Source organism: Protopterus annectens, chromosome 4.part0 (genome assembly GCF_019279795.1).
Source record: "Protopterus annectens isolate FY-2018-M chromosome 4.part0, PAN1.0, whole genome shotgun sequence".
NCBI classification, from domain to species: domain Eukaryota; kingdom Metazoa; phylum Chordata; order Ceratodontiformes; family Protopteridae; genus Protopterus; species Protopterus annectens.
The window spans coordinates 873,262,861-873,407,039 of NC_056733.1; the positions used below are offsets into that span (position 1 = coordinate 873,262,861).

Sequence of the window (144,179 nt, forward strand, 5' to 3'; positions counted from 1 at the left end):
TGAAACTATATCTTGCATAATTATGCATCTATTTTTTTCAGCTTTCCTTTGACATAAACATATTATAAACATTTTATTTGACTAATTTGTGAAGAAACTACAAGTTAGTATGTATTTGTGAAGAACAAACATGAGACATAATATTTTTCCATAACAGTCCTCCCCATTTGGCACTATAAGTGTCACATAACACACAAAATTATATTTTAATTGTTCTTAACTTGATAAAATCTGCTTTAACATCATAGTATTCATCATCTGCAGTGATTTGATTGCCATTTACTCTAAGTTCATTATCAAATACTTTTATAAGTAGCATTGCACTTGCAGGTGAGGTTAAGCATTTTGTAATCACAGCCATTAGAATAGAAAATATCAAAACACTTAAAAGAATAATACCAATTATTGTAATGATATCATGTAATATAGTAGTTCCTAAGTTACCAAATGCACTGCCCAGCTATCCAAAAAGTGTCCAATGTTAAGCTATACTACCCAGGTCTTTGGCCCTTTGCTCCATGAAATTGGACAACTTTTCTTGTTCATCATGATAGTCACTAATATAGGAACAACAATGGCTTCCTATGACAGCCCATGCCCCCCCTCCCCCACAGCTAGCATTATGTTGAGTACCAGCCGATTTTGTAGTACTACCATTCAAATTTCAGTCATTTCTCAATTTGGCATTCTGATGTGATATCAAGTGTGGTATGCTACCTCCTGAAAAATGTGAGCAAGCATTGTGATTTTGAGCATTGTTCTTTGCACTCCATACACAGTAGCAAAGATAGAAAATACTTGCTCTGCCCAGTGAATTGCCCATTTATTTCTCAGTCTGCCTGCTGGAAGGTTCTCAAAATGTTGAATAGCAAGGGTGATATAGCCCACTAAACAACATACAGACAGTTTGTAGGCAACCAGGGGGTAGGCACGATCACCAAAAATGTAGTAAAGATTCAATATCATGCACATGCCATGCCCATAGCTCTCAACTGTACAGATTTTTGCAGGATGTCCAGATTTTTACCTCATAGTTTTGGTCTGTTCCTCATAAAATCTGTGGTTTGCTGATATATTACTATGGAATAAAGTCACTAAATAATGACATACATTTGAGTCTCAGACGTAATATCTTTTGGAAAATGCATGCTAACACAAATGTTTTTAATCTAGCAACTTTCTAAGTTTATAAGAGCAACATTTAAAATCTGTTCCCATTTTAGGCCTTTGTCCCCTCATTATTTTAGCCTTTAAACAGATTTCTTGCATTAAAAGGTTGAGAGGTATGGCCACGCCCCCAGTCATAACTTTTTAAGTATAAAGAGTTCAGCACACTTTTATGTCTAGTGTCATTGCATCTGCTAGTTCTCACTGGTATATTTCCATTTTTGGCATAACGTGTCTCCATGGTTTGCTGTTGCCAGCTGGAGAGGCACAACCTTTGAAAAGTCAGTCACATTATGCCAAGTTAAGTTAGTATCACTAAGTTCCTTTTCAAATGTCACTTGTGATACAGGGATTGGAATACTGGGAATCCCTGCCTTAGAATGATGAGGTATATGTGACAACACCTAACAGTTTGTCACATTTAAGTCCACAGCATACTGTCAAAAAAACAACAGGAAACTATTTTCTCTTGACCAGTTTGTAAGAGGAAACAGCAACAAAAAACAAAAAAGAAGTTCCTGTTGTCACTGTATTTATCATGGACTGTCATCTGAGTTGATTTTCTTTTTAATCTGTCACTAAGGCAGATGGTTTGCCCTTTGTCCTTCAATCTTATTTCGCAAACAAAGATGATTCTTCTGGGGCCTCCACACAACAAGTCTTTTTTACAATGCAGTGAATGAATCCAAATTGGTAAACCTGCACAACATTCAGCAGTATTGGTGATCAACAAAACTGAAAAGGGTCTTTCCACTTCGGACTCAAACAGTCCTTTCTTTGGAAGGTTTTAACATAAACCCAATTAATGGGCCACGGTTGGTGACAGGGCTGGTCAGGAGGTTGAGGAAGAGCTTCTTGTACAGTTCTGTGGTACTGCTGCAAAAAATAAATATATTTTTTGCAGTAAAAAATATAACATTATCAGTTAGGTCAATTCTTTATGTATACAGGGCTGTTGGAACATCTCCTAGTTTTGTATGTAACAAATCTATGTCTATTAAGCAGTAACTAGAAAAAATAATGATACAAAAAAGTTTTAACTTACACTATGAAAAATTATGTCATGCAGAAATGTGGATTTTGCAGTGTGTGCAATTTTATTTATGAGGGTCCCTCAGTAAGCCGTTCACATATGAAAAGAAGTATTCGAATTAATTCTTACTGTGATTGTAACTCAGTGGATTTGGTTTATATTGCCATTTGCTCCCACTGTGAAGCATTTTATATTGGCATGACCATCAGGAAACTGTTTGGTAGGATCAAGGAACACTTGTATGCTATCAGGTCTAAGGATAACAATAATGCATTGTGTAAACATACATTGACCTGTTCTTGTTTCAAGAAATTGTATTTTTCTGTGTTAGAACAAGTTGCTGAGGATTATGGAGAGAGTGATTTTTAAAAACAAAAAACGGTTCTAAGGAAAGAAACTTTATGACAACTAAGAATACAGTCTGATAAATATCCTGGACTTAATGATACTATATGCATTAAATGTTTTTTGTAAATGCAACTGTTTCTTTAAACAAATATTGGCTTTCTAATTTGAACTAATTGGTTAATGAGACTGTTACTGTTTGCATTTTGTATATAAACTGACATATTTTAAGCATGGTTTTATTCTGAAGAAGTCCTTCTGGATGAAAGCCCTAAAATAAAAGCAGGTATGTTTGTAACTGTCTGGTCACCTTAATTTGTCTACCAGTGTATGGTTTTCTTTTTTTAGTGTTTTTTATTACTCATCCTTTGGGTCTGTTGCTGCAATTCTTTATTTGACATGGGGGGGGTAGCTGGAAGGGCCATGGGTCTCCTCATTAATATCTCATAGGGGCTCAGTCCCCTTGTAGTATATAATGTGCTCCTCATACTCACTAGTGGTCAGGCTAGCGCCTCTGGCCATTTAAGATTTATTTCAGCACAAACCTTCAAAATCTTATTTTTAAGTGTCCTATCGACCCTTTCTACCAATCCAGATGACTGTGAATGGTTGGGACAGTGAAGACTTAATATTACAAATCATGTCTAGCTCTCTGGTCAGGGAATTATTAAAACAGAAAAAACAGCACACGTTTGTAACTAGAGGTTACAAGGAAACAGTGGTGTAAGAAAATAAAAAGAGGTTAGTACAACAAAATAATACTAAAAGCTTGTATAGCATGCAAAGCAGAGAGCATCAACAGGATAAACAAAAATTATGTTATGCGACCAAATATACAGTGTTTGCAGTTTTAGTAAATTTGGTAAAATATCATTGGGGTATTTTAGATAAAAATAAATTCCTTAATATAAGAGCAAATAAGTATCCCATGTTTTCTTATTCAAAAGGTACAAGTATAAGAGATTGCTTGGTGCATGGTAAGTTTCAGCTGCCTGTGAATCATAGGAGTTTGGGGGTAGGTGCAACAGGTACTTTCCCTTGTGGAAAGTGCAGTTGTTGCCAGTATGTAGTAAAAAGTTTTGATAAAGTTAATGAAAAGTATTTTACATGTAAAGGGAGGTTTTCCAGTGACAGTACTGGAATAGTTTATGGTTTGAAATGTCCCTGTGGTAAGGTATACAGTTTCAAACAAAGATTGAAGGAACATGTTAGGGATGTTAAGAAGGGCAAAGAAGAAAGTCCTGTTGCATTACATTTAAAGAATGTCACAGTGGAAATATACAAGGCTTACACGCTGCAATTTTGGGGCAAGTACAACAAATGTATGACTTTGATATTAAAAGACAACTTTGGAAGTTAGAATCTACTTTAATTCTGAAATTTAACACTTTAATTCTGTATAGAAAGAATCAAGAATGTCACTGGAAATGTTTTCTTTAATTAATTTGTCTGTGATTGGTTAATTGTTTGTAATTGTACTATTTAAAGAGAATATGTGAAGTAGGGCTATACTCTGTAAAGGCTGAAGAGGCGAGGCGCTAGAGGCGTCTGCATTTTATGCTTTATATTTGCTGCTAACCAGATTTTATTGGATCCAGTGTGTGCTCATTTTACCGAGGGACTACATGGTGGATCAACTACTGGACTGGACTATAATTTTAATAAAATATAAAGGTAATCACTGGCTTATTTTCTTGTGTGGTGGTGAGCTGAATTACTAAAATGTGTTCACTAATCACTATTGATAGTACAAAGTACCCCAAATCTAGGAATACGTTTTTTAATAACTGTTACAGAATCTGCCTTATGGCATGGGTAAGCTCCAACCATGCAGAAAACATGCGTACTATCACAAGTATGTGTTATAAATTATGGACCTTTGGCGCCTGGACAAAGTCCAGCTGCACATTAACAAAAGGTCCCCAAGGTGGTGGTAAACATGCAGCTTTAATATTTACATTTTTGCTAACAGTGTGTTCTAAACATTGTTTTCTGGAGCCTTTCTCCCCGGGCCTCCGCTGAAAATTGGCTTTGTTTCAAGTCGGACTTTCCCGGTTAACAAATGTAATAAATAAATAAATAAAACATACTGCACAATTATGAACATACTGAAGTATTAAAGAATAAACTTGAGAAGCATACCAACTTCGGGTAATTTGATTAAATAATGCTGTCTTACCTGCGTGGGCTGGTAAATGATATGCCCTTACCAGGTAAGGTAACAAGGAGGCAGGCATCACCAGTTGGCTGTCTGGATATCACCATAGCTTCTCGGTGGATTTACTGCATCTGTTCTTAAGCCACCTCTGACCTTTTCCCTGTGATGCTTCGGCTTGGAAAACTGATATTTTCTTAAAAACGAGTGCATCAAGTCCTTCTACAACTTGCTTAGTAGCTTGATCTGTGAGATTATTTCTCTTTGCAACAATATCTATATCTTTTGATGGGCACTACATTTGGTTAATGCTAATTCTTTCAGTAACAAAAGAGCATCTAAAACAGCATTGACATAGAAAGAATTTTTGATCTGAGCTCCTGTTGAGATTAACCCCCCACACCCATTTCCAAAGTTGCTCAAAGTCATGTACAACACCAAAAGCATAACTGTCAGTGTAGACATTGGCAACTTTGTCTTTGGCTAACTCACAAACCCTTTGTAGAGCCACTAACTCTGCTGCCTAAGCAGAATATATACCCTCTAGTTTTTGTTGGAGCAAAACTTTGTTACTAGTGCAAACAGATATTCCTGCAACCAAATTTCCATTTTGATCTCTTCCACAGCAGCCATCACAAATAGATCTAGTTCAGCACTGGGTATAGGAGTATCCTTTAAATCATTCCTAGGAGAAAGCAGAAAATTAGACACACAGAGACACACAGAGACACACAGAGACACACACACACACACACACACACACACACACACACACACACACACACACACACACACACACACACACACACACACACGTCATGCTCCTCACCATCCTCATCAATAGGAACAAAGATGCAGGATTCACAACAGCGCAGCATATGTGAGAAAACGAAGGATAAGAAAGAACAATAAGTTTATATTTAGTTAGATGTGCAGCCAGGAGGGGTTGAGTTTTCATTTTAAGTAAGAGAGATTATACAGAATGAGGGGCAGCTACCATAAGGTCATGCCCAAACACCAGTAATTCTGCAAGATTGACTAGGACAGTGACAGCAACCATCTCCCCTAAACATGGTGGAAATCTATTTGCAACAGAATTAAGTGCTGTTTTCTTATTTCATATGAAGTGAATACCCAAAACAGCTGGTTTAAATCTGTCAAAGTAGGGTTGTAACATTCTATTATAGTTTTTAATTCCTCCTTAATCTTCTCTAATGTTTGAAAAACTTTTGGATATAGTATTCAAATCAGTGGGGGTCCAAGGGTGATGAACAAGCTCTCTATTATTGGCCCCCAATATTTCTCTGAGTGGTGCCAAAAGATCCACTCCAGAGGAAAGAGCGTCTTGTCCTACCCTGTTGTGTGAGTGTGTATGGAGATCCACAGGTGTATCAAATATTAGTGCTCCTGTTGGAGAGGTACAAACTTGTTGAAAATGAGAGGAAGAGGAAGAAGGAGAAGAAGATGAAGAAACCTCCCTGAATGCAAGTGCCTACACTGAAGATGAAGGTTGAGTGGGGGAACTAGGTTGAGAAGCAGAAGTACCATGCTGACCTGGTGTCCAATGGACAGTTGACCGACATGCAGGGGTCTGAGAAACCATAGAATCTTGCACAGGAGCCACCCATACTAATGCATATGGGGTGGGGGTGCAGTAGCTACTGGAGAATTATCATCCTCTTCTATAGTCTCTCTGCTTTTTGTCCATCCCCAGTTTCTTCCAAATCTGACAAGACAGGGTAAAGGGATCCCTTTTTACTGGTCTGTACTGCCTTCATAACCTCTTTCCCCTGTTGTTGCAACTTCTTATTAGTATCCTGTAATCCCCTTAATGCTGATTCCTTTTCCCTTTTAAAAGCGTCAGTATACCAAGAATAAAATACTGTCCATTGCTCCCCACTTATTTTGTTTCTCTTCTTTTTTTTTTCAAAATACACCTCAAATTTCCTAATTTATGCTTTTCATAAGTTTCATTTAATGGAAATATGTCACCAGGGCATTTTTAGTAAGCTGAAACCACTCATTCAAATACCTATAACTTTCCTTTCCATAATTATGATATATCAGAGGCACATGGGATATATGCAAATGATCCTTATGAACATCAGGTGTTTCAGCTAATTGGCAATTCTGAATGGCCATGACTTGTTTCGTCATTTTAATGGACAATTTCAGGCCAATAAAGCCAAACCCTACTAGCTGTGGATATGCATATTTCTGCCTTGTTATGACCTGGTCAGCACAGCACAAGCAGAGTGTTTGACTAAGCATTAGAAACACAGGGCTGTTATGATATAATGATGATAATGGACATCAGCTGGGTATAACAGCCCTGTGTTTCTAATGCTTAGTCAAACACTCTCCCTGTGCTGTGCTGACGAGGTCATAACAGGGCCGAAATATGCATATCCATAGCTAGTAAGGTTTGTCTTTATTGGCCTGAAATTGTCCATTAAAATGACAAAACAAGTCATGGGCCTTCAGAATCGCCAATTAGCTGAAACACCTGATTTCATAAGGATCATTTGCATATATCCCATGTGCCTCTGATACAAGAGGTTTGGAAGGTCACTCAGTGGAAGTTCTAGCTTTGCTGGAGTTTTCATTTGGTTTTTACTTATTGGTTTTTCAGTGACCTTCTCGGTTTTTCAGTGACCTTCTCACTCATTGTTATAATTATGATATATAAAATAAGCAGGTGTTCCCTTTGCAGGGATTTGATCCTGCCTGCTTAACTTTGTTATCATTTTCCCTATTCAGACTTAACTTTTAGACCCTGGATCCTACTAATTCAGAAAAAACAATGAATACACCAATTCACACACCTTTCAGATGGGGGAAAGGCAGGGATTCTGTTATTGTGCAATGACAGAGGAAAGATTTTGATCAGCCTTTTCCCACAGCACCCCCTTGCTTTTGTTCTATGATGAGCTCAAAATTTACAGCTCCAGCATTGCAATCGGGATAACAGGACAGACATGTACTGTGTCCATTACTGCCCACTCTTTCAGACCTTCTGAGGGTACTTTCACACAGAAACACCTATGTCCAAACATGCTATTGGCTCATGAACTTGATTTACCAGCACACACACCTATGTCCCAACATGCTATGGATTCATTAATTTGATTTAACTTTTTCTCACTCATACATTAAACAACACAAAACATCTCTGATACCTGTTACCTTTTAGTCTTCTCTGTTGAGGGTACCACCCTTGACACAAGGCACCTCCTTGTGTTGATTTCTCTTTTTGTTGTATGCACATACACATTATTAAACGTTTCCTTATTTCCTGTGGGGTACTCTCACTAGCACTTCACATGCACCTGTCTATCATATTCAATCATTCAACAAAAACAGTTATTCACTCATTCCACTCTTTAAACTACAATCATCTAAAAAAATTGTTTCTCTCAAACCAAATATTCCCGACCTAGTCTAGTATATTTGCACAGCCTGAATAATTAGCTATCTTAGTGTCTGACTATTCTATGCAAAACAGAGTAGAATTCACAGAATAACTTTCTGTGCTGGATCATTGTAATTTATTCCACACTGCGCTGCAGCAACACCAAAGTTCAGAATCCAAGTCATGGCACCAAATGTTGTAGTACAAATTAAATAATAAATAATTTTACCTTTTTGTCTAGTCAAGAATGACACTTCAGGATGTACAAAGTACTTGTTTATTCTATAAACAGTGTTGGGAGACTACCTGCTAAACACTACAAATATACTTTTTCTTATCAATTTTACACATGCAGAACTTTGATTTTACATTGCCTTTAGTGAATCACTTCATTTTAAAATATTTTACATCCTTGTGATTCTCACTTAGAGCTTTACATGGACACTTCACAAATATGCATTTCAAATCAAAAGCTACCTGTGTTTCAAATTTATAGTCATTCAAGTTTGTAACATTCTGTACCAGTCCACACTATCTCACAGACAGCCTTGCAAAGACTTATCCCCCACCCTGAGAAGGTCAGATTGTACTGCTGATTAATCTGGTTTCCACAGATTCCTGGAACAATTAATTAACTCTCTGAAATTAGACTTTCTAACATTGCATATCACACCACATATAACATATAACATCAAACATAACATCACATATAACATAACATCACATATAACATAAGTTAACATTCAATAGAAGTAGGTCAAAAACTAAAAAAGACAGCTGGGTGCACAAGACCCAGGATAAAAAAGTACCCAATCCTGGTAGGCGCACTGGTACCAGGACTGGAAAAAAATGACTGTAGAGTCCTCAAAGTATGGAAACATTCCTACAATGGGGCCAGGCCCAGGGGAGGATGCCCCCCCATTGCAGAAGGAAGTAGCAGTCCACAAAAAAATCACAAAAACTGATAGGCCAAAGAAGAGCCATAAAGACGATAGAGTGGACTATTGAGGATAAGAAAGAAATTATGTATTGTTACTATTATACAAAATCCACAGAATTTTCAGACACAAGATATACAAAAAGATTAAGAGAGAAGTCAGAGGAAAGAAAAATACTTCGGCAAGAAAAACTGTCTGAAGCTTCAAATAAAATTTGTGGTCATTAATGCAACAGATTTTTGAAAAACAATATATAGATCAAGAAACTTTGATCTGCTTGTAAAAAGAAGCATCTGAAGAAGTGCAAAAATGTAAACAACAAAACCTACAGATATTTGAAAAGTATAAAAAAGAAACATGGACATGGGAAAGAAAGAGAGATTTGATATGGTGCAATATTTATGCAAAGGTGAAAGCCAAATTAATTAACATAAAGAAGGCAGCCCCAAAGATATTTGAAGAGAAATACAGGCAAAGGCATCTAAATATGGACATTTTCACAATAAAAAATAATATCACAAAGAGGGAATGTAGAAAAGAAGATTAGTAAAGTAGAAGTTAAAAAAAACAGAAGTTGAAGTTATGGAGTGCCTGCAAAGTGAAGGATTTGATGTGAAGGTCTAACACAGGTTACACCACAGCAGGATGGAGTGAGTCCTCAAAGCAGGGAGAAACAGGAAGATCAGGAAACATCTGAAGAAGAAATATGGACATGGGAAAGAAAGAGATTTAATGTGGTGTAATATCTATGCAAAGGAGAAAGCAAAACTAACCAATACAAAAAGAGCAGCACCAAAGACATTTGAAGAGAAATACAAGCAAAGGAATCCAGACATGGAAAACTTTACAATACAAAAAGTAAGAAGACAAAGAGGAAAAGTATAAAAGGAGATCAGTAATGGAGAAGTTAAAGAAATAGAAGTACCTCCAAAGTGAAGGATTCAGTGTAGAAAATCTAATTCAGAAAGCACCACAACAAGACAGAGCAACGGAACTCCAAATTAAGGGGAAACCTGTAGAATGGGAAACAATTGGTCAGGTGCCATATGAAGATAGTTTGGAGCCTTCCACAGAAAAACAGTATAAACATTCACTTGAAGCTGGACAGCAAGGGAAGGAACATGAAACTGTGACGCAGTTAATGTTGAGGAGTGATAGGCCAGTCAGTTCTCATACGACAGAGCAACGGATGGCACAGGATGAAACTGAAGAGAAAGTGTCACAGGAAGATGCAATAGAACTTTCTATAGAATGGCCTCAGGAAATGAAAAACAAAAAATGTACTCTCAGTTTAGAAGAAACTGAGCTAAGAGAAGAGTTGCTTGATTTAATACAGATAGATAGACATATTAAGATGAATGAAAGAAATAGATTGCAAAAGGTCAATAAAACCCAAAAAGTCAGAAGTTTGATAAAACAAATGAACACAGAAATTAGGACTGTCCATAGAGATCCATGCAATATAACAGAAGTAAACAGGATATATTAGTGTGCAGCTAAATTAATAACAGATAAACTTCTACTACAAGAACACAGGGTAGTGAGGGAGAAAAAGGGGAGAAATTGAATACTATCATGGAAGTATCGAATACAGAAAACCATAAAGCAACTAAGACAAGAAGTGTCACTATTAGAAGAATATAGAAGAGGGAACAGATCAACAAAAATACTCAGAATGATAGACATGATAAAAGCAATGCACAATATTAGAACAGATCAGGCTCTATCATGCACTATCGCTATAAACTAAAAATCTCAGCACAGGTGGAAAAACATAGAAGATACATAGACAAATATAAAGGAAAAGTACAAAATAAGCAATTTGCTGATGACCCAAAAAGTTTTATAGAGAAGTGGGAAATAAGGTAAAAGGAATTGAAAGACCACAAAAAAAAAAAGAAATAGATACATTCTGGATAAGTATCTATGAAGATCCTATGGAACATAATAAAGATGATAAATGGATAGGAGTAAAAGAAAGAATAAGAAGTTTAAAGGTACAGGATGTGAAATGGGATGAAGCAGGGGTGTAGCCAGGATTTTCAAATTTGTACTCACAGCTCCCAAACTGCTGCCCCCCCCCCCCCCCATCAAGCCACACCCAAATCAACATGTTGTGGTCTTCGGAGTTCTGCTCTCTGAACTGATCACCGGCAATTGTATGCCAGGATAATAATAACTTGCATGATAAAACAATACAGGCATATTAGTCCAAAGGTGTATCTTCCTTACAAAGAAAAAATATAAAATGCCTTTCCATTTACCTTCAGTCAGATTTCACTCCAATGGAGCTTTACCCAGATGCCTATTTATGACTGCATTTTAATATAGTGTGACACAGCCCCCAGATGTCTAACAAACAAATGCTGACATGAGTAATTTTTAGTAGCAGTGCTACCATGTCTTGCCTAATTGTTCTCCTGCCTTTGTCCAGTTTTCCTGTTCATTCCTGCCTTGGAGATGAGAGCCAAGAAGTCTGCAGTCAAACCAAGAGTATGCTGTTAGCAATGACTAAGCCTCTGGCCAGTGTTTCAGAACTGGCATATCGTGTATAAAAGGTGTGGTCTGCACATGAATGAATTGACACTGTGTATTGACACTACTGTCTACTCGTATTCTAACTGCTGTCAGAGTCCTAGTAACTGGCCTCAATAATTTGCTAAGTAGCTGGTGTCATTCTAGGAGATCCAGTTTATATAACCCTGGGATAAGATTATCAGTAGTCTTACTTGGCTTTGCAAAATTCTGCATCTCTTGTTCAATGGGTTCTGCGTACTGGCTAAACTGCCCCTGCATGATTTTTTAGGTAGGGTTCACCTTATGAACATCTCAACTTAAATGCATGTGAAGCCAGACTGGTCAACATCAGTGTGACTCTTCTGGAATTGTCATGTATGTATAGATACAGAGAGAGTGTTCAAATGCTAGCAAAGCAGTCCTTCCTTGCTGGGTTTGCATCTGCCATCCATTTAAGCCCACTAGGAACTGTGCTGGGATATCAGTGCTCCATACTGATGGTATGGCTTTTGAAGGAATACTTGGAGACATTCCCTGTGAACTCAGAACTCCAATTTACCCTAGGAAAGTCATACTTCAAGTAACCGACATCACTATATTTAAATACTTTAAGTAGGCAAACCCCATGCAATTATGCAATGAAAATCACAAGAGATTAACCCTTCCCTGGAACAGACTCCTTATTCATGTGAAACCCAGGCCTGTTGAAATGCAGTTTGGAGCAAGGGATGGGAAATCACAGATTAACCCCTGGCTTGTCACCTGTGGTCCTTATGAACAAAGGCAGTTTGTAGATACCCTTAGAGATAGGCATATTCCATGACTGTTCTACTCCATGGGCATTGACAACTGGGAAAATTGAGGCATGAATGGCTAGGCTTAAAAAGGATCTATGGCCGTTAGCCTTGTAACTTCCAAAATATATCCACTAGTTGACCCTGTTTTTTTCTGCCAGTTACACAAAGGTTCTTTATGGCCATCTAGTCAAATGCAATGACCTAGCAGCCCTGTCAGGCTATATATGACAGAAGATTCAAAAATAAAGCATCCTGTTGGGTAGCAAATGTAGTAAAGTACACAACAAAAAGAAGAAACTATCTAAATTGCTAAGAAGGACTAGAACTCTCTCAGCATGAGAAAAGTATAAAAGAAGCTCACTAAGAAAGTGAAGCCACTATAAAGACTAACAAAACATCCTACAAACTGAAACTAGCAACTGCAGCAAAGAGTAACTACAAGTCCTTCAGCTATGTCAGAAGACTAAGAAATGATTGACAACACTACTCAGAACTTTTCTGCAATATTACTTCCCACTCCATCCCAAAAGATAGGGCAAACATCTCTCCTGAAGCTTCATTGCCAAATCTGATCATCCATGAGTCACTCTCCCACCTAAAATTGCAAAGGATTGTCTTTAAGATGTTCTCAAGATCCAAAAGCACAAACTGTATAGGTCTGGATAACATACTAGGTGGTCTAATCAACAATGTCAAACACCCTTGCTGATCCCCTCTTTAAACTCTTCAACCTAAGGCTAGCTACAGGCTATGTCCCCAAATCATGGTGCACTGCTGTAGTGATTCCACAATGGCAGACCCCCTCATAGACCCTGTAAACCACAAACCCATTAGCCTTGTATGATCATAGGAAATAGAAGGCAACCAAGCCATGAGATCATTTATGCCTTGCCAATACCCACACCTGCATGAGTCTTATCATCGCTTGTGATATCAGAGACACACTTACCCACATTCATTGACTTCAGTATGGAATTTGCAAATGTGTACTAGTTCACACATGAAGGTTAATCATAACAAAAGTGTTCTACCCACTGGGGAAAAAAGGATGGCAAAAGCCAAACTAAATTTCAGGTTATGTTCACATAAAATTAAATATCGAGCAAATACATTTCCAGGCCATCAAACTTACTAACAGGAATACACCAAAAGCATAAGACTGCTGCCAGTAAAGACCTCTTACCTTAAAACAGGAGGATAACAGTCACTACAAAACATATTACTACCCTACTGTCCAGCAAGGGACCTCCGCTCTAGTAACAAATTCTTACTACTCACAGGTAAGTCAAATAATGTTGCAGGAAACTCTCTCTACTCCCAATGTTGCTAAACTCTGGAATAGTATCCCCACATAAACAAACCTCTCTGGCAAACTCAATAGTTTTAAAACACTGCTTAAACAACTTCTAAACCAGTCCTGGCCCTGTACATGCTCATCATAAAGTTAAAACTTTCACTGTATGATACTCTCCAAATACTCACCTTAAACATAATATTCTCAACCTCTTACTGAAATGAAAAACAGTTTTTATACATACCCTGCTGTGTACATTCCACTACATTGCATGTGTGCTCTTTAACTTCCACCGCCTAACAGTCTTACAGTGTATAAATGTAACTACCGTTTGTGTATACATATAATTACTCTGTGCTTGACTGGAACTTGGTATAATTAAATATAAGCAAATGGAGATTTTCTTCCTGTACCTCTGCTGAAAATGTGTATACCTTAGTCAGACTTTCCTGGTAAACAAAGACAAATAATAAATAAAATACATTCCCTTCACACAGTATGCACCTTCAAAGAAAAGTTGTACTTTTGCACATGTTAATGTGCCTAAATGTGTGTGGAAGGGACTAAATAAGCTTCTCTTCAATCAACTAAATTAATAGCCATGACATATACAAGTCAGAAAAAAAAACTAAGCCAGCCCTGAAGAATAGACTCCTTTAATACATTTCTCTCATATGCTAAGAAAGGCAACTAAATTCCATTCCTGCTCTGCAGGCAGAACAAGTAGATAACTTTGCTGAACACAGGTTAAAGACCATAAAATTAGAGACAAAAACTGTGGTTATATAAGTATATTAAGGTGCTCTCTTCATTAGATTCAAGACTCCACTTCCAGGCAGAAAGATTTGGGTAGCTCTACACTCCTGTTTGCCTTGAAACAGATTTCTTCCTTAAGGAAATTTGCCTTTTTATTTGCTTCATGACACACACACACACACACACACACACACACACACACACACACACACACACACACACACACACACACACACACACACACACACACACACACACACACACACACACACAACTTCTACAGAAGGTTTTTAATATTCTCCAGCACTACAGCCTTCTGTCCTTACCCAAAGTAATAAAGTGCCATCACCTCATATTGTTTGGGTGGGAAACTCGGATATACTACTTATCTTTTAATAATAGGTCAAATAATTGCAAACATAAATGGTAGTGTGTAGCAGAATTTTCTGGCCAATTTGAAATAGGTGCCAGCATCTTGTTACCTTGTAGCAATAAATAACTTCTTATCGGTTAACATATAAAAAAATAAATACATAATCAGCTCAAACCTTTCTTTGTATCTTTTCCTCCCCTCTGCCTTTCAACCATTGATCTTTCCCAATAATGCACAGGCCATTTCATTCTCCAGTGATGAGGATCTCACCTCAGATCCATCAGGTTATGAGCCTGTATGGAGAGCTGTCATCCAGTCACACATCAATGGTATTTGTACTCTGGCCAACATTTTTGTTGTTGTAAGTCCTAACCCTCCTCCTGGTAGTGACATGCATACCTGTGTCACTACAAGGACTACCAATACTCCTCCATGTCTATATATGTGAGGTGCTTTACATGCAGGACAGGGAGCTACGGTCACTAGCTTGGACGGTCATTGTACTTGGCCCTCCCTAGACCAGCCCCTGCTTCTCCATGCCTAGGACTTCCATCCTTTTCATATGTGCAGTTCAAGCAAAACCAGTGACAGTCACCTCCCTCTCATCCTTCCTGATGAGATCGTCAGCCCAGGCCACTAATCAAACCTGGATCACCTAGGCAGTAGTCAGGGCTTTATCTCTCTAAACCATTAGGCTGAAATCAGCCACAAGGTTTTAGAGGGAATAAATAAAAATACTTAAAGAATGAGTTAAGCTGTACTGTTAACAATTACACATGCAGAGAAATATACACTTGCACAATAAAACAAAACAAATATCAGTTTGAAAGAATATATATTACAAGAAAGAAAAGTCTGCCTATATCTAAGCCTTTTTGTAGCTATTTCGTAACTAAAAAAAAAATTACAGAGCTTTGAACTACACAGAGCATCCCAGGCGAAGGTACAATTGAAGAAACAAGCTCACAGATATGTGCACTACAAGTTCTAGTGTAGTTATTCCTCCATTCCTTACTTTACATTCACAAGCATTTAGCATTTTAATGTATGCCTCACCATACAGAAACATTAACCAGCTAAACTAGTCAACTTACCAGCTGTTGACTAGTTATCTCCTTAAAGAATTTTGTAATTATGCTTCTACGGCTTTTTAGCGTGCCTGCCTAGAATTAGTCACTTATTTTGAAAACAGAAATATACCATTGCAGTTTCACGCTTGGTATTCATTTCACATCTTATGCATAATTATTGTAATGCTCAGTGGAGGCTAGTTACAAACTTCAGTTACATACTTAGCATTTTTTATATTTTATATAGAAAAAGCTATGTTGCACATTTTTATGCCACTGAAAAACACACCTTGCAGATTCAATCACATATTTTTAGTTTATCTGCTACAGATTATGTAAGACTAAAGTGCAGTTCAAGCATGTTACAGAATACAGACTGATTCAGAAAGGTGTAGCAGATTCACAGTTATTGTTAAATACCACACACACACACACACACACACACACACACACACACACACACATCTCTCTGGGCAAGAAATCTGGACAAAAACCATAAAGAAGTGGAACAAAGGCCTAGAAATAAGGACAATTTTTAAATATTGCTCTTACAAACTTAGGAAGGTGATAGAATAACAGATTTTCCATTAGCAAGAATTATCAGAAGGATATGAAGTCTAAAAATCAAATGTCTCTCATTATTTACTAACTTCAGTCTTTAAAAAATTGCCACTAATTTGCCAGAAAACCATAATTATATGAAAAAAACGGACCACAAATATGAGGCCAAAATCAGGGCATTCTGTGAAAATCAGTACAGTTTAGTGACATGACAAACACACACACACACACACATTTTATATATATATATATATATATATATATATATATATATATATATATATATATATATAAAACAAAACTGAAACAAGGAAGTCTCCCACCAAACTACCAAAGTGCAATGTTATAGAAAAAATGCAGCAGAAAACACCAACACCACCACCAACATGGCCAGGTTATTCTCTTTTCTGTTTAGAACCAGATAGCTCAGTGCAGAGTTCGATGAGACATAAAAAATGATTAAAATAGCAATAACTTTAATAAAACAAATACTGATAATAACATAAGATAAGTTAATGCTCTACTCAATAACTAGCCTGAATGTCATTCTGATGGTGTAGCAGATTCACAGTTATTGTTAAATACCACACACACACACACACACACACACACACACACACACACACACACACACACACACACACACACCATGAAGTGAGACCAACATAACGACTCCTACACACACAATATTACTCACCAAGACCCCATGAAGTGAGACCAACATAACAATCCTCCTCCCGCTTCGACCAACGTGTACATACATCCCGCTAATCCAATCCTCCGCTTCCCGCTCGGAAAGCATTTGAACTACATGTGCGGTGAGTGAGCTCCATTCCGACTGGATGAGCTGACGTTGACCGGAAATACATGTGCGGTGACTGGCTGCCCTGATGAGCTGACGTCATCGTGCAGTAAAGCGCGAAATGTGAAAAAAAAGAAAAGTGAAACTTTAAAACGCTACCCCCCCTTCTACATAAGTTGTACTGAAATCAGTACAGTGCGTATGCCTCCCGATGTCCCTGGGATGAAGTAACAACCAGAGAGATTGAAACAAAGTTATGAAAAGCCTCTAATTGGACAATCCCAGGCACAGATGCAGTACCTAACTTCTGGTTAAAAGTATTAACATCTTTACAAGAAGATTTAGCCATGAGTAAGAATTATTTATATGCACACCCCACACAGACACCAACTTGGCTAACAACAGGAAAAACAATGCTCCTACTTAAGAATGAACCTGCAAGCTACCCTAAAAATTATAGACCAATAACTTGCCTTCCGATGACGTAAAAACTATACACTAGAACTGATGCCAACAGAGTTTATAGGCATTTAGAAGAAAACTCAATTATGGCAATAGAACAAAAAGGCAATAAAAGAAATTCATATGGAACAAAGGATCATTTGTTGTTAAATAAAGTCATAGTAGAGAACTGTAAGAAAGGGAAGAATTTAAGTATGGCATGGATTGACTACAAAAAAGCATTTGATAGTATCCCACATTTATGGATAAAAGAGTGCTTAAAAATGTATAAGATACATCCTACACTGATCGATTACATTACAGTGACCATGAAATCATGGCAGACCACTTTGCAATTAAGCCATGATAAAAGACAACTTATTCCAGGGATAAAAATCCAAAACGGGATATTCCAGGGTGACTCTCTGTCACCACTGCTATTCTGCCTTCCCCTTAACCCATTAAGCTGTCTACTTAGCTTAGGTCATGGCTATAATTTGGCTCCCAGAAAACAAAAAAGTGCATAAACTTCTCATCTTCTCTTTGTTGACGATTTGAAACTGTATAGCTCATCAGATGAGGAACTGAAAGCACAACTGCAAGTTGTCAAAACTTTTTCACATGATATAAGAATGTCATTTGGTCTTGATAAATGTGCAAAAGCAACATTTAATGCAGGAAAACTGCTGCACCAAGAAAATATCAGTCTCAGACAGGAATGTGATATAAAGGAACTTGAGCAGGAGGGAGTGTATAAATACTAGAGAACTGATGAAGGATCAACAATAAAACATGAACAAATGCAAATAAAACTTAGTAAGGAATACTTTAGGAGACATAAATTAATCCTGAAAAAAAGCATTGACATCTAGGAATAAAATCCAAGCTATAAATCAGTTTTCTCTTCCTGTCCTAACTTACAGTGTTGGAGTGATTGACTGGCCCCATAATGTGCTGGATAGATTAGATAGGAAAACAAGAAGGATGCTTCATGCTCTCTAAATGATTTATAAAAATCAGTACATACCAAGATTATATATTCCCCGATCTGAAGGAGGGAAGGGCCTCCTTGAAATTGATTACATGTATAGATCTGCAATTGTGGGACTCCACACTTATCTGCTGACCTCACAAGACCCAAATGTAGTGAAAGTTTTGAAACATGAGGAGAATACATCTAAGATGACTTCCTTGATTAGGCTAACAGAAGCATATCGGCATCAAGCAGGAATGGAAATCAAACCACAAGTAGACAAGCATCAGACAGCAACTGAATGTGCCAAAAAACAAAAGAAAGAATATAAGGTGATGGACCAGATGAGAAGGTGAGAAATGTGGAAAAAACATAAATATAGTTGCAAGCATAGAAAACTTCTGGAAGAACCTCATGTTGATCAGGAATAAATGCAGGAATGGTTAAGGAGAGGCAAATTTAAACCAAAAGATGAAAGTTTAATATCGGTGGCCCAAGACAGTGGTCTACGTACACGTTGGTTACAAAGTCCATTGAACATGTGGGAGAAACAGACAAATGTAGGTTTTGTAAAACAGAATTGGAAACAGTTGCACACCTCATTGCTGACTGTGACATACTAATGGCAGAATGACTGTATACTGAAAGGCATAATAATGTGTCGAGACTGTTGCACTGGGGATTGTGCAAACAGTATGGTATTGAAGTGGCTGAAATACACTAGAAATATGAGCCACAAAGCATCATAGAAAATTAGGAAGTCTACATCACATGGGATCATCCATTACCAACAGTTCAAAAGATAGATGCTAGAAAACCAGATATAGTGGTCCAGGAAAAGAAGACAAAAGTAGCATTGATCCTTGAAATCACCACACCCAGTGACTGCAATGTCCTGCATACAGAGAGACACAAAGTCATAAAATATCAAGATCTGCAGGCAGAAACAAGAGCAATGTGAAAGAAAGATACCCAGACCATTCCAGTAGTAGTAGGAGCAATGGGTCTTATAAAAAAGAATTTACAATCATATTTAGATATGTTACCAATACATGTAACTCCATGCGAACTGCAGAAGGAGTCATTACTAGGCACATTGCGGGTGCTGCGAAGAGCACTATTGGCTGACATCAAAGATTGAAACAATACTAATTTCATGAACTTTAATCGTACTTTGACTTAGGAATGGGGCCCATTCCTGTCATGGTATTAGAAACCCAAAAGATTTGGAGAAATTAAAAAGAGAGAGAATGCAGATGTTAGGCACTTGAAATATAAAGCTACTACTTATATGAAAATACATCTTGCATAATTATGCATCTGTTTTTCACCTTTCCTTTCACATAAACATATTATAAAGATTTAATTTGACTCATTTGTGAAGAAACTACAAGTTAATATACATTTGGATGGCGCAGTGGTAGCACAGTCACCTCACAGCAAGAGGTCCTCCAGTTTGATTCTCGACTGAGGGTGCCTTCTGTGCGGAGTCTGCATGCCTTCCTGCATTCGTGTTGGCTTCCTCAAGGTACTCTGGTTTCTTCCCACATTACAAAGACATGCATCTGGAGTGTTTCTCCACAGGCCTTCGCTGGAAATTGGCTTCATTCCAAGTCGGACTTTCCTGGTAAACAAATGTTATATAAAATAAATTTAGTGAAGAATAAACATGAGATATAATATTTTTCCACAACATCCCTAACTGAATTCAAGTGTAACTTGGACAATTGGATGGGGAACAGGAAATTCATCCCTTGTTTGTCACCTATGTCTCTAATGGACACAGGCAGCCTGTAAATGGTTTATCTCCCAAGTCCCTTCTTACACTTATTAAGGATACCAGAATTTGTCAGAGGTTTGGGTGCATGGCTAGGCTTAAAAAGGCCCTTGTGGTCATTAGACTAGTACATAATATATTTAAGATTAGTTAATCCCAATTTTTCTAAATTAGTTATTGAACATAGGACTGCTTACAAAATAAAGTTTACCTGAAGTATACTGGTCAACAAAAAGGGTTTGTTTAACCATGTGTATAGTCATGGCCTAGACGATGCCTCAAGTTTGTTTTAAGTGATGGTCCCATAAACATGACAAACCCAGAGTCTTTGGTTAATTTGTTTTGTCAATGTTTTTTTTTAGACCTTTGGTAAATAACACAGATTCTTATATTCTACCAAATGTAGTTGAAAGCTGTCCACATTTAATGGAAGAATACATAAAAATTAGATTTAGTCGATATTTAAAGGAATTCAGTACAATGGACGTGATAGGTTGAATGGTTATTTTCTGACAGGTGTAAGTGACAGCTTGCATTCTTGTTTAGTTTGTTTCGAAAAAAACCTAGTTGATGGTTTTGTAGCAGAAATTTGGAAGGAAGCTATTATCATTCCTACACCTAAAATGTATCCTAGTTATACCATCATCGATTACAGACCAATCAGTCTGATGTGTATTCTGGGGAAATGTTTTGAGCAGACATTAAGGTTATCCTTCAAGAATATGTTTAGATTTTAGTAGTGATATTTATCAACATGGACTTATATCAGGAGGTCTAGTTTATCTAACTTGGTTAACTTTTATGAATATGTAGAAAAGTCATTGGACAAAGGCTTAGCTATAGATGTAGTCTATTTGGGTCTGGCTAAGGTCTTTGATTCTGTTCCACACTATATATTTATTGATATTTTGAGTTAAGTCCAGCACAAATGTTTATAGGTTCATAGGTTCATAGGTAGGTACTAGGCTATCGGCCCTGGGGCCTATACAAGCCCAGCCAAAAAGGTATCCTGTGCCACTGTCGAGCAGAGCCACAGAGGTGATCCCCGGGGTGAATTTCCTATTTCCCATCCAATCATCAAGATTTTTCTTGAAGAGTGCTAATGAGGAGCTTTGTTTGATATAGATAGGTAGTTTGTTCCAGAGTATGGGAAGTCTCTGGGACAGGAATCTATCCCTCCAGCATGTTCTGTTTATTATGGCGACAAGGTTTAGGTCCCTAGAGCATGTAGCTCAGAGGGATTGGGATTTCTTTAGGTGTAGCATGTCCAACAGCTCTGGGTTTGACATAGCTTTGTATGTTAGGCAGAGATCACCTCTGAGCAGGCGATATGCTACGAAGTAAAGCTGGAGTTTTTTGAGATGGTCTGCATAGGGCAAATGGGTTAAAAACTGGTTATAACATCAGAAAAGCAGGGTTAGAATTAAAAGTAAATGTTCCAAATATGTCTCTATTAAATGTGGTATACCCCAGGGTTCATTTTTGGACATTTGTTATGTGGACTACTCATGAGTGACTGCCCTTTATCAGGTTACATTTGTCTGGGTAAATTTGTTTATGACTTAAAGGTTGGTGGTATAGCTACAAATTTAGTAGACCATCATTGTCTGCAAAATTACTTGGATAAGTTAATTACCTTGGTACAACAAAAGAGTATGGAATGTAATAATAATAAATATACTGTTATTCATTTCGGAGTCACTAATTATTGTTGTTCTTACACACTGGAGAATTCTACCCGCTCCTCAATTAACCAAGTTAAGAGCTTGGATATTATTGTTGGCTCATGTCTCTCTCTCTTTTGACATCCATGTTAAAATTGTTATGGTTTAATAAAGAACATTTTAGGAGTTTCACAATAAGGAATATGATTGTTATGATTTATTTTTTTCATTTTTAATTCACCCAATAATAGAATATTGTGGTTCATTTTGTGAGCTGGGAATATCACAGATGGTGAAGCTTGACAGAATTCAAAGAACATTTACTAGATATATACCTGGATGTGAATTTTTATCATATGAAAAGTAACTTGAAAATGTATTACTGTATTCAATAGCCTACAGATTGTTAAGAGATGATTTGATGTTGGTATATAAACATACCAAAGATGATGTGTCTTGAGCAATGCTCTGTATTGATTTCATAGACCATAGATTAAATACTAGAATTAATAATTTGTTAGTCCAGTTACCAAACGTTAGTTGAAAATTGAAGTGTTCTTTTTTTTTCATTTTAGGGCTAGTAGATTATGGAACCCCTTGCCAAACAAAATTAGATGTGCAAGCAATTTATTATTGCTTAAGTTATCATGTGATCTTTGGTATAATATTTTTTTATGCATCAGGGTCCAAATTAAAGCAAGCTCTTAACTGGCCTGTAAGAGATCTGGGCTTGTAACATATTTCATTGAATAAGCAATAGCTTCAACTGCTATTTAAAGATATTCATCAGTAGATTGTCATGGGAAGTTGTCATAAGCTTCAAATTTTGGAAGCATTTTTGATAGTGTCCATGGGAACTGGTTGGAAGAAGAAGAAACATTGAAGGAGGGTATTTGATTGAGTAGGGGGATTAACTGCTCGATCACTTGCCCAGCTGCTTAATGACTATACTGTCTGTATAAAGTGAATACTGAAGTGGTTGACAATGGTGTTATTTTGTTTCTGCGTGTTTAGTGTTAGCTGTGTAGCTTGCCCTGGATTTAGCAGTTTATTTAGATGGGTTGAATTATAGGTTTTCTTATCTTTGATATTAAGTTGTTTTGTTGGTTTCTTAGTTGTTAGTAAAGTACAAGCTGTTTTATTTTTTGTCCAGATCTTCCATGCTTTGTCTCTTTGTTTCATAAGCTGTTTATTTGCTAAGGATAGCAATGGTGCAAATTTAGCTTTGACTCTTTTTTTATTTGGGAGGGGGTAGTGTGTTTAGAACACATAGGAAGATTTTATTGAACTCAGAGGCAGCATTATCTATGGGTAGAGTCTTTAGTGACTCCCAGATAAAGAGATATAGTGTATTAATAAAAAGAGTCTTCATGAAAGGTAGTAAATTTTCTTACCAGGCTGTAATGGAGTGTTTTGGCTCTGTAGCTTTGGTGCCTTATGGTGTAGATTGATACGTGATCAATTAGGCTGCCTGGCAGGGTTACATGGAGTGATATTTTGTTTGGAGAAGATGTTAGGATCTAATTGAGAGTTGATTGTCTGGCTATAGCTTTGTTATATCTAGTTGGTGTAGTTATAGGTTGGGTGAACATGTACAAATATATATTATTGGTTCAATTTTATGGTTTGTTGATCTATTTTAACATAAACCAATATTATGGTTTTATGTGGGATTTTTGAGGAGGCCCAACAGAGATTATCTACCAGTGTTTTGGCATTGTTATCTGTGGATATGTATATATCCCTGATTGTGATTTTCTTGTGAGTGTTTACTTTTAGCATGGTTAGTAGGATATCTGAGTTAGAGAAAGTAGGCAGGATGTGGGAGAAAAAAAGCAATATATAGCATGTTTTTTGCAGAAAATAGTGACACCACCAGCTTTTTTTTTTTGGCTCTGTCTAAGCTGATATAATATTATATCCTGGCAGGGCAAATTCTTCATTTTTTGTTTTCTAGTAAAGCCAGGTTTCTGTGGCAACTACTATGTCTAGATTGTGCAATGTTATCCACGTATGCACTTCAGGGACTTTGTTATAAATACTTTGTAAGTTAGTGTGGTATATATGAAGACCAGGGTGGGAGTGTGAGTGAGATGTTGATGTTAAAGGAGCTGATGGGGATCTCCATTTTGGTGCCAAACTATGCTGGGCTGGGCCTGTGTTTCAGCGGCTGTAACCACTAAGTCTTATAAATATGGAGCTATGATGGTATGGGTAGAGGCAAAATGGGGATTCACTATCTGTGGGTCGTGCTGACAGTGGGAGGCAGAATTGATTAACAGCAGTTTGATGCTTGACTGCTGTGATTACAGCAGTCAAGCATTTAACCCATTAATGTCAGAAATGTCAAGTAAGTACTCTAGTCACCCAAACACTCAAATTGCATCACCATTGATGTCACAAAAACTATTTATTTCCAGATGATGCCTAATAATGTTCTCAACTATGATCTGGAACAGGTAGTTCTCACTTGAAAATCATGTTAAAGGTCCAGTAATGCCACATTTACACTTATCAACATAGCTCTCAACCCTCCATCTCCAAAATGAGGAACACGGCCTCTCAATGTGGAACAAATGGGCAAGATGTGGAACACTTACTAATGGCTTACTGACATCTTCAACTATGAAGCTCATAGGATGGCTAAGATGTGATATTTTTGCTTATAAAATAGGTATTTTAATGAAATAATATGATCCAGTTCTATTTACCACTGATATCAGTTAAAATACTAACATTGAATGTGTGACAGACCCTTTAAATGTGGAACTTTGAGGAACATAAACTTTTTAAAAGCCCAAATGAAGAATGTTCCTTGAAATGGGGTACACTTGAGAGGTATGCTTATCAAGGGTGCTGGAACTTGTCATAAATTTGGGGTGCATAGCTAGGCTTAAGTCCCTTGTGGTCATTAGCCTAGTAAACACCTTTGAACCTATGAACCTAATTGTCACATAGCACTGCTAAACTGCACTGTAAATGTCAGTATTAATGTTTGTCCATAAACAAAGGAATAATTTCCCTGACAGATATGATAACAGTGAGGACTCATGAGCAGTTCTCTTCTGTGAAAGACTGCCACAACATGTACACCTAGGAAAGAATTACTGAAAATGAAAGAACTCCCTTCACAGTAATAGGATTTCTACAGGGCCAACAATTAATTCTGACTGAGAAAGTCTTTCCATAGATGTACCTTGGATGTGCAGCTGTAGACTAAATGTGAGTCTTCCCATGTTATACTTGACTTGCACAAGGCAAGAGTCGAGCCATGAGTCTGCAGCATGGCAGTGAATCTGAAAGGCTTCCTATACCAATGTAGGACTTCTCCATGGCACTTTCAACATTGTCCCATTCTGCTACCAAAGTGAATATATCTCCTTTACTGCTGGACTGACAGTTCGAGACATTTGCAAGTGGAAGTTGCGGCAGGTTCCAGTCTTTTTAGAAGTTCCAGGCAAGTGGTTCAACTCAACTCTCGTGCAACCAAGTATAACACAGGAAGAAAACTTAGACTGGCAAACAGACATGTACTTGGCATATTTGAATGCACCACCAGGAACTGCTTTATTATTTTTGTCTGTCAACAAGACATACCTCTCTGTTGTCCAGATTCTTTCCTCATATTTTTGATATGTTTCTCATAAAATTTGATATTTTCTAGCAAATCACTGAGGATTGAAGTCACTGAATAATGACAAATTTTTGGGTGGCACAGTAGTGCAATGGATAGCATTGTGTCCTCACAGCAAGATATTCCCTGGTTCAATTTTCAAATGAGGTGCCTTCTGCACAGAGTCTGCATGTCCTCCATGTGCTGCTGTGGGTTTCCTCTAGAATTTCTCCAGTTTCCTCCCACATTCCAAAGGCATACAGTAGGTGGATTGGATGCTCTAAACTGGTCATAGATGTGAGTGTGTGATGTGGAAGAATAGATTGGATGCTCTAAACTGGTCATAGGTGTGAGTGTGTGATGTGGAAGAATAGATTGGATGCTCTAAACTGGTCATAGGTGTGAGTGTGTGATGTGGAAGAATAGATTGGATGCTCTAAACTGGTCATAGGTGTGAGTGTGTGATGTGGAAGAATAGATTGGATGCTCTAAACTGGTCATAGGTGTGAGTGTGTGATGTGGAAGAATAGATTGGATGCTCTAAACTGGTCATAGGTGTGAGTGTGTGATGTGGAAGAATAGATTGGATGCTCTAAACTGGTCATAGGTGTGAGTGTGTGATGTGGAAGAATAGATTGGATGCTCTAAACTGGTCATAGGTGTGAATGCGTGATGTGGAAGAATAGATTGGATGCTCTAAACTGGTCATAGGTGTGAGTGTGTGATGTGGAAGAATAGATTGGATGCTCTAAACTGGTCATAGGTGTGAGTGTGTGATGTGGAAGAATAACAGCAGCAGCACTAGCGACCTGGTGGTATAAACTGTGGTTCCAGATGATTGCAACTGTTGAAAGGACACCCTGACCCACTGTGTTCAAAAAAGTGGGAAAAAGTGGTTGTGGATGGACATATTTGAGTTTTAGACTTCATATAGGATCATAGGCTCATATGAGGTTACTAGGCTAATTGACCTGGGGCCCTTACAAGCCTAGCCAAGAGTTTATCCCCCAAAAAAGAAACCTCAGTCAGCACCTGTCATCCTTGTTTATGAGGGATACAGGTAGAACCCCTGGGACAAATTTCTGGTTTCCCATCCACTCATCAAGGTTGCGCTTGAAGAGGGTCAGTGAGGTACTCTGTTTGACGTGTATGGGAAGTCTATTCCAGAGATGGGACAGCTTCTGGGAGACAAACCTGTCTCTCCAGCAAGTTTTGTTGATATCATATATTAGATTTAGGCCTTTCAAGTGGGTAATGCGTGAGGAGTTAGACTTATGGATATGGAGCATCTCTAGTAGGGCAGGGTCTCAGATGGCCTTATAGTCGAGACACAAATCACCTCTGAGCAATCTGTACGATACCAAGGAGAGAGTGATAGTGATTTGAGCCTGTCTGCATAGGACAGGTGTTGGAGGCCATGGATTCTCTTTGTGGGGTATTTCTGTGGCATTTCCAGTTGGTGCAGGTGTTTTGGAGAGGTACATATCAAACAGGGCATTATAATCAATTATTGGCCTAATGAGAGAGGAGTACAGACAAGTAATAACCTCCTTTTTTCTGGATGCAATCCCTTTACTTATGAGATGAACCAAGTAAAAGGCTTTTCTGACCACTGCCGCTAAATGATGGTTGAATGTGAGACTGGTGTCCACCTTTGTACCCAGGTCTCTCACCACTGATTGTGTACTTAGGGGGTTGGTATTGATGTGGTAATCAGTAGGGGCCATGTTTTTGTTGAATGGTATGATAATACATTTTTTTGCGTTTAACTTAAGGCCATGATTTTGGCACCAGTCATTAGTTGCTGTGAGACCCTCTTGCAATATTTTTAACATTATTTAGCGAATCAGTGACAGCACCTAACTTACAGTCATCCACAAACTTGGTCTGCCACAGGCCTTTTGTCTTTGCCTGGACCTCTGATAAGAAGATGCCAAACAGTAGGGGTCCCAGTACAGATCCCTGGGGAACACCAATAGTGACAGGTCTGCTGTCGGAGGTGGAGGCACCTATTTTGACCCCGTGGGTCCTATCTGTGAGCCAGTTGGCCACCCACTTGATGAGATAGCGATTTACTCCAAGTTGTGCTAGCTTTTCGATGATGTCCGAGTAGGGGATTGTGTCAAAGGCTTTGGCCAAGTCAAGGTAAGCTGTTTGTACTGACTTTCCTTCATCCAGGGCCTTGGTGACAGTCTTAAAGAAGTCAACCAGGTTCAATAGACAAGATCTGCCCTTGACAATTCTGAACTGGGTGGGGTCAAGTGCTTGGAGACTGCTTATGTCCTTGTTTATGAGCTCCATAATAATATGCTCCATGGTTTTACAGATCAGACTTGTCAAGCTAATGGGGTGATAGTTACCAGGGTCAGTAGTGGCACCACCTTTGTGCAAGGGGATGACAAAGGCAGTTTTTCACTCTGCTGGAATGAAGCCTGTACTTAGGGTGTGGTTGAATAGGGTGCTCAATGACAAAGCTAGTTCTTGCTGAAGATGGTGCAGAATACAGCCTGGGATACTATCAGGCCCTATGGAAGCTGTGTTCTTTGCCTTGGATATGGCCTTCAACATTTGATCTATGGAGATGTGAGGTGCGGAACAAGTATTGGGGATGTTGAATAGGCCTTTTGGGAGGACAGGGGGTTGAAGTTAGTGCTGAACCTATCTGCTAGCAGGTTGGCTAAGTCAACAGGATCAGTGTAAAAGAAACTGTTAAGTACTAATTTGGAACAAACCTGGGCTTTGCCATGGAGATTCCTGATGTAACTGAAGAAGGCTTTGTGGTCCACCTTTGTTTCAGAGGTTAGTTTTGATTTATAATTGGCTTTGGAGGTTTTAACTAGTGATCTAATGTGCTTGTTGAGGGTTTGAGGGAGTTTCTCCAATTTGGAATGTGTTGATTTTTACCCTTGGACAACAGTTTTTTCCTTTTGTTGTAAAGCCTGTTGATAGAGAATGTCCACCTGACAGGTTTGTGTTTCCTTGAGGAGCAGGTTTTAGCTATGTTTGGTACGGCTGACTGCATGCAATTGTACAGATGCTTGTATAGTGCATTGGCGTACTGCTCAGCATAGTAGTCTGCATCCTCTGAGGGAGGCGGTGGTATGAAGCTACTGATACCCTCCCTTAGAAGGTTGTAGTCAGCTTTTGAGAAATTTTTTTTTGCCTGTTTATGGCTGGAGGGGGTTGAGTAGGATAGAAACTTCGAATGAGAAATACTGATGATCTGATCTCACAGAGGAAGAACATACTATGGGAGTGGTACAGTGGTCGCCCATGTTGGTGAGAACCAAGTCCAGAATGTTATCTCCCCTTGTGGGGGATGAGACAAACTGGTCTAATTCATTAGAACTGATAAAGTCAAGGAATCATTGGGTGAGTGCATTAGTGCAGGAATATTTCACCCAGTCTATGGTGGGGTAGTTGAAGTCACCAAGGATCAATGTGTTAGGAGGGTACCTTGATGGAGTCATGTAAGTCCAGGTAGGAGGAGTGGGTGTCCTGAGTCATGGAGGGGGGTCTATAGCTGGCTATAACTTGGATGGGTGTCTTGCCAACTGTCAGTTGCACTTGGAGTAGTTCCAGTGCGTCATGCTGGAAAACCAGTCTGGAGGTGTGCCTGTCTTTAATGAAGTTAGAGGTTCCACCACTCTTAGTCTTCCCAACCTCATTTTGGGGTCAGAATGTGTGGAATGAGGTATAGCCTGGTAAGGCAGGGGTGCTCTCTGCAGCCCTGAACCAAGTTTCCATGACTGCACAGACGTCAGCATCTTCCAGTGCGAAGAGAGCCTCCAGTGAGTGCATTTTCAGGTTAAGGCTCCTAGCGTTAAGCAACACGACCTTCAATTGGCTTTTTGACAGATGTTTTATGTTGGGAGATTTGTCTTTGGGACATTGCCTAAAAAAGGCACAATGGGAGAGGCAAGAGCCTTGGCCTGGACCTGGAATCCCAGGGGTGATAAGTGGAGACTATCTCTGGCAAAGCATCAAGACCTGTCAACCATGTCATCCCAGGTAGACAGATACTGGATCCCCTTGAAATAACACCATAAACTAAGCCAATTGTTGAAGTCAGTTATTTGTTGTTGGTATTGTGGTATCATTCTTGGTGAAGGTAGGATGCTGCTTAGGGCTAGGGTCATACCTGCCCGGGACACAAACTCTGAGAGCTCAATCATGTCTCTCTTCATATAGTCCAGGGAGGTATGTCTCAAGTCATTCACACCAACATGGACAATGACAGAGTCATACTTGTACCTGTTGTGGAGAGACTTAAGTGTGTGTGTGATGTGGCGGATTCTGGCACCTGACAGACAACTGACCATGACCTTCTCCTTGTCGAGCCTGGTGAGAGGGACATTGGTGTATCTCACAACTGAGTCGCCAATGACCAGTATGTTTGGTTTATTCTTATACCTTATGGGCTGTGTTTGTGAGGCACTTGTGTGTTTTCTGCTGTGTGTGATGTGTTTGGTGCTGTGTGTGGAATGTTTGTGAGTGTGTTTTGGAGGTCTCTGCTGTTTAGGTAAGCTTTTGTTGAGGACCTCTGCATAGGTGTGTGTGTGTGTGTGTGTGTGTGTGTGTGTGTGTGTGTGTGTGTGTGTGTGTGTGTGTTGTGGCTGGCTGTGTGATGTGGGTGGTGTGGTGTTTGTACTGGCAATCTCCTCTTTGTCAGGAGTACTGACTTCAGAAATGCATGCTAACACATGTTATTCTAGGAACTTTTTGAATTTATAAGAGAAATATTTAAAATCTATCCCTATGGTATTTGTTCCTCTATTATTGTATTCTTTGTCCAGATTTCTTGCTTTAAGAGGCTGAGAGGTATGCAACAAGATGCATTAAAATCTACTGCCAATTATCAAGTATGTTTGCCAGGCCATACATTAACTGATGAATGGGAAGCCTATCTAGACATTCAGGATGGTTAAATGCTCCTGGCATGGTTTAACTTACAGATATTTCTCTATCCTTTAAAGCTTAATGGGAAAGGACTAAGAAGTGCAAGGCAATGAATGGAACTCAGATGGAGACAGTCCTGTCTATGTGGAAGAACCAGTGTGGGAAGGATGAGCTAACTACTTTTTTTTTTGCCTTACTGGAACACATAAGGCAATACCATGAATATCAGTCAGTCATATAAGTTTCTGTTGTCCTGTTAGGTGTACAATAAGGTGTTGTCATACCACAAATAGCTGAATCTACCATTAAACTCCTACCACTTGCGGACCAACTATATTCACTTTTTTTTTCGCGTACAGGTTATTTCCCAGCTATTTCTCCTTAGAAGGGGCTCTGACCTCCGATCTCATCTTACTAATTTGCAGACAGCAGGGCCCATTGATTGGGTAAAGTACACATACAGAAATAGTCACACTGAACCTGCTGACCAATGAGCGTGGTAGACACATCAGGCTACAGCTACGCCACCAATAAAATGCTGCCTATTACTTCATCCTCACATGAAGTAGCTCATTCAAGTCTGTGCAGCGCGATGAACTGGTAGAGGGTTAATGGAAAAGTACCATTTTCTGACTTCAGTCCTCAGTGATTTGGCAATGATTTACCAAAACCCACAAATATGAGGCAAAAATATGTACAGTTGAGGTATGCTAGGCCACAAGGAAAACATAGATCTGGACACTTTCAAATGCACTTTATTGCATTACTAGTTACAGAATTTAAAATCGGTGTGTTTGTGTTTTTTTACCGCTAGAGACCAGTTGGCATAATGGTTAAGGTCTTCACCTGCCATCTACAAAGTTTGATCCTGACCTCTGACCAATGTGTGGCAGTTTGCATGTTCTTCCTGTGTCTCTATGGGGTTCCTCCCACCTCAAAAAAAAAAAACAAAAAAAAAACATGTTAAGTGTTTCCATCTCAAACTTTCCAATGAATAGAGTTCTGGGCAGCAGCATGTGCTGTTTTTGGTGTCCTATGGGGGAGTTGTGGCAGCTCTAGCCACTTGACCCATGCTAACGGTGGTTGTGCCCCTAGTGGCCAGTGTGTGTCCCATACAGCCCAGCAGCCCTGGGTCAGTAAGCTAGTGGCTGATGTATAGTTGCCCAGCCTGGGTTAGCTCTGTTGAGTGAAAGCTGGGCCTGGAGATAAAACCAATCAACCTGCCTTACTGCCTAACATGAGTTAAGAATTGCTACGGGTTCATAGGTTGGTGCTAGGCTATCGGCCCTAGGGCCTATACAAGCCTAGCCATAACAATTCCCTGGATATTTCTTCCCTCACTTAATATAACTCTTGTTTTTTCCGTAACTTTCAGTAAAATGCATGTTATGCAAAGTACAATCTTTGGTACTGCATTGAGACTGATTCTTCATGCAAGTATTTTGTATAGTATACACAGCGACATCATGACTGCAATACTAATTTAATGTACGTACTGTACAAAATGGGAAAATATAGGGGAAAGATGCCTCCCGCATCAGTTAGGACTGGCCCTTCAAGTGGGCGGAAACGTCACAGCAATTTATGTCACTGTGGAGGGGGGGGGTGCTATGTATCAGCCCTTATATAAATGGCGAGTGGCAAGCTTTACTGTTGCTGGCGTTTTTTATTTATTTTTTTTAATGAAAATGCAGTACCATTTTAAAATATTAGTCCTGTTACATTGACAGAACAAGAGAATGTAAATTAATATAAATCTTCTGAAATAAAAGAAGTCTATACCTCTTAATTATTGGCTTTATTTATTAGGTGCAATTCACCACTTTTCCTCCAAAAGTCACAAGTTTTAAGGGGGACAGAGGTAAAATTTCAGTCAAAATCAGGGACAGTTGAGAGATAACGGAACAAGGGTTGAACTTGCCTAGGCCCTTTTAGTAACCTCCTGTGAACCTATGAAGAAATCTGAGCAACACCATAAATAATGGGAGAACTGATTCCCAAAGATAGTGATATGTTTAGTTGAAACACTAACAGGTTTTGTATTTTCTGAACGATGTGCAATCTGAAACTCAAATATCTTCTAGTCATTAACTTCAATCCTCAATGACAAACGTTCTTCAAATGCAAACCAAAACTAGTGAACTTCATATGCTACACGTCTTGGCCGGTCTACATCCGTGCTGAAGTGCTTCCGGTTTCCTTTTGCATTCTGGGAGCTGAGGAAACGATCTTAAATCGTTCTTTGGCGGGGGAGTTGGAATTTATATTGTTATATCTTTTTTAAGGAGGATTTCAAGAAGTGATAACTTTTTCATTTTTATACTCATTTGTTGTAGTTTCTTTGTTTGCGCAAGGGCCGTTTAGGTAAGTACATTTTGACTGTTGGTTTTCCTAATCGTATGTGTACGTTGGCCTAGATCACTAAACGGCAGTGGCGTGTTACTCCTTTGTGGAGAGTTTTGTACCGGCTTGAATGAAGTCCTGCGCAGATTGAAGAGCTTAGGCGGCAAACTGATGGGCTGTAGATTTACTTGCTATTGCGGTCTGGTTAATGGAGATTCAGTCATGGAAGCGATCATATTGAAAAAAGTGTGGTTGTCTTAACAATGGAAGCGGTTGTTTGAGTCATCACCGTTCACGGTTTAATTTTTTTTCCTGCTAACGTTATGGTGGAATACAGTTTTTTTTGAATAGCTGGTTATGTTTCATTTCAGGATTATCTGTCATCCTTTTTATTATAGGCGACTGAAATATTCCAATAATTCATTCATAATTTGATTGCTTCCTTTAAGCACACCGTTTGTTCTCTTAACGTGCTTCAACTGTCTCGCAACAAATTGCGTATCAAACAGTAGCCTCGCTTCAGGGGCACTTTTTTTTTGCATTTTGTCGTGTACTAATAGGTTTGAAAAAATACCATGCAATTTGCTATGCACGTGTGTACTGGTAATGGTTTGAAAACTTGTGTAAAAATTGTTTGGTATAGGTGTTTAATTAGGCTAACGACCACAAGGGCCCCTTTAAGCCTAGCCATGCATCATGAATCTGTGATGAGTTCTGATATCCTTGATTAGTGTAAGCATGGGCCTGGGAGACGAGCCCTACTTGTGTTCATTAGAGACATGGACGGGATATTCATCCCTGGTTTAGCACCTAATTGTCCAAGTTGCGCCTGAATTGGTTCAGGGAGGAACTCTGCTCCACATGGATGGGGAGCCTGTTCCGTAGCCGGGGTAGTCTCTGGGATACGTATCTAGGTTCAGGGAGGAACTCTGCTCCACATGGATGGGGGAGCTGTTCCGTAGCCGGGGTAGTCTCTGGGATACGTATCTATCTCTCCAGCAGCTCCAAGTCTTTGGAACAGGTAATTCTGGTGCTGTTTTGTGGATATGCAGAAGTTCCATTAGAGTGGGGGCTGACAGTGTGTTGTATGCCAGGCATAGATCTCGCTTCAAAAGCCTGTAGGAGACGGAATATAGGGATACGAGGAGGCAGTCTGCATAGGATATTTTATTTATAGCTTTTATTCTTTTAGTGAGGAACCTCTGGATGTTCCAGTTGGATATTCCTGATACAAGGGGGTATTGTACTCAATGATAGGTCTGGTGAATAGAACAGTTACTTCCTTTAACTTAGACGCTATGCATTTGTTTAAAAGTTCTGCAACACAATGGTTTTCTCACCACTGTAGACACTTGCTGGTCAAAGACTAGATTACTGTCTCCCTAAGTCCCTAACTACTGGGTCTAAGGGGTGTGTTAATATGAAAGTTACTAGGGGTGGATTACTTCCTGAAGGATACTATTATGCATTTCTTGGGATTTAGTTTTAGTCCATGGCTCTAACGCCAGTTTCAACCCCTCTTGGAGAACACTTGTCAGTGTGAGATTCAGTGATGGCCCCTAATTTGCAATAAACTTAAGTCAGCCAGAGACCACCGATATTAGCCTTGACTTCTAAGAAGTAAATGCAAAAAGGGACAGTCTAAGGACTGATCCCCGAGAGACTCCATTTGTGACTGCCATCTATCGAGGTGGACTCCCTGATTTTAACAACTTGGGTCCTGTCTTTGAGCTTGTCTCACCACCAGGTGAAGTTTGTCCCTAACCTCCTGAGTTTCAGTGCCTGAGTGGGGTATTATCAAATGCCTTGGTCAAGGAAGGCACTGTGAACGATTTTGTCTTCATCCATTGCTTTGGTGACCTTGAAGTCCCCCAGGTTAAGTAGGCATGATCTGCCCCTGACGAAACCAAACTTCTACTGATTGTATTTTATTTACTACAACTTGTTTGTGTTGTACTGTTGTGGAGTTCCCCCCTGGGTCTCCTAGTAAAAAGGACCTCGCTTTGTACTATTTCTAGGTGCCATAAAATAATTCTATTGTATTAATGTTTACTGTTGTCATGTTTTTGTTTGTTGTATAATATTACTGTGGAGCTTTTCTCTCTGGGTCTCTGCTGAAAACAGGCCTCTGGCCCAGTCGGACATACCCGGCCAACAAATGTAATTGATCATCAGCATGATAATTCTTTCCATGGCTTTACATACAAGTCCGTGAGACTTGTGGGTCTGTAGTTTCCAGGATCTGTAGATGGCCCACCTTTGTGCAGAGGGTTGACTTTTTGCCTTTCTCTATTCATGAGGCATAAAGCCAGTTTGCAGGCTACAGTTAAAATAGTAATTCCAGAGGCCCTGATGGGTCATGTTTCATGCTATTTAAAAGGCAACCTGGGATATTGTCTGGGCCCATTGTTGCAGTGTTGTTAAGAGAGCATTAAGGACCTGTGCCCTAATGATAGGGGGAGTTAGATTTGATATTTTCTGAGGGAAGGTTGAGGGTAAAGCTGGAGCTGAATTCATCTGGAAGGGGGGGGGGGGGTTGCTGTACCTTCTGGCTCAGTATAGGTGGCTCCAGTTCACAATGAGCTCTGCTCACAACTGTGTATTGCTTTTGTGGCTGCAGATATCGCAATTAGGGTGTTTTTCTATAGCGTTCACAAGACTCAGCCTTACAGCTGTGTATGCCTTTCCGGGTTCCCCTAATTTTGCACCTTCTTGCCCAGCAGGGCCATGCAAGTCAGTCCTTGTGTAAATGCGAAGATATCTACCCACTTCAATTTCTTGTGTTTATGCTGCTTTTAACATTAAGGAAAAGTGTATTGCAGGTGTTTAGGAAGACACTGGGTTACAAACTTGTTCTCTTGTGTACGTTGAAGGTTTACATCCCTGGTTCTAGTATTGGTGGAACCACTGCATTTGCCGAGGTATGAGAGTTACAGGACTGCCAGTCTGTAATCTTGCAGTAAGACAGACTAGCAGTCCTCTTATCTTGTGCCCTTCGGCGAGTTTAGTGGTACATGAGATCCAGGAGTGATAGTCTGCAATCATGTAGCAATTCAGATGGGGATCTCTTCTCAAACATCTCTAATATGCATAATAGAGTGAAATTGCTTCTAGCCTGTTTTGGTGGGTCAGGGACTCTAGCCTGACTAACTTGAGTACTTTTGGGGTCTTTATGCGTAACACAATACGCAAGTTCATGGTAGGTACTAGGCTGTTGGCCCTAGGGCCTATAAAAGCCTAGCCAAACGGTACCCTGGCTTTTGCCACCCAAGAAAATTATTTTCCTGTGCCCCTGTCAAGCAGAGCCACAGAAATGATCCCCGGGGTGAATTTCCTATCTCCCATCCAATTATCAAGATTTTTCTTGAGTGCTAATGAGCTTTGTTTGGTATAGGTAGTTTGTTCAGAGTATGGGAAGTCTCTGGGACAGAGGTCTATCCCTTCAGCATGTTCTGTTTATTGTGATGACAAGGTTTAGGTCCCTAGAGTATGTAGCTTGGAGGGATTGTGATTTCTTTAAGTGGAGCATGTCTATCACCTCTGGGTTTGACATAACATTGTTTGTTAGGCAGAGATCGCCTCTGAGTAGGTGATATGCGACAGAGTAACGCTGGAGTTTTTTGAGACTGTCTGCGTAGGGCATCTGTTTGATGCCGGTAATCCTCTTTGTGAGGTATTCTGTGGCCTTCCAGTTGTAGATGTCTTGTGAGGTACATACCAAAAGGGGCGTTTTACTCTATAACGGGTCTGAGTGAGTAGAGGGGAACAGCGACTTTTTTTTTTTTTTTCTGAATGAGTAACCTTTTGTGATGTGTGCCATGTAGAAGGTTTTCCTGATTACTGTGGCGATGTGATTATCAAAGGACAGACTACTGTCCACCTGTGTCCCAAAGTCTCAACACAGTATGTTAAGTAGACTACCACCTTTGGTAGTTCATGGGTACAGAGTTTTTACCAAAATGGATGACTGCACTTTTTGGCATTGAGCTTGAGGCCATGGCTTTGACACCAGGCATCTGTCTCAGTGAGGCCCTTTTGTAGGATGTCCAGATCGAGTTTTGATTATGGCTTCTAGTTTGCAGTCATCTGCAAACTTTGTTAGACAAAGACTTTTTGTGTTAGCCTGTCCTCCTTCAGAGAAGTAGATGGCAGACAGAGTACCTAGGACTGAACCCTGTGGTACTCCACTTGTCACTGGTGTGAAGTTGGATTTAGTCTGCTACTTTCACAGTGTGGAAGTTGGATTTAGTCTGCTACTTTCACGATGTGGGTTCTGTCAGTGAGCCACTTGGCAGCCCATCTTGTGACATGGGGATTTATACCTAGTTTAGTGAGATTATCTCCAATTCCGGAGTGGGGGGTGGTGTCAAAAGCTTTGGCAAGATAGGCTGTGTGAACCAACTTACCCTCATCTATGGCTTTGGTGACCACTTCAAAGAAGTCTTACCAGGTTTAGGAGACATGATCTGCCTTTTACAAACCCGAACTGGGTAGGGTCCAGAGTTTGGAGATTACCAATGTCATTGTTTATAAGTTCCATGGTGATAGTTCCATAGCCTTGCGGGCTGGATTTGTCAGGCTAATGGGGCGGTAGTTCCATGGTCTGTGGTGGCTCCCCCTTTGTGGAGTGGGATAACCATTTTCTGTGTGCCATTCAGTGGGCACAAAGCCAGAGGTGAGGCTGTGATTGAAAATGGTACTTGGGTGGGGTGCCAGTTTGTTCTGTAGTTCATGTAGAACGCAGCCTGGGATGTTGTCTGGTCCTATGGATGTTGTTCTTGGCTTTGGAGAGGTTTTTTTTTACCTGTGCAGCCATGATTACAGGAACTTTGCGTTCTTCTGGTATAGAGATGGGCCCTTTAGGGGATGAGCGACCTATCTGCCAGGATGTTGGCAATATTAGTTGGTTCTGTATATTTAGTGCCATTGTGCTGTAACTCTGTGCAGATCTGAGTGTTGCCATTGAGATTCTTGACATAGCTATAGAATGCTTTGTGGTTGTCTTTAGAATCGGTGGAGGATAACCTCTTGGTTCTGTTAGGGTTTGCACGATCCATGCACTCGTAAGTGCTTGTATAAAGTGCAGTTGTATAGGATTCAGCAGTCTTATCTGTCTTAAGCGTGAAGTTGGTTTTGGAGAAATTTCTTACGGTGGTTTTCCTAATTGGTGGTGGGATGTGGATGTCTAGGGTGATTTGCTTGTGGTCGGGTCTGACCAACGAGGAATTGACCTCTGGTGTGGAATACTGGTTGCCCATGTTGGTAAAGACCAGGTCTAGGATATTGCTGCCCCTGGTGGGGGTGTGGATAAGTTGATCCAAGGCGTTGGAATTTATGAAATACCGAAAACGTTGAGCACAAGTGATGGTACACAAGTAGCTTTCCGGTGGGGTAGTTGAAACTGCCCTTTTATTAGGGTGTTGGGGTGTACCCTAATATTTTCCAGTGCATAAAGAAATGAGTGGGAATCCTGGGGCATGGTGGGGGATCTGTAGCAAGCTACAATTTGGATTTTGGTCTTGCCCAGAGTTGTATTTGGATAATCTCTGATACTTTATGCTGAGCAACTAGCCTGGAGGTGTGGATATCCTTAATGAATATGGACATGCCTTTGCCTTTAGTGCTTTGGTCCAGGTTAGGTGGCCAAAAGGTGTGGTATGAATTATAGCCTGGTAATGCAGGGGTGCTCTCTGGAGCCTTGAACCAGGTCTCTTGTCACTGCACAGATGTCGATGTTCTCCATTTTAAGGAGTACCTCGAGTGAGTGCATTTTGAGGTTTAGACTTCTAGCATTAAGTAGCATTACCCTCCAATTTTGCTTGCTTGTACCTGTTACGGTGGTGAATCTTGCCTTAAAAAGGCACTATATGGGCGGCAAAAGCCTTGGCCAGTTATCTGGAATCCCAAGGGTGACAGGTGCAGGCCATCTCTGGCAAAGCATTGTGGTTTGTCGATCATGTCATCCCAGGCAGACTGATACTGGATCCCCTTAGAACGACACCAGAAGCTTGGCCAATTGTTGAAGTCAATCATTTTGTCCTTGTACTGTGTGTATCATTCTGGGTGATGGCAGGATGCTACTCAGGGCTAGGGTCATACATGATCTAAAAGCTCCATGTCTCTTCATGTAGTCCAGGGAGGTACGTTTCATGTCCTTCACACCAACATGGACAATGAGTCATATTTGTACGTGTTGTGGAGTGACCTGAGCACATGCATTGTGGCAGATCCTGTGAGTAGAACATCAGTGTCTTATTTAGTCACCTATGACTAGTGTTGAGTACGTTATGCCTTATGGGCTGTGGGTGAGTGGCACACTGAGTTTGTGGGCTATGTCATTTGGGTTGTGTTGGGGGGCGGGGTGGAGGTTGCTTGCATTTCTGCTTTGGAGGTCCCTGTTGCTTGGGTAAACTCTTGAGAGCCTCTGTGAATGTGTTTTTGTGTGTATTTGGTGGTGTAGGTTTTGGGTCTATATTAGAACCTTAAGTTTCAAAACTTCGAATGTTCTAATATTGACCCCTATTCAGCGAAAGCTGAAAATATCGAAGCACCAGAAAACCATTTCTTTTCCCTAGGGAAATAATTTGGTTGTTCGTTTCTGTTGCTTCGGTATTTTCAGCGCTGTGGTGGAAAGGTACAGGTCGGGTTCAGGTAAGTGTGCGATGAGTGCGGGTTAGTTACGGTTTTGGTGTGGGTTAGGTATGTGTGCGATTGTGTGGACGTGAGGGTTTGGGCAGGTTAGGTGAGTTAAGGATAGGGTGTGGGTCCGGTGTGTGTGATTGTGTGGACGTGAGGGTTATGGTGGGGTAGGTGAGTTAGGGTTGGGGTGTGGGTGAAGTGAGTGTGCGATAGTGACTAACCTTAGGGCTTGGGTTAAGGCAAGTAGATAATGGTGTGTGTATAGTTTAGTGTAGGGTTAGGTGTAAGATTTTTAGGTGTATGTGTGTGGATTGCTGTTTGGTGTGCTTGTGTTGTGTGTTTACAGCAAATTTTTTCCCTAGGAAAAAAATCGCTGTTCTGTATGTTCGATTCAGCTTTCGCTGAATAGGGGTCGATATTAGAACATTTAGATGTTTTGAAACTTCGATGTTCTAATATAGACACGTAGGTTTTGAGGGACTGATGCGGGTGGTGTGGTGCAAAGTGTTTACCTTCTCCTCTTGACTGTCTAGTCCAGTCTTTGGCGAAGAGAGCTTTGCTTCTTGTTTGGTCATACAAGTGCATTCACAGGTTTTAGTGTTGGGTGGTAGGAGGAGAGGGTTGTCTGTGTACAAGAGGCAATTGCTGCATTGCCCCAAGATGCCCGGATTCATCAGGTAAACGGGAGGACACTGGACTAGACTTGCAGGAAGCAAGCTTAGAATTTTTTTTGTGAAGTGGAAAGGCGGAGTAGAAACTAACTGGGTTGGCCTTCTCAAATGTTCTCCCTGGATTAGATAGAATGAGGTAATGACACTAGACTGAGAATCGGAACAAACAAACCCAACCAGATGCTTAACAATTGTAGAAAATTTCTAGTTAACTCACACGTAGTGAAACTAGCAAGCAAAGTATATGCACTGTATTTGTCTGATCGTTGTAAAGTATAATAGCTTATGTTGTCCAAAACAAATATCAGACTTGCGGCCTTGAATTAAATGCCATAAAATGCGCTTTATTATCTAGGAGGTAGTTTTAACCTGTGGTGCTACCAGATTGATGGTGTGCCCTTAAAAGATGACCCACTTTGAGTTTTGGGAACTTGTTTGGACAGTAACATAACTATCCACCAGAATGTGCCCCGTGTTGTAAGAAAGCTCTTCTATATTGCAAAGCTTTATTAACTGATAGATTGACTCTGGTCTAGAAATGTCACTGCACCCCACCTCTTACTCTGTTCTCATTAGGCCACTCTAGTTTGGAGATTCTCTTGTTGCCTGTCTTGATCATTAAACAGTTGTAGCATCTACGGAGAACCTTACTGAATGGATACAAGTGCTAAACTTGGACTGACTGAAATTTCCAGTATTATAATCTGTATTTTACAGATTAAAATGGGTATAATAGGATTATTTTGTAAGATGGTAGGCCCACTGGACTTGACTGTCCCTTTTCAGTGGCGTCCTGGGAGCAATAAGTGACTTGCTCAGTCACACAGGCAAACTAGTGCTGAGGGACTCCCTTTGTCATAGCTCGCAACATTATCCTCTGTGCCAAGTGCCAGCCGTAAGGGATGAGGATACCACTGCTATAGAACAGATTTCCCATATGCATAAACCAGAGCTCATCCGTGTCCATATTCAAGCTCAACTTGGATCTGTGGCTGGGTGGGAGTGTTTCCCCTAGGGTTGCACCCTGTACCTCTAGTGGACAGCTCCGAAATTCCTTATCCTGTGAATGGGTCCCATCAAATTATGGTATGATCCTGGTTCTCACTAGGGGTACATATAGCTGTTGGCCATGGGATATGTAAGGCACATCTAGTCCCAAAAGGGATTTGTGCACCAAAATGGAAATTGGCTTTTTTATTTTACTGGGGTGGGTAGGTTTCTAGCTGTAGGTGGAGGTTGGTGCATTGTAGCCCTTAATTCAGTGGGGTTTGTAGTAGGGGCGTCTTTAATGAAGAAAGCAACGTGTGGTCAGACTTTACTGGGAAAAGGGGGTACTGGAGAAGTAATGTGTGATGTGGCCATATCTAAGAATATCAGGATAGAAGGTCAAGAATTGTGGCCTCTAGTAGGTTTACTATTTGTTTAAGTCTGGGAAGTTTGGGGTCTTTTCATTACTTGTAGGTATCTAGGTTATTGAAGAGTTGGTCACCCATGGTAATCGTTCATTTGTGAAAAATGTTCTGTAAGAAACTGATTGTCTAGACTAAACCTTGCACGTTGATTTCAGTTGTCTTCAGTGATCTGCTTGAATGCAGTGTTTAATTATGGAGACTCCACCATAGTTGCCATTAGGTCTGAAACCTTAAAGATCATGTGCAGCCAAAAGGGCTTACATGGCAGAGTTAATGTTACCCTTTTACTTCTGTTGGTGACCAGTTATACTTTAATAAAGCCAATGAATACATGTGAAGGACTTCATAAATTGATATTTAGGAGTGGTTGGCATGCCATTTTCAACTTGCATAATCACTCAAGGCATTGATAAGAGGTAGGTGCAATTTACCTCCATTCCTATAGTGCGTAGTACTTCTGCTGGTGCTTTGATACTTACAGATGTTTAGCAGACCTCTACAAGTGTCTGTTTAATGTTCAATGAATGCAACTATATTCATTAAATGTTGGCTTTTTGTGCTGTGCAGAATTGAAGCATAACTGCTTCCTTGGTATTAGCAAGCAAGGTCTGAATAAACTGCGCATTTGCTTGTAAGTACATAGTAAAATTTTCTTAACTTTCTCTTTCGATTGCAGCTGGCGCAGTGTAGACATGAGAACTTCTGCGTTGTTCTCCATCCAAAACTGGGTGTCGGTACTTTAAGCAAGAGTGTGTCATGGCAGGAAGCTGTGGGCATCACTGGCTGTGGTGGCTGGAATGCAATTACTGACTTTCAGTTCTGAAATGTGAATGTGGTCTTTGCAAAACCCACATACTAAGTCTCGAACTATACAGCTGAGGAATTTTTCAAATTACTGGAGTGCCTACTATCGGGCATTTAGATTTCTGGCTAAGAGAAGCACCGTTTAACATTTTCAGTCATGAAATCAGATCACGTTAAGTCAGAATGAAAGTCAGGCAGGCTTGTAAAGCATCTACCACTGATCCTTTGGCCCAGAATTATCCCCAGAGGCAGATGCATTTTGTTGAATGTCTTTGGGATGGGTTCAATGGTGTTACGCCTTCCACACCTGTTGAGACATCAACTGAATGAGCTTGTCAGTGGACAGAGTCGTGCAAGAGGTAGGCAGGTGAGTACCGAAAGCCTGCAGTTAAACAGATTCTTTTGAGAGAGGGTTTTTGGACTTGAATCACCCTTCAGTCTCAATTTCTAGGGTATCTCCAAAGGACAGTCATCGGGGGGCGGGGTGACCCAGGGGACCCTTCCCCCTTCATCAAAATCAGGGTCTTTTGTGACCACATTCCTCTGGTGAATGTTTCCTCTTGCACGTTCTGCCCCAGTGGAGCACGTTCTGCCCCAGTGGAGCACGTTCTGCCCCAGTGGAGCACGTTCTGCCCCAGTGGAGCACGTTCTGCCCCAGTGGAGCACGTTCTGCCCCAGTGGGGCACGTTCTGCCCCAGTGGGGCACGTTCTGCCCCAGTGGGGCACGTTCTGCCCCAGTGGGGCACGTTCTGCCCCAGTGGGGCACGTTCTGCCCCAGTGGAGCACGTTCTGCCCCAGTGGAGCACGTTCTGCCCCAGTGGAGCACGTTCTGCCCCAGTGGAGCACGTTCTGCCCCAGTGGAGCACGTTCTGCCCCAGTGGAGCACGCTCTGCCCCAGTGGAGCACGTTCTGCCCCAGTGGAGCACGCTCTGCCCCAGTGGAGCACGCTCTGCCCCAGTGGAGCACGCTCTGCCCCAGTGGAGCACGCTCTGCCCCAGTGGAGCACGTTCTGCCCCAGTGGAGCACGCTTCTGCCCCAGTGGAGCACGTTCTGCCCCAGTGGAGCACGTTCTGCCCCAGTGGAGCACGTTCTGCCCCAGTGGAGCACGTTCTGCCCCAGTGGAGCACGTTCTGCCCCAGTGGAGCACAGTTGAATAAGTCACTAACTAGCAGCTAAGGACTTTTCAAATACTGGAGTGCCTCAAGATCAGGTATTTAGATTTCTGGCTTGGAGGTGCACCACCTTTAACATATCAATCATGGAATCTGATCGCGTTAAGTCAGAATGCAAATCTGGAGGGCTCTTGTAAAGCACTGGGGGCAGCAGAGGCTTTAGCCAGTTTGTGGAAACCTTGGCAGAAGACCCTCTGGTCAGCCTTGGCCAATCCAGATTCCATTTTAACAGTTGGCTTGCCATAGAATGATAGTCTAGTATTGCATCCAGTTGTCTTTGTATCTAGGAGTCATTGAAGTGAAGGAAGGATTTCACTTGGGGGGGGGGGGGGTCTGAATCTGCATTTCACTTGGGGGGGGGGGGGGGTATGTCTGAATCTGCATTTTAATGCACACGGAAAGTTCTGAAATGTCTCAAGTCGTTAACTGCCCTTTGCACCATTGCTATGTTTCTATCATTAGGACCTTTGTAAAGTCTAATCTTGTTTAAAAGATGGCTCAAAGGAGTCCTTCCATCCTTGGAGCGACAGTCTTGTATAAAAATGTGTTGCTGTTTGCACACGAGTTGGGTGAATGGCTGACCCTTTTTTTGCTAAAGAGACTGGGGATAAGTTTTTGTTTCATTTTTTGGTGTGATTTAATGAATAATGTGAAGTTCATTGTATTTTTACAGACAGACATTCATCTAATTACAGATGCTCTCCAAGTTAGTGTGTGTTTACTTGCATTGAGTTTTAATACGTGCTCCTTTATGTCTTGTCTATTTTTTAATCACTATTTAATACTGTGTTTTTATATCTTGTGTATTACTGTTGGGAGGTTCTCCCTGGGCCTCCGCTGAAAACAGGCAATCGTGCCCAGTTGGACATTTCCTGGTAAACAAAACTTGAAATATATCCATGAATGAATGTGGTGATCCAGAAAAATTGGAACGATTATAACTCCTTTTTAAATTTTAACAGAATAGCAATTTTAGGTACTGTGTGTAGTTGAGGTTACATTAATTGCTTTATCTTGTTTGGCTGGCTAAAAAACTAACCATTTCATGTTAGTCCAATTAATGTACTTCTGTCAGCCCACCTTGGTTTAATAGTAATTGAAAAACTTTAGGCCGGTGTTTTGAAGTGGTCTGTTTTTGAGGTGGTTTGGCTTGTCTCCATCCATGGTGTACAAGTCTTAAAAGTAAGAATTCTGTAAAAGGTGACTTTTGTAGCCATTTTCTTGTAATGATTTTACTGCTGTTACGAAAGTAATCATGGGGGTGTAAATGTGGTGGTGGTGGTGGTAGTAGTAGTATTGTACCATTTTCAGTTTCCCGTGCTTGCACTTGTTTCCCACCTTTCCTGTAACTAGCCTAGTCCAGATACAGATTTGCTGTAACCAGGACTGTTTGTAAGCTGAGCGGTACCAAAACGTCTGCTGTTCAATTTTTCCCTTAGATCTGCTAGTTCTCTCCTCTCATGCATTTTTACTAGCTTTAGTGTAGCACTTTACCAGACTTGTAGCACAAGTGCTACCAGCACTAAACGTTCTACAAGAAAACGGCTACAGTACTTAATGCCCACTCCTCCATGTTTCAGTTCCTGTGCTTTCTCCTATTAACCTGATTAACTTGGGCATTCTGAGACAGTGTAGCAACTGCCTCATGTATACTGACAACCCTCTCTCTTGCCTCCCAACACTCTCAAGACTTGCGAGCGATGCACTTGTATTATCTAAATTGGAAGCCACGCACTCTCCAGCCAAGACTGGGATAGCTGGTCAAGAGGAGGTAAACACTTGCACCACTTGGAACACAGTCCTGCAGAACACGCACACCAGCACTGCCTTCACATAAAATGCAAACCACACACCCACCTTTGTGGAGGCACTCTGTAAAAACTCCAACCAAATAGCAGACCTCCAAGGCAGAAATGCGCACTACCGCCACAGCACTAATCACGAGAGAGAACTCTCCTAAAGTGTGCCACTCAAAGCCCCTAAGGCAAAACAGCATGCCCAACACACTAGTCATAGGTGACTTGATAGTGAGGCACACTGTCCCACTCACTAGGTTGAATAAGGCAAAAGCAGGTCAGCTGCCAGGATCCACCACATAACCCATGCACAAGTCCCTCAACACATACAATATGACTCATTGTAAATGTGGGTGTGGATTACCGGAGATGTACTTCCTGGACTACATGAAGAGACATGGAGGAGCTCTCAGGTTATGTAGACCAGGCAGGCATGACCCTAGCCCTGAGCAGCCTCCTACAATCACCCAGAATACCACAGTACAAGCAGAAAATGATTGATTTCAACAATGGTTTGTTGCTGGTGTCATTTTAAGGGGATCCAGTATGTCTGAGATGATATGATTGGGCCTCTATGCTTTGTCAGAGATGGCTTGTGTCTGTCGCTCCTGGGCTTCCAGATACTGGCCAAGGCTCTTGCCACCCCTACAGTGCCTTTGGTAATCTAACGGTGTAGTACCTCGAGGGTGGTTCTGCTCAGGTTAGGGAGTGTCCACATTGACAGGGCATCACACATCTGAGTGACAATTTTAGAAACGCCTTGCATTCATTGCACATCGGGGTGACAGTTTTTAGAAAAACGCACCATTCGAAAATTCATCAGTCGCACCATTCAAAAATTCATCAGTGAACATGTAAAAACAATGAATAAGATGGGCTGTTGAACCGGTTTCAAGTCATCCTGTGTGGAATCTGGCCACTATAAATGTTTCTAACCCCATAAGAGCCACTATTGCCTCTTCTACCATTACAACCGTTGCTCTGGTGCTCCAGGCTTTAATTTGCACTGGACCCTGTGAAAGTCCTCATTATCTAGTCTTAACAGCCCAGGTAATAAGCTAGGACACCAGAATCGCTTCCGAACAGAAAAGATACATGTGTAGTTAAGAAAATGATGGAAATATTTACTTCAGGGGAAGAGGTGAAATTCGGCTCCTTTTACTTATTTAATGGCTCAAATATGTGCATTTGGCTACACTGTGGCACTTCAAAACCCAGATTAGCAAGGATAACGCATAAATCTATTTCTGGTTATATGGATATGATTTGTGTTTTAGTAAAGTGGAGAAAGCAATTACCGAGGGCCTTGCTGTCTATATATAGAACACAACGTCTGCATGGTGCAGTTAAAATAAAGGGAGAAAATGAGCAAACCTTTGCTTCTTTGATTCAGTTTTACACTCTTAATACGTTGTATGGCACAACCGAATAGAAGTTCCACCTGCAAATGCAACATTATATATTCAAATCTAATTTCATTAGCAGTTTTACTGTTTGCAGTGTTGTAACCGGTTGTACATGTACAGCTCGAATTGACTATAATTGCCACTTTTATGCACCGATCATATTCCATATAAAAATTACATGGAATAATAGAATTCTTTTGAAAATGGTAACCATTTATTGCAGAACTACTTGCCACAAAATAACTACTGATTTAACACATTAACAAAACGTAAGGTACTAATATAATTCTTTAGAAAATAGTAACAACCATTGTCCTTTTTTAAATAGTTTCATCGGATGATTGTAACTGACAGCTACATGAAAGCTAATTAATATGATGTAGCTTCGTAAGGTGTGGGTGTGTTAGGGGCGAGGTTTGCTACTGCACATCCTGTGAGGTACTACACTGGTAGATTACCGTGCCTTTTTTAGGCTGTGTTAAATTACCACCGTAACTACAGACAAATGCAGTCTGAGGGTCATGGTTCTCAATGCTAGAAGTCTAAATCTCAAATGCACTTGCTTGAAGCAATTCCTTAAAATGGAGAACTTCGACATTTGTGCTGTAACAGAGACCTGGTTCAAGGCAGCAGAAAGCACCCTTGCACTATCAGGCTAAACTCTTTCCACAACTTGCGGCCCAAGAACTTGGACTGAAGGCTCCAAAGGTGGTGTTTCCATATTCATGAAGAATGCACACACCTAGCCCAACGTAATGCATTCGAGATATTTCAGGTGCAGCCAACACTGGGTAAGACATCGTTTTAGGTTGTAGCCTGCTATAGGTCCCCAACCATGCCTTGAGACTAACTCGACATTCCAAAGGACCTTTGAGAATATTAATCCTCCATTAACTGGGAAAACTATTCTTGTACCAATACACTTGCCCTATATTTCCTGGAATTCATTAATTCCAATGCCCTGGACCAGCTCGTTCTTACTCTCCGAGGTAGAAACATACTTTACCTGGTCATTACTAACGGGCGACCGTTGCTCTACACCAATAGCTAACCTTGGGCTCATAAAAACAGAGGTGGCTAACTTCATGGCACCCATTCAAAATAGTTGCATGACTGTCAAATCGTACACCAGTGCACAGTATGAACACGTACACAAATGCATGGATCTCGCCACACCCAATAGAACCAAGACGCTCCTCCAAAAAAAGGAAGCTAATCTGATGGTGGTCTGCCATAAACTCTACAACAGGAGGAGGAAACTGATGCAAGACTGGAAAAACTGCTTTCATCAGCCTCAGTTTGAGATACCTCATCTAATCCTCTAAAGCTAGCTATGAAAACAGAACTGCAGCAGATGGCCAAGACGACCACAAGGCCTTCTATAGTTATGTAAAGAATCTCCATGGCAATACTCAGATTTGCTCTGAGCTGCACAGTGATACTTCTATACAGAGCCAGCAGATATTGCCAATATACTGGCAAACAGATTCAGTGCCAACTCTACCCCTCTCTTCCCAACTACTACCAGTAGATTGCCAGGCACCCAATATTACTACTTCACAGGTTAATTAAAACGGCACTGTCCAAGGCCAATAATACAGCTTCTATGGGACCTGACAGTATCCCTGGCTGTGTTCTACACAAACTAGAGTGAACTCGCCTCACCTGTGTGCCCTATTCAATCACAGCCTCACCTCGGGCTTTGTCCCTACTGAATGGTGCACTGCTACAGTCCTCCCTCTCCACAAAGGAGTGACTATAAACCCTGAGAACTATCGCCCCATTAGCGTGACTAGTCTGATATGCAAAGTTGTGGACCTAGGGAATCTCCACTCTGGATCCCACACAGTTTGGTTTTGTGAAGGGCAGATCATGCCTGCTCAACTTGATTGACGACCGAGTCAAGTCACCAGAGCTGTTGGGTGAAGGCAAGGTGGTTAATACAGCATACTGTGACCTGGCCAAGGCCTTTACCATTCCCCACTCTGGAATCCTAGAAAAAACTCACTAAGCTGGGCATTGACCCCTGTATCACTAGGTGGGTTGCAAATTGGCTCACAGAACCCAGTGTGAAACTAGCTGACTCAGACTGCCGACCAGTCACAAGTGGAGTCCCACAAGGTTCAGTCCTGAGTCCTCTCCTGTTTGGTATCTACTTCTCTGAAGTCCAGGCCAATATGAAGGGACTCTGGCTGACAAATGCCAGACTATTGCAAGTTGGGAGCTATTAGTCTCTCGGAAAGGCCTCGCTGAGACTGACTGCTGTCAAAACTATGACTTTAAGCTCAATGCCAAAAAATGTAAGTCATCCCCTTTGGGGAAAACCCCGGTTCCCATGAATTACCACATCGATGGTAGTCCACTGAACGCAGAAGGCATTGGGAACACAGGTTGACGGCAACCTCTGTCGACCACCACATTGCCACTGTGGTAAAAGTCCTACATGGCACATCTCATTACCAAGGGCTTTGCATCCTGGAAGAAAGGGGTCATTGTCTCCCTCTACACTTCCCTCATTAAGCCAGAGTACCATGCCCAATTTGGCATGTACCTCACTAGAGGCCTGCAACAACTGGAGAAGCTGCAAAAGTACCTCACAAAGAGGATCCTAGGCCTCAAACACTTGTCCTATATGGACGGGCTCAAAACTAATCTCTCATGTCACCTCCTTGGAGGCCATCTCTGCATAATTTGCAAAGCCATGTCTGACCCAGCTCTGTTAGAAATGCTACATCTAAAATCTCAATCTTTCCACACCACACGCTCCGAGACCTCAACCTCATTACCGCAGTCAACAGAGAAGCTGGAGGGATGGGCTCATAACCCAGAGACAGCCCGTACTATGGAATAGACTTCCCATACATGTCAGAGCACCTCACTGGCTGTCAAGTGAAATCTTGAGTGGATGGGAAATAGAAAATTTACCCCCGGGGATCACTCTGGTTCTGCTCTACAGAGGCACTGGGAACCAAGGTCAGGTGCACAATGCCAGGGTAATCCTGTGGGCTAGGCTTGTAAAGGCTCCAGGACCACTTGCCTAGTACACACTTATAAAACTATGAAGACTGCTTCAAAGTAGCTTGCCCAAAGAGCTCCTGTAGTAATGAGTCAAATGGACTGATTCTAGTCTGCCATAACAAAGCTTTATCTTAGGAACAGTTTACTTTATTCTTGTCCTGTCAGCAGTGTAGAACTGTTTTAAGAGGGAAGCTTCCAGAATTGAATATTTACACTTCTTGCTGATTTGAAAGTTCAAATCTGTGAGTGTAATGCAGCACTTCTTTGAATAAAGAGTCTAACAAAAGGCAGGCTTGCAGTAGTGATGAAAACTAGCAATCAGGCTTTCCATCTTGTCCAGTGTCTAGATTAGCAGGGGTCATGCATCATGGCAGAATGCACAATTTTATTTGCTGTTTTAACCGAGAAAGTCCATTAGGCCAGAATGAGCCCATTTTCAGTGGAGACCCGGGGAGAAAAGCTCCATATACCGTTATTAGAAAGCTAATAAAGTTAACAAGTACAATACAAATTTCAGACTACTAAAAGGCAGTAAAATAGAAGCCAGAATAATAATTGGGCAAGGTGTTGTAACATGGCATTGAATGAAATGTGCTTCAGTGTTTTTAAAGTTTGCACCCTCTGGAATATGACTTCTGATAAGATTGGGGGAGGGATTATAGTGTACTAAGCAGGTAGGAAGGTGGCAACTCAAGCTTCAGCTTTTTTGTGGGAAGGACTACTATTGAATATATCTAATTTAAACAGCTTTAAAAAATCTCCTAATCTTGACCTTGCAAATTCTGGGAAAAGTACTTGCTAAAATAACCAATTTAACAGCAAACCAAAAAAGCCCAAAAAATGGGTGGTAGGGTTTGGGTTGGCTTAATACGAGATGGCTGGTATAACTGTTGGTGATGGATCCCAGCCCTCGCATACCATAATAGGGCACAGACTGAAGAGAAGGCAGTCCACGTCTTTCTGGTGCTTTTTTTTGTACTGTAGATTTTGAGTAAAGGTAACTGCCAGAGTTACTTGCATTAACTAACAAATCTTTATCATGCTAGCTGTGACCACATCCCATCCCAGCTGTTAATTACCCAAACCACGTCTATTTGTTTGGGCTACGAATATCCCTTTTACAGCTGTAAATAGTCCCAATTTTGTCCTAGTTGTGATAACTACATTTTATTTCAGAAGGTAGAAGGGCCTGTTTTAAGCTTGTGAAACTGTTACTGTGAGCTAGGCTCCACTCATTTTGCAGTTGGTTGTCCCACTTTAATAATGCAGCTGTTAAGTACCTTCAGTACACTTCCTCACCCACAGTGCTTGTAGGCTTATTGTCCTTGACATTTGAAGAAAGTATTTTCTCTAGGTCATTGTTGGTGTGTGTTTTGTTACTAAATGTATTTGATATTTGTTTAAGCTTTCACATTTGTGTAGGATGTAGTGGATCAAATCTATTCCTGCAGGGAAAGGGGTCTCCCAACAGAAATAAGAGCTGTCACAGCAGGAAGTCTGGGTGGTCTTGATCTCTGGCTAAGTCAAGCTTGTACCTTACTGAGGGTCAAACTCTGATCAGCTTTGACAAAGGACCAACTTGCTGGTTCCTCAATTGCCTTACTAACCACACTTGAGACCACTTTGGGCTTTACATTTGTGGATAATTAAGTTACTGGGTTTCCTGCTCTTTTGTTTGCCTTATGATCTCTCCAGTTACTGTTGAAATATTAGAGGATTATCTTGGTCCTGGAAGCTTGGGACCTTTTCTTGCTATAATGCAAAGGAAACTGTAGATCGCATTTAAAGTTTGGGGTTGGTTTCTTGCAAGCATTTATTCACATACTTGGTAGACTTGTGACCTTGCTTGGATGTTGAGAAGGTTAAAAATCTTGCCATTGGGGCTTTATGAATCCATTAATTGGGAATGTGTATAATTATGTTCAGGTGGCACTCTCTTTATTTTAGTCTTCTATGCATTTGCCATGAAATTTGCTTTGTGAAAAGTGATTCATAACATCTGCAGCTTTATGGTCAGTGATGTAATACTGCCACAGAGGGAAGGAATGAAATTGGCCGGGTTATACTTGTCTGGCGTATAACTTATTTTTGAAAGGGGGAGAATTTGTGGGATTTAGATATAGGCAGTGAGATTGTAGAAATGGGCTTGGCTTTGTAATAGTATAGTACCTTGCAGGACGTGCAGTAAGTCGCACCTAAACCCTGCCCACCGTCCAGCAGTGAGCTATGTCTTAGTAAATTAGGCAATATTCATATTGATGGCAGCATGAATATTCATAGTCTATTTGTAGTTCTTCGTGGGGGGCATCACACACAGACGCACACTATACCAGCTATGATGCATCTGCATGTTTTCCATATGGTGTGCCCCCTTTCACCTGTCAATGCTGCATCTGCATGGCTGTCAATCATGTATGTTTTTCATAGGATGACTCCCCTTTCACTTGTCTGACTTAAGGCCACTCCCATATCTGCACATACTGGCCTGTGAGGTACTACAAAGCTGTGGACTTTTGGTGGCCATCTTTTCTTGGGAGTCCACCTGTTTAAATGGTTAGGTCACTGTACATTTGTGCCTCATGAACATTGGGTGCCTGTCTGCTGAGAAGCTCCACAGATGAGAAGCACCTTCATTCTCCCAATTTCTTCTTTGTAATTGCTACATCTAATAGTTTAGACTTTCGTCCGAAGTTTGTTTTAAAATTCCTGCAAATGCCAGAAACTAGTCTGGGTGCAGGTTGGCATACTAATTAGATTAGTACATCTGTCAGAATGCACTGACATGAATGCATGTGTTTAATTGAAAAACAAGCCAACTGTTTTAAACAGGCCTTTGCGAAAATGTTGGCGCTCTTTTATTTTGGGGAGGTGAGGACACTGGAGTTTTGACTACTGAAGGAGGGCTCCATTGCTTTCTATATGGGCAACAGTGATAACATCCCCCTGGAGAGAATGCAGCGGCATGTTTGACCTTCAGTTTTTGGTATTTGCAGAAATTAAGACTTCATTTTTTGTGAATGCCTCATAAAAAGAAAATGCAGTAAGTTGGTTGCCACTGCAATGTTGTGATGGGGGGAAACGTTTCAAAACAGGTGATGCAGTAAGGTTCTGATTTGCTCCTTTGAACCTAAAGTTAATGCAGCAGGACATTTCGAGTGTTTGATATGTTGTCTAATGGGTTCCATCAGAGTGTAATGCATCTTTATAGTGTCGGGAAAAGTGCTTATTTATGAAATTTGTCACTTTTTGGGGGGTGTATTGATGCTCAGCTTTGCATTGCTGAGTAGCCCATCAAAATGTGGGGGTGGTCTGGGTACTTGCCAGTGCATGCAGCTGCATTCATGTTATGTGGTGGTTCAACTTTGACCTATGTTCTACAGATGTTGCACACACCTGCTTGCTTACTGGGGCAACTTTGACCTATGTTCTACAGATGTTGCACACACCTACTTTCCTTGGGCTTTTCGGGTGTGTGGTAGTGTGTGCCTGTTTACTGAGAGGAAGTGATGTGCATGGAACATGTTCTGTTATTATTTGATTTGAAATTTGATTTCTTTCCACCCAAGGTACCTTTAGGGAGAACTTTACAGAATGTGCAGCAATATACACCACTATACTGTACCAGCATGCAGACAGCTGAATAGACACTGCTGTACCCTGTATGAGCAAGTATAAGGCTAACCCTAGAAACAAACCCACATGGTGGAACCTTCGTATCAACGGGCTTTATAATGAGGAAGCGTCTACTTTTCTGAATTATTAAAACCAATATCTGAGAACTCTGGCTGGCTGTTTGAAAATGACTGCAAGCTAAGAGCAGTCATTGAATCCCCAAATCACTCTGACCTGCAAGAAGGTTTGTCTTAAATAACCGGTGACAAAACCCATGGGCTGAAAATAAATGTGTTGTCTACCCTGGGGAACTAAGAGTTGATCCAGTTTGGGACTTGGGAACTTCTGTGGTCGGTGACCTAACTTTGAGCAACATGTCTATTGCAAGTCCTGCATTGCACAGTTTACAAACCTGAGGGATTGTGTGTACATCTAGTGGTGTCATACAAGTCTTTGAAATATAATGCTACTTACAGCTTGGATGCAAAGCCTAAATCTCCTTCATGGACCAATTCAAAGCCCTGTTGCTATATTGGACATCATAAAAACTGCTTAAGAGGCTACTCCATATCTGGCATACAAGGCGTCCTACCAAATACGTACAGATTAAGGAACATCCACAAGTGGCTACAGAAATGCTGTCTGGGGATCTAAACCTAATCTGCAGCCTCAACAGTGGTTTGGAGGGCCTGGTGGATGCAGGGGATGCTACTGCGGTGGAGCACTCTCCTCCCACTTAAAACAAAGTTTATCCCTGTTTTATATATTCTCGCATATCTTGTGGATGGGCAACCGTACTGACTCCAGGACTGCCTCTGTACTGCTAATAGAGGTGGCTCCTGAATGCCTTATCCCATGTATTGGTTTTCTCACATCTGTCATGATCCCAGTTGTCACCATGGGTAATGCTTGATTATCAACCATAAAACTGAGGCCAGTCTATATTCAGTGGGATAGCTGCTGAGGCCAGTCTATATTCAGTGGGATAGCTCATTTCAAGCACAATGGAAATTTGCTAGGCATAAAATGGCATGCAAGGGCTGCCCAGTGCTTGCCTATCAACCTGTGAATTTGATCATGTTTCAGTAACTGCCCTAGTCTACTAGATGGTCAAAAGAAATGTAAATGAGTAGAATAGAACCAAGATGTTATCTTCCAAAAAAAGGAAGCCAATCTGGTGGGCCTCCGCCATAAACGAACTCTGCAACAGAAGAAACTCTTGCAAAAGAGTAAAATCCCATGACTGGAGGGACTTCCCTGATCAACCTCAGTAAGAAGCTGAGATCCCTCATAAAATCCTCCAAAGCTAGTTACAAAAACAAAATTGCCACTGACTCTAAAGACTACCACAAAAAGCATTCTATAGCCATGTCAAGAATCTCAATGGCAACATTACAGCACAATGGCACTAAATATACAGAACAAACTGATATTGCCAGCATCCTAGCGGGCTCAGTGCTAACCTTACCCCCTCTCACCCCCTAGAGGGCCCATCTCTATACCGGAAGAATGCAAAGTTCCTGTAATCACTGCTGCACAGGTAAAAAAAAACTCTCTCCAAAGCCAAGAACACAGCATCCACGGGACCTGACAATATCCCAGGCTGCGTTGTACACGAACTACAGAATAAACTTGCACCCTACCCAAGTACCATGTTCAATCACGTCAGGCTTTGTACCCACTGAATGGTGCACAGTGACTTGTTATCCCACTCCACAAAGGGGAGCCACGACGGACCCTGGGAACTACCGCCCCATTAGCCTGACGAGCCTGGTCTGCAAGGCCATGGAACGTATCATCGTGGAACTCTAAAGACCTACCAAGCTCTGGACCCTACCCAGTTTGGATTTGTAAAGGGCAGATCATGTCTCCTAAACCTGATTGACGACTTTGAAGCAGTCACCAAAGCCATAGATGAGGGTAAAATGGTTCACACAGCTTATCTAGATCTCGCCAAGGCTTTCGACACCATACCCCACTCTGGAATTATAGATGAACTAAACTAGGTATAAATCCCTGTGTCATAAGAGTGGTTGGCTCACTGACAGAACCCACACACTGAAAGTAGCGGATTCCAAATCCGTCTTCAGATCAGTGACAAGTGGGAGTACCACAGGGGTTCTCCTGTTTGGTATCTACTTCTCTGAAGTGCATGCTAACACAGAAGGTCTTTGGCTAACAACGTTTGCAGATGACTGCAAACTAGGAGCCATAATCGAAACTCCTAACGATGTGGACAAACTACAAAAGGGCCTCTCTGGGATACCTGGTGTCCAAAGCCATGGCCTGAAGCTCCATGCCAAAAAGTGTATTGTCATCCCCTTTGGTAAAAACTCTGTACCCATTAACTACCACATAGCTGGTAGTCTACTTAATGCCGAAAATGTGATGAGACCTCGGGACCCAGATGGACAGTAGTCTCTCCTTTTGATGATCACATCGCCACAGTGGTCAGGAAATCCTTCCTTCTACATGGCTCATCTCATCACAAAAGGATTCTCATCCAGAAAAAGAGGTCATTGTACCTCTCTACTCATCACTCATTAGACCCACTATAGAGTACAACACCCCTTTTGGTATGTACCTCACAAGACCTCTACAACAACTGGAAAGACCACAGAAATACCACAGAGGATTACTGGCCTCAAACAGATGCCCTATGCAGACAGTCTCAAACTACAGCTTTATTCCATTGCATATCGCCTACTCGGGGGCGATCTCTGCCTAACATACAAAGCTATGTCAAACCCAGAGCTGTTGGACATGCTCCACTTAAAGAAATCCCAATCCCTCAGAGCCACATGCTCTAGGGACCTAAACCTTGTCACCACAATAAACAGAACATGCTGGACGGATAGATTCCTGTCCCAGAGACTTCCCATACTCTGGAACAGACTACCTATCTATGTCAACCAGAGTAAATATTGGTGATTTGGATGGGAAATTCACCTCAGGGATCATTTCTGTGGCTCTGCTCGACAGGGACACTGGAAAATTTTCTTGGGTGGTGAAAGCCAGGGTACATTTTTTGGCTAGGCTTATATAGGCCCTAGGGCCAATAGCCTAGTACCTACCTATGAACCATACTGGTCATGCAGTTGTGTCCATGTCTAAATATGAAAAGAGCATGATCTTGGACCAAAAGGTCTACATTTCTGCCATTTTGACAAAGGTACATCAGTAGTGGTATCCTATATAGCAGGCACTGTACAGACATGAAATGCTTGGATTCTAAAATGAGGAGCAGTCAGGGTGGTACACTTTTTGCCTGCACATTGACTAGATTGCAGTTCTCTTTCTGGATGTTGCAGCATTTTTGTTGGTACTTTGCATCCAATGCCTTTGATGTGGTTGTGGAGATGTAAAAAATTTATAGACATTGTTCGTTTTTTGACTCCTTCCCTCTAGTGCAGTTCTTTGCGTATGTATCTTTAACTCTCGGTGGGTGTGGCTTGATCCTTTAAAAGAAGTTTATCACCTTAGTTCTAACAAGTACTCATTGACAGAGGTTGGATATCAATATAATTGTCTGCTGCCATGCATGCTTCAAGGTGAAATATTATGATACCTTGTATGGAACATTGTTTTGGAATTAGGAGGTACTGCAGAAACTGGTGGGAGCACACTCTGCTGTAATGAGTTAGGTCACCTAGATGTTCTAATATGTAAAAGGGGAAGAAAGTGGGGTTCCCCGAAAAATCTCTGCTCTATCCTGATTTTCTTTTTGAAACCACACAATTTTTTTCTTTGAAGTTCTAGTACAGTGGTTATATCTCTAGCTTTATCTGGTGGTAGCTTACATCCAGTGACTTAATAGCCCAGTGTCAATCAAGGTTAACTGTTCCACTCTCCACTTGTCCCTTTAACATCTTATCCCTTTTATGGACCGTGGAGAGGGCGCACTAGAAACATTTTTCTTGCAACTGAGTTCTACATTGCAAAAGTATACCTATTCATAGTCTTCGACATCTGTTGCACCTGCATTGCAAAATTGTGTTGCTCTGTCTACATGGTTACAATTTTGTAAAAATTCAGTTTTACGGACATCCAAACCCATTTAAGTTGGCAGTTGCAGTCGGTATAAATGTTCTAACTGAAGTGGCACCGGAGTTGGTGTGTTTCCACTTTTAGTGGAACACCCATTTCTACTTAAACATCTGGGTCCTTGTATGCACATTGGCATGAAATATAAAGAAGTATCTGATGTAGTTTACTTCATTTGGTCTTCAGCCTGTGGGTTATGGATCCGTATCGGATCCATGCTGGCAACTTTTGCTAGCATCAGCTCAGAGCTCCAAATTCCTCCCCTTACCCATAATACACCTCCACTGCCTTCCATCCCCAGATCTCATTTGCCGCGATTCACAGTGTCTTCTGAGCTCCAATTTTTTTTTTTTTTTTTTCCTGAGGCTATCTGCTGTTATGGCTGAAAAGTTTGTGTTCAAGCGCTGCACAGTGTGTGGCCATAAGCTCTCCCCAGCGGATGGCCGCAGTGTTTTGTACTTGGGTGTGGCCCACCTGAATGTGGAATGTAGTACTTGTGTGGGCTTCAACCCTTGCGTCCTAAAGGATAGGAAAGCCAAGTTGGCCCTCAAAGGTAGTCTTCCTCTTTCCGACTGTCTTTGGTCACAGCTGCTGTGGCCGCCTCTCCCTCCTCTCTTCCTGTGGCTTCTCCTCCCTCCCAGGCTGGGACTCAACCTCCTGTATCTAAGCCTGTGCCAGTGGAGCAGAAGAGAGGTAGAGAAAGGGGGAGAGTCCTAAGATGAGGGAAAAGAGGAAGAGGTCCCCGAACTTCACTTCTCCCAGCAAAACTCCTTGGACCAGTGACTCCCCTCGTCTCTAATCTCAAAGGTTCTCCCCGGAGCTGGAGGAGACACGTCCAGCCTCTCGGGCCTCGATTCCCTGACCCGCCAGGTCTGAGTGTGTGGCCTTGTCACGGTCTACCTGCTCCTTGTCTGATATGGATCTGGGTAAGATTAGGTGTTTTATCTGTGCACAGTTCCAGAAGGGGGTCTTGCCAGCCCCCCTCCTTCTGGCGGGGGGAGCTCGCTTCCTATTTTTTCGATCGACCATCTGTTTTAGAGTACTCTAATCAGAGGTTGGCTTTGGTCAGGTGGTCGGCGCAGACTATACCTGTTTCCTCGGCACAGATAGCTGCCTGGAACATTTTGGATCCGAGCCGCGCTCTGAGCTGAAGCTTTGGTGTCTGATCTGAGGGAGTGGAACTTTTTCCATCGGCTCATTCTTTGTTGGGCCAGGTTCCCTCCCTTGGAGCTCCGTCCACCTCAGGCCAGGCTCAGATTCTCGTGTCAGACCCAGGGAGTGACCTTATTGGTTTCCAAGGAGGTGTGCGCTCTGGCGTTCGATGTGGTAGAAAAGGTCCTCTGTCAGATCGAGACCCCTGACTGCCTCCTCGGACTCCTCCCAGATCCCCCTCTGCTCTGTCTACAGTCCCCATTCCCTTACCAGAGGGACAGCTTGTCCTCTAAGAGCCCCAGACGGTTCCCCCGAGGAATAATTGATTTGCGAGCATCCCCCCAGAGCGCCCCACCGGAGATGTGCCTCGCAAGCATATGTGCAAGAGGAGAGTCCCTCACAGAGTACCCTGATTTTAGATGATGGATAGGGTTCCCCAAGATTACCTCCTGATGTCTCCTTTGGAGACATCACTGAGATCCTGTGCCAGCGGGGAGGTTGGTCTGCCCTCAAACCCCTCTTCTGATTGTGTAGAGCTCTCCCATGGACACCATGGTGGTAGCAGTAGCCACTAAGGAACTTGCCCAGGAGAGTTCCTCAGTCCACACTCCTGACGAGTGTTATAGATGGGCTACATAGGGAAGCGGATGTATGCTTCAGCTACCTTTTCGATCAGAGCGCTGAATTATTTGGGCCATGTCACTAGACTCCAACGTGAACTAGTAAAGGAGCTGGAGTGTCGTCCCCCAACCCCCCCGCAAGCCCATGTCTTAGGACAAGGCTTCATTCTCGGAGGATGGCCACTCAGTGTCAAACATGTCCATGCAACTCCTCTCCCATGCTACAGAAGGAGTGGCTAGGCCGGCTGGGTCCAGCGTCTCCATGAGGCATAACGCCTGGCTCGGGTTATGTTAATTTTTCAAACCCAAGATGTCATTTGCCAATGCCCCTTATGACTGTTCTACACTCTTCGGTAAGACAGTCAAGGAGACATTAGTCCAAGACAGTCAAGGAGACATTAGTCCAGAGTGAGAAGGATGGGAAGACACTGTCTGCTGTCTGGATCCACTTCTAACCCTCAAAGGTCCTTTTTTTTTCAGAACCAGAGAGGGCAAAAGATGTGGTTCTGGAAGTGTTAATATTCCTGGGACACTCGGGGCTCTTGTGTTTTTCCCCCGCCCAGAGGCAGAGGGGACAGAATGGAGGCTGGCCCAGAAGCAGAGGGGGTCCTTGGAACTTTGGGTCTTTAACCTTTTTCGGACAGACCCAGGCAGCAACCCTAAGGGGTTGCCTGACTTCTCTACTGTGGAGGCAGTTGGGACTATTGTCCTTTTCACCCAGCGGCATCCAAGTCCATAACAATGGACCACTGGGTACTTCAAATCATATCCAGAGGATGCTCTGTCCCCTTCGTGGGTTCCCCCATATCTCCCAGATAACCTCCTGGACGTACCACCCATGCAAAGGGAGGCAGCAGCACAGGAAACTTCCAAGCTGCTAGTAAAACGAGCTATCTAAACCGTCCCCCCTAGATCGGTCCAGATCGGGATTCTACTCCAGGTTCCTTTTGGTGCAAACAAAATGGGGGACTTGAGGCCTCTTCTGGACCTCTCAACCCTGAACCTGTCAGTTGCCAAAGAAGTTCTGATGGTAATGTTAGTCCATGCCTTACCTGCAAGAGAGTGACTGGATGGTCTCGTTAGACCTCCAGGATGCTTACTGGCGCACAAAAATGCAGAGGCTTCCAGAGGGTCCTCCGCTTCCGGCTAGGAGTCAATTACCAATTTTGAGCCCTACCCTTTGGTCTCACCACAGCCCCCAGGGTGTTTACCAAAGTGATCGTAGCGGCTCACCTGAGGTTTCAGGGGATTCAGTTCTATCCATACCTGGATGATTGGCTCATCACTGCTCCAGTCAGGTGTCTACTTTCCCAAACCAGGGATTATTTCCTGACACTTGCCCTCATTTGTCACAATCAACACATCCAAATATCTCCTAGATTCTGTTCAGGTGATAGACATTCTCTTTAATGCAAAATATTCCTGACCTCAGAGAGCTCAAAACCTGAGAATGCATGTCTCCCTGATGTACCGTTCTCATCTTCCAATGGCAGAGTCTGTGTTGATGGCCCTAGGCTCTATGGCAGTGACTATTACTCTTCCATGTGCTCTGTTGCACATGAGGATTCTGCAGTGGTACCTGCCATTGACTTATCCAATTTAACTCCAGTTTAGAGTCTGTTCCTCATATGGTGGATGAAGCTCTCTGGATATTTTGGAGCGATGACCCTTTGTTCCATTCCCAGCCCAAACCACATTGACCAAGGATGCCTTCATCTCAGGTGTGGGGGGGGGGTGTTCGGACAGGACAGTCCAAGGCCTGCGGTCCTCCATAGAGACCAACTTGCATGAAGGAAGGTTTATCGCAGCAAGTGGAGACTTCTTTCTGGGCCTCAAAGGAGTTTTAGACCCTTTCATGACCCCTGTTTCTGCCATTCTTGATTCTTTTTAGCTGATATTTTCCAGCACGGAGCTGGTTCTTCTGCCAAAATTCAGTTTGCTGCCGTTTCTCATTTTCATGTGGGAGAGAATTCTGCCTCCTTAGCATTTTCCAGACTCTGTAACGCCTTCATCAAAGGCACCTTTATGTTGGGTGCCCCGGTCAGCGATCCTGTTCCCTTGTGGGACCTTACTATGGTTCTTCAAGCTTTGGTCAACTCTGCCTTACGAGCCTGCCACAACTGCAAATCTAAAATTTTTATCTTGGGGAAATAGCTTTTCTGGTGGCTATTACCTCTGCAAAAAGGATTTCAGAATTACAGGCCTTGTCCATCAAAATTCCGTACATGATTTTTCAATTTCCCTTCGAACCAATCCATCCTTCTAAGGTGGTATCACCAGTCGATATCAATCAGACTATTAATTTGCCTTTTTTTTTTTTTTTTTCCCCTAATTTTACGAACAAAATGGAATACAAACTGGATGTTCATAGATTAAGATTTTTTTTACACAGGACAAAAAATGTCTAAATCTGATCAGTAAGTTTCTTTAAAAAGGGTTTATGGAAGGACCATCTCCAAGGCCACTATAGCTAGATGGATTTCTTCATGCATCCTGCAGGTCTATAAGGACAGAGGCATGTTTCCTCCAGGTTCGGTAAAAGCTCATTCTACTAGGTCCATGGCTACGTCTGCGGCTTTTTGGTCTAGTGTCTTTGGATTACATATGTTCTGCAGCTACTTAGTCTTCATCTCCTACATTTATTCCCCATTACAAATTGGATTTGACTTCTAGAAGGAGAGCATCCTTTGGTTCCGCAGTGCTCTGGAATATTCTTCCATGAGGGCCTCCCAGGAGTTTTAGTAGCTGGGGACTCTGTCCCACAGGTTGAAGGTGAAGACCAAATGAAGTAAACTACTTCAGATAAAGATGTACTCACCATAACGTTCCATCTGAGTAGTTGTACTTTTGTCGTCAACCATCCCTCCCTCCTTCCCCCAGACCTTTGCTGCAGTATAGGTTGCAAGTAAATCAGGTCGGGTTCTCAGTACAAGTTCAGCAAACACTTATCTGGAGATGGAAGGCAGTGGAGCTGTATTATGGGTACGAGGAGTAATTTGGAGCTCTGAGCTGATGCTAGCAAAGGTGGCCGGCCGGCTCTGATCCAATACAGCTCTGTAACCCACAGGTTGAAGACAAATGAAGTACAACTACTCAGATGGAACGTTATGGTGAGTACATAACTTTGTTTAACTAAAAAAAAAAAACTTGTTTCTACCTTCACCCGGATCTATTTTGGCTGCAAAAGCCTTTACATGAGAGCTGATGCAACACAAACAACCAGGGAGGAACACTTTTTTTTTTTTTTTTTTTTTTGTAGACAAATTTAAATTTATGCTACTTGTAGTCAGGACACCCCCTCTTAGGAAAGACTGCTATGTGTTAAGGTGTCAGTTGTGCAGAGACTGTCTGCCCACAATATGACTAGTTCATAAATGACCAACTTCACATTTTTCCTGTGGATTCCCACATGTAGTTTTGAGCAGTAATTGCATGTGGCATCCTGAGGCATGGGGGTATTCTGTATGCCTTCATGCTCTTACCTATTGCCAAAGACCTGAAAGGCTCAGGTAAATGGTCTTCACTTGTCATCCTGAATCTATCTAGTTGGCATAAGTCCGGGTGATATTGACCCACCAGATGTGCAGTAGCAAGCCACCTAACACATCGCAATGTAATTTAATATTCAGCATCTGTGCCGAAAGCAACCCAATGTTTTATTGTAGACCTTCACTACCAAAAAAGAAATGGGGGCATAAAACTAAAATGCCTGTTGTACATCACATTTCAGTCTGGCAGAGTTCACATCACAAAACAGTTTCTGTAAACGATACTGTTAACTGCTGAAATTGTTTGCAGAACTTGCACCATTGCACAACACTTGTTCAGCAGGGGATGTGGGAGGTGCAGCGCCCCCACAAGGGGGGGTGCATGGGCCTGAAAAGGAGAGTAATAATTTCGAGGATGGAGTTCGTTGTGTGCATGGATTCAGTGTCAATCATGGTGTGTTTACATATTGAAACTCTGCCTGCCGCCTTGTCAAACAGGCCATGCCGATTTTCTTTGCGAACTAACTGGTGGTATCGCCTAAATCCCTTCTAGTTATCTGGACAGCTAAATCCATGAGAGTAGCTGCATGTATTCTGTTTAATATTTGGGGGGAGGGGGGACATCCTAAAGGAAGCAAAGTTCTGCATATTTTGGCAAGTGGCATTCTCTGTAGGACACTGATCTAAGTGCATGGCTCAAAAGGTTGTGAAAATGCAGGGTCTGGTGTGTGGTAGAATTTGGGCTGTGTGCACTTTATAGGTGCATCTTTCACTCTGCAGCATGCTTTTCCCTTTGCTTGGATGTGTTTCACTAAAGCCTCTGGTAGTGGTAATCCGCTCACCATTTTGAGGGTATATTGAAGCCAGGCCCCATCTGGAACTTTGAAAATGCACTCTTCCCCAGTAGACTGCATACATTTTCTCTTGTTTCACTGTACACGTTAGCATGTCAGTTCCACTTCTGTTAGTTTTACTTCAGCTGCTCCCAAGTCCTTATCCTGCTGCTACCCTTGCATTTCTTCCCAGTCACATGTCTAACTTATCTCATCTTGGCTGTTTTGTTTGGTTGATTTTTGTCCTTGCCTAAAATTGACCAGTCTTTCAGCCACTCCTGTTGGGGGTTGCCACAGCGGATTATCTATTTCCATTTCTTCCTATCCTCTGCATCTTGCTCTCTCCGACCATCTACATGTTCTCTCACCACATCCATAAACCTCATCTTAGGCCTTTCTCTTTGCTTGTTACCTGGTAGCTCCATCCTTGACATCCTTCCAGTATACCTGGCATCCCTCCTCAGCATATGTACAAATCAAGTCTCGCCTCTCTGGCTTTGTCTCCAATCTGTCCACCCTGAACTGATCCTTTAATATACTAATTTCTAATCCTGTCTGTCCTCTTAACACCCAGTGCATATCTTTAACTCTGCCACCTCCGGCTCTGACTCATGTCTTTTCAGTGCCATTATCTCCAGCCTGTATAACACAGCTGGTCTCACTATCTTGTAAAACTTCCCTTTCACTCTGATACCCATCTGACGCACTTCACACTTCTCTACCCTGCCTGCACTCTAGCTATTGTGCCCAATATGGAGTGATAACTTCAGCCAGTAACTCTGCATGCCCCACAAAGACTGGCTCACTAGTTTTGATGCTGAACCTGATTTGGTGTTCTCACAAGTGACCCATCTAGACTGATTTTTGATGGGTGTTGGGAAGATGAAGCTCTGAGTTGACTGTCTCCTGGGGAATGTGCAGTTTTTTAAGGCACATTATCAGATGGTGCTACAGCTGTGGTCTGTAGGGATGTTCTGATAATACTCTAATTTGTCAAGCTCTGCTGAGCCTGTTTTTGCTGCTGCCTTTCATACCTTAAGTTGCTGGCATTTGTATTGGATTTGTATCTGTTATTAATGAACAGTAGTCTTTAGATCAGTTTGGCTTTGCCTCCTTTCTGGTTTCTTTGCAAGAATTTATGGTAAGGTTGCATAACTTAAGTATTTGGTCTCAAGTTGTATGATGTAATAAGCAAAAACATTTACTCTGGGCATGCTGATCTGGTCTTGCAGGATGAAATGCAGAGAACCTGTCCAGAAATGACACATTGTGAAGTATTCTCTGTACAGCTTGACTGTTACTTTTTGATTTTCAGGGTTAGTGTTGCTGCAGACATGTCTATTGGTGTGCCAATAAAAGTTCTTCATGAAGCCGAGGGCCATGTTGTCACTTGTGAAACCAACACAGGAGAGGTTTACAGAGGGAAACTTATTGAAGCAGAAGACAACATGAATTGTCAGGTAATGTAATGCATTGCGGTTCACTTGCCTATTTCTGCAGCTTTTTTTGTCTAGTTTGTGTATTTGTGTTCTACATCAGTGCTTCATGGGGGTGCGGTTTCCCTACCACTGGCAACAGTTACTTCAGAAATATCTGGGTATATTTATCTTGCATTAAAGGGCACTCCTCAGTTAAGTATGGCATTTTGGGTTAGGAGTACTTTAAATGTAGCTTTGTAAAGTGGTCTGTAAGTGAAAGCCTATGGTTTAAGTGCAATTTGCAAGAGCAGATGTTCTTCATCTCACATTGCTGCAGTCCTTACTTATGGGTAGTCCGCTGTCCTCGCTCGGCCCGAATACCAAAGTATTAGGCTGACGTCGGTCATGGGTGCCTAGATCTGACATCAGAGCGTCAGGGTATAAAGGCGCATGACCGACGTCATATCCTCAGTCTTTTTTGCCGCATGGTCCGATGCAGAAGCAGCGTTGCAAGTGCCGTTCGGCGTTCTGAAATTTTTCGTTTTCTGAGTTTCAGACCGATACCAAGTTGGGCTAAGTACCCCGTTGGGGAATATTTTTGTTTTTTCTTGCTTCAGTTACTTACCGGATGTCAGAAAAAGTGAATAATTGTATTTCTTGTGGGAAACAGATACCGCATAGGGATTACCACCGCTTTGTATTCCTTGTTTGGGACCGAGCACGACGTAGTGGTGTCGGTTTTGTGCTAGGTTTAATAAGCGCACTATAAAACGGAGGTTAGATTGCGCTAGGTTAGTCTTTGGCAAGAGGTGTAATTATAATATGCTGTCGGATGTTCCGACGCCTACTTCTACTAAGAAGCAAAGACAAATCTTTAAAGCCTAGACAGGATGATTCGTCCGTTTCGGACACCGGACCTTTAGAAGCTACAGCTGAACGGGTGGATCCGGCTGAAGTTTCTGTTGAGTCCCAGGGGGAAACTTTGATTTTACAGGATGTGGCCTCTCAGGAGGCAGGTCAGGCTGAAGGGGCCTCTCAGGTTACTATTCTCCCTTCTATGCCTAAGGTGGTTAGGCCTTCTGCTACTGTTTCTAAGGCTCCTTCTAAGGGCAGGTCTGTCTTGCCTTCCTCTGGTGTCAGTTCTGGTTCTTCAGGGTCTGTGCCTAAAAAACACATGCTTAAAATGGCAGAGGATTACTTTAATTAGAGGTACAATGCCCCCTCCTGATAAAAGGCCCAGGATGGAGCCAGGGTTGGAAAGTTTGGAGCAGGCCTCAGATGATTCAGAGTCTTCTGCTGAAGACATTCAAGATTTCCCTCCTTATTCTGATTCTGATGCAGAGGATTCCACTCCTTCTGCTTCTCCTCCAGAGGATTTTTCATTTTCAGAAACTCTGCATTCCATGAGGGAGCATTTTCAGTGGGAGGGACAGGATTACTCTGATTCACGGAAGAGACTTAGGGAGTTCTTGTTTTTACCACAGCATAGACCCTTAGCTATACCTCCGGTTTTGGATGTTGTTTCAGATGTTTTTTCGGAAGCTTCCCTTAATCCAGATTCTGTGCCTCCTGCCCCAGTTAAACCGGACAGGTATTACAGGGTGCCTGAGGCTCATAAATATCTGTATGAGTCTTAGGGCGGACCCAGAAACTATTAGTCAGGGGCCTAAGGGTGTTAGAGCCTCTGTTAAGAATCCGGTTCCTCTGGATAAGGAAGCTAGAGCTTTGGATAGATGGGGTAAGAAGGTGTATACCTCTTCTACTTTAGCAATGAGAGCTTTGAACTGCCAGTTTCATATGTTGAAGTATCAGAATTTCCTCCTTTCTCAGCTAAGGTCTAAAGTGGATGCTTTGGCAGAGGGCATAGAGTGTAAAGAATTGCAGGATTTAGTGCATGTTTCTGAACAGGTGGGTAAGCACTCTTTGCAATGTGGTTTTGATGCTTTACAGGCTTCTTCCAGGGTGGCTGCCACTGGTTCAGTTATTCGTAGGCACGCCTGGCTTAAGGATCAGAATTTGTCTGAGCATGTTAAGTCTAGAATTCTGGATGCCCCTTTACAGTCTGAAGTTTTGTTTGGTCCTCCTGTGGAGTCAGTCTTAAAGAAAATGGAAGACAAGGCTAAGTCTATGCAGACTGTTAAAGATTTTTTGCAGGTACAACCTCCAAAGTTTAGTAGAAATTGGCCTACTAAGGGGTGGACGTACCCTTCTTCTGATTCTCAGTCTAGGGGTAGATCTAGGCGTGGTAGGGGCAGAGCTCGAGTACTTTCAGGCCAAGACAATGGAGTTCGCCTGCTCAATCTGCTGGTGAGGGCAGGGACCAGTCCTTTCGTAAACAGGCCCAATGACCTACATTTTCAGCTGCCAGATTCTTCTTGCCTGGCAGCGGGAGGAAAGTTGGCTCTTTTCAAGCAAAATTGGCATTTAGTCACCCAGGACAAATGGGTATTGGACATTATAAACCGAGGTTACAAGTTCTATTTCCATACCATGCCTCCTTTCAAAGGCATGCCAGACATCCCTCCTCGGCAAAGGATAGAGGCTCGCAGACAAATTTCTTCACTTCTTCAAATAGGAGCTATACAGCCAGTTCCTCTGTCAGAAGTGGGCCTAGGATTTTATTCCTGCCTGATGTTCTTCATTCCACATTGCTGCAGTCCTAACTATTGGGTAGTCCGCTGTCCAGTCGGCCCGAATACCAAAGTATATGGCTGACGTCGGTCACGGCGCATTAGACTGACGTCAGTACGTCAGGGTACTAATGCGCATGACCGACGCCATATCCTCAGTCTTTTTTGCTGCATGGTCCGATGCAGAAGCAATTTTGCGAGTGCAGGTTGGCGTTCTGAAAGTTTCTGAAGTCAGAGTTTCAGACCGAATCAAAGTTGGCTAAGTACCCCGTTGGGGAATATTTTGTTTTTTTCTTGCCTCAGTATTTAACCGGATGTCAGAAAAAGTGAATAACTGTATTTCTTGTGGGAAACAGATACCTCCTAGGGATTACCATACTTTGTGTATACCTTGTTTAGGGCCTGAGCACGACGTTGTTGGATGCCGCTCTTGTGCAAGATTTAACAAACGCATTATTAAGAGAAGGTTAGACTGTGCCAGGTTAGTGTTTGGGAAGCGTTGTAATTATAAAATGCCGTCGGATGTTCCGACGCCCGCTTCGGGCAAAAAGCGCAAAGATAAAGCAGCTAAGCCTAGAGTGGAAGAACCGACAGTCCCTGACGCCGGTTCTTTAGAAGGCTCTGTGGAGCCGGAGGTTCTGCCAGGTGTTTCTTTGGAGTCTCAGGGAGAGACTTTATTGTTACAGGATGTATCCTCTCAGGAAGTAGGCCAGGCTGAGGGGGCTTCTCAGGTGGCTGTTCTTCCCTCTCTTCCTAAGGTGGTTAGAGCCTCCCCCTCTGTTTCCAAGGCTTCTTTGAGAGGCAGGCCTAGTGTAGCTTCAGTGGGGGTTTCTCCTAGTGCTTCAGGGTCTTTGCCTAAGAAACATATGCTTAAAATGGCAGAGGATTTGATTACTATGATTAGAGGTTCTGTGCCCCCTCCTGATAAGAGGCCTAGGGTGGAACCTGAGTTTGAGAGTTTTGAGCACTGTTCGAGGCTTCTGAGTCTTCGGCTGAAGACTTGCAGGAGTATCCTCCTTATTCTGATTCTGATGTGGATGATTCTACTCCTTCAGCTTCTCCTCCTGAGGATTTTTCATTTTCAGAGACTCTGCATTCCATGAGGGAGCATTTTAAATGGGAAGGTCAAGATTTCTCTGATTCCAGGAAGAGGCTTAGGGAATTCTTGTTTTGACCCCAGCATAGGCCTTTAGCTATACCTCCGGTTCTGAATGTGGTCTAAGATGTTTTTGCAGAGGCTTCCCTGAACCCTGATTCTTTGCCTCCTGCACCAGTTAAACCGGATAGGTACTATAGGGTGCCTGAAGCTCATAAGTATCTTTTCAAGAGTCCTAGGGCAGACCCGGAAACTGTCTCAGGGGCCTAAAGGTGTGAAGGCTTCTGTGGTTAAAAATCCTGTTCCTCCTGATAAAGAGTCAAGGGCTTTGGATAGATGGGGAAAGAAAGTGTATACTTCTTCCACTTTAGCCATGAGGGCATTGAATTGTCAGTTTCACATGTTAAAATATCAGAATTACCTCCTTTCACAATTGAAATCTAAGGTGGATGCTCTGGCAGAAGGTATTGTGTGTAAAGAGTTGCAGGATTTAGTTCATGTGTCTGAACAGGTGGGTAAACATTCCTTGCAGTGTGGTTTTGATGCTGTGCAGGCCTCCTCGAGGGTGGCTGCCACTGGTTCTGTTCTTCGTAGGCACGCCTGGTTGAGAGATCAGAACTTAGCTGAGCATGTTAAGACAAGGATTTTGGATGCTCCTTTACAGTCTGATGTGTTTGGTTCGCCTGTTGAAGCAGTTTTAAAGAAAATGGAGGACAAGGCTAAGTCTATGCAAACTGTTAAAGATTTTTTGCAGGTGCAGCCTCCGAAGTTTAGTAGAAATTGGCCTACTAAGGGGTGGACTTATCCTGCTTATGATTCCCAGTCTAGGGGTAGGTCTAGACGTGGTAGGGGCAGAGCTCAAGGTTCTTTTAGGCCTAGGACAGGGAGTTCACCTGCTCAGACTTCTGGTGAGGGCAGGGGTCAGTCCTTTCGTAAGCGGACCCAATGACCTGCCTTTTCAGCTGCCAGTACATTCTCGCCTGGCAGCACCTCTGGGCGGAAGGCTGTCTCTTTTCAAAGAAAATTGGGATTTAATTACCCAAGACAGATGGGTTCTGGATATCATTCACCACGGTTACAGGTTTTATTTCCATACCTTGCCTCCTTTCAAAGGCATGCCAGACATTCCTCCTCTGCAAAGAACAGAGGCTCACAAGCAAATTTCTCTGTTGCTCCAAATAGGAGCCATTCAGTCAGTTCCTGTGCCAGAAAGGGGCCTAGGATTTTATTCTCGCCTGTTCCTAGTACCAAAGAAGGGGAACACGTGGAGACAATTCTGGATTTATCTATCCTCAACACTTATCTGGACATTCCCAAGTTCAAAATGTTGACGTTACAACAGCTTTTACCTCTGCTGGGCAAAGATCACTGGATGGTAACTTTAGATCTCAAGGAAGCTTACCTTCATGTGCCTATAAGGCTAAGTTGCAGGAAGTATCTGCTTTCGAGCTGGAAATTCTCATTATCAGTTCTCTGCATTGCCCTTTGGCTTACCCACTGCGCCCAGAGTATTCACAAAGGTTCTGGCTCCAGTGATAGCTTACTTCAGGCTAAAAGGAATTCAAATCTATCCTTACTTGGACGACTGCCTGATTCTGGCTCAAGAAAAGGAAGACCTTCTACAGCATTTGGAATATGTTATAGCAGTGCTAAGATGCCTAGGGTATTCTGTGAACGAAATAAAGTCCAGTCTAGTACCCTCTCAAGACATGTGCTTTCTGGGTGTGAGACTGAATACAGCAGCCCAGATGGCCTTTTTAACCCCGGACAAACAAAAGAATCTATCCAGTTACTTCCATCAACTATCTCTTCAGTCCGGGCCGACTGCAAGGACAGTCCTTCAAGCCTTAGGGTTCATGGCATCTTGTATTCTGGTGCTTCCCAATGCCAAACTGCATATGAGGAAGCTACAATGGTATCTAAAAATCTATGGACACAGCACTGCCAGGATTTGGACACTGTCATTCAAATAATACCTTGCATTCAAAAGGAATTTTTGTGGTGGGCTCAGGAATGTCACCTAAACAAGGGACTCTCTGTGACCCGCCAGAGCCGAGTCAGATTCTAACGACGGATGCCTCAGACATTGCTTGGGGAGCTCATCTAGATGGAAAATGGATACAAGACAAGTGGCCTGCCAGACTACAGCATCTACATATCAACATGAAAGAGATGTTAGCAGTCCAGTTTGCATTAATGGCTTTCAAGGAGTTACTTCTTCCAGGGCAGGTGTTGATTCTAACAGACAACACAACTGTCATGTGGTACATCAACAAACAAGGGGAACACATTCTTACCCATTGTGCAGGCAAGCAATGATTTTATGGGAGACTGCGCTCAGCTTGCAACTAACTCTTCAGGCAAGGTTTCTGCCGAGCACAGAACTCCTTAGCAGATGTGTTAATCAGGCAAATCATGGATCCCCACGAGTGGAAACTGGATCTTCATGTATTTCAAAATTGACAGTGTCATGGGGAACTCCAGACATAGATCTGTTCGCTTCTCCACTAAACCACCAGCTGCCACAGTTTTGCACGAAGGGATTTCATCACACAGCTTGGAAAGTGGATGCTCTTTCTTTCAGTTGGAAAAATCTTCATGTGTATGCTTTTCCACCTCTTCCTCTTCTCCCAAAGGTGCTTCTAAAGGTCAGACAAGACAAGCCAAGGATGATTTTAATAGCTCCAGATTGGCCTCGGCAGCACTGGTACCCATTACTGAGGAGTCTGGTAAGGAAGCCTCCATGGCCTTTACCCTTGATTCCACATCTGTTGTCTCAGAAGGACGGTTGTCTGCTCAATGTCAAGCTTCACTCTCTTCATCTAACAGCCTGGCATATTCTGTTTTGAAAGACAGCAGGTCTCAACTTCCTCAACAAGTTTTAAATGTGATTATGGAAGCCAGAAGACCTAGTACAAGGAAAGTGTACGCAGAAAAATGGAAGAGATTTTTATTTTGGACTGCAGCAAAGAATTTGGAGATTTCGGAGCCTAATTTTGAGTGTGGCTCTTCAATATCTTACTGAGTTATTGGACAAAGGTTTGTCTTTCTCTTCCATTAAGATTCATGCTGCAGCAATTTCAGCTCACTGTGATTGTGACCCACCATTGTTTTCACATCCTTTGTTCAAGCAATTTCTTAGAGGGGCAAAGAATATAAGACCCCCACGTAGAGCTCCTACTCCTGCTTGGGATCTCAATTTTGTGTTGGAGAAGCTTACTCTACAACCTTTTGAGCCTGCGGCTACTGCTGAACTGAAATACTTGTCATGGAAGACTGCTTTTTTGTTGGCCATTACTTCTGCAAGAAGGGTTTCTGAGTTACAGGCCCTTATGGCGGTTGAACCTTTTTTGATTTTTCATAAGGATAGGGTATCATTACGTACTAATCCTTCCTTTATGCCTAAGGTGGTTTCTAGTGTGGCTTTAAACCAAACTATTCATTTGCCTACTTTCTATGCAGATCTCCAAAATAAAGGGGAAAAGATTTTGCACACTTTAGATGTACACAGGCAATTGCGTTATTATTTAAGCAGGACTAAGGATTTTAGGCAGTCTCAGCAGTTGTTTGTTTCTTTTGCTTTGAGTTCGCAGGGCAAGCCTGTGTCAAAACAAACTATTTCTAGGTGGATTGGGTTCTGCATTGCATTTTGTTATTCCCATCATGGCAAGGAGATTCCAGCTGGGATTAGGCCTCATTCCACTAGGGCTACTGCCACTTCAACAGCATTTCTAAGGGGGGTGGCAACTAAGGATATTTTGGAGGCAGCTACTTGGGAGTTCAGTGCATACTTTCTCTAAGCATTACCACCTTCCTCTCTACTCTAAGTCTAGGGCTGGTTTTGCCACAGCTATTTTGCAAGGCATGTTATCAGCTCCTGCTTCCTTATAATTTGCCAGCCTCCCTTACCTCTGCTTTGGGATTCTACCCAATAGTTAGGACTGCAGCAATGTGGAATGAAGAACATAGTACAGTTTTGTACCTACCATAAATGTAGATGTTCGAGGATCCACATTGCTGCAGTCCAATTTACCCTCCCTCCTTCCCTCTGTGTTTAGGGGTGGTTGTGTAGGTGAGATTATATTCTGGTACCTTTGTATATATTGTATATATTTTTGGTGCAGGTATGTTTGGTGTGTTTTGGTTTTGGCCTTGTCTTTTTAGGGTCTTCTGACATCTGGGGCAAGAAAAGACTGAGGATATGGCGTCGGTCATGCGCATTAGTACCCTGACGTACTGACGTCAGTCTAATGCGCCGTGACCGACGTCAGCCATATACTTTGGTATTCGGGCCGACTGGACAGCGGACTACCCAATAGTTAGGACTGTAGCAATGTGGATCCTCGAACATCTACATTTATGGTAGGTACAAAACTGTACTTTTCTAGTTCCAAAGAAAGGGAACACGTGGAGACCAATTTTGGATTTATCTATCCTCAACACTTACCTGGACATTCCAAAGTTCAAGATGCTGACTTTACAACAACTTTTACCTCTGTTGGGAAAAGAACACTGGATGGTTACTCTGGATCTCAGAGGCTTGCCTTCATGTTCCTATCAGGCCCAGTTGCAGGAGGTACCTGCGTTTCCGGGCTGGAAATTCACATTATCAGTTTTCTGCATTGCCCTTTGGCTTATCTACTGCGCCCAGAGTGTTCACAAAGGTTCTGGCTCCAGTGATAGCATTTTTCAGACTAAGAGGAATACAGATTTATCCTTTGGACGATTGCCTGATAATTGCACAAGAAAAGGACGAACTTCTTCATCTACAGTATGTGATGGCAGTGTTAAGATGCCTAGGGTATTCTGTGAACGAAACAAAGTCCAGTCTAGTACCCTCTCGGGACATGTGCTTTCTGGGTGTGAGACTGAATACAGCTTCCCAGATGGCCTTTTTGACCCCGGACAAACAAAGAAGCCTTTCTCTTTATTTCCATCAAATGTCTCTACGGTCCAGGCTGACTGCAAGGACAGTCCTTCAAGCCTTGGGGTTCATGGCATCTTGTATTCTGGTGCTTCCCAATGCCAAATTGCATATGAGGAAGCTTCAATGGTATCTCAAAATGTATGGACACAGCACTGCCAAGATCTAGACACTGTCATTCAGATAATACCTTGCATTCGGAAGGAGTTTTTGTGGTGGGCTCAGGAATGTCACCTAAACAAGGGACTCTGTGACCCGGCCAGAGGCGAGTCAGATTCTAACGACAGATGCCTCGGACAAGGCTTGGGGAGCACACCTCAATGGAAAATGGGTGCAAAACACGTGGCCTGTCAACTCCAACATTTGCACATCAACTTGAAGGAAATGTTAGCAGTCCAGTTTGCATTGATGGCTTTCAAAGATTTACTTCACCCAGGGCAGGTGTTGATTCAAACAGACAACACTACTGTCATGTGGTACATCAACAAGCAGGGGGGAACCCATTCTTACCCTCTTTGCAGGCAAGCGATGATTCTGTGGGAAACTGCTCTCCATCTACACCTCAATCTTCAGGCAAGGTTTCTACCAGGAGCACAGAACTCCTTAGCAGATGTATTGAGCAGACAAATAGTGGATCCTCACGAATGGAAATTGGATCCTCATGTATTTCAACAGTTGACAGTGTTATGGGGAACTCCAGACATAGATCTGTTCGCTTCTCCACTAAATTACCAGTTGCCAAAGTTTTGCACAAAAATGTTTCATCACACAGCTTGGAAGGTGGACGCTCTATCATTCAGTTGGAACAATCTGCATGTATATGCCTTTCCACCTCTGCCTCTTCTTCCCAAGGTACTCTTGAAGGCCAGACAAGACAAGCCAACCATGATTTTGATAGCACCTGATTGGCCTCTACAACATTGTTACCCACTACTGAGGAGCTTAGTACGAGAACCTCCATGGCCTCTGCCTTTGGTTCCGCACCTTTTGTCACAAGAAGACAGTCACTTCCTCAATGTCAAGATTCAGTCTCTACATCTAACAGCCTGGCATATTCTGTTTTAGACTCTGGAGGGTCTCCGCTTCCACAACAAGTTTTGAATGTTATTTTGGAGGCCAGGAGGACTAGTACCAGGAAAGTTTACGCTGATAAATGGAGGAGATTTTTTATTTGGAGCAAAGGAAAGGACTTTGATGTCTCCAAACCTGATTTAAGTGTTGCTCTTCAATATCTTACGGAGTTATTGGACAAGGGTTTGTCTTTCTCCTCAAAGGTCCATGCTGCAGCCATTTCTGCTCACTATGATTGTGACCCTCCTTTATTCTCTCATCCTTGGTTTAAGCAATTTCTTAGAGGGGCAAAGAATATAAGACCCCCACGTAGAGCTCCTACTCCTGCTTGGGATCTCAATTTTGTGTTGGAAAAACTTACTCTACAACCTTTTGAGCCTGCAGCTACTGCCGAGTTAAAGTATTTGTCATGGAAAACTGCTTTTTTGTTGGCCATTACCTCTGCAAGAAGGGTTTCTGAATTACAGGCCCTCATGGCAGTGGAGCCTTTCCTGATTTTTCATAAGGATAGGGTATCTTTGCGTACTAATCCTTCCTTTATGCCTAAGGTGGTTTCTAGTGTGGCCTTAAATCAAACTATTCATTTGCCTACTTTTTATGCAAACCCCCAAAATAAAGGGGAGAAAATTTTGCATACTTTGGATATTCACAGGCAGTTGCGTTATTATTTGAGCAGAACCAAGGAGTTCAGACAGTCTCAGCAATTGTTTTTCTTTTGCTTTGGGTTCACAGGGTAAACCTGTTTCAAAACAAAAACTATTTCTAAATGGATTGGGTTTTGTATTTCTTTCTGTTATTCCCATCATGGTAAGGAGATTCCTGCTGGAATCAGGCCTCATTCCACTAGGGCTACTGCTACTTCTACGGCCTTTCTAAGGGGGGTAGCTACAAAAGACATTTTGGAGGCGGCTACTTAAGAGTTCAGTGCATACCTTTTCTAAACATTACCACCTTCCTCTTTATTCTAAGTCTAGGGCTGGATTTGCCACTGCAATTTTACAGGGCATTTTAGCGGCCCCTAACGCTTTATGATTTTTACCATCCTCCCTTTCCCGTTGCTTTGGGATTCTACCCATAAGTAAGGACTGCAGCAATGTGAGATGAAGAACATAGTACAATTTTGTACCTACCATAAATGTAGATGTTCGAAGATCCACATTGCTGCAGTCCAATTTACCCTCCCTCCTTCCCCACTGTAGTTAGACTTGGTGCTATGCTTTAGGTGATGGTTGTTGTTGGGCATGTTTTTGGGAGGTATTCTGTTTTGGCTGTGGCCTTTCTGGTTTGGCCTTCTGACATCTGGGGCAAGAAAAGACTGAGCATATGACGTCGGTCATGCGCCTTTATACCCTGACGCTCTGATGTCAGATCTAGGCGCCCATGACAGACGTCAGCCTAATACTTTGGTATTCGGGCCGAGCGAGGACAGCGGACTACCCATAAGTAAGGACTGCAGCAATGTGGATCTTCGAACATCTACATTTATGGTAGGTACAAAACTGTACTTTTTCATGCTGTCTGCATTTTTCAGAAGCTGTAAGGAAAGTGGCAGGTTCCTTCAGTATCTGGGGTTAAGTTGTGCCTGGGATATAATGTTTGATTAAGCGGCCATCTGTGCAGACTGCATGGAATGGGAAGCTGCTTGGTATCCAAAGGCTACTGCCCTGTAGCTAGGCCTTGGCAGGTAACCAGTATGGTATTAGTGTGCTCATCACTCTGGTTGTAGAGATTTTAATATTTAATTTCTGATCTGTGCAGAGCAGAGAGCCTTAGGCAGCATGTTAATGGTGGTCGTGTGGGTTCAAATTATGCACACCCTGTTGCAGCTTTTTGGCATAGGGTGCTTAGTTTGGATTCTCATACAGGTAAGGCCTGATGGACAGAGGCACAGTTGAAGCCTTACAAGCCTAATATTCTAAATCTCTTTTGCGTGACCTTCCAAGCAGTAGCCTTTTACACTGAACAAGATCAGGCAGAGGGTTAAGCCCTTCAAAGCCCTCACTGCACAGGCACACACATGCACTATGAAGAGAAAGCAAGAAGCCATTCTGTCTGCTTTGAAGGGGGTTGGCAAGCTGTCTGAGCAGGGAATGTTTTGTACATATCCTGGTACATGGTATGCACTCGAATGTGTTGTATGGGTGACCTAAGCAAGACAAACTGTATGGTTAACTGTGTGGAATGTAGCTAAATGCAGTTGGATTAAAGTCACTATTTATTTGACACAGTTCTGCACTTAGCACAACTCTGTTTAACGTTTACATGGAATGCTCAAGTACTTGTGCTTTGGAAGCTCTCTGGTGGCTAGGGCCTATCTAAGCTTTGTATGTTTTGCCTTTAAGTGGAATGGTGTCACAGGCCTTGCTGCTCTGAGGGCTAACTAAAAAACATGTAGGGCCAGTGTGTGTGTGTGTGTGTGTGTGTGTGTGTGTGTGTGAAGATAGTTTGAAAGGTGGATAGTAGTAGGTGGCTTTAAAAGTGAGAGACTTTTTGTTGTCAAGCAAAGTTATCCTTGCTTGGTTTATCATTAAGCAAGGTGAAGCAGGATATACAATGGCGACAACCATATGATCGACATTCGGAATGCTGACAATGCGGAACCGGCATCGCACTGTAGTGCGATCTCAGAGTTGATGTATTAAAGTTGTGGGAGTGTGTGTGAGGGGTGCACTGGGTGGAGCCCCCTGCTAGCAGTTTAAAGGAAATTTTATTTTCCTTTTTTGTGGACTTCTTACAATGTCGGCATTCTGAATGTCTATCACATGGTGTCGGCCATATTGTTGGCATTCTTGGAAATGTCGAATGCAGAATGTCGAACTCTCAGTACGGATAGCTCATTGTGTAAGTGTACTTTTTTAGGGTTTGGGAGGGTTTGTGTGGGATGTTTTGAGGTGTGGGTTAGGGTAGGTGTTGTGCAGTGTGAATGTTAGTGTTGGGAGTGCTAGTGTGTTTATGATGTTTGTGCAGAGGGATTGTGGAATGTGTGGTGCTGGGTTGCTGTGTGTTGTGGAGTGCTGTGCGACCTCTTGAGTTAGTGTGTGTGTATATAAGTAGGGGGGTGCAGGGGGCTTGCCCCCCTACATATACTGAGTAGGTGTGTTTGATGTTTGTTGTAGGGAAGTATTGGGAGGTATGCATGTTCGTGTATGTGTTTCGTAGTGGGTTTTTTTTCCAGATTTTGTAGATGCATGATTTTGGGTGTTTAGTTTCTGTTCGGTGTTTAGGGTATTCGACTTCATAGTTTTGTGATACTGAATATTTCAATATCTTGAGATTATGAAGAATTTATTTATATATATTTGTGTGTGTGTGTGTATAGATATAGATATAATTTTTTTTCTGCCCACGATCCTAGCTGCTTCCATACGAGTTGTGGATTTTGTTTTCTTTTACTATCTAATTTGCAGAACTAAGCTAAAAACTGGCAGTTGTACCCCACCTGTTTTGGAAAGCCCTGAGCATAAATTGGCAATGAAGCCCTGAATGAGGATAAAGTAGACTGTATAGATTCCTAGATTAGTACTAAGCTAACTGCCCTTGCGAGCCATTTTAAGCCTAGCCAATTGTCCCTTGAGACTCAAACCCTGCACCTTGTGTTTGTAAGGCAAACACCTTAACCATCAGGCCACCCTTGCCCCTTCCTCAGACCTCCTTGAATGGAGCAGAATCACTACTCCCTGTCCCAACCCTACTACTGCCTCCAGTATTTCTCCAAATACTCACCCACATGCAGTCCATGCAGCTTTCAAAGCATACAGCATACTTAACCCAGTACCACCCTTGATGTGAAGCTGCATTGCTGAAATCCATTCAACTTCTGCAGAAGCTTGAGAATAAACCAACAAGTATGCTATTATCTTCAGCGCCTTTAATTCAGAAGCAGTTCCACAGTGTTTACAAAGTTGCATAATCCGTAGCCTTGAATCATGAAGCTTCTAAGGCCTTTTTTCCTTTCATTGACTAGTTTCTAACCAGAATCCACTCTAGTATGGTTTTGCTTGTGAAATAGGCAATTATGCTCTCATATGAGCGAGGTGCCTAGGGTTTGGTGAAGTAGCCTACCTAACACTGAAAGGCAGAGCAAGGACTGAACTCTCATGTTTACCACAGAGTTTTAATGCTATTGCCTGTCTTTCATTATTTCATTGCTGACCTAATATAACGGATCCCACAGTGATTGCAGTTATGCAGATGGCAAAATTCCAGAAAACTGCTTCAGTGGGTCACAAAATACTACCGGCATTGCCTCCATGCTATGTGGGACCCCACAAGAGGCCTACGTATGCTAGCAAAATGAACCTTGCCCCTCCTTTAAAGACAAATTGCTGCCAGTTATGACCAGAGCAACTTGCTGTCAATGCTAGTGTTGCTTGCTTTCACCCTTTTCCTTCTAATCAGGATGGCATGTCTCCTTCACAAAGCCCAGCTTTACTTGTTCCGTAAATGATTAATTTGTCATGAAAACTACATTTAACATTCCCCCAGCAGCCTGACCACTCAATTTTTCATAATTGATTGGTTGCCTTTTGTTGACCGTATCATGTGCATGTATAATGTAACTACAGTAGGAGTTTGGTCATTTGTAATAAGTTTAGAATGCTAGATGATGCATAGTATTCTGCAGTGTCTGATTCAATTTCTGTATTCAGAATGACTTGGGGTTGTGGATAGTGCTCTTTGTCATAAGTTTAGAATGCTAGATAATGCATAGTATTCTGCAGTGTCTGATTCAATTTCTGTATTCAGAATGACTTGGGGTTGTGGATAGTGCTCCTGGACCATTCATCAGTCTTGATGAATCTCTGCAGATGAGAAGGGATGATTGGTACTGGGGCCAGTCCAGCTAGCTGAATAAAGATTAGCTTTGGAGTGTGCAAGGCATATATTGCGAAGTTTTAGTATTAAAATTGCAAAAGATTTGGTCTCCAGGAAAATGTAGTTTAGCAGGGAAGAATCCAGTTGCTTTTGGACATTCAGCACTTCACTGAAGTATAGCAACTGTTAAGCAGATTTATAATGTGGGCATTACGGCTAGAATGTCTCTGATCTAGAATGAGGTGACTGCTAGAATGTCTCTGATCTAGAATGAGGTGAGGGAGAAGTCTAACGTTCACACTGACCACTGGCTTAATTGTATAGTTCTAGTCTCAGAGCGTGGGTTATTTTATTTTTGGCATCTAACCAGGAAAGTCCGACTGGGTTGTTGCCACTTTCAGAGGCCTGGTAATAAGAGCTTCACACATCAGAGAGATGCATGGGTAAGGTATCTGCAGTTTCCTAAACAGTATGGTATAGAACAGCTCTCGTATATGTTTATTTCCCAAAAATGTGAATTTACATTCCCTTTCAATTCCTGCACTAGCTAGATGGGGTATGGTTTTTGGGGTAGCACAGATGTTGCTCAGAATCAAGAGTAATTTTATACCTAATACTTGGAGCACATTGGCATGATTTGGGGAGAGGGGAGCTCACTTTCTGGATTGCATGCTTCCCCCATCCCTTTTGCAGAGATGGGTAGATTTCACTTTTTTATACCCCCCCCCAAAAAAAAAAAAAAAAAACAAATGGTCTTCCTTTTCTTTTCTGATCCTACCAGATTCCATCATCCAAGGCTGGCTGCATGATGGGCAAGTCTGTATCTGCACACTCGTTACTACAGTGTTTTGGTCTTTGGACAGTCACATTTTCAGTGTTAATCCATTGGTACTTAAGAGCAAATCTGTATTTTGGCAGTGACCTGACATTGAAGCTGCATGAGTATTTACTGAGGCTTGCCTTTCCGAATGTCATATGGTTTTCATTAAACTAACATTTGGAGCAGATTGCTGTACATTGGGCTTTTGATAACTTCAAAACCTGGATGACAGGGGAAGTTTACAATCCTTAATCTTGTCTGCATGTGTTATGGTTCTAGGGCCTATTCACTGGCTCAGAACTTATGGAACTAGTTGCAATTGGTGCAGAGGATTAAGGGTGAGCTGGTTCTGTAAGTACACGGATTCCCTTCATTTTCCTACGACAACTCACTCGCTTAACCAGATAGTGCAGGCTTTGAAGAATGCTCAAAATTTTCATATTTGGGAGTTTAGTACTAACAAAGGGAAGTAATGGAGACTCAGTATGTGACACTGGATATGGCTTGACAGGCTAGTAGGATTTGCCTTCTCTTTTAAAACCCAACTTTCAGTGTTGAGCTGGGTTTCTTTTTTATTATTATTATTGGAGGCAGGGTTTGTCACTTTGCTGAATGCAGGAACCCACACACGTGGGTCTAACCAGTTAAGGTGGAAATAGTCAGCAGGACTGCTGCTTTGAAACGGCCCTCCCATGTTTGTGGGTTTAAATGCAAAACTGTGGGTCAGCTGACTTGCTGAGAGGCTGTTCCCATTTTGGGTGGGATTACATACAAGTCCCACAAGATTAGGCATTGCCTGGGTTTGCAGACTTGTTTACGATGCTTCTGGTAATGTGTGTAGTCTATTAGCTTGTAGAGTAATCTGAAGTGTGGGCATATAGTTCCTATTAATTGAAGGATGTGGTGATGTCATCCCATAGTGTGCACTGGAACCTTCTCTGCCATGCTGCATAATGGGCCATTTTTGCCTAGGCTTAAAAGGATTGAACCGGATTTCTTTGGTGCTCTGTAGATGTTGCTAATGGGTTTTACTGGAGACCACAGGTTTTGTATTGGCGCATGGTTGACTGGGGAGGGGCAGATTAAAGGCAAAGTAGGAAAAATGTATTTCCCCTAATGGTACAGTAACTGTTGTACTGGAGCAGCACTAATCACAAGTGAAACCTTGACCTGGGTTGATATAGCTTTCATCAATTGGGTATTTCATATGCATTGTATTTGAAGCACAGTTTGTGCATAAATGTAATTTCTTTCTAGTTGACTTTTGTGGCTGAATCTTGGCAGCTCATTACAGCTGCCTGAATGGGGTTATGTTTTTGAACAGCTGAAGAATTTTGGCTCGGAAGCAATATGTTTGACATTGGTTAAATGTTGCCATATAACTTCTGTAATTTCCAAAAATTTTGCTTTGTGGCACAGTGATGCAATACAGCTTGAGCTGAACTGATGTCTTCCTCTTTAGTGCTGCATTTACTGCTCATCTGCTGCTATTTCTGCAGATTGTCCAGCCCTACCAGAAAAAGGAGTGGTGTGCATCTGGTCATAGCAATTATTGAAGGTTTTCAGACTAAGTTGGGATTGTCCGCTGCCATGCATTGCATATTTTAGAATAGTGTGATGCACTCCATTGCATGTCTGCTCATTTGGGGTGTTGCTTCCTGTTCTCCCCACAAGGAAGTCTAGTGGTGTATGTAGCCGTGCAAGATATTGAATCCTTGCTTTCTGCGTTTTTTTGGCATTGTAAACTCTAGTATGAGACTGGTTACTGACTGGGTTCAACAGGTTGCAAGGCTTTCCCCATCCTTGAAGGGAACTAGCTCCAATGTTGACCTGTGCTGAGGTATAGTAAGGTGCTTGCCTTGAAGGTTTTCGTTGTGCTAAAGATTAGTTAGTAAATGGTATACTGTAACTTACCTTCATTGTACTGTTTTAGTTCTCATGGGTAGTATTAATGTGAATGATTAACTGATGTGAGGATATTGTGCAAGTGCTTATGGTGAAGAAAGTGTTCTTTGCAAAGCATGGTGATTGCTTTCATGGTCTTCTAATACTTGGTATCTTGTTGCAGATGTCCAATATTACAGTGACTTACAGAGATGGTCGTGTAGCACAGCTGGAACAAGTTTATATCAGAGGCAGCAAAATAAGGTTCCTGATATTGCCAGACATGTTAAAGAATGCACCTATGTTAAAAAGTATGAAAAACAAAAACCAGGGCTCTGGGGCTGGCAGAGGGAAAGCTGCAATTCTCAAAGCACAAGGTAAGGCTTTTTAAAATATTCTTGAAGCTGGTTAAAAATGTGGTTTTGCTTGCTGTCACTTTGGCCTGTTTTGTTGAGATGTAATTTAGCATATCTGAAGATGGTTGATGAATGGGCAGCTAATGTTGCTTTTACGTTTGCTTCCTCTTACCTGTACTTTTGTAAGGAGACCTTGGGTAGAGTTCTGCCCATTCAGTAAGTTTGTTTTTTTTGTGTGTTTTATAGCTTTATTGGCAGTTTTTACTGGGAGAATTAGGCTAAACCGCACCCTTTTTTTCAGTGGAAGTCTGGGAGAGGAGACTGTAAAAATCCACTGTCAGTTAGTGGACTGGAGTTCCGCTGTGGCAACCCCTCACTGGGAAAAGCCGCTTCAATGCGACACCTGTTGGAGTTGGAATCTAATCTAGGGAGAGGTGGCATATCTTCTGATCTTACTTTAGGCCTGTCGTGAGGTTGAGGGGAATGGGACTGGCTGCATGTGATGAAAGTTGAACAAGGAAATGATTACTGCTCTTCAGCCATCGAATTGCTGAGTTTGTGCTTCAGTATTATCACGCATACAAAACTGGTTGTGTCCCCCCCCCCCCCAATTTCAGGGTGAGGTCATAAGGTCAGTGTCTGCGTATACTGTAAGCTTCAAATGCTAAAGCCATGCTTTTCACAAGACTCCATGTGACCATGTGTATATTGTTTGGTTTAGTGTACCATCTGGTATTTCTTAAAATAGTTCAGTTTTTGGTCAGGACAATGTACCAGGGGTGCTTATCGGAAGGTGGGGTAGGGAATTAACTTTTCCAAGAAATGCTGTGCTTAAAGCTTTGCCCCAGTATGTTGAAAGAACTTGATGCTTCTCCTCCCTTTAACTGTTGGTACTAAAGGTCAGCTGTTTAACTTGTAGAACCCCCAAGTAATCTATAGATATCTCTTCATTCCCTCCAGTGGAGCTCTGAGTTTGTACTCTTAATCCAATGGATGCTCCCCGAGCCTTAAATGGAACAATTCAAACATTCCTCTCCGCAACTACAATTGTCACTAGAAAACTGCAAATGACACTGTCAAAGTGTACTTTACATTGGTTGTAGTCTTTAGATTTAGGTTGTTAAAACATAAGCCACAACCACAGTAAATATGTATAACCATTCAAACAATGAGTTGAGATTTTGAGATGTGAATTCCATTAATGGTATACAAATCTGTTTTCATTGGACAGGTCAAATATCAGTACAGTTTGCATCATGTAATACCTGATGTATCTTGGTTTTGGAGTTGATGCAGATATGAACGAACTGCTTTGAGGCTTCAGTAGGATGCAACTGCTGAAAGACGTGGCATTACTAGGCTGTAATAAGTTGACATTGAATAGGATGTCTGTGCCCTCCCCAGGTTTATTTTAGGGGCCCTTTTTTGGGGGTATTGCAACAGTTCAAGTTCACTAGTTGCCAAGTGGTGAAAGTTAGTCTTGAACTGCTTCATTTCCAGATCGGGTACACTTCAGTCTTTTGAAAAGAATAAGGTAGATGTTCATAACCATGAATGTTCCAGTTTAATTGGGCAGAAGTTCAGTCTCTACACAAGAAACTGACTCTGCAAGTATCCTGTAGGCTCACTGAATGTTGTCCCTTCTGCTCTGTTGCAAGACTGTCCTTGGTCATTCTACAACATTAGTTCAGACTTGTAATATCTGTTCTGTAGCCCATTCTGCCTGCCCCCCCCCCCCCCAGTCTGAAACACTAGTTCTGTCCATAGCTATTGGCTACAATTGTGTCCTTGTGACCCCCTTCTGCATGTCTTGTCTGTTCAAAACCATTGACCCGTACATGGCACAGTCAAATGTTTGTTTCACAGCAGAAGTGTGCTGTTAATCTACACTCATGCCTGCAGTTTAAAACTGAACCCTAGCACTGAGGTTGAAACTGCCTTTTGTACCATCTGATCACATGTAGCATTGGTGTCTAATTTTGCTTTAACTTGATAGTGTTTTTAAACCTCTTATCTAAATGGAAAACAAACCATATTGACAGTCTTGTAAACATTCTACATGAAAACCATGACCTAATTTTAGTTGCAAACCTACATCACTTAACCAATCATGGTCAGCCAAACATTATGTAGCTTATTGTAATTTGCTCCAATCTCCTAAAATCACAAGTCCAGTTTTATCTTTGTTACTGTATTCACTTTTGGTTTAGACTTGGATTTCCATTTTCTATTAATTGGCAGCCACCATAATTGGACTGAGCAAGGCCTTACTATGTCTAGGTAGATGTTCTTTGTGTTTCACTGTTGCAGTCCTCACACTTGGGTTATCTGCATGCAGGTAGCCCTCAGTTGGCCGGAATAGTAGCGACTTGGTATTTCTGCGTCAGATGCTGTTGCTTCTTCCATGACTTAAGGTAGTCTGGTATTAAAACAGGCAGCCGACTCCATTGCATCAGTCTTTCTTGCCGCGGGAGCCCGAAGCAGAAGCAGTTGGAAGTGCTGGTCGGCCGCTGCCTGAATTTTCGTTTTCCAGTTGAATAATCCTGAAGTCTTCTAAAGCCAAGTGCCCCGTTTATGGATACTTTTTTCTTGCTTTAACCGATGTCAGAAAAAGTTAACAATTGTCTTGCCTGTGGAAAGCAAATACCTCAGATTTTCATTCTTACTGCATCACCTGTTTACGCCCAGACCATTCGTCATTGGGTTATCCTTGTCGCTAAATTCTTTCACTCAATCTCTGGCTTCGGTAAGCCAACAGACTACTGAATTTAACGATCAAGACAGACCACCACATAGGTCCAAAACCGCTTACTACTTTTCTGCTAAGCTAGTCGCCAGTCGGCCGGTACTCTGGCACCTTTGCAGCCCCGATACCTGCTTCTATGGATTAGCAGGCTTCTGCTGAGACCCATCTGGAGTCTGGCGCCACAAAATGCTTAGACTGTGGAACCTGCGGATGTCTCTACCTTGGATGGGTCTGGAGCCACTGGGCAATGGCTTCTGAGAGAGTTTTTGTCCAACCGATATTGGTCCTTCCGACTTCAACCAAAACTACTGAGTTTCTTAGGCCCAGAGTACGCACTACACCTAGAAAACAGACCAAAGTGCATGCTCGGGCACCAGTGTCACAAAAACAGATGCTTAAAATGGCTGAAGACCTCATTACCATGATTAGGGGATGCCAGCCTTCCCCTGTTTGAGACGAAGAACAGAGTTCCCTTCAGGTTCTACAGACCAGGAGTCAGATGACTGACCTTTCTGACTATGAAGACATGCCCTTATCCACTTCTGATGCAGAGGAATACATTCCCTTTGCCTCTCCTCCAGAGGATTTTTCTTTTGGGGAAGCCTTGCACACTAGCATTTCCGCTGGGAATGCCAAGACTGTCCTCAGTCCAAAAAGATTCGGAATTTTTACAGTTGCCTCAGCACAGGCCTGTAGCTATTCGCCCTGTCCTGGAGGTGGTGGTTGATTTCATGGAATCCAGTGTTTACCTCCGGCCCTTAGGAAACCATACAGGTACTACAGAGTACCCGATTCTCGCCAGTTTCTTTTCAAGAACCCTACTGCTGACCCAGAGATACTTTTTCAGGGACCTAAAAGTATTGAGGCTACTACAGCCAAAATCCTACCCATTTGGACAGGGATTCCAGAGCTTTGGACAGATGGGGTAAGAAGGTATACACCTCTGCAACTCTTGCTATCAGGACATTGAATTGCCAGTTTCACATGCTAAAATACCAGCAACATATGTCATGGAACTTACTAAAGTGGTAACCTTTCCAGATTGTGCAGAAAATGAAGACCTGCAGGAGCTTATGCATTCTGCAAATAAAGAAAGCAAGCATATTTTGCAGTGTGGCTTTGCACTAGAAGCATCTTGCAGGGCAGCAGTCACTGGCTCTGTACTGAGAAGACCTTGGCTGAAGGAACAGACCCTTGCCAGATCATGTCAAATCTAAATTACTAAACGCTCCTTTGAATAAGGACCGTTTATTTGGCACCAAAGCAGAAGTTGTTAAAGATGGAAGAAAAGGCCAAATCTATGCAACCTGTTAAAGAATTCCTGCAGGTGCAACCACCTAAATTCAGTAGGCATTGCCCTTCAAAACAGTGGTCTTTTCCAGCAACTTCCAGGCCTGTCCAAACTAGACCCAGGGAAAACAGACCACCCAGACTACAGTCCCAGGGTATGCAGAGATCTAAGCAATGGAGTGCCCCCACCCCTAAAGCAGGGAGTGGTAAGTCACCTCCTTATGGAAAAAGCACTCTATGGCTTTTCAGCCCTCCTTCCCAGCCCTACCCAATTGTTTGTGCCCCTAGGAGGAAAAATTGCCTTTCATGCAAAAAAACTGGATAACCATCACTCAGGACTGATGTGTCCTAGATGTATCCCAGGGGTACAAATTTTATTTCCATTCACTGCCAACCCCAAGCAGGTTTCCAGACCTTCCTCCAAACTAGTGGACAGAGGCTCAAAAACAAGTACTTCCCCTGTCTATATCAGAGCTATTCAGCGTGTTCCAGCAGAACAGAGGGGTCAACGATTCTACTACAGACTATTCCTGGTACCTAGGAAAGAGTGCTCCTGGTGCCCAATCCAAGACCTTTCAATTTTCAACACCTTCCTGGTGGTACCAAAATGCTTACCCTGCAACAGCTTCTCCGTACGTTAGCCAAGGATGCCTGATTAGTCACCCTAGACTTAAAAAAGCCCATATCCACATCCCCATAAGGGAGTCATGCAGAAAATCCCTGTTTCAGAGAGGGTCTATGCATTATTCGTTCTTTGCACTTACCTTTGGCTTATCTACTGCGCCCAGGTATTCACAAAATGCCTGGCTCCAGCCATTGTTTACTGCTGGCAGAGAAATATCCAAATTGTCCCGTACTTGGACGACTGCCTGATTCAGGCGGACAGAAATTGCTGCTTCACCACCACCTGTCATTTTGTAAAAAGCCTACTCACTTCATTGGGGCACACCAACGAAAAAAACTGGTACCCAGTCAAAAGATTGTATTCCTGGGAGCAAGCTTGGACACAACTTCCCAGATGGCATTCCTCACTTCAGAAAAACAGGTCTAGCTGATAGCTGGGTTCTGGTGGCCATTAGCGATCTGCAAGAAAAATACTGCAAGCCGTAGGGCTTATGGCCTCATTCTGTTAATTCCATATGCAAAACTGCATTTGAGGAAACTTCAGTGGTACTTTTTAGTCTTTGGTGCCAACATTCTCAGGACCTGGAAACAAGTCATTCCCATCATACCTTGTCTAAGGACATAATTCCTTTGGTGGGCAGAAGTATGCAACCACAACAAAGGACTGCCTTTTACTCAACCACAAGCCGCCCAGATCCTGACCACAGACTATGCATGGGGGGCTCACATGGCTGGCAAATGTATTCAGGGCCACTGGACCCAAGTCAAAAATCTGCACATCAACCAAAAAGATGCTAGCTGTACAGAATGCCCTTGACCGCTTTCAGACACATATTCTGTCCAGGACAACTGCTGATAAAAACACAGCGCCACAGTTCTGTGGTACATCAACAAGCAGGGGGGAACCCACTCTGCAAGTTAGCCATGGCCCTGTGGAACACTGCCTTGGACAACAAAGTCCATCTACAAGCTCAGTTCCTGCCAGGCAAACAAAATTCACTGGCAGATTTGAGCAGAAATCTCCTAGACCCACACAAGTGGAAATTGGAGCCCAGCACCTTCAGCCTTCTGATCCAGAAATGGGGGACCCCATAGGTGGATCTCTTTGCATCCCCCGACAACCACCAACTAAGCAAATTCTGCATCAGGAACCCTCGCAGCAGAGCCTGGAAGTGGATGCCCTATCTTTTCAATGGGAAAACCTCCTATGCATTCCCACCTCTGCCCCTTCTCTAGTGATTGTCCCGGAATGGCCTCGCCAGTACTGGTACCCACTCCTGCACAGCTGGACAACAGTGCCACCCTGGCACCTACAGCAGACCCCAACCCTGCTTTTTCAGCAGGAGGGACAGATTTTGCATCCACAATTGCTAACCCTAAATCTTGCAACCTGGCTTATTTCTTAAATACTCCGCCAGCAACCCTAAGCAAACAGGTGCTGGATGTCATCTTTGAAGCCAGAAGGCCCAATACTGGGAAGTCCTATGCTGAAAAGTGGAAAAGGTACTGCTCTTGGATTCAGTCTAAAGGAAAGGACACAGCACTACCCTCCTTGCCTCTAATCCTGGATTACCTAGCAGAACTACTGCACAGAGGCCTGTCCTTCTCCATTAAGATCCTTGCCTCTGCCATTTTAGCCCATTTACTATACAGAGCTGCCTCTATTCTCTCACCCTCATCAAACAATTCCTGAGAGGGGCAAACAACTTATGGCCACCAAGGAGCATGCCCACCCCCTGCTTGGGACCTTAACTTTGTACTAAAGCTCACGCTTCCACCTTTTGAACAAGCTCACGCTTCCACCTTTTGAACCTGCTGTTTCAGCAGAGCTAAAATTCCTCTCTTGGAAAGCAGCCTTGCTTCTAGCTATCACTTCAGCTAGAAGGATGTATGAGTTACAAGCACTGATGGCTGTGGAACCCTTTATTTTCCATGCCGACAAGGTTTCCCTCAGGACTAACCCTTTTATGCCTAAGGTGGTGTCCAGTGTGGCTCTCAACCAATCCATCCATTTGCCAACCTTCCCTAATCCTCAAAATAAAGGGGAAAAGATACTGCACTCTTTGGATGTGCACAGACTGCTCAGATTCGGTCTTGATGGGATTAAGCCTTTCAGCAAATCTAACCAGCTGCTAGTCTACTTTGCTACAGGGTCAGAGGGCAAGGCCATTTCAAAACCATTTCCAAATGGATAGCACACTGCATCCATTTCTGCTACAAGCACCATGGAAAACCAACCCCTTGGGGTCATAACACATTCCATTAGGGCTGCATCTAACTCTACAGAATTTCTGGAGTCCTACTAGGGACATACTGGAAGCTGCTACCTGGAGTTCTGTACACACCTTCACCAAACATTACCACCTGCCTATCTTTTCCAAATCCAGGGCAGGATTTGCTACAACAGTCTTGCAAGGCCTACTAACCAGCATTAACTCTTCTTGACTGCCTCCACCCTTCCTCAGCTTTGGGAATCAACCCAAGTGTGATGACTGCAACAGTGAAACACGAACATAGTATGGTTGTGTATACTTGCCATAAATGTAGATGTTAGTGTGTTCACTGTTGCAGTCCTGGTTTCCCTCCCTTCAGCCCCTCCTGATTTCCCTCCCTTCAGCCCCCTTGTTTTTTCAATCTCTTATCTCTCCCCTCCATGGCTATTCCTGCTGATATTGGTATTTACTCTTTACTGGTGGTGGTTTCACACTATATCCTAACTTCCTATTTGGGGGCTCCTGACATTTGGGGTAAAAAAACTGATGTAATGGCATCGGCTGCCTGTTTTTATACCCCTGACTACCTGACATGGAAGAAGCGACTGCATCTGACGCAAAAATACTAAGTCTCTGGTATTCGGGCCGACTGAGTGCTACCTGCAGTCAGATAACCAGTGTGTGATAACTGCAACAGTGAATACACTCTCTGCACACAACTGTACTTTACGATTCTGTACCGTAGCAGAGTATTTGCTCACCCAGCATCTCCAACAGAGTAGTCTGTAAAGTCTGCCAACTCATTACACTCAAAGTATGCTCCCAATTTCCTTTTTCCTTCCCCATCACACCTCCAACATTTGCTGTCTGAGAAAAATCCCGTGGAGTCTAATTGTTTAAAAATATCTAATGTAAAAATTTCCAAGCAAAAATCTTGCAAATTTTGCATAATTGGGAGATGTACATATACCCCCCCCCCATTGTTTAATTGCTTATCCAATCTCTCCAATCCTTTCTAACTCCAACTTGCTTCTTGTAGTTATCTTAGAATATTTTATATAATGCAATAATTATTTCTTAACAGCAGCTTCTATTCTAGATCTACTAAAAACTGTGGTGGTCTTTCGTTTAGGCGACTCCTAATTTCTGTCTGCACCTCTTTCAGCCCTTGATAGGGAAGGCAGTCTCTAAACCTGCAGTCCAAATTCTTGGTGTCGTCCCACTCTTACCTTTCCCTTATTTATTCCCAATATGTTTGTTCCTTCTCCAGTCCAATAAACTCCAGCCCCCTCTTGCCCCCCTTTTTTGGGGGCACCTGACATCTAGGGCAAGAAAAACTAAAGAAAATGGCGTCTGCCACATCGTTTATACCCCTGATGTCAGGGAAGGGGTGACAGCAACCGACTCAGGACTTTGGAATTCAGGCCGACTTGAGGGCAACCTGCCAGCAGGATTACCCAAATGTTAATGACTGCAACAGTGAATACATTCTAACCTCTACATTGTACACAACTGTACTTTCTCACTCTTGCAACACTGGCTAATGTGTGTAGTGTACCCATGTACTATGCATGTGTTCTACCTATGTTCCAAATTTCAGCTGTACACCACATCTATTACCTTTATTTTTAAATGTTTTGTGCTCTCCACTGTAACTGATGTGTTTCATGCCACTGTAAAAATGTAATTTGTGTATACTGATAATGTCTAAATATCTAAATGTATTTAACTTTTCTATGTGGAGCTTTTCTCCCCAGTTATCAAATGTAAAATAAATACTTATGTGCGGTTGTCTTTATACTTTTCTGTACTATAACCTGTTTAGTTCCTATCCTGATATAGTTTTGAGACTCTGAACATGGAATTGCCAGTTTAATTTCTTTAATAGCAAATTATTAAGGCCCTAATAATTTAGGGAAGTTGCACAGGGTCCCATTCAGGGTGTCTTTTTTTTTTTTTTTTTTTCCCCCATATCCAGCTATAATTAAATATTGGGTGGGGAAATTTTGTTAGCCATCCTAGTAATGGTAGTACAGTTTATAAAATCGAACTTTATATATTGGGCCCAGTTCAATGGTATGCACTTCAGTAGTAAGGGCAAGGTGCTGCTTTTAGCATGTTTATACGTGAATGTTACAGCCTTCTCATTTCAGCCAACAAATGCAAGCATTTGTTGATGTGACTTGGCAGGTGTGCCTAGTTGAGAGAGGTTTGACTCTTGCTGGGGGTGCCATTAATCAGAATCTCTGGCATATGGGCCACGAGTTTGACTATGGGCGTGCTGTTCTTAGCAGGATACTGCAGTTTTGCTTGACTGAACTTCATACCTGAGCAGATGTTAAACTCCTGTTAAAGTAAACTGGTAATTACCAGATTGTGTAGTTATGAAGCTCTTGGGTGAATATCTCTTCGGTGCCCACTTTCCAGTTTTGCTACTTGAATATTGTCACACCTGTGTATAGTGTTCCATCCAAAATTACCTGATGGAAGTATCTATGCAGGTATAATCTTTCACCTTACCAAGGTCTGATCCACGCACACAACGCACACACCTACCTCTAGGCTTGACAACCTAGTACTTTAAAACTGCATTGCTGTTTGTGAAGGGAGAAGAGTTCCCTTGATTCACTAAAGTGTTGAGTACTGGTCTCCACTCTTGAAAGTGTTCTAGATGAGGCTTTATTTTTTAAAGCTGTATTGAGAGTGTTACAGCCTTGATCCTAGCTTTCTTTTTCTGGGCCAGAGCTGTTAATGTAGTTTGTGTGGTGGCAAGAGGCTGTGTTTACTAGTTTTGTGTAAGCCTCCCTTAAGCACTGGGGAAGCTTTAATTGCATTGAATGTCACAGCAAGGGAAAGAGCATTGCTTTTATGGCAGGATAGAGAAGTTGACTTGGAAGGAAATTTTCTTTCTGGGGAGGAAGTGTTTAGGGTGTAGTCCTTCAATTTCAGTTTTACTGTGTGGACTGTTAATAGGGCACTTCTGAATGAACAGTGATTTGCTTTTAAATTTAGTATTTTTAAACTTAAACTTTGCCTTGCATATTCCACTGTCTTATTTTAGTCAGCAGCCTTGCTTGCCTAACGGTCCTAGTTGATTTGTAGACGTGATCAGTGTCCCCTTTTACGTGTTCCTTTTTAGTTGCTGCCCTTGCCTCTCCTGGTCATTGTGGCAGCCATGCCCAGTTTGGTAGTTGGGATGGTAGCAGTATGTGCAGTGTAGCAGAGGTGTACAGAGATGTGGAATGCAAGGCTCCTGAAAGGCCTTTAGTTTGTGCATTTGACTATATGAACTCATGGAAATGGGAGCTTGCTTGACTCAAAATGGAAGCTACAGTTTTAGCTAACAGATTTTTTTTTTCTTTACAGTGGCTGCCAGAGGCCGGGGTCGTGGTGGTGGACGTGGGAACATTTTTCAGAAACGGCGATAAGATTTAGTACCCAAAGTCTGCAAATATTTGAAGACTGTTTCTTTAGTTTGAATGGTTCACTTGAAAAGTTGTATTTTGTTTTTTTATGTCTCTTAATAAAATGTTAAAACTACTTCCTTTTGGAATTGGATACTTGTGAAGTACCAGTGTCAGAGCAGGGGCTTTAAAGGTGGGGATGGGTAACACCTCCATATCCTGGAGTAAAATTTGATTACAATGTACAAAGACTTGGTTGAGGTGTCTGTCTAAATTGTCCTCCCCTCTGGATTTGTATTTATGCATATGTTCCTCTAACATCAAATATTCTACCCAAAGATGTTTGACTAACAACCCAGTAGACAGAATGCCTTGGGCAGTGGTGTAAAAGTTCCCTTTTGTAGCTTTGTAAATAGGTTGTAGAGATCTAATGCTTGTAAGCCTGTTGCTGTAGTGTTTGACTGCTTCTCCTGTACTCAAATTACAGAGATGCAGTATCTTGAGAAGTTAAGAATTGAGACATCCACCCAGTTTTATTGGTGGGTTTGTACAGTTCATCTTTGTATGCTACTTTGGGGATAAGGCTATACCTTTAGTTGATTTAACTTGTATTAAAAAATAAACTAATAGTGTGTTTGCATCCAGAAAGTGTCTATAAGTTTATGCCCATGTGGCCCTCACTGTAATAGTGTGCATTTCCCATCTATGGGGTAAACTGATCCTTGTGAATCATTTCTAAACTGTTGTGGAAGCACCTGCACAAATGTTGCCATGAATTTCTTGTTTTCAAAATTTTAAAGCATGGCACTTTAGGTTCTTAGGCTTTTTTTATCTTTATCTAAGCTCTTAAAAGCCAACTTAACTTTACTAAACTAATAAGTGAAGTCCTCAAAAATAGCTACTTTAAGCTCTCATAATTTGCATGTTTGTCATTCATTTAACCTGCTACTATACTGAACTAACTTACCCTCAAACTGAATAGATATTTTCAGGGTTATACAGTTGTCCCTCCCTCCATAAAGTACAGTTGTGTAAAATCTTGCTGTAATGGTAGATGTCCTTGACTTCACTGCTGTAGGATTCAATACCTATGGGATTCCATGCTGTGAATCCCATCGTCGAGCCAGTATACCAAAGTCTACAGTTGCTTTAAGGTACACTGAACGTGGCCTACGCAGTCGTGTAGTGTAGGACATAAAGGTGATGGTCAGGCATACCATCTTCAGAACAGATTGCTCCGGTAGGAACAGCAGTCCAAGAAAACCAAAGAGAACCTGCCCATCCAGGAAGGAAAAAAAAAATGGGGGGGGGGTGGAGTGAGTACGTACTGCAGAAGTTTGGGTAGCTGCGTCAAGAATAGAATTGGTGTCTGAACCCTTGAAAAAAATCACCAGAAGCCACAGCTCTAGTAGAATAAACCTTTACAGAAAGAAGGCACTTTGGGAGCATCCTATTGAATCTTGAACAGGACTCTTGGAATAAGAGGAAGGGGAGGGAGTGCATAAAGAAACATCCTTGCCACCTTCCATACCAGAGGACTTGGGGGACTGTTCAGAGGAGAGGCAGAGAGCTACTTGAGGAGTACCCAACTGGTGAGCAATGTCCAGAAATGCACGTGAAGCATCCGTTCTTGGGATTGAGTGAAGGATCTGCTTGGAGTGTCTGTTGCAGTTTTTTGATATGAAGGAATATAAACTGCCTGAAGAGTCACTTGATACTTGACAGCCAGATCGCATACCAGAAGTGCCAGTCAGCAAAGCAGTTAAGATCTTGTCTCCCAACCCCCCCTCCCATTTGTATAACTAGTATTGTCCATGAATATATCAAGAGGTCCTAAAGAGAAGATGATGAAAGGCCTGAAGAGCCAGCATAAGAGCTCCCATTTCTGTCGTTTGTGCTTCTGCTGACTAGGTGACCACTTCCTGACCCTTCAGGGAGCCAAACTTTGCTCCCCATCCCACCTGTGTGAAGTATCTGTACAGATCCTGAGTGGAGGATAAAAATGGACCCCTGTATTTGGAGACAGCTGCCGAATCCACCGCAAGTTCCTTGAGACGGGAGTAGAGGGAACTGAAGTAGAGGATGTGCATGTTTAAGCCACACTGACTTCAAACCACTGGAAATTCCTTGTGGTGGAAGCAGTGACAGTTCTGAGAACTCCCTGGCTGTAATGGGAGGCAGTTTGAAAATAAATGAGTTAAGGCCTTTGGTGGAGGCAGGGATGCCACTATTGGCACTGAGTCCTGCAACCTAGCAAGACATGATCCTGAGAAGGCGTTAGGGAAGCCTTTTTGAAGTTTATGGTGAGACTCGGACTCGAATTGGTAAAGCAGATTTTGCAAAAGGGCTTCTGGAGAGGATGTCTGAATCAGCAGGTCACCTAAGGAAATATTTGGATCCCTTGAAGCCTGCAAAAAGACAGTCACAGGAGCGAGGAGTTTGAACCCTTTTGGGGCAGTAGAAAGGGAAAAGGGCAAAGCACTGAATGCCAGGAAGCGACAGCAAAATGCAAATCCTCCTGAAAAGAGAATGGATTGGAATATGGAAATGAGCATCCTTGATTTAGAGACGCCAGAAAGGCCTGAGGTAGCAAGAGGAAAAAGGGTATGTAGGGGCAACCATCAGTGTTTTAGATGAGAGGTCTAGAATCAACGTACCTTTTCTGGGCACAAGAAACTCTCTCAAATCCTTTCCCCCTTTGGGACACTGGAATCTCTTAAGTAGAAGCTTGAGGTGAAATCTCCAAATACCCCTGGGGAGAAAAAAGTAGTTTCAAGGAGGCTAAGGAATGGCCATAAAAGGAAGATTGGAATTTCACACCATGAACTATCCTTTATGGATTTACAGAACCAAAGAATCTTGGGTGATTCCAAGCCAAATAGGCAAAGAATGTGTTTGTGAACAGCTGGATAGTCAACACCTGATTTGTCAGGAAAGGAAGGCTTTAGAATCCCTGCAGTCTTGAATGGCCTTTGCAGGAAAAGCCCATTTTACCATCTTTGTACATTTTTAGCAGAAGGGCGAGTGTCTCTGAATAAAGGCTAGTTTCGAAGGGTAGTTTCTTTGAAATTTAGGCACAGGAGAAGCAAACATGTTTAAGCTCCTCTAAGGCCTTCCCCCTGTCCTGAAGAGATAAACCAGCAGCCGCTTCCCCAAACAGTTTAATATCTAGAGGAGCATCTAGCAACTTGGCCTTAATGTCATTGGGTAAAGGTTGAAGCCTAAGCCAATATCTTCTGCATACTGAACTAAAAGCAGCAGCCCTAGAAGAGGCACCTGCTGCATCTCCACTAAATCTGATAGCATGACAAACTACTTGTGCCCAGCAAGGAAAGGGCAGAAGACTTGCTGTCTGGAAAGTCAGAAAGAAAACTGAGCCTGAGCCAACGCATACCTAGATGTATGGGTTTCATAATGGCCCTGAAAGCTAGGGTAACAAAATATAAACCTTACCCAGCTCATCAATGGTTCTGCTGTCCTTGTCAGAAGGCAATACCTTGGACGAAGGAAGCAATTGATTGCTTATCTGAGGCTACAGACACCACAGGGGTCAGCAGCAGGACATTTGAACAAAACTGGTCCTCATGCACCCTATAACACTTGACAATTCTTGAGCAAGGGGCAATAGACTCATGTTTCTAAAGCAAAGTAGCCAGACAGGAGGAATAGCCGCAGGTTTGAGATTCCATCTGCAGTAACTCATAGTACCTCTTATGGATATCAGAAGCCTGGGCACCCCCCCCCCCCCACCCAAAAAAAAAATTCCATCCTAGAGATTTGTGTCCCCAAAGGAAATTTCCTCAGGAGGAGTATCTGGATTATTAGTCCTTTTCAGACTTGTAGTCTAGAGAGGGAATCTGTATGGAATAAGGGATTCATCAGAATCTAGCTTCCTCAGAAGAATTTAATTCCCTGGTCCTTTGGGAAGACCCAGGAGTAGCAGGAACCAAAGGCCCTTGAGTAGGCCTTAATGACAGTAAAGCATTAAATAACCCCTGAGTAAAGGCCTGTGTATCTTAACAGAAGAAACTTGTCTAGTTTTCTATTCCTTTTAAGGGGGACATCTGTCCTAGAAAACTGAGGGCCCTGACTCTGGATAGCATTCCACAACTGTATTAGGAACTTCTTCCCTAAGAAGAAACTGCAGAGACCTTCTGTTTCCAAGGGGTCTAACCTACTGTGGTTCCCCCTGAAAGCCTGAAACTGACCTGCAAATGTGCTGCCTGCCAGATTCTCGCTGCCGACCTGGATGCAGCAAGGGAATCCAACATCACAACCAGGCGAGTCTCCAAGTTTGTAATTTCCTCAGGAGAAACCCCTGGCAGAGGCTTAACAGTGGAAGGTTCTGCTCTTGCCTCTTTTACCTTCCCCTGATTGCTGACCCTCTGGGCAGGAAGTTCCATCCATAATATCTTTAGCAAGCAGCTTAAGATGCTGGTTCTAAAGATATGAAAGGGAAGAGCCTACTATGAAGGGTTTGAGGCAGATGCCTGACTGAACAAGATGTATAGTTGCGAGAAGCTCCTAGGCAAAAAAAGGCACTTGTTGTGGTGGTCTCTGGGGAATCTCTCCCACCCTAGCATTTAACTTGCAACCGTGAGGACTTCAAGCAGAGGAATCAACAGAATTCCAATAAACTGAAAAAAATGGCAAAAAAAATGGAGGCAAACAGACCAATTTAAAAACTGCTTTTTTTGGAGTGGTGGCGAAGAAGCACTGAGAATGTTATGCCTGAACATAGCCATTATGCCTTGCGCTACGTGAGCTTGTAGGTGAAGTTCAGCATACCTTAAAGCAATGGTAAACTTTGTAGACTGGCCAGACAGGCTTCACAGCAGGGAATCCCAGTAGTAATGAATACTGCAGCAGTGAATGAAGGGCATCAAAACTGCAATAGTGTTGAACCAATTAAAGCATCTTGAGGAGATAACCAGCCTAATGTGTCATGGCAAGTTTACAAGTGGTGCCCATGCACTGGAGTAAGTTTCAACTCCAGCTATGTAACTCATTCCCTCCAATGAAGATCTGGGAACTTGTAAGTCTAATTTTATGATGGGTAGACTCTAAGCTATGTCCTCACACTTGGAACACCCGTCTCTAGAATCGCATACAAAAGTGCAAATGGCAAACTCGTCAACACTGCACTGGTATTTTAAGTTGTAAGTCACAGTAACTTAAGTTTACAAACTAACTTGCAATATATCCACTGTGGTTAAATATGCACCAGTGGCAATATTTTCATCCAACTGAATATGAAGCTAACCAGTTCTGCCTGCTGCTTCATTATTTAGAGAAATATTAAATGTGGCTGTGCAGGTAGAGATTAATTACTCTGAGGCCACTTTGTTGTCCAAGTAACTTTAAGGTCTAGCTTGTATGTAGCATATTTATGGAGTTTATGTAAGTGATTAGGCAATATTGGTTGCTACAGGTCAGTAGGCTGTAACTAGAGAAAAGCCTGGAGATGGGCCAGAGCTGCAATATAACCGTAGGTACATTCGTTGGCAAGTTTTAACCTGTATGCTGGACTGTAGGGAATCGTGTAGAACAAATTGAGAGTCTGTGCTGTTTTGTTTAACTTTCACATGATCATTGTAATGAGTGGATGGGAGGGAATGCCAAAACACATCTTACTCTCCCTGATGTACCTATTGACTTGCATTAAACTCATTTGCTTAGAGGCTGCTTGTACTAAACTTCAGTAGTTGTGCCTGAACTTATTGAAAAATGTCCGTACTTTGTGGAGCCATAAGGGTTACTAAGGAAATGCAAGTGGCAAACTTTCAAAAATCTTTTATAGTGGTAATGCTCAGATATTTGGGTTGTTAAGCTACAGTCAGTGGCAGTTTTGCCCAGATGTGTGCTTTTCATATGATGTACATGTGATTAGAAGAATGCAATGCAATTTTACAATGTATGAACGCGATTTATGACTTCTGTCAACACCAAAGGTCCATATAGTTGTACACTATGAAATTTTCAGTAGCATGGTTTTGGAATGGAATCTGTGTAGACATGAACAGACTTGGATGGAATCTGGAGGTTATAAATACAGCACAGTAAATCCTCCAGTTAGCTGTAACAAGTACAACAGGCACACCTACTAAAGCTAAAAATAGTGTTGGCTCAAAAGCTTGTTCAGGCAAAGGTCTTTGAATTACTTGGAGGAGCAGTTGGCATAGACTAAAGGCTGTAAGCAGTCATACAGCTGTTTCTGTGATCCAGAGCAGATTGAACTAGCCTTAATTTGTTTTCTGACTGGTCGTTTAACCAGTCACTGCTTTGAGGTACTGGATTTGGCCCCTCTGTGGTCTTCTGTATCCCGAGCCTATGAAATTTAAGCCTTATGGGCGGTGTCTGGCTTTGCTATTCATCGGAGAACAATGCTGATTGCATGATTGTGGCAGAACTGAAATTTCCTGGCACACTTGGATTTGGAAGTGAATAGTTTCAGCACTTTGTCTTACTTTCTTGCATGATTCATTCAACTCTCATCACTGCTGCAATGTAGAGATGCTTGAACCACTGAGGAGGCGTAACTCATGCTGAGGCAAATGAGTACTGAACCAGTGTATCTGTCTATGAGAGTACAAGGACTAGAAAAGCTGAACAGGACTGAAAATGGTCTCCTACATGAGACTGGTGGCAATAGAAAACTGAAGGAAGTGGTTGGACAAAGATGAAGGTGCTTCCCCTTCCAAAGTTGACAGAACTGGTGGGACTGGCCAGAGAGGAATGCTGTTTGCCTTAAATGACCTAGGTAAAAAAACAAACTGGGTCCTTTCCTGTTAGCAATGCCGAGTTAATGGCATGGAGTAAAAGCAGAAATTGAGACTGCAGATTTGACTGGGGCTGGATGTATATTTAGTATCAAACAACAAAGGTGGTGGCACCATTGGTGCAGAAGTGTTGTGTGGCCCAGGAATTCTGTGACTCTGGCTCTGTTAGGACTAGGTGTGAGGAAGGAGTCTGTAAAGCACATTTCCCCTGGATATCTCATAGAGCTGCTCGTCTCTTGGCATCAGCAGGAATACCTGGGCATCTTGCACATCAGCCCCCTTGGACATAGCATTTGCATGGAAAGCTAGGACTTCAGGAGAAGCTGTGGCGGCTGCAGTCATGTGCCTTGAGGAATGAGAGAGTCCAGGGTTGTTGCCTAGAGGGGAATGGACTAGGAGTGCTTGCTGGCAATGGGTTGGTGCAAACTTTTTGCAAAAGGGTGTGGAGGTAGTCATACAAGTTGTGGTGATGCAACAGATTACAGTGGGACTGGGGATGTGGGAACGAAATGCATATCCTGAAGATGTGAATGGGTCCAAGTGCCTTGCAAGAGATTGCTGGGATTTAATATTGGTAGAAGGGAAGTCTTCTGTATGTGGGGAATTGGAACATGAGTGGGTAATGGGTATAGTTGACAGCTTGTAGAGTTTGGCATAAACTGTCAAAAATGCCATAGCTAGAAATTGGAGGGGAAGATGGGGCTGTTAACAGCAAAGGATGATTATGATAGTGGAAAAGATATTCAAGACAGTTTGAAATTGGGAAGTACAGATAGTAAGTGCCCTGGGGCAGGATGGAAAATTCTTAGTAACTGGTGAGTGTCAGTTCCGTGTGTGTGTTGTGCAAGTGGAATCTGTGACCATTAGGACTAAGACGGGTATTAGCCCAGCTCCTGAAACTCTCCTAGGCTCCAAGATCCAACTGTACAAGCAGTCGGCAGCTCTGAGAAATGACCCAGGCTATCTAGTTTTAATTTCTAGAGTGCATTATTTTTTGAGCCTGTGAGTCTCTGAGCCTGTTCATTTTGGTGTGGTTTTGGAACAGATGGTTGGTCATCACTCCTTTTTGATGCATTTTTTTTCCTTGCATTAGATTTAATCTCCCTAGCACCTTCACTCTGCAGATTTTTGTTTGTAGTTTTGGGAAGAAGCTGGAGAGAGTAGAGGTCTAGCATCCCTAAAGTTTATTTACTGTAGATTTTGCTTTCTTGGGCATTTTTTTAGTTCGTCTGTAGAGGGGCGGCCACAGTGGTGCAGCAGTTAGTATTGCCGCCTCATAGCAAGAGGTTCTCCGGTTCGATTCTCGGCTGGGGTGCCTTCTGTGTGGAGTCTGCATGTCCTCCCTGTGGTTGTGTGGGATGTTCTTCATCTCACATTGCTGCAGTCCTTACACTTGGGTAGTCCGCTGTCCTCTGTCGGCCCGAATATCAAAGTATAAGGCTGACGTCAGTCAAGGCGCATTTGACTGACATCAGGACGTCAGGGTACAAATGCGCATGACCGACGTCATATCCTCAGTCTTTTTTGCCGCATGGTCTGATGCAGAAGCAGCATTGCAAGTGCCGGTTGGCGTTCTGAGATTTTTCGATTTCGAAGTTTCAGACAGAGTTCAAAGTTGGCTAAGTACCCCGTTGGGGAATATTTTAGTTTTTTTTTTTCTTGCCTCAGTCATTTACCGGATGTCAGAAAAAGTTAATTGCATTTCTTGTGGGAAACTGATACTGCATAGAGATTATCATACTTTGTGTATTCCTTGCTTAGGGCCTGAGCACGACGTTGTTGGCTGTCACTCTTGTGCTAGATTTAATAAACGCACTATAAAGAGAAGGTTGGATTGTGCAAGGTTAGTCTTTGGGAAGCGGTGCAATTATAAAATGCTGTCGGATGCTCCGACGCCCGCTTCGAAGAAGCGCAAGGACAAAGCAGTTAAGCCTAGGCTAGAAGAACCGTCTGTACCGGACGCCGGTTCTTTAGAGGTGTCGGAGGTTTCTTTGTGTTCCCAGGGTGAGACTTTATTATTGCAATATGTGGCCTCTCAGGAGGCAAGTCAGGCTGAGGGGGCTTCTCAGGTTACTATACTCCCCTCCCTTCCCAGGGTGGCTAGGCCCTCTCCTTCTGTTTCAAAGGCTTCTCCCAGGGGCAGGCCGGGTTTGGCTTCAGTTGGTGTTACCCCTAGCTCTTCAGGAACTGCGCCCAAGAAGCATATGCTTAAAATGGCAGAAGATTTGATTACTTTGATTAGGGGTTCTATGCCCCCTCCTGATAAGAGACCTAGGATGGAGCCTGAGCTGGGGGGTTTTGAGCAGGCTTCAGATGTTTCAGAGTCTTCGGCTGAAGACTTGCAGGAGTACTCTCCTTATTCTGATTCTGATGTGGATGATTCTACTCCTTCTGCTTCTCCTCCTGAGGATTTTTCTTTTTCAGAAACTCTTCATTCCATGAGGGAGCATTTTAAGTGGGAAGGTCAGGACTTCGATTCCAGGAAAAGGCTTAGGGAATTTTTGTTTTTACCCCAGCATAGGCCTTTGGCTATACCTCCTGTTTAGGATGTAGTGGAAGATGTTTTTTCAGAGGCTTCTCTTAATCCTGATTCTTTGCCTCCTGCTCCTGTTAAGCCGGATAGGTATTACAGGGTGCCTGAAGCTCATAAGTATCTTTTTAAGAGTCCTAGGGCAGACCCAGAAACTGTTAGCCAGGGGCCTAAAGGTGTTAAGGCTTCTGTTGTAAAGAATCCGGTTCCTGCAGACAGAGGCTAGGGCCTTGGATAGATGGGGAAAGAAAGTTTATACTTCTTCCACTCTTGCTATGAGGGCTTTGAATTGCCAGTTTCACATGTTGAAATACCAAAACTATCTCCTTTCACAATTGAAGTCTAAGGTTGATGTTCTGGCAGTAGGTATTGATTGTAAAGAGTTGCAGGATTTGGTACATGTTTCTGAACAGGTGGGTAAGCATTCTTTGCAATGTGGTTTTGATGCTGTACAGGCCTCGTCTAGGGTGGCTGCCACTGGGTCAGTTCTTCGCAGGCACGCCTGGCTAAGGGATCAAAATTTGTCTGAACATGTTAAAACAAGGATTTTAGATGCTCCTTTACAATCTGACGTGTTGTTTGGTCCTCCTGTTGAGGCAGTTTTAAAGAAAATGGAAGACGAGGCTAAGTCTATGCAGACTGTTAAAGATTTTTTGCAGGTCCAGCCTCCAAAGTTTAGTAGATTATGATTCCCAGTCTAGGGGTAGATCTAGACGTGGTAGGGGCAGAGCTCAGGGCTCTTTCAGGCCTAGAACAGGGAGTTCTCCTGCACAGTCTTCGGGTGAGGGCAGGGGTCAGTCCTTTCGTAAACAGACCCAATGACCTACCTTTTCAGCTGCCAGAGCCTTCTCGTCTGGCAGCACCTTTGGGAGGAAGGTTGGCACTTTTCACAGAAAATTGGAGTTTAATTACCCAAGACAGATGGGTGTTGGATATCATACATCACGGCTACAGGTTTTATTTCCATACCTTGCCTCCTTTCAAAGGCATGCCAGACGTTCCTCCTCAACAAAGAATAGAGGCTCACAAGCAAGTTTCTCTGTTACTCCAAATAGGGGCCATACAGCCGGTCCCTATGCCAGAAGTGGGCCTAGGATTTTATTCTTGCCTGTTCCTAGTACCAAAGAAGGGGAACACGTGGAGACCTATTTTGGATTTATCTACCCTCAACACTTATCTGGACATTCCCAAGTTCAAAATGTTGACGTTACAGCAGCTTTTACCTCTGATGGGCAAAGATCATTGGATGGTAACTTTGGATCTCAAGGAGGCTTACCTTCATGTTCCTATCAGACTAAGTTGCAGGAAGTATCTGCGTTTTCGAGCTGGGACTTCTCACTATCAGTTCTCTGCATTGCCCTTTGGCTTATCTACTGCACCCAGAGTATTCACGAAAGTTCTGGCTCCAGTGATAGCTTTCTTCAGGCTAAAAGGAATACAGATTTATCCTTATTTGGACGACTGCCTGATTCTGGCTCAAGGAAGGGAAGAGCTTCTTCATCATTTGGAATATGTGATAGCAGTGCTAAGATGCCTGGGGTATTCTGTGAACGAAATAAAGTCCAGTCTAGTACCCTCTCAGGACATGTGCTTTCTGGGTGTGAGACTGAACACAGCATCCCAGATGGCCTTTTTAACCCCGGACAAACAAAAGTCTATCCCTTTACTTCCATCAGCTATCTCATCAGTCCGGGCTGACTGCAAGGACAGTCCTTCAAGCCTTAGGGTTCATGGCATCTTGTATTCTGGTGCTTCCCAATGCCAAACTGCATATGAGGAAGCTGCAATGGTATCTCAAAAATGTATGGACACAGCACTGCCAGGATCTAGACACTGTCATTCAAATAATACCTTGCATTCAAAAGGAATTTTTGTGGTGGGCTCAGGAATGTCACCTAAACAAGGGACTCTGTGACCCGGCCAGAGGCGAGTCAGATTTTAACGACAGATGCCTCAGACAAAGCTTGGGGAGCTCATCTAAATGGAAAGTGGATACAAGACAAGTGGCCTGCCAGACTACAACATCTACATATCAACCTGAAGGAGATGTTAGCAGTCCAGTTTGCATTAATAGCTTTCAAGGATTTACTTCTTCCAGGGCAGGTGTTTCTAACAGACAACACAACTGTCATGTGGTACATCAACAAGCAAGGGGGAACGCATTCTTATCCTCTATGCAGGCAAGCAATGATTTTGTGGGAGACTGCTCTCAGTTTACAGCTCAATCTTCAGGCAAGGTTTCTGCCAGGAGCACAGAACTCCTTAGCAGATGTGTTGAGCAGGCAATTATGGATCCCCACGAGTGGAAATTGGATCCTCATGTATTTCAGAAATTGACAGTGTCATGGGGAACTCCAGACATAGATCTGTTCGCTTCTCCACTAAACCATCAGCTGCCAAAGTTTTGCACAAAAAGGTTTCATCCCACAGCTTGGAAAGTGGATGCTCTTTCTTTCAATTGGAGCAATCTTCATGTGTATGCCTTTCCTCCTCTGCCTCTCCTCCCAAAGGTACTTCTAAAGGTCAGACAGGACAAGCCAAGGATGATTTTAATAGCTCCAGATTGGCCTCGACAGTACTGGTACCCATTACTGAGAAGTCTGGTACGGAAGCCTCCATGGCCTTTGCCTTCGATTCCACACCTGTTGTCACAGGAGGACAGCCATTTGCTGAATGTCAAACTTCACTCTTCACCTAACAGCCTGGCATATTCTGTTTTGAACCATAGAGGGTCTCAACTTCCGTTTTGAATGTGATTTTGGAAGCTAGAAGGCCTAGTACAAGGAAAGTGTACGCAGATAAATGGAAGAGATTTTTATTTTGGAGTGCAGCAAAAGATTTTGATGTTTCTGAGCCTAATTTGAGTGTGGCTCCTCAATATCTTACTGAGTTACTGGACAAAGGTTTGTCTTTCTCTTCTATTAAGGTTCAGGCTGCAGCAATTTCGGCTCACTATGATTGTGTCCCACCATTGTTTTCTCATCCTTTGTTCAAGCAATTTCTTAGAGGGGCAAAGAATTTAAGACCCCCACGAAGAGCTCCTACTCCTGCTTGGGATCTCAATTTTGTGTTGGAGAAACTCACTCTACAACCTTTTGAGCCTGCAGCTACTTCTGAGTTGAAATATTTATCATGGAAGACTGCTTTTGTTGGCAATTACCTCTGCAAGAAGGGTTTCTGAATTGCAGGCCCTTATGGCGGTTGAGCCTTTCTTGATTTTCCATAAGGATAGGGTATCATTACGTACTAATCCTTCCTTTATGCCTAAGGTGGTTTCTAGTGTGACTTTAAACCAAACTATTCATTTGCCTACTTTTTATGCAAATCCCCAAAATAAAGGGGAAAAGATTTTGCACACTTTAGATGTACACAGGCAGTTGCGTTATTATTTGGACAGAACTAAAGGGTTCAGGCAGTCTCCGCAGTTGTTTGTGTCTTTTGCTTTGAGTTCTCAGGGCAAGCCTGTGTCAAAACAAACTATTTCTAAGTGGATTGGGTTTTGCATTGCTTTCTGTTATTCCCATCATGGCAAGGAGGTTCCAGCTGGGATTAGGCCTCATTCCACTAGGGCTACTGCCACTTCAACAGCTTTTTTGAGGGGAGTTGCAACCAAGGATATTTTGGAGGCAGCTACTTGGAGTTCAGTGCATACTTTCTCTAGGCATTATCACCTGCCACTTTACTCTAAATCCAGGGCTGGTTTTGCCACTGCTGTTTTGCAGGGCATTTTGGCAGCTCCTGCTTCCTTGTAGTTAGCCATCCTCCCTTACCTCTGCTTTGGGATTCTACCCAAGTGTAAGGACTGCAGCAATGTGAGATGAAGAACATAGTACAGTTTTGTACCTACCATAAATGTAGATGTTCGAAGATCCACATTGCTGCAGTCCAATTTACCCTCCCTCCTACCCCTCTGCAGTTAGAGGTGGCTGTATGGGTTGGGTTGTACATATTGTGTATATTGTATATATTGTACATATAGTTAGTGCAAGGGTGGTTGGTTGGTTGTTTGCTGTCTTTTGGTTTTGACCTTTCTTTTTAGGGTCTTCTGACATCTGGGGCAAGAAAAGACTGAGGATATGACGTCTGTCATGCGCATTTGTACCCTGACGTCCTGATGTCAGTCAAATGCGCCTTGACCGACGTCAGCCTTATACTTTGATATTCGGGCCGACCGAGGACAGCGGACTACCCAAGTGTAAGGACTGCAGCAATGTGGATCTTCGAACATCTACATTTATGGTAGGTACAAAACTGTACTTTTCCTCCGGGTGCTCCGGTTTCCTCCCACATCCCAAAGACATGCAGTAGGTGGATTGGACACTTTTAAATTGGGCGTATGAGTGTGCGTATGCCCTTTCTGTGAAAGGTTGGGTGCCGGGCTGGCAACTCGGCACCGTAAAACTCCACTGCCAATCATGAGTGGACAGGTGATCAGCTGTGGCAACCCCTAACCGGGAAAAGCCGAAAAGTCTTCTGTAGAGCTAATTGCCACTCCCTCCTGTTTTATCTCGAGACATGTAGCTTTGTTTTTCTGATGCAACATCTTTCAAGAGTAAATCTGTTTGTTGATATTTGTTTGTGTGCTTGATAAACCTGTCTGTGGAACATAGCATTTAGTTGTTACATTTTACTCCCACCCACCCCCAGTTCCAGCTTGTTCGACGTGCTCTTAACTACAACTTCTACAGTCCTATTTGTCAGAAGTGAGGTTTCCCAGCACCTGTCCCTTCTCTCACTGCGTCCTTCAAGCTTAAGTGTAGGTGCAGTGTCTCTTCTGTGGCTGCTAATCAGCTGATATGCTCCTGGTGCTCTCACCAGCCCTACTAGGGCTCTTATGGCAGTTGTCTTTTATTCCTGGCATAGTTTTTGGCATTAAGGTTTTGGGTTTAACCCCCTTTCTCAAGGTCTTTGTTTAATGAACCCAGTCACAAGATGTTTTTTCTTTGCTTTGAGTGGTCTTCAACTTCCCCCTAGGGCTAACCAGGACCTTTTTAAGAGTCTATTTCCATACTATTGTCTTCCACTCAGCTTCATTTAACCCCAGTAACTAACTCTGGGTTCTTTTGGATTTGGCCTTGACTTTGGGGAGATTTACCTTTTTCCTTCAGTCTCATCCTGATCTGGATATTCTTGGGATCAGCATACCTCTCTCTCTTTCTGTGTAGGTTGAATGTCACTGGATTTAAACCCTTCCTGTTTTGTCATCCTCTACTTTCATTGCCAATATCTCAAGACTGGCCGTTTCTTTGAGGTCAGTTTTGCATTATTGGAATTTACTTTGAGCGTTATGGGTTTTGATTCCTACCTTGTAAACTTCTGTAATTTGTCACGGTTGACAGTGACTTCAAAGTCAGTTGTGATTTTCTATAATTTGGTTATGGCCTCTTGACCTTTGGTCTTTTAGACTAATCTGGTGTTTTCCTTGTCATCTGTGCTGCTTTTCTGGTAATTTAGTTTGAGGTACTGCAGGGATTTCTTCTGTTGCCACAGAGCTGTTTCTTGGCTTTGGTCTAATTCTACCAGTCTACTCATGACTGGGTCTTTCACTGCATACAGTTGTGGCTTCTGTCAGCCGCCCTTATTTTGAGTGCTGGAACGACATTTGATTTAGTCTTAGCCTGGTGGAGAGTGTCTTCTGTGTGGAGTCTGCATGTCCTCCCTGTGGTTGGGTGGGTGTTGGAACGGCATGCGTGAATGGGTGTGCCTTCATTGAAGGTTTAACATTGAGCTGGCACCTCAGCGTTTGTGAAATTCTACTGCCAATCATTAGCTGACTGGAGTTCTGCTGTGGCGACCCCTAACTGGGAAAAGCAGAAAGACCAACAACAAGTTTTAGCCTGGAAGTGCTGCAGTAACCTTGGCTGTATTGGGCCTGTTCTACAAAGGATAAAACTGTCATCAAAACTTTCAGGGCACCTGTGCACAAAACAGTCTGCTCAGCTTGAGCAGACTTGAGCCCAAGATTTAGTGTTAATGCTTTCAGAGCATTCCTGCCACTAAAGAATGCACGTGTGTGTGTGCTTTCAAGAATTGAGTGCCATTTTTGTTCCAGTTAGGGACAGACCAGTTCCCTTTAGGGAAATGACCCATTTCTATTTAATTAGGAATGTTACTTCTGTGAAACTTAGGAAAAAGTGCTTTTAATGACTGGCTTTAAATGTGCGTATCCGGTTTGTGGCAAAGTTGTTTTTGTGACGAGTCATTTTACTTTTGGGGCTGGGGTAAGTGTTCAACAGGGGTTTTAACAACTTGCCAGGCAGAAGTCCGTAAAATAGGCAGTGTCGTGCATTTTTTTTTTTTAACCTACTGGTTCCGATGTTCCAGGCAAAAAAGTCAACCTTTGTCACAGATGGTGGACTTTACTGTGCACAAAATTTAGTTCCTCAGAATATATTTTTCCTTGATTGCTGATACAGTCCCTGCAGCCGCAGTGGACTGAGGTTAGACACTCTAGCTGTTTGCATGCCCTTGGTGGCCAAAGGAGAGCCACTTATCTGTCCTGGGAAAAAGGGCAGAGAATGACACTCTGCCTAAACAGAAAGCTGTGCTCCATTCTATGGAAGTTTTTTGTGGTAAAATCTATTCAGAAATTCCTGTCTAAGCACTTAATGTTCTGTCTTGGTTACTCTGAGCATGAGTGGGTTTTTTGGGGATATAGCTTGGGGGTTTGACCCTGCCATTACGGCTGTTCAAGGTTCTCTAATAAAACAGGCTGTTGCTGGTCAGTCTAACAAGAATGGGAAGGCTTTTCACAGAGTTGGATTTTTCATCTATCAAGCTAGTACTAGTTTATGCTTGTCCCGTTTGAGAATGAGGAAGGTTTTGGCATCCGATTCTTCCTCTGTGAAGAAATCTACTTTGTGTAGTTTGGTTACTTCTATCTCAAGTAGCTAGCCACTGTTCATATGGTCCTGCTGGTGCTACTTCCCAAGCTGCCGCACTAATTTGGGAGATTTTGAGAGCAACCCAAGTGTTGTCAAAATGACCTTTTGAATTCACCCATGGGTAGAGACTTCCTGCTGCAGAGGTCCTTAAAGTGCGATAAGAGGTGAACTGATTATATCTGAAATTTGTGTGCTGAGGAATTTGATGCGGTGTCCAAAATCTTTTAAAAGGCCAAATACAGACCCAGCAAGTTGTTAGGCAAGTGTTTAAAAAGCAGTAGCAGAAACTGCAAAAAGGAGCCCCCAGCCCCCTCCCCAGAGCAAAAGACAGCAAGTTTGAATGACTTTATGAAAAGGCTTCCCTCCCAAAGTCTGAACCACTATTTCTTTTGTCATTAGCTGGTTTCATACAAATGAGTTGAGTATATTCCATCAAGGTTACAGATGGCTGTGGAAATTCCCAGTGAGAGTGATACAAGCTGTCTTTCTGTGTTAGGAGAAGGGAGTCTTGGAAAATGTCTGTGTCCTGGACACACAGTTTTTCTTGCACAGAAAGAGCTCTGTGGGATAGATTCCTGAGTTTACTTTCTCAAGAGATTTCTGTCCTAATGGCATGTGTAATTTTCATACCACCTCTTGTAAGGCTCTCCACAGGTTGGGCCCGTACACATTTCAGGTACTGTACATCAGCAGCACCTGATATTTTAGATTTCAGTTTTGGGGGTTGTAAAAAGAGTTATTTTGACGGAGGCCTCACTTTTCAGAATGTACATCTCCCATTCTTCTCTGCCCCAGCACAGTCCAAACCCATGCCATCAACATTGCATGGAGAGCTGTGGGAGGATAAAAGTGCAGGGTCTTTGGATAGAAAATACAAGAAACATGTGTAAGCATCACTTGTTTGCTGTCAACACACTTGTATGATCACTGGTACCGCAAATGTTTACAGTGATGTGGTACATAACTTAAGCAAGGGGATCCAGACCTTGGCCTCTAGACTAGCCATGGTAACCTGAAGTAGAGCTTTTCAGCAGTCTCACTATAGGTCATTTAAATACTGTCAGAACAAAATTGTATGGCACAGGCTGAACAGGACTAGGGCAGATCTTTTCAAAATACTGTCATTCCAACTCCACAAGTGCAACTCAACGAAATTACATTGCTGCCAGCTCTGTTTACAAACCTCCAATATATGTAACAATTCACATTACATTTTAAAATTTCAACTACAGAACACTTACTGTTTTACACAGTCCTTTATTAAGCTTAGATACACTATTAATTGCACACAGCTCATACTTAATTGCACATTTCTATTCTTAATGAACAGAAGTTGAATCTGGGGAGGTGCCTTCCTGGATTTTATCCAACTGGACAGCATCCCAAGTAAGTCAGTTGACTAATACTCTAGGACTCAAAGCGCGAGTCTTCCAGACCTCTGCATATTCTTTTCCATGGGCAGGAATGTACCTTAATGCTTTTCTGTAGTATCCAGGGCCACTGAAGATTTCCGAAGACTACTACAGTGATCATTTTGACTCTTCTGGTTAGGAAGCAATGGATGTTTTTCTTTGCAGTCTGTTTCAAACTGTGAGGCATACTTGATCTATACAGATCCAAAGCTGGAACCTGAACTCATGTTTTGGGCTCAAGTTCCTCTCGTCTCCCATAATCTCTTGTACTGCCCTCAGATCTTATCTGCTGCACTAAACAGAAGTGTTCACAGGGACTTGGCTGAAGTTTTTCAATCTTTTTTTTTCTTCCCTCTTCTGTACTTAAATTTAATTCTTTAAAGCTATATGTGCCCCCCACCCCGAGAGGATATCGGCTCCAAAATACCTTTAATTTTTAGATTTATTGCTGAGTATGCTTTCAGTAGCTTCTGAAACTTGTAGTATTTGTTAGAGTTGGACCCATTGGGTCAGATTGTGGCAAGCATTTTCCTTTGTGTGTGTAGCAACATTTTGGACAAAGCTTCAGGGTTTAAAAAATGTGTAGCCTGCAGCCGTAAGATTCTGCTGCAGGAGCCACATGATGAATGTCTATGGTTTGGGCACTGCCCATTTAAAGGCGGCTTCTGAAATTTGTTCCTTTGGTCAATGAGCCTTATGTTTGTAGCCCAAAGCTGGTGTTGGAGCTTTCTCCCTGCCCAAGCAAGAGATGTTGCCTTTTCTGTGTTGAGAAGTCTCCTTCAAAAAAGCTTTCTTATAAGATAGACATAGGGACAGGAATCCCTCAAAGTAGACATTCTGAAGAGGTCTAAGGACCCTGTTCATTTTCGTGGATCTGGTGTTTTCACTGGAACAGTCATCCCCCAGAAGCAGATTGCCAGCTCTCCTCCCAGTCAGACAACAGACTCTCCAGACAGCCATTGGCAGCTTCTTCCTTACAGTGTAGTCTTTTAGGAGCATCTCCAATGCAGATGTAACAATATGATGTAGACCTTGAAGGCTCTGATAGAGTTGCAGGTTCTTCTGCAACCTGACACCCCCCCCCCCTCCGCAGACTTGAGTTTGTCCATCCACTCATTGTTTCTCTACCAATCCACTTGTCTGAGCTGGTGACTTTGGATCCATTGTTTCCCAAGTTGCTCCCCTGGTGGAGCTGGCAAGCCTGGCTGTTTTCAACATTGACAATTTCTCAAACATTGTACTGTGATCACTTCATATTTGGTTGAGTCTCTGTACCAAGAGGCCAGCATCAAGGTTCTGGCATTGGGACCAGTTTTGAGGTTTTCAGTGTCTTCCTGATGTTCATGTTTCACTGTTGCAGTTATCACACTTGGGTTATCTGCCTGCAGGTAGCCCTCAGTTGGCCCAAACACCAGAGAATTGGTATTTGTGTCTGTTGCTGTCAATCCAGGACTGATGTCATGTCAGGGGGTATAAATTCAGGCATCTGACGCCATTACACTAGTCTTTCTTGCAGTTGAGCCCGAAGCAGAAGCCGTTTGCATGAGTGCCAGTCAGCCGCTACTTGAGTTTTTGTTTCTGAATTTAATCATCCTGAAATCATCTAAAGCCAAGTACCCCATTGGGGATCCTTTCTTTCTTGCTCTAACCGATGTCAGAAAAAGTTAATTGTCTCGCCTGTGGAAAGCAAATACCACACCGAGATTTCCATTCTTACTGCATCACCTGTTTAGGCCCAGACCATGACGTACCTATATCTGTTTTGTGCCTTGTTCAATGCCCAAACTGTTTGTCGTCAGGCCCTTATTGTCACTAAATAGTTTTGCTCTCTATCTCCGTACTCCGAAATGGCTTTTGTAAGCTATCCGACTACCGGTCTTCCAAAAAAGTAAGGATAGACAGACTGCACAGGCCGGTTCTCAGTGAGTTGCTTTTACAGCCCCTGATACCCGCTTCAGTGGATTCGCAGGTGTTCGGAGATGGTATGCCGTGAGTCTCTTCTTTGACTTCAGAACCTGTGGATGTCTACCTTGGATGGGTCCAGAGCTGCTTTGCAGGCACCGGCTTCCAAGGAAGTTCTTCGCATTACCGATACTCTACACAAACAGACTTCTTATCTTCAGTTCTGTCTAAAACTACCGAGTTTTTAAGGCCAAAAGTACGAGCTACACCTATAAAACAGACTACCTGAACTCAAGCACCCGATTCCTTGCCACATTCTCAAATGCTTAAAATGGCAGAAGACCTGATCATGCGAATTGGGGGAAACAAGCCTTCCCCTGCTAAGAGAAGGAAACCTGTCCCCAGCAGCTTTAACTGACCAGCAGTCCGACTGTTTCTGAATATGAAGACATGCCTTTATCTGCTTATGAGGATTTAGATGCAGGCCAATGATTGAGTACAATGCCCCATTTGGGATGTATCTTACCCGACACCTGCAGCAGTTGGAAAGACCCCAAAAGTTCCTCACCAAGAGGATAAAGGGTCTCAAACACATGTCATATGCTGCCCGGATGAAGAAACTCCAGCTCTATTCAGTCGCATACCGCCTACTCAGAGGTGATCTGTGCCTGACGTACAAGGCCATGTCCAATCTGGAATTAATGGACATGCTCCAGCTCAGAAAATCCAAATCCATCAGAGCCACGAGAGCAAGAGACTTGAACCTCAACACAGATAAATAAGACGTGATGGAGGGACAGATTCATAACCCAGAGACTCCCTACACTCTGGAACAGAATCCCAGTCCATGTTAGGCAGAGCCCCTCACTAACTCTATTCAAGAGAAATCTTGACGAGTGGATGGGAGATCGTAGGTTTACCCCGGGGGTCATCTCTGTGTCACTACTAGACAGAGGCACAGTAAACTAAACCCTAAATGGGCGTAGTATTCTCATTCTAAGGGGTGGTGAAAGCCACACACTCTGGCTAGGCTTATAAATGCCCTAGGGCAGATAGCCTAGTACGAACCTATAGGAATCCATTCCTTCTGCTTCCCCTCCAGAGGATTTCTTTTGATGAAACCCTACATACTTTGAGAGCATTTCCACTGAGAATGCCAGGATTATCCTCTGTCCAAAAAGAGACTTGGAAAATTTATAGACTTGCGACAAAATAGACCTTTAGCTATCCCTCCTGTCTGGATGTTGTGGATGATGTCTTTATGGAATCAAGTCTAAATCCTGATACTTCACCCCCCCCGCCCCAAGGAAACCAGACGGGTACTACAGAGTCCCTGACTCTCAAAAATCCTACTGCTGACCCAGAGCCTAAAGGAAAACATGTCACTACACCTAAGAATCCCACCCCTTTGGACAGGGATTCCCGAGCTTTAGACAGATGGGGTAAAAAAGTATACACCTCTAACTCTTGCCATTAGGGCATTGAATTGCCAGCTTCGCATGTTGAAATAGCAACATATTATGGAACTTAAGTAAAAAGTATCTACATTTACAAACTGCAGAAAATAAAGAATTACAGGGGCTTATGCATTCTGCCAGCCGAGTCAGCAAGCATGCTTGCAATGTGGGTTGACGCCCTAGAAGCATCTTGCAGGCCAGCAGTCACTGGTTCTCTACTGAGAAGGCATACTTGGCTTAAGGAACAGATCTTGTCAAATCAAAATTTACTAGATGCTCATTTGAATAAGGACAATCTGTTTGTCACCAAAGCAGAAGTTGTTCTAAAAAAGATGGAAGAAACTGCTAAGTCTATGCAGACAGTCAGATTTCTTTCAGGTGCAGCCCCCAAGATTCCGTATGCATTGTCCCTTGAAACCCTTGGTCCTTTCCAGTCCCCTCAAGGCCATCTCAAACTAGACCGAGAGGAAACAGACCACCCAGATTAGTCTTGGGGTATGCAGAGATCAAAGCAATGGAGTTACCTCCACTTCTAAAGCAGGGAGCGTTAAGCCACCCCCTTAGGAAAGAATTCACAAGACTTCTCAACTCCACTCCTCACCTCTGCCCTATTGCTCGTGTCCCTAAGAGGAAAACTTGCCCACCTTGCAAAAAACTGGACCTCCCATCACCAAAGACCGATGGGTCCTAACATTGTTTCCCAGGGGTACAAATTTTACTAAAACACACTGCCAACCCAAAAGGGTTCACAGTTCCAAACTGGTAGGCAGAGAGACAATACCAAGTTCATTCCCTACTCTCCATCAGGACAATTCAACCTGTTCCTGCAGAACAGATAGGTCAAGGGTTTTATTCCAGACTTTCCTGGTACCCAGAAAAGAGGGCACTTGGTGCCCAGTCCTAGATTATTCAATTCTAAACACCTTCCTGGTGGTACCAAATTTCAAAATGCTAACCCTTCAGCAGCAGCTTCTTATGCTGTTCAAAGATGCCAGGTTAGCCACTCCAGACCTAATAGGGATGTGCAGATGGGCTTCTATCAGGGACTCGTGCAGGAAATCTACATTTCAGGGCAGGATATATTCAGTTCTCTGCACTTCCCTTTGACTTATCCACTGCTCCCAGAGTCTTCACAAAATGCCTGGCTCTAGCCGTTGCCTATTGCAGAGAAAGATTCTAATACACCCTTACTTGGACGATTGCCTGATTGAGGCAGACAATCAAGAAAAACTGTTGCACCTGACATTTGCGAAGACCCTTCTAACCTTATTGGGGTACACCATCAAAGAAAAGAAATCAAAACTAGTCCCCAGTGAAAAGAATGTATTCCTGGAAGCAAGCTTGGACACAGCATCCCAAATGCGATTCCTTACTCCAGAAAAACTTGTCTATATAACAGGCTACTTCGCTTAAATGGTCACCAGAACCCAGCTATTTACAAGGAAAATCATGCAGGCCCTAGGGTTCATGACCTCTTGCATTCTACAAATTCCATATGCCAGACTGCATATGAGGAAACTTCAATGGTACTTAAAAAGCCTTTGGTGCCAACATTCTCAGGACCTGGAAACCATCATACCTTGTCTATAAGGACAGTTTCTTCGGTAGGCAAGCAGCAGGCAACCACAACAAGGGACTTCCCTTTACACAACCCCACGCCTCCAAGGCCCTAACTACAGATGCATCAGAAGACTATGCCTGGGGGGCACATCTGGATGACAAATGCATTCAAGGCCACTGAAACCCAAGTCAAACTCATCTGCACATCAACCAAAAAGAGATGCTAGCTGTTCAGCATGCTCTGACAGCTTTTCAAATCCCTACTCTCACCAGGACCCCTGCTAATAACAGACACCACCACAGTTATGTGGTACATCAACAAGCGGGGGGGGGGCCCATTCTGCATGCTAACCATGACTCTGTGGAACACAGCCTTGGACATGCATATTCATCTTGCAAGCTCAATTCCTGCCAGGCAAACAAAGCTCTCCGGCAGATGACTTGAGCAGAAATCTCCTAGACCCGCACAAGTGGCAATTGGACCATAGCACTTTCAGCCTGCTAACCCAGAGATGGACTTTTTTGCCTCCCCTATAATCTCCAGCTCGGCAAATTCTGCACCAGGATATGTCACTGCAGGGCCTGGAAAGTGGGTAAACCTCTCAAGCTATGCTTTCCCCTTCTACCTCTTCTTACAAGAATATTACCCAAGATAAGACCTTGGCCACCTACCCAAGATCCCAATCCTCACTCAGCAGGAGAGACATGTCTTGCATCCACAACTGCAGACCCTGAGCCTTGTAGCCTGGCTTATTCCTTGAATTCTCCCCCCAGTGACCAGCCTACGCAAGCAGATGCTGGATGTCATTCTTGAAGCCAGAATACCCTGTACAAGGAAATCCTTTGCTGCTAAGTGGGAAAAGGTATTGCTCCTGGATTTAGTGTAAAGGAGCGGACACAGCCTTGCCCTCCTTACCCCTAATCCTGGATTACCTAGCAGATCTATGCAACAGAGGCCTATCCTTCTCTTACATTAAGATTCATGCCTCTGCTATTTCAGCTCATTACAGTACTGCGCCTCCTTATTCTCTCACCCTCTCGTCAAACAGTTCCTGAGAGTGGCAAACAATGCCACCAAGGAGAGCATCAACCCCTACTTAGGACCTTAACTTTGTACTGGAAAAGCTCACGCATTCACCTGTTGAACCTGCTGCTTCAGCAGAGCTAAAATTCCTCTCTTGGTAAACATCATTGCTTCTAGCCATCACTTCAGCTAGAAGAGTGTCTGAGTTACAAGCACTGATTGCTGTGGAACCCTTTATTTTCCATGCAGACAGGGTTTCCCTCATGACTAACCCTTCCTTTATGCCTAAAGTCGTATCCAGTGTGGCTGTCAACCCATCCATCCTTTTGCCAACCTTTTTCCCTAATCCTCAAAATAAAGGGAAAAGGATACTGCACTCTCTGGACATGCCAGCCCTAACTCTTCTTGACTGCCTCCACCCTCCCACAGCTTTGGGAATCAGCCTAAGTGTCATGATTGCAACAGTGAAACACAAAGTACAGTTGTGTACACTTACCATAAATGTAGATGTTTGAGTGTATTCACTGTTGCAGTCCTGGTTTCCCTCCCTCCAGCCCCCTTATTTTCTTTATCTCTCCTGTCTGACTAATCCTACTGGTATTGGTATTTGCTTTTTACTGGTGGTGTTTCCACACCATATCCTAGCTTCCTATTTTGCTCCTGACATCTGGGGCAAGAAAAAACTGATGGAATGGCGTCTGCTGCCTGTTTGTATACCCCTGACGACCTGACGTGGAAGAAATGACAGCATCTGATGCAGATATACTAAGTCTCTGGTATTCAGGCTGAGGGCTACCTGCAGGCAGATAACCCAAGTGTGATGACTGCAACAGTGAATACACCAATATCTACATTTATGGTAGGTGTACACAGCTGTACTTATGCCTTATGGGCTGTGTTTGGGTGGCACATTGAGTTTGTGGGCTGTGTCATTTGAGATGGGAGGTGGAGGTTGCTTGCGTTTTTGCTTTGGAGGTCTCCATTGCTTGGGCAGATTTTTATTGAGAGCTTCTGTGAATATAGGTGTGTTTTAGGTTTTTATGCGTGTGTTTTGGTGTAGGTTTTGAGGGACTATGATGAGTGTTGGTAGTGTTTACCCTCTCTTCTTGACTGTCTAGTCCACTTGGGTGAAGAGCTTTGCTTCCAGTATGGCTATATAAGTGCATCTCTCACAGGTTGTAGTGTTGGGTGGTAGGATGAGAGGATTGTCTGTGTACATGAGGCAATTGCTGCATTGCCCCAAGATGCCCAGATTCATCAAGTAGACAGGAGAAAACCCTGTGAGCTGACCCGTAGGCATGCCTGGATAGGTGCTTATTGAGTTCTAAAAAACTGTTTTTCTCTAGCGGTTAAGAGCTTCTCTCCGTATAGTTGTATACTTGCTGGTAGGGTTGACAAGCCTACCAGGTTTAAGTGCACTTCCTGTGGGGATAAGGTATCAAATACTGATCACATGGAGCGCTTGTATTATTTAGGTCCTTCTCATTTACAAGTGCCTTGTGAGATATGTGCTGGTTTCAATTCAATGGCAATAGGTGATGGATGGAATAAGTTTGTCCTGAAGGGTCTTTTGCCAGCTTCTTTCTCTACTACTGCTTCTATTTCTGGGGCTCAAAGCCCTCAAAAAAGCCAACGTCATTGGAGCCTAGAAAGCGCTCTCCTGCACTATCTCCTGGACCTGCTCCATGTTTGGAGCCACTGTCTAAAATCAAGTGTCTGATCGGCAGTTTCTGTAGTCCCGTCACATCTGCAGTCCTAATTTTCTCCAGTCTGTTTCTCCCAGACGTTCCTCCATTTTTACAGGAGGCTCTCAAGAAGCCGTCTTGACCTCTGTACACTTCTTCCTCAGTCAGGTCCTCTCGAGGTAGATGTGGACAGGATGAGGGGAAAGTTCCTGAGAGCACAAATCTAGATGGGGGTGTTGTCAGCTCTATCTCCCATCAGATCCATGAGCCTTCAGCCACCTTGACATCCCATAGTGACTCTGTTATCTGGCCCACAGTTTTAGAGCCATCGGATCTGAGTGCCAAGAGTTGAAGTTGTAGGATCTGAAGCTACAACCTTCAACTCCAATGGTTCCTCTGACCTTTTTGGTGCCAATCCCCATTGAGCACCCATTGAGCAAGATGAGTCTCTGAGCTGAAGCGTCAAGAACAGGATATATGGGGGCAAGGTCGACTGACTCCAAGGATTTCACAGCAAGTCGCTTCCCCTTGAGCCTTGGCAATGGACAGCTCTGGTCCAACTCCCTCTTCAGAGAGGAGATCCGAGAGGGGTGGCGAATCAACGGATCCAAGAGCTTTAGCTCCGATGAGATTGGTTTATATTTGGTCCCTCTGTCTTTAGGTAGTGGAGAGGGTTTTCTGCCATCCTAGGGCATCTTCAAAACTCTTCTTCTGATACCTCTTCTGAGCATCCCACTGAAGTTTCCTTGGAAGAGATTGTGTAAGAGGCATTTAATTCCCCCCAGGAATTTTTGACTGAAGTCACTGATTTTGATGAGGGGAAAGGGTTCCCAAGGTTACCATCGGAGGATGTTTCCTAAGGAGATATTTTGAGATCCTGAACCAAAAAAGAGGGTTGGTTCTCCCAAAGCCCTTCCTAAGAGGAGTCTGTGTTCCTGGAAGCCTTATAGATGTTGTTGTAGACCTAGGCTTGGAATGAACCAGACAGTGTAGAGCCTATTCCTGCTTCAAGTGCAGCAGGTTCTTTGCCCTAATTCCCCCTTGGGGGCATCACCAAGAGATGCTCTATTCCGTGCTTGGCCCTCTGGTCTCCTGTGCGCTTATCCCCCCTCCTCTTAACACCAAAATTTCTCCAGAAAGTGCAATTCTGGAAGAGCAAGGTAATCCTCATTGCCCCTTTCTGGCCTTGGGAAGTGAGGTTCCCATTCCTGTGGTCTCATCTCATGTCTACCTTGGCCACTGTATCCCAGTCCATATCTATCACTTCCATAGGGGATGAACATTCAAGGCCTCAAATTGACTGCATGGTTTCTCCATTTCCAATTATGGCTAGACAGTCCAGGTTTTTCTCTCCAGTTCGCCAAATTTTATTTTCATCCCAGAAACCTTCTGAGAAACATTTTTAAAAGTAAATTGAAGATATTTTCCTATTGGGCAGAACAGATGAAGTTGGACCCTTTTACTGCTCCGGGTTCTGTTGTGTTAGAATTTCTTGCTTCAGTTTTTTAAGGTGGTGGTAGTTTCTCCTCTGTGAAAGTTCAGTTTACAGCCATGTCTAATTATCATGGAGGGTATAATGCCTTTCCACTAGCCTCTTCTAAAATATGATAAGGCATTCCTTAAGGGTACAGTGCTGCTTAGACCTCTGATAAAAGATCCTATTCCACCTTTGGATCTTAATGATGTTGTCTATCTCTCCTTCGTTCTTGCTGGTTGGGATCGGAGCCAATCCTCTGCTCTGGCTCGGCCATCTTCTATAGCTCGAGAGCTGTTTACTGGCTCGAGGCTACCCCTTATCCCATGATGCCTAGCGATAGCTACCCAGATCTCTCTTGTCGCTTCAGCTGCGAAGTGTCATTTTTCTGGCTCAGGCACGTATAACGTTTTTTCGTATAACTTTCTTACTCTAGAAATATATTTTTTTTCAGTGTTTTATTGTTAACGTTTAGTCTTGTTTTTTGTGATGGCTAGTGTTTAGTTGTAGTATCCCTTCCCTTCTTGTAGAACTCATTTAACTTAGAGAGTTCTCCCCCGCCCCTCCCCCCTGTCCTTGTCAGGTTAGCCATTTAAGTTAGAGGCTTTTCCTATAAAAAAAAAAAAAATCCTTTAGCTATAGTTAGTACAGTGTGTTTTTTTTTTTGTGTAAACTGTATTTTACTTTGGTGTAGTGGTTGTGGTATTTGTTGTTTCTTTCTTTCAGGATGTCAAAGGAATCCAAAGTGTCTGGATTCAAGAAGTGTGACTCATGCTGTCAGAAAATGTCTCTGACAGATGGGCACACTTCTTGCATCTATTGTTTAGGCACTGTGCACCTGCAGGACTCTTGTTCTATCTGCCATGCATTTAGTCCAAGAGTCCTGCAGGAGCGTAAGAATAAGCTTATTCGTAGGGGTCTTTTAAAGCCCCAGGATTCACCGGCCAAGACCTCTCAGCCTGTGAAATACCATAAATCTACCAAGCTGTTGGCTCCAAGTTCAGAGCCATCCTCTGTTCAGAATCTACCTTCTACTTCGGTTCCGGCTGGCACCGATAAGACTATCTCCCCGTCGGCTCCATCAGAAACTTCGGAGCCTTTGTGGAGCCACAAGAGGCTGAGGTCCCCTTCTTTGGAATCTGTACATTCGGCTCCTCAATCTCCCTTGCTTCAGAGCGAGCGCTGTCACAGATCCTCTCACTCCTTTCGATCCTCTAGGCTGTCGGATCACGATGTGGAGAGAGTGGTCAGTAGGTTGCAAAAGTCGCAAGCACTTGCCAAGATGTTGTCCAGCCCTCCTCAACAGGTGTCTGCTCCGTCCACTTCTATCGATGTTCCTCCTCCGACTCCAATGAGTTCGGAGCCGTAGTTAGTTGGAGTTCGAGTAGTGGAACCGTAGGCTCCGATCCCCCCGGTGGTGCTGTCCGTCGAGGGATCTGGGTGCTGGGGCTCCCTCGTCTGCTTCGAGGGGGTGAGTGGCATCGGACCCTTGTCCGACCCCATTCTCCCTCTCGGAGCTTCGGTGCAAGTGAGCTCGCCTCCTACATCGGCCTCGGAGCTGACTCCCTCGGTGCGGAGAAAGATTCCGATTTCCTCTGAATCGGAGCTTTCTCTGCATCGTGGCAGGGAGGCCTTCAATGTCATGAGGAGTGTGCTGGCCACTGAGTCAGCTCCACTATCGGCCCCGTCCCCTGTAGTGCCTGTGCCAACCTCTGCTCCTCCTCCAGACCCCAAGCATAGGGAACCGGCGCTCCAGGGCACCCCATTGGGTGTTTCCTCTTCTTCCGAGGCCTCCCCTGATCATTCAGAGGAGCCCCCTCATAAGAAGTGCAAGAGGAAGCACATTGACTCCCCTGAGTCTGTCACTTCTGATACAGACTTAGATAAATCGTAGGGGTCCCTGAGATCTCCCTCTGAAGATGTTTCCTTCTCAGACATCCTAGAAATGCTTAAGCAGAGGGGGAACTGGAATCCCCTAGCCCCTACTGAGGATGAGTCTGTATTTCTGGATGCGTTCGGTTCCCGACCTTCCACCTCCTGGGTTTCTCCGCCTTTCGATCCACTTATGGCAGTGGTGGCTCAAAAGGCTTGGTCAGCTCCAGATACAGTGGAACCAACTCCAAGATGACCTGGCAAATTCATCACAGCACCCCAAGATAAGCAGTTCCTTACCAAAGGTGTTCCTGTTGATGCCATGGTGGTAGCAGAAGCCAACAAAAAAGAGTTAGCAGAGACCTCTTCGTCTGTCCATTCTCCTAACAAGGAGTCTAGGACCACGGACAGATACGGGAAGCGAATGTTCGCTTCAGCGACCTTTCTAAGAGGTCACTGAACTACTACTTATGTCATTTTACCCGGCTTCAGAGGGATCTCCTTAAAGAGCTCGGAGATGCCCTTCAAGATCCACCAGCTGAAGGTGCTCAAGCTAAAGTAGCTTCCCAGCTGGCGACGCTTAATTCTGTAGTTAACTCCTCCATGAGGCTCATTTCCTATGCAGCCGATGGTGCGAGTAGAGCCGCAGGTACGGGTGTGGCCCTTAAGAGGCATGCATGGCTGCTGCTGTGTAATTTTGCGAAACCCTTTCGAGCGTCATTCACCAGCACCCCCTTTGATGTTTCCTTTCTTTTTGGACCACAGGTGAAAGACACTTTACTAGGTGTGAGCAAGAAGGCAAGACTCTCTCTGCCATGGGAGTCCATTTTTCCACTCCTAGAACGTCCCCAAAGGTCAGAAGAGTGGCAAAATGTGGTTCCGAAAATCCCAGGGAGCCTTGCCTGACACACGTAGCGATTTTTCCTCCAGGGGCAGAGGGGGAAATAAGACGCCACCCTCGTAGAAGAGGGGGTCAGCAGAACCAGGGTAACAGAGAATCTTTCTCTGATAAGCCCTTTCAGCATCCCTGAAGGGTTGCCCGGCTGCTCACCTCTGGAGGCAGTCGGGGGAAGACTTTCACTGTACCCAAAAGCCTGGCAAGATTTAACGCAAGACAGATGGGTACGGTCCATTATATCTGGAGGTTACAAAATTCCCTTCTGTCAACCCCCCTTACCATCAAGGAAATCCCTTCCAGATGTTCCACCCAATCTGAAGGACCAAGCAGTAATAGAAGTTTCAAAACTGCTAGAAAAAAAGTCATCCAGGAAGTCCCAGCAGACCAGCACGGATCCAGAACTTACTCAAGTTTCTTTTTGGTACCAAAAAAGACAGGTGACTGGAGACAGATTCTGGATCTCGGCAGACTAAACAGGTCTGTACAAAGAACAAAGTTTCGGATGGTCACTCTACAGTCCATTCTACCCTTTCTGGGTCAGGATAATTGGATGTGCTCGATAGATCTTCAGGACACGTACTACCATATCAAGATGGACAGGCGCTCCAGGAGATTTCTATCGCTTCCGGCTGGGAGCCAGTCATTACCAGTTCAGAGTTCTGCCCTTTGGTCTCACCACAGCCCCCAGGGTGTTCACCAAATGTATGGCAGTGGTCACGGCTCACCTGAGACGTTGAGGATTCCAGGTGTTTCCATATCTAGATGACTGGCTCCTCACTGCTACTACCAGGCATCAACTTCTTCAAGCCAGGGACTACACAATCACAATCTGCTCCCAGTTAGACATTACAATAAACTTCGGAAAATTTGCCTTGTTGCCCTGTCAATTTATCACCTACATAGGTGCAGACTTAAGACACAAGGAACATGTCTGCAAGGCTACCACCAGAAAGGGTGTCTACAATTCGTCAGCAAGTACAAATTCTGATGCAGAGCAAAAGAATCCAAGTCAGGTTCATCCTTCAAACTCTGGGTTCCATGGCAGCAGCCGTTCTTCTAATCCCACTGGCCCGCTTTCACATGAGGATCCTTCAGTGGTTTCTGTTCACACAGTGGTCTTTCCAACAGCTGCCCATGTCTCACACGATCATGATTACAGAAGCATGCAAAAGGCACCTTTCCTGGTGAATGGCCTCCCCACTAGTGACTCAGGGCAGACCCTTCATTCAGCCCCCTCCGGTAGCCACAGTGACCACAGATGCCTCCCTGATAGGGTGGGGGGGGGCATTATCAGGGCAGGACAGTCCAAGGCACTTGGCAGCCTCAAGTACCATCTGCACATAAACGTCCTAGAAATGAGAGCCATGCTCCTAGCGTTGCAAGCCCTTCAGGACTCTCTTCCTTCTGGGACCATTGCAATTCAAACAGACATGTCAGTGGTTTTGTACATCAACAAGCAGGGCAGAACCAGGTCCTACCCCCTGTGTCGAGAAGCACTCGGACTGTGGCAGTGGGCGATTTCCTCCCATTTTCTGATTGCGACGCACATCCCTGGGAGCTCCAACGTCATAGCGGACAGGCTCAGCAGAGCTATCCTCATGCCTCACGAGTGGTTTCTGAATCAGGAAGTTGCGGATCTTATCTTCCGCAAATGGGGACAGCCTTGCTGCGATCTTTTTGCCACCCCCTTCAACAGCAAATGCAGCAACTACTACTCCCTTCTTCCACTTCCAGGTCACTCACCCAGAGAAGCTCTAGTCCACGATTGGCCTCAGGGACTTCTTTATGCCTTTCCTCCGTTTCCCCTGATCCCAAAACTCATACAGAAAGCAATATTGTTGGCTTGCAAAATGATCCTCATTGCCCCCTACTGGCCTCGACAGATATGGTTCCCGTTCCTGCACCATTACCATCTCGATCAGCCCTTGACACTGGATCTGATTCCAGACCTACTGATTCATCAGTCAGGCGGATTGCATCAATCCCCCCAAATACTCCGGCTCACAGCTTGGTTGCTCCACTTCCAACCTTAGCCAGGCTTCCCAGCATTTCCCCGGCTGTACGTGAGATTGTCTCCTCTCACAAGTCCACAACCAGAAAAACTTATGCTAGTAAATGGAAACGTTTTTCTTGCTGGGCAGAAGCTAGGAACGTAGATCCCTTTTCAGCCCCAGTCCACAAAATTCTGGAGTTCCTAGCACAACTTTTTCATTCCGGGTCCGCTTCTGCTACAATCCGGGTTCAATTAGCGGCCATTTCTAGCTTTCATGTTGGTTTGTCAAATTCAAACATTGTCTCATAAGCTCTGTAAAGCTGTTTTGATAGGGACTACTCTCCTTAGGCCTCCAGTGAGAGATCCCCCTCCTCCTTGGGACTTTAATTTGGTACTAACTTCCTTAACTCTGCCCCCTTTGAACCAGCAGCGTCCTGCTTCATTAAGTTTCTATTTTGGAAGATACTCTTTCTGGTAGCTATTTCTTCAGCCAGACGCGTCTCTGAACTTCAGGCACTATGTGTTCGTCCTCCATACTTGTTTTTTCATAAGGACAGGGTTGCTCTGAGGACTAATCCTTAGTTTCTTCCAAAAGCCTGCTCATAAAATAATTTAAACCAATCTATAGACCTTCCTGTGTTTTTCCCTAACCACACCAACAAGGCAGAGTACAAATTACACCAATTGGACGTTCATAGACAATTGCATTTTTATCTGCACAGGACTAAGGAAACAAGGAAGTCTGACCAACTATTCCTTTCCTATGCTCTAGGCAAATAAGGTCTCCCAGTTTCCAAGGTGACCTTATCCACGTGGTTGTCTCACACTATTACCTTCATCTGTCAATTAAGGAACAAAGCGTGACCTATTAAACCGAAAGGTCATTCTACTAGGGCATTGGCCACCTCTGTAGCCTTCCAATCGAGGATGCCCATGGATTCTATCTGTGCAGTGGCTACGTGGGCAAATCCTCATACCTTTATTTCTCATTACAAGCTAGATATGGTCTCCAGGAGCAGAGCTGACTTTGGTTCCACTGTTCTGAAGAGTCTGTTCCAATGAGCCACCCAGGATTGTAGGTGCTAGGGACGCTGTCCCAACCAGCAAGAACGAAGGTGAGATAGACAACTTAACATAAAGAAGTTATGTACCTACCATAACGTTCCATGTTAGTTGTCTTCATCTTGCCTTCTTTCTTGCGTCCCACCCTCCGTCTCCCTGTCCTATTGGACCGAGAGGAGTTCTGGTTTCACTGGCTGAGTGTTCTCTGGTTTGTTTCCTCTACTGACGTAGAGAGTATGACAGGTATTCTCAACCTATTTGTTTGGACAGGTTTATTCTCTGGCTATGTCTGGGGTTAGCTATTTCAAACAAGATCTGGGTAGCTATCGCTAGGCATCATGGGATAAGGGGTAGCCTCGAGCTGGTAAACAGCTCTCGAGCTATAGAAGATGGCAGAGTTGGAGCCGAGGATCGGCTCCGATCCCAACCAGCAAGAAAGAAGGCGAGAGATGAAGACAACTAACATGGGACGTTATGGTAGGTACATAACTTCTTTTTCTGTTACAAACTTTAATTCACTCTCCTTTTAAGCATTTGGCTAAGTCGGAGCTAAAATTTTTCTCTTGGAAAACAGTTTTTCTTGTCGCTATTACATTTGCGAAGCGAATTTCTGAACTCCAAGCACTTCCTTCAAAGCCACCTTATTTAATTTTTCACAAAGACAGAGTGACTATGTACAAATCCCTTTTGGCAAAAGTTGTCAGAGTCAAATAAAATCAAGTAATAAATTTGCCAATCTTTCCAAAATTTGACAGTAAGGGAGAATACGTGCTCCACCTTTTAGATGTACGTAGACAAATTTGTTCTCATCTGCATTGGAAAAAAGACTTTAGAAAAAATGGTCAGCTGATGTTCTTCATCTCACATTGCTGCAGTCCTTACTTATGGGTAGTCCGCTGTCCTCGGTCGGCCCGAATACCAAAGTATTAGGCTGACGTCGGTCATGGGCGCACAGCCCTGACATAAGAGCGTCAGGGTATAAAAGCGCATGACCGACGTCATATCCTCAGTCTTTTTTGCCGCATGGTCTGATGCAGAAGCAGCGTTGCAAGTGCCGTTCGGCTTTCTGAAAGTTTTCGTTTTCGGAGTTTCAGACATACCAAGTTGGGCTAAGTACCCCGTTGTGGAGCATTTTTGTTTTTTCTTGCCTCAGTTATTTACCGGATGTCAGAAAAAGTGAATAATTGTATTTCTTGTGGGAAACAGATACCGCATAGGGATTACCACTCGCTTTGTATACCTTGCTTGGGACCGGAGCACGACGTAGTTGGGTGTCGGTTTTGTGCTAGGTTTAATAAGCGCACTATTAAGAGAAGGCTAGATTGCGCTAAGTTAGTCTTTGGCAAGCGGTGTAATTATAATATGCCGTCGGATCCTCCGGCCGCTTCCAAGAAGCGTAAAGACAAATCTGTAAAGCCTAGGCAGGATGATTCGTCCATTTCGGACGCCGGTCCTTTAGAGACTGCAGTGGAACAGGTGGATCCTGCTGAAGTTTCTGTTGAGTCTCAGGGGGAAACCTTGATTTTACAGGATGTGGCCTCGCAGGAGTCAGGTCAGGCTGAAGGGGCCTCTCAGGTTACTATTCTCCCTTCTTTGCCTAAGGGGGTTAGGCCTTCTGCTACTGTTTCTAGGGCTCCTTCTAAGGGCAGGTCTGTTTTGCCTTCTTCTGGAATTAGTTCTGGTTCTTCAGGGTCTGTACCTAAGAAGCATATGCTTAAAATGGCAGAAGATTTGATTACTTTAATTAGAGGTTCCATGCCCCCTCCTGATAGGCCCAGGGTAGAGCCAGAGTTGGAAAGTTTGGAGCAGGCCTCAGATGATTCTGAGTCTTCTGCTGAAGATATTCCAGATTTTCCTCCTTATTCGGATTCCGATGCAGAGGATTCTACTCCTCCTGCTTCCCCTCCAGAGGATTTTTCATTTTTAGAAACCTTACACTCTGAGGGAACATTTTAAGTGGGAAGGACAGGATTACTCAGATACCAGAAAGAGGCTTAGAGAGTTCTTGTTTTTACCACAGCATAGACCCTTGGCTATTCCTCCTGTTTTGGATGTTGTTCAGGATGTTTTTTCGGAGGCCTCATTTAATCCAGATTCTATGCCTCCTGCACCAGTTAAACCGGACAGGTATTATAGGGTACCTGAGGCTCATAAATATCTATATAGGAGTCCTAGGGCGGACCCAGAAACTATTAGTCAGGGGTCTAAGGGTGTTAGGGCTTCTGTTGTAAAGAATCCGGTTCCTCTAGATAAGGAAGCTAGAGCTTTGGACAGATTGGGTAAGAAGGTGTACACCTCTTCTACTTTAGCAATGAGGGCTTTAAATTGCCAGTTTCATATGTTGAAATATCAGAATTTCCTCCTTTCTCAGCTAAAATCTAAAGTGGATGCTTTGGCAGAGGGCATAGAGTGTAAAGAATTGCAAGATTTGGTGCATGTTTCTGAACAGGTGGGGAAACATTCTTTGCAGTGTGGCTTTGATGCTTTGCAGGCTTCTTCTAGAGTGGCTGCCACTGGTTCAGTTCTTCGTTGCATGCCTGGCTTAAGGATCAGAATTTATCTGAGCATGTTAAGTCTAGAATTCTGGATGCCCCTTTACAGTCCGAAGTTTTGTTTGGTCCTCCTGTGGAGTCTGTTTTGAAGAAAATGGAGGACAAGGCTAAGTCTATGCAGACTGTTAAAGATTTTTTGCAGGTTCAACCTCCTAAGTTTAGTAGAAATTGGCCTGCTAAGGGGTGGACGTACCCTTCTTCTGATTCCCAGTCTAGGGGTAGATCTAGGCGTGGTAGGGGCAGAGCTCACAGTACCTTTAGGCCTAGAACATGGAGTTCGCCTGCTCAATCTGCTGGTGAGGGTAGGGGCCAGTCCTTTCGTAAACAGGCCCAATGACCTGCATTTTCAGCTGCCAGATTCTTCTTGCCTGGCAGCTCCTTTGGGAGGAAAGCTAGCTCTCTTCAAGCAAAATTGGTTTTAATCACCCAAGACAAATGGGTGTTGGACATTATAAACAAAGGTTACAAGTTTTATTTCCATACATTGCCTCCTTTCAAAGGTATGCCAGACATTCCTCCTCGGCAAAGGATGGAGGCTCACAAACAGATTTCATTACTTCTTCACATGGGAGCTATACAGCCAGTACCTCCTTCAGAAGTGGGTCTAGGGTTTTATTCCCGCCTGTTTCTAGTACCAAAGAAAGGGAACACGTGGAGACCGATTTTGGATTTATCGCTCCTCAACACTTATTTGGACATTCCAAAGTTCAAAATGTTGACATTACAACAACTTTTGCCTCTGCTGGGAAAAGATCACTGGATGGTAACTCTGGATCTAAAGAGGCTTATCTTCATGTTCCTATCAGGCCCAGTTGCAGGAAGTACCTGCGTTTTCGAGCTGGAAATTTACATTATCAGTTCTCTGCATTGCCCTTTGGCTTATCTACTGCCCAGAGTGTTCACAAAGGTTCTGGCTCCAGTGATAGCCTTTTCAGGATGGAAGGAATACAAATTTATCCTTATTTGGACGATTGCCTGATTATTGCACAAGACAAGGACGAGCTTCTTCAGCATCTACAGTATGTGATGGTAGTGTTAAGATGCCTAAGGTATTCTGTGAACGAAACAAAGTCCAGTCTAGTACCCTCTCAGGACATGTGCTTTCTGGGTGTGAGACTGAATACAGCTTCCCAGATGGCCTTTTGACCCCGGACAAACAGAAAAGTCTTTCACTTTATTTCCATCAAATGTCTCTACAGTCCAGGCTGACTGCAAGGACAGTCCTTCAAGCCTTGGGGTTCATGGCATCTTGTATTCTGGTGCTTCCCAATGCCAAATTGCATATGAGGAAGCTTCAATGGTATCTCAAAATCTATGAACACAACACTGCCAGGATCTAGACACTGTCATTCAGATAATACCTTGCATTCAGAAGGAATTTTTGTGGTGGGCTCAGGAATGTCACCTAAACAAGGGACTCTCTGTGACCCGACCAGAGGCGAGTCAGATTCTAACGACGGATGCCTCGGACAAGGCTTGGGGAGCACACCTCAATGGAAAATGGGTGCAAGACACGTGGCCTGCCAGACTTCAACATTTGCATATCAACTTGAAGGAGATGTTAGCAGTACAATTTGCATTGATGGCTTTCAAGGATTTACTTCACCCAGGGCAGGTGTTGATTCTAACAGACAACACAACTGTCATGTGGTACATCAACAAGCAAGGGGGAACTCATTCGTACCCTCTTTGCAGACAAGCAATGATTTTGTGGGAGACAGCTCTCAGTTACAACCTCAATCTTCAGGCAAGATTTCTCCCAGGAGCACAGAACTCCTTAGCAGATGTATTGAGCAGACAAATAGTGGATCCTCACGAGTGGAAATTGGATCCTCAGATATTTCAAGAGTTGACAGTGTCATGGGGAACTCCAGACATAGATCTGTTCGCTTCTCCACTAAATTACCAGTTGCCAAAGTTTTGCACAAAAAGGTTTCATCCCACAGCTTAGAAGGTGGACGCTCTGTCATTCAGTTGGAACAATCTTCATGTATATGCCTTTCCACCTCTACCTCTTCTGCCCAAGGTTCTCTTGAAGGCCAGACAAGACAAGCCATCCATGATCCTGATAGCACCGGATTGGCCTCGACAACATTGGTACCCACTACTGAGGAGTTTGGTCCGAGAGCCTCCATGGCCTCTGCCTTTGATTCCACACCTTTTGTCTCAGGAGGGCAATCACTTTCTCAATGTCAGAATTCAGTCTCTGCATCTAACAGCCTGGCATATTCTGTTTTAGATTCTGGAGGTTCTCAGCTTCCACAACAAGTTTTGAATGTTATTTTGGAGGCCAGGAGGCCTAGTACGAGGAAAGTTTATGCTGATAAATGGAGGAGATTTCTTATTTGGAGCAAAGGGAAGGACTTTGATGTTTCCAAGCCTAATTTGAGTGCTTCCTTACAATATCTTACTGAGTTATTAGACAAAGGTTTGTCCTTCTCCTCCATAAAGGTTCATGCTGCAGCCATTTTGGCTAATTATGACTGTGACCCTCCTTTATTCTCTCATCCTTGGCTTAAGCAGTTTCTCAGAGGGGCAAAGAACATAAGACCCCCACGTAGAGCTCCTACCCCTGCTTGGGATCTCAATTTTGTGTTGGAAAAGCTTACTCTACAACCTTTTGAGCCTGCAGCTACTGCCGAGTTAAAGTATTTGTCATGGAAAACTGCTTTTTTGTTGGCCATTACTTCTGCAAGAAGGGTTTCTGAATTACAGGCCCTTATGGCAGTGGAGCCTTTCTTGATTTTTCATAAGGATAGGGTATCTTTGCGTACTAATCCTTCCTTTATGCCTAAAGTGGTTTCTAGTGTGGCCCTAAACCAAACTATTCATTTGCCTACTTTTTATGCAAATCCTCAAAATAAAGGGGAGAAGATTTTGCATACTTTGGATATTCACAGGCAGTTGCGTTATTATTTGAGCAGAACCAAGGAGTTCAGACAGTCTCAGCAGTTGTTTGTTTCTTTTGCTTTGAGTTCACAGGGTAGACCTGTTTCAAAACAAACTATTTCTAAATGGATTGGGTTTTGTATTTCTTTTTGTTATTCCCATCATGGTAAGGAGATTCCGACTGGAATCAGACCTCATTCCACTAGAGCTACTGCAACTTCCACTGCCTTTCTAAGGGGGGTAGCTACAAAGGATATTTTGGAAGCAGCCACTTGGAGTTCAGTACATACTTTTTCTAAACATTACCACCTTCCTCTTTATTCTAAGTCTAGGGCTGGATTTGCCACTGCAATTTTACAGGGCATTTTAGCAGCCCCTAATGCTTTATGATTTTGCCAACCTCCCTCTCCCGTTGCTTTGGGATTCTACCCATAAGTAAGGACTGCAGCAATGTGAGATGAAGAACATAGTACAGTTTTGTACCTACCATAAATGTAGATGTTCGAAGATCCACATTGCTGCAGTCCAATTTTCCCTCCCTCCTTCCCCTCTGTAGCTTAGCTTGGTTATATGGTTTGGGTGATGGCTGTAGTTGGGCATATCTTTTGGGAGGGTACTCTGTTTTTTGGCTGTGGCCTTTCTTTTAGGGCCTTCTGACATCTGGGGCAAGAAAAGACTGAGGATATGACGTCGGTCATGCGCTTTTATACCCTGACGCTCTTATGTCAGGGCTGTGCGCCCATGACCGACGTCAGCCTAATACTTTGGTATTCGGGCCGACCGAGGACAGCGGACTACCCATAAGTAAGGACTGCAGCAATGTGGATCTTTGAACATCTACATTTATGGTAGGTACAAAACTGTACTTTTTCTCTTGCCAAAAATCAGTTGGGAAAACCAGTATCCAAAGTGACCTTAGCCAGATGGGTAACAGATTGTATTTCCATTTTCTATTGTCTGAGAGAATTGTCCTTACTTAAACCTCCGAAAGTTCATTCAGCTATATCTATGGCTACATCATCTGCTTTTTTGGGCCAGAGCTACCTTTGTGCTGCAGCTACATCGTCTAATTCTCGTACGTTTATTGCTCATTACAAGTTGGATATACTTTCCAGGAACAAGGCTGCTTTTGGTGCTGCGGTTCTCTGGAATATCCTTCCATGAGGACCACTCAGGATTATTGTAGCTGGGGACTGTCCTATTCATTGAGGAACGAATGAAATTACATCAGATATTAAAGTTATGTACTCACCATAACTATGTTATCTTTGTTGTCTGTTTTCACTCTTACTCAACTTCCCATCCTCCTTCCCCCTGTCCTTATTCCTTGGGAGTGACATCATGAGGTGCATTCATAGATTGGTACTAAGCTAACTGCTCTTGTGAGCCATTTTAAGCCTAGCCAGTTATCCCTTGTGAGACTCAAACCCTGCATCTTGTGTTTGTAAGGCAAACACCTTAACCATTAGGCCACTCTCCCACCCCCTTGGAATTGATTGATTGGAATCACTGTTTCCAGTGTGAGCCCCTGCTCTGTATCAATACTGTTTATAATAATTATTGTGGTTATGCCCTAAGGCATACTTTGCAGCAGCAAGCTCCATATGAGGTAATTTAGCAGTAAGGGGTATTATGGTAAAGGGAGGAGCTTGAGAGTCTGATCCAAGAGTCTAAAAAAATTGTCAGAACCGAGACCCATTCGTTGAGGAAGAATGAGAATGGACAACACAAATACATAGCTAATGTGACTAGAGAAATTTAAATGTTTTCCCTTTTTTGGGGGGGGGGGGGGGTTACCAAAAAGCTTCTCACAGACTGGATCTACTCACACAAAATAAAACAAGGGGTGTTTGATTCATCCTGACCCCCAAACAACTGCAACTGGTTGCCTGTATGATAGAATCTTAGTACCTTTTGGGACCTTTTCTGAGTACATGCAGCAGATATTAATGGAGGTGCAAAAACCTGCCAGTGGAATATCTTACATTAGCAAATGGAAGAGGTTTGCCATTTGGTGCCATAAAACAAACAATACATGTTCAGTATCTGTGTTTCTTTGGTTCTGCATTATTTGTGAGTCACTTGTCTGGTCTGTGTTACTTCTCTATCAACGTTCATTTATTAGCCATTTTAGCACATCTGTTCATTACAATCTTAAGTGAAATTGTCTTTGAAAGGGCTGTTGCATACCAAGCCTCCTAGGAAACAGGTGGCTCCTCCTTGGGATCTAAATTTTGAGTTAGAAAAACTAACTTGCTCCAATTGACCCAGCTCATCTGACTGACTTGAGGTTCTTAAAATGGAAAATAATTTTACTTATTGCTGTTGACTTTTGCAAGAAAAGTGCCAGATTTGCAAGCTTATTTGTGAGTCACTTGTCCGGTCTGTGTTACTTCTCTATCAACGTTCATTTATTAGCCATTTTAGCACATCTGTTCATTACAGTCTTAAGTGAAATTGTCTTTGAAAGGGCTGTTGCATACCAAGCCTCCTAGGAAACAGGTGGCTCCTCCTTGGGATCTAAATTTTGAGTTAGAAAAACTAACTTGCTCCAATTGAACCAGCTCATCTGACTGTCTTGAGGTTCTTAACATGGAAAATAATTTTACTTATTGCTGTTGACTTTTGCAAGAAAAGTGCCAGATTTGCAAGCTTATTTGTGAGTCACTTGTCTGGTCTGTGTTACTTCTCTATCAACGTTCATTTATTAGCCATTTTAGCACATCTGTTCATTACAATCTTAAGTGAAATTGTCTTTGAAAGGGCTGTTGCATACCAAGCCTCCTAGGAAACAGGTGGCTCCTCCTTGGGATCTAAATTTTGAGTTAGAAAAACTAACTTGCTCCAATTGAACCAGCTCATCTGACTGACTTGAGGTTCTTAACATGGAAAATAATTTTACTTATTGCTGTGGACTTCTGCAAGAAAAGTGCCAGATTTGCAAGCTCTTTAGAGGTGCCAACTTTGTCTAATTTTCCAAAAAGATAGGTTTTCTTAATGAACAAATACTTCATTTATGCCTAAAGTGGTATCCTGGTTTACTTTGAGTGAAGCAATCCATCTCCCTGTGTTCTTTCTGGAACCTAAAAATGAAAAAGGATGGTCCATACCTTGGATGTCCATCGACTGTTTGGGGTACTATCTTGACAGCAGAAAAAAATTAGGAACTTTGATCAGTTTTTTTTTTTGTGAAGATAAGGCACACCCTGCTTCAAAGCACACAATTTCCAAGTGGTTGTCTCATGCTATTACCTTTTGTTTTATGCACCACAATAAGGCAATTACAGGCAGGATCAAGACCTGTTGTGAATAACAGATCCATTTGACTGCTGTTCTGACACTTCTCACAGAATGAAATAGAAAATGAACTTTATGGTTCCAACTTAATTTAAATTACTACTTAAAACTAAAGCACAAAAAGAACTTATCGAGCGCTTTTTGTCTTGTAAAAAATCATAAGTTTTTTACAAATAGATGAAAGCACTCAATAAGGTCTTTTTGTGCTTTAACGTTAGTTTTAAGTACTAATTTAAATTAATTTCGAGCTGTAAGGTTCATTTTCTATTTTGTTCTGTGAGAAGTGGTGGAACAGTGGTCAAGACTTATTCTACTGGGCCTAGACTTCACCTGTGGCTTTCAGGAAAGGGTTGGGTTCTAGAAGTAGCAACTTGGTCCTTTGAGTATTCTTCTAGATTTCTTCCTCAGTCTGACGGGCTTTGCTGAACCATTCTCTAGGATCTCCTGGACTTGCATCCTCCTCCTCTCATCTAGTCTAAGCTACAGTAATTTACCCCTATAACCACATCTACTGTAACAGTGATTGTAATGCTGAACTTAGTATAGTTTTGTAAGTAAATTTGCCACAACAGTAGATGTTCTAATTATCACTGCTGCAGAACCCACTCCATCCCTCCCCGCATCCCCACTTATAGAATGAAAACCTCTGTTTATTTTCCTAGTTTTGACCTTATCAGAGATTTAGCCTTCTTTTGTCTCTTATAATAAAATATCTGAAGGGCTTTGTGCCCAAACCACTCTATTTTAACTCTGCCCAAGCTGGATAAATGTCTGGGCATGTGGAAGCTGCCCTTGAAGATTTGAAGCTGTCTGGCTATTGCATCTAATGCACAATGCAACCCCTGTGGCAGTGATAATTTGAATGTCTATTGTTATGGCAGGAAGCAATTGTTTAAGAAAACTTATTTCCTTTCATGCCTTGGAGTTGTACAGGTTACCTTTTAGTTGGGAGTCAATATATTCTACTCTTACACTGAAATCTTTCTAGGTCTGCTGTGGTCTTCATGTGATTTACCTTTATTTGGAACCCCTGCCCTGTTCCTTGGTACTCTGTTTAAGCATATATTTATGTCTGAAGAGGACATTCCTCCAGTTTTTCCTCATGGCAGTTTTATAAAGCTATGCACAATAACCTCCCTAATCCCTGTGTCTTACCCTGCTGTCAGAATAATTTAGCCATCTCTATATTTCCTGTTCTATCAGTTGTTCAGACATATTGTAGTCCATTTCTAGGATCTTTCTGGTAAGAACTCATCCTGGTCAAGTCAGTGGTCTATCATCCTTTTGTGACATCTTTTGTTGTCACTTTCCGTCCAAGATCTTGAGCATTATGGCTGATGATCTTCGTGTTTCACTGTTGCAGTCATCACTTGTCAGTATCCCTGCTGTAGTAGCCCACGTCCGTCCCAAATACCAGAATCAATGTTTTTCTGTGTCAGCTTCTGTCGCCTGTAGTCTTGATGACAGGTTGTCAGTGCTATAAAGCAAGGCAGCCAATGCCATTACATCAGTCTTTTGTACCATGGAGCCCGTAGCAGAAGCAGTTCACAAGTGTACCTGTTGGTTGCTACCAGAGTTTGAATTTTAGCAGAAAACATCTAAAGCTAAGTACCCCATTGGGGAGCCTTTTTTCTTGCACTAATCTGTCAAAAAAAGTTAATTCTCTCACTTGTGAAAGCAGATCTCACACCGAGACTTCCATTCACTTGTTTAGGCCCAGATCATGACGTCCCCCATTGCCGGTTCGGTGCCCTCTAACTTGAGAATCATTCGCCATAGAGCTCTTATTGTAGTCAGGTATTTTCGTCGTCTGTCAGCCAACATTCCATGGACATTCTGAAAAAACGCAGAGACAAAGAGAGAGAGAGACCACACAAGGCTAAGCCTTCATACAAATCTACCGCTAACCAGGTAGTGAGTTCTCTGGAATTCAGTGAGGTGCTTTCTCAGCCCCTGATGCCCGATTCGATATCTATGCAGGCTTCCACCGAGACCCTTTCAGAGTCCAGTATCCCGCAGAAATCTTCTTCCGAACCTTTGGCTATCTCTGCCTCGGTTGGGTTTAGAGCCTCGACACAGGCACCGGCTTCTGTGGACGCCTCTCACACTACCGAATCTAGACAAAAAAACGTCTTCTCATCCGACTACCGTATCTCTCAGACTGACAGATACTCAGGCCTAGAAGCCAGGCCACTCTTAGAAAATCTGCCTCTAGCCACCATCTTGCACCTGCTCCATCACCCCAAGCCCAAATGCTTAAAATGGTGGAGGATCTCATTTCCCTTATCAGGGGTAGTCAGGCCACAACTTCTAAAAGGAAAAGACACCCTTCTCCAGAAATTGACAAAACAGGATTCTGAGGAATCTTGACTATTCAGATTTTGAAGAGGAACAACCATCTCTGACTGCTTATGAGGATTCAGATGGAGAGGAATCCATTCCTTCTGCCTCCCCACCAAAAGAACTTTCCTTTGGGGAAACCCTTCACACCCTCTGGGAACATTTCCAATAGGAATCTCAGGATTTCCCCCAGTCTAAGAAAAGACTTAGTCTGGACCTGCTCCAGCACAGACCCCCTGGCCATCCCTCCTATTTTTAGAAGTGGTGGATGATGATGTTCATCATGCATACAGCTGCAGTCATAACAGATGGGTTCTCCTGCCGTCAGGCGGGTCCTCGGTCGGCCGAATTCCAAAGTCTAGGTCTGGCGTCGGTTGTCGTCGCTTCTTCCCTGACATCAGTGCGACGGGTATAAAAGAACCAGCCAACGCCATTTTCTTCAGTCTTTCTTGCCGTGCGGTGCCCGAAGCAGAAGCAGTTCGCAAGTACCGGTCGGCCAGCTCCTGAAATTACGAAAATTTGGAAACCGAAGTCTTCTTGAAAGCTAAGTACCCCGTTGGGGAAACTTTTCTTGCCTCAGACCGATGTCAGACAAAGTTAATAATTGTATTTCATGTGGGAAGCAAATACCGCATAAGGATTTCCATTCCCTCTGTATACCTTGTTTAGGCCCAGACCACGACGTCTCGGTCTGTCGCTTTTGTGCTACATTCAACAAACGCACCATTAAGCGTCGGGCGGAGTTTGCCCAGCATTATTTTGGAAAAACATTTAACTACGTTATGTCATCAGATACTCCGACTACAGTTTTGTCTAAAAAACGCAAAGATAAGGACCGACACACGAGGTCCGCGGCCTCTACCGACACCATGCTAAAGCTGACTACACGTGGTCCGGTTCTCAGCGAGGCACCTACGCAGCCCCTGACTACCGACGACACTTCATTGGTGGTGTCTCCTGTGCCCGAGGTCGCAGGCTCCTCGGCCCACACCCAGACTACAGATACCGAAGCCACTCCTGGAGTTGAACCTCAAAATGTGGATAGGTCTACCTCCACTCAAGGTGTCTTCAGACCTTCCTCTTCCTTTTCCATTAAGGCCTTCACTAAGCCTAAAGCAGCCATGCATTCTAAGAGACAAGCTACACAGGGCCCATCTCCAGGCCCCATGCCTAAACAACAGATGCTTAAAATGGCTGAGGATTTAATTTCTCTTATCAGGGGTTCTCAACCTCCACCGGACAAAAGGCCCAGAGTGGAGGAAGAATCCCCCTCCTCTGATCAGGGCTCCATTATTTCAGAGCACTCTGATGATCAGGAACATTCTTACTCCCCTTTTGAAGACTCTGATGCAGAGGAGTCCATTCCTTCTGTATCCCCCCAGAGGATTTTTCATTTGGGGAAACTTTGCATACCATAAGGGAACACTTCCACTGGGAAGGCCAGGATTATTCAGATTCCAAGAAAAGGCGTAGGGAATTTCTCTTGCTACCTCAGCACAGGCCTCTGGCTATACCCCCTGTCTTGGACATCCTAGATGATGTTTACTCGGAGGCCTGCCTTAACCCGGATTCTCTGCCTCCAGCCCCAGCCATGCCTGACAGGTACTACAGGGTTCCTGACTCACACCAATTTCTATACAAAAGCCATGCTGCTGACCCAGAAACCATCTCACAGGGCCCCAAGGGAATTAAGGCCTCCACTGCTAAAAATCCATTACCTTCCGAGAGATTCCAGATCCTTAGAAAGGTGGGGAAAAAGGTATATACCTCGGCTACCTTAACCATGAGGGCCTTAAACTGTCAGTTCCATATGCTAAAATACCAACAGTTTTTGTTATCACAATTGAAAAGTAAAATGTCACAACCTGAACAACCAGACTTGAAGGAGTTGCAGGATTTGATGCATAGTGCAGAACAAGTGGGTAAGCATACCTTACAATGTGGCTTTGATGCTCTAGAGGCCTCATGTAGAGCTGCTGTTACAGGATCAGTCATACGTAGACATGCCTGGCTCAAGGAACAAACCTTGCCTGATCATGTCAAAGCTAAATTACTAGATGCCCCTCTACAAAACGATGTATTATTTGGTGCTAATGCTGAGGAGGTATTAAGGAAAATGGAGGAAAAGGCTAAATCAATGCAAACTGTGAAAGATTTTCTACAGGTACAACCCCCACATTTCAGTAGAAATTGGCCTTCCAAAAATTGGTCCTTTCCAGCCACGGACAGACCCCAAAGAGGTAGATACAGGCGCCCGAGGGGCAGAGGACAATCCCAAGGATCGTTTAGAGGCAGACAATGGCAAGCTCCTACACAAAGAGGTGGTGAGGATAACTCGCAATAATTCAGAAAGCAAGCCCAATGACTTTCCCCTTTGCATGCCAAACAAGATTCAAATGGCAGCACCCTTAGGAGGAAAGCTGGCATTATTTTCAAAAAATTGGCATATTGTCACAAAGGACAAATGGATCCTGGACATTATAAACAGAGGCTACAGATTCCATTTTCACACCCTTCCAAAAATGGGAGGCATGCCAAATCTGCCACACAATCAAAGGGCAGAGGCACAAAGGCAAATTACAGATCTTATAGACATGAAAGCTATTCAAGAGGTACCTACGCAAGAACAAGGTCAAGGTTTTTATTCCAGACTATTCCTGGTACCAAGGAAGGGAAAAGATTGGAGACCTATATTGGACCTATCCATCCTAAACACTTTCTTAATCGTACCAAAATTCAAGATGCTCACATTACAGCAGCTTCTTCCCATGCTGGGCAAGGAGTCTTGGCTGGTAACATTGGACCTCAAGGAGGCATACCTGCATTTCCCAATCAGACAAAATTGCAGAAGATACCTCAGATTTCTTGCAGGTTCAACCCATTATCAATTCTCTGCATTGACCGTTGGCTTATCTACTGCGCCCAGAGTATTCACGAAATGCCTGGCATCAGTAATTGCCTACTGCAGACTTCAAGGGATACAGATATACCCATATTTGGATGACTGCCTGATCCAAGCGGACAGCAAGCACATTCTTCTGAAACATCTGGCTTTTGTAATAAGGTTGTTGAATTCTCTGGGATACACAGTCAACAAAAAGAAATCAAGGCTAATACCCTCTCAGAAAATAATTTTCCTGGGTGCCACCTTGGACACAAACACCCAGATGGCCTACCTCACGCCAGAGTAGCAGGGGCAACTAACTCAATACTTCAAAGCACTAGTAAATTACACCAGGCTGACTGCAAGGAAAATCCTGCAGGCTCTGGGATTCATGGCATCTTGCATCCTACTAATCCTATGTGCAAAGCTGCATATGAGGAAACTTCAATGGTACCTGAAAAACCTATGGTCTCAACACAGCCACAGTTTGGAAACAATAGTACCACTAATTCCATGTCTACAAAAGGAATTTCTGTGGTGGGCTCAAGCATGCCAAACAAACACATGTCTCCCATTCAGCAAGCCTCAAACAAATCAAGTCATCACAACAGATGCCTCGGACTACGCCTGGGGGGCGCACATGGCAGATCGGTGCATTCAGGGCAAATGGTCCAAAAAAGAAAAGCACCTTCACATCAATCAAAAGTAAATGCTAGCAGTAACAAATGCTATTACAGCTTTCAAAGACTTTCTGCATCCAGGTCAACTATTGATAAGGACAGACAACACCACAGTAATGTGGTACATAAACAAACAGGGAGGAACTCATTCATACCACCTGTGCAGGCTGGCCATGTCACTTTGGGACATGGCCCTGGAATTACAAATCGAACTTCAAGCACAGTACTTGCCAGGCAAGGAAAACACGCTGGCAGACAACTTAAGCAGGAATATGACAAATCCACACGAATGGAAGTTGCATCCAAAAGTTTTTACAGAAATAATCCAAGCATGGGGAAGGCCAGACGTAGATCTCTTTGCCTCCCACAAAAATCATCAATTGACAAAATTCTGCTCAAGGATTTTCCATCCAAAGGCCTGGAGAGTGGAAGCTCTCTCTTTCAGTTGGACATCAATGACAGTTTATGCCTTCCCACCTCTTCCTCTGCTGCCCAAAGTTCTATTGAAAACCAGAGCAGACAGACCAAAGATGATTCTCATTGCTCCAGACTGGCCAAGACAACACTGGTACCCACTCCTGAGGAGCCTGACGCATTCCCCACCATGGACCCTGCCTCTAATGCCTCTTTTCCTGACTCAGCACAGCTTCAAAACTCTTCACAGCCAGCTAAAAACACTCAATCTAGCCGCATGGAAGATTCCTTAGCATCACAACAGACCCTACTCTCCAAGGAGGTGCAGGATGTCATTTTGGAAGCTAGATGGCCGTCAACTAGAAAAGCTTACTCCGCAAAATGGAAACGGTTTTGTGTCTGGAATGAGAAAAAGGGTCAGGATCCTGGAAAACTGAATTTACCTCAAATACTACAGTATCTAGCTGAGCTGCTAAGCAGTGGACTTTCATTCTCCTCCATCAAAATCCATGCCTCAGCCATTTCTGCAGAATACAACACTGATCCACCCTTATTCTCTCCCCCTCTCTTAAGACAGTTCCTCAGAGGGGCTAAGAATCTAAGAACCCAAGGAAACAACCAATACCTGCTTGGGATCTCAATTTCATTCTGGAAAAAACTGACCTTGCCTCCCTTTGAGCCAGCTGCCTCATCAGATTTGCAATATTTATCCTGGAAAACAGCTTTCCTTCTGGCTATTACCTCAGCTCGAAGAGTTTCAGAACTACAAGCTCTCATGGCTGTGCAGCCTTTTATCATCTTCCATCAGGACAGAGTTTCCTTACGAACCAACCTGTCCTTTATGCCTAAAATGGTATCCAGGGTAGCTTTGAATCAGACCATACACTTACCTACCTTTTATCCTAATCCTCAAAACAAAGGGGAGAGATTACTACATTCCATGGACATCCACAGACAACTACGTTATTATTTGGACAGAACAAAGCCTTTCAGAAAATCAGAACAGCTCTTTGTGTCCTATGCTGTAGGAGCTCAAGGAAAGCCAATTTCCAAACAGACAATCTCAAAATGGATAGCCCACTGCATACGCTTTTGCTATTCTTTTCATGGCAAAACTGTACCTACAGGCATCAGATCTCACTCCACAAGGGCCACAGCTACCTCCGCAGCTTTCCTCAGAGGAGTTCCTACCAAAGATATTTTGGAAGCAGCCACTTGGAGTTCTGTGCATACCTTCTCCAAGCACTACCACCTACCATTATACTCCAAAACTAGAGCAGGCTTTGCCACTGCAGTCTTGCAGGGCATCCTGGCTCCTCCTAGTTCCACCTAGTGCCTACCACCCCTTTCTTAGCTTTGGGATTCTACCCATCTGTTATGACTGCAGCTGTATGCACGATGAACATAGTACAGTTTTGTACCTACCATAAATGTAGATGTTCGAGTGCTAATACAGCTGCAGTCCAGGTTTCCCTCCCTCCTTCCCCTCTTGGGACAGGCCTATTGGCAAACACCTCCTCATACATCCTGATTGGGGTATTCATTTATGGTGTATTTGCTTGCAACTACTGTATTTTGATTATATTGCATTGCTTTGTTATATAAATTTATGTATTGCCTTCCTTCTGGGGGCACCTGACATCTGGGGCAAGAAAAACTGAAGAAAATGGCGTCGGCTGGTTCTTTTATACCCCTGTCGCACTGACATCAGGGAAGAAACGACGACAACCGACGCCGGACCTAGACTTTGGAATTCGGCCGACCGAGGACCCGCCTGACGGCAGGAGAACCCATCTGTTATGACTGCAGCTGTATTAGCACTTGAACATCTACATTTATGGTAGGTACAAAACTGTACTTTTTCCATGAGTCCAGCTTAGCTCCTGATGCCCTCCCACCTGCTCTCAGTAAACCTGACTGGTATTACAGAGTACAAGATTCTCACAAATACCTGTACAGAAATCCTGCTGCAGACACAGAGGTCATTACACAGGGACCAAAAGGAGCTAAGACTAGTTCTGCCAAGAATCCTGCTCCTCCTGACAAGGATTCCAGAACTCTGGACAGATATGGTAAAGTATACACTTCTGCAACCTTAGCTATCAGAGCTCTCAACTGTCAGTTCCTTATGTTAAAATATCAATAGCACACTCTGGTACTATTAAAGCAAAAGGTTTCAATCTTTCCTGACTGTGCCAACTTGAAAGAGCAAATTTACTGCACTCTACTTGTCATGTGGCCAAACACTCATTACACTGTGGATATGATGCCCTAGAAGCCTCAAGCAGGGTAGCAGTGTCAGGATCTGTCATTAGGAGACATGCATGGTTGAAGGAACAAACCTCTACCTGATCATGTCAAGTCTAAACTAATTGATGCACCCCTGGATAAGGACCACTTGTTTGGAGTAAAAGCAGAAGGTGCTTAAAAAGATGGAAGACAAAATAAAATCTATGCAAACAGTTAAGATTTCTATCAGGTTCAAACTCCCCAGGTTCAGCAGGAACTTTCCCTCTAAGCACTGGTCCTTCCCTGCACCTACCAGACAGGGCCAAGGTAAGCCCCGCAGAGTCAGACCACTCAGACCCCAAACCCAGGGGCAGCAGAGGACCAAACAGTGGACCACTTCTGCCCCAAAGGCAGGGAGTTCTAAGCCACACTTATATGGCAGAAACTCTCAATGACTCCCTCTCTCCGCCTTCTCTCACCAAAAGCTAGGAGGAAGGCTCTCCCTCTGCACAGAAAAGTGGATTTCTGTAACAGAGAACCAGTGGGTCTTAAAGATAATTTTTCAGGAATACAAATTCCCTTTCAACGAACTCCCAATTTAAAGAGGGAACCCAGACTTGCCTCCAAATCAGTGAGCAGAGACTATGAAACAGGTACAAACTCTTATATCCTAGGGGGCAGTAGAACCTGTCTCCTCAGATCAAACAAGCAAAGGCTTTTATTCCAGGCAATTCCTTGTTCCCAGAAAAGAGAGCACTTGGTGCCCTATCCTGGATCTATCCATTCTGAACACCTCCCTGGTGGTCCCCAAATTCAAAATGGTGACTTTGCAGCAGCTGCTACCTGTGCTGACAAAAATGCCTGGCTAGTGACCCTAGACTTAAAAGATGCCTACCTCCACATCCCCGTAAGGAAATCCTACAGGAAATTCATTTGCTTAAGCGCAGGCTTACAACACTTTCAGTTCTCTGTGCTCTCCTCTGCTTATTTACTGCACCCAGAGTATTCACCAAATGTTTAGCCCCTACCCCTGCCATAGCATTTTGCAGACAGAGAAATATACAGATTTTCCCTTATCTGGATGACTGCTTCATTCAGACAGAGTGCAAAGAAAAGCTGCTCCAGGACCTTCTCTTTGTCAAAACCCTCCTAAATTCCCTAGGGTTCACCATCAACGAGAAGAAATCAAAGCAAACCCCCTCCAGGAGGATCATTTTCTTGGGAGCACTGCTGGACACAGCATCCCAAATGGCCTTCCTATCCTCAGAAAAGCAGAGCTTCCTGCTTCTCTACTTTATCCAACTGACTTCCAGAAGTGACCTCACTGTGAAGAAGTTCCTGCAAGCCTTTGTGTACATGGCATCTTGCATCCTAATTCCTCTGACCAGGCTTCGCATGAGGAAACCTCAGTGGTATCTAAAGAACTTATGCTGTCAGCACTCTCAGCTTCTAGAGACCTCTCTCCCACTAATCC

General features: G+C 43.2%; 1 protein-coding gene across 1 annotated transcript; it reads left to right on the forward strand.

The window, feature by feature from the left end:
* The first annotated feature begins 32,778 nt into the window (after positions 1-32,778).
* Positions 32,779-93,024, forward strand: SNRPD3 (small nuclear ribonucleoprotein D3 polypeptide). The gene is made up of 4 exons (XM_044068832.1): positions 32,779-32,951; positions 64,913-65,057; positions 82,440-82,632; positions 92,851-93,024. The coding sequence occupies exons 2-4, from the start codon at positions 64,932-64,934 to the stop codon at positions 92,910-92,912; spliced, it is 381 nt and encodes a 126-aa protein (XP_043924767.1). The 5' UTR covers positions 32,779-32,951; positions 64,913-64,931; the 3' UTR covers positions 92,913-93,024.
* The last annotated feature ends 51,155 nt before the right edge of the window (positions 93,025-144,179 follow it).

Excerpts from the sequence above, each read along its gene's own strand:
- SNRPD3 (XM_044068832.1), top strand. The coding sequence starts at position 64,932 with ATGTCTATTGGTGTGCCAATAAAAGTTCTTCATGAAGCCGAGGGCCAT. Across the intron at positions 65,058-82,439 it reads AAGACAACATGAATTGTCAG|ATGTCCAATATTACAGTGAC; the intron begins GTAATGTAATGC and ends ATCTTGTTGCAG. Across the intron at positions 82,633-92,850 it reads TGCAATTCTCAAAGCACAAG|TGGCTGCCAGAGGCCGGGGT; the intron begins GTAAGGCTTTTT and ends TTTTCTTTACAG.